Source organism: Rhinichthys klamathensis, unplaced genomic scaffold (assembly GCF_029890125.1).
Source record: "Rhinichthys klamathensis goyatoka isolate OS25496 unplaced genomic scaffold, OSU_Roscu_1.1 h1tg000107l_1, whole genome shotgun sequence".
In the NCBI taxonomy this organism is placed as follows: domain Eukaryota; kingdom Metazoa; phylum Chordata; class Actinopteri; order Cypriniformes; family Leuciscidae; genus Rhinichthys; species Rhinichthys klamathensis.
In genome coordinates, this window is record NW_026606645.1 from 1916229 (window position 1) to 2032500 (window position 116272).

Sequence of the window (116272 nt, forward strand, 5' to 3'; positions counted from 1 at the left end):
AACGTGCTGCGAAACACGAGAATGAACCTCATTGGTTCTTGCACAAGCTCAAACGTGCTGCGTAACTCGAGAATGAACCTCATTGGTTCTTGCACAAGCTCAAACGTGCTGCGTAACATGAGAAGGAACCTCATTGGTTCTTGCACAAGCTCAAACGTGCTGCGTAACACGAGAATGAACCTCATTGGTTCTTGCAGAAGCTCAAACGTGCTGCGTAACTCGAGAATGAATCTCATTGGTTCTTGCTGAAGCTCAAACGTGCTGCGTAACACGAGAATGAACCTCATTGGTTCTTGCAGAAGCTCAAACGTGCTGTGTAACACGAGAATGAACCTCATTGGTTCTTGCTGAAGCTCAAATGTGCTGCGTAACACGAGAATGAACCTCATTGGTTCTTGCACAAGCTCAAACGTGCTGCGTAACACGAGAATGAACCTCATTGGTTCTTGCACAAGCTCAAACGTGCTGCGTAACACGAGAATGAACCTCATTGGTTCTTGCACAAGCTCAAACGTGCTGCGTAACTCGAGAATGAACCTCATTGGTTCTTGCACAAGCTCAAACGTGCTGCGTAACACGAGAATGAACCTCATTGGTTCTTGCACAAGCTCAAACGTGCTGCGTAACATGAGAAGGAACCTCATTGGTTCTTGCACAAGCTCAAACGTGCTGCGTAACACGAGAATGAACCTCATTGGTTCTTGCACAAGCTCAAACGTGCTGCGTAACATGAGAAGGAACCTCATTGGTTCTTGCTGAAGCTCAAACGTGCTGCGTAACATGAGAAGGAACCTCATTGGTTCTTGCACAAGCTCAAACGTGCTGCGTAACACGAGAATGAACCTCATTGGTTCTTGCTGAAGCTCAAACGTGCTGCGTAACATGAGAAGGAACCTCATTGGTTCTTGCACAAGCTCAAACGTGCTGCGTAACTCGAGAATGAATCTCATTGGTTCTTGCTGAAGCTCAAACGTGCTGCGTAACTCGAGAATGAATCTCATTGGTTCTTGCTGAAGCTCAAAAGTGCTGCGTAACACGAGAATGAACCTCATTGGTTCTTGCTGAAGCTCAAACGTGCTGCGTAACACGAGAATGAACCTCATTGGTTCTTGCTGAAGCTCAAATGTGCTGCGTAACACGAGAATGAACCTCATTGGTTCTTGCACAAGCTCAAACGTGCTGCGTAACACGAGAATGAACCTCATTGGTTCTTGCACAAGCTCAAACGTGCTGCGTAACATGAGAAGGAACCTCATTGGTTCTTGCACAAGCTCAAACGTGCTGCGTAACTCGAGAATGAACCTCATTGGTTCTTGCACAAGCTCAAACGTGCTGCGTAACACGAGAATGAACCTCATTGGTTCTTGCTGAAGCTCAAATGTGCTGCGTAACATGAGAAGGAACCTCATTGGTTCTTGCACAAGCTCAAACGTGCTGCGTAACTCGAGAATGAACCTCATTGGTTCTTGCACAAGCTCAAACGTGCTGCGTAACTCGAGAATGAACCTCATTGGTTCTTGCTGAAGCTCAAATGTGCTGCGTAACACGAGAATGAACCTCATTGGTTCTTGCACAATCTCAAACGTGCTGCGTAACACGAGAATGAACCTCATTGGTTCTTGCTGAAGCTCAAACGTGCTGCGTAACACGAGAATGAACCTCATTGGTTCTTGCTGAAGCTCAAACGTGCTGCGTAACAAGAGAATGAACCTTATTGGTTCTTGCACAAGCTCAAACGTGCTGCGTAACTCGAGAATGAACCTCATTGGTTCTTGCTGAAGGTCAAACATGCTTGAGCTTCAGTTTACCATAACTGATGTGTGCACCGATTAATGTTTATGTGAATAAAAGCCTAAATTCAATCAGTTCATCATATGAAGCGGTCGAGATTTACGATCTCTTTATGAACTTTTTGAAGAGTCAAAGTGGTAGTTGTGTAGCTGTCAATGAAGGGACAGAAATCTCCCCGATTTCTCTAAAAACAACTTTACTTGAGTTTCGAAGATGACCGAAAGTCTTACAGGTTTGAAACAACATGAGGGTGAGTTTTTGTTTTTTTGTGACTTTAAGATAGTTTTCTATTTCAAATATAGCCCGTGAAATCATGCATTAGCAGTTTGGTTTTATATTGCCACTCAAAACTGGGCAGGAAACTGTCCAAAGTATCTTGTCAGAGGCATGCGAGTGTCCACATTCATTCACACACACAATTACTCAAACAGCCCACACACATGCTCATTTGTTGTGCTCACTTTTATATGCAAGTCTCTGGAACGGCAAACAAACAGGTCTCTCAAGCATGAAACTCTCTCTGTCTTTGTTTCTCTCAGTTTTACTTTCATGTCATAGGACACAAAAATTGATCATCAAAAATATGCCGCGATGATGACTCAGGATCATCATCCTCAGGATTTTGTTGGTAGTGCTGGCGAAGGCTAGAATCACTATAATATTGTTCAACTAGGTATACTGTAAACTCTGGAGCATAAATTACTCGTGACAACCATAAATGGGGGAAATTTAAAAGAGGGACCCAAGCAGTGCTGCCAACTTTTTTTTCTTTTCACATATTAAGAGAGAAAACAGATGTAAATTGCCGACAAATCTGCGCATAACGTCTAGTAATATTTAGAGACTTTTCAAGCAGGCTTTAGCATCTTTCCATTGAAAATAGTTGCCAACACTGGACCAAAGTCATGTCTTGCAGAATATGATGTGTTGGTGGGCTAGTGGACAAAAGCCAACATACACCCAGAGCACCTATACAGCAACCTCACGCACAATTAATGATAAAATAAATGATAATAACAATACACGTTTCACTTAGAATTTCAAATGGGTTTCTAGTGCTTTGGGGTGAGGAGTGTCTTTTTAAAATAAATGCATGTAATGTGCTTTATGGTGACTCGATCAACGTTATCAAGATAATTAACAATGTTTATTTACATTCATTTGTTTTTCCTGCAGGTGAATATCGTTCACTAACAAAACCCAACCTTTCTGACCATGTGTGTGTGTGAGTGTGTGTGTACTGGCCAGCTGCCACGTCCCACTTCAGATTGGCTCTCAGCAGGGACGCAGGACACAGATCATAGACCTTACTTTTATTGCACACACACACACAAACACACACACACGCAATCGCTTGGACAGACACATTCATACATTCCCATTTGCCCTCATGAGAGTCTGACACAACACACACCAATCACAGAGTGGATGTGTCAGAGTCAGAGCGTTTCCGAGAGCTTTGATTGGGTGGAGGTATAGGTCTCTGGAGAGGGCGCCTGAAGAGCTCTTGGCTTCAGCATTTTGTTGCACATTATAGTCAATAAAAATAATTGCGAGTTCTCCTCTCCATTTTGTGTAATTTCCCTTCACTGAAATGCCATTCGTTTTCAGTCAATCTAAAATGTCATTTCTCAGCGCCCCACCCTGTGCTAAAGGTTCAGTCACTGTACCCATTTCCTGTAAATGAATTATTGCTATACAAAAATGAATCATGTCAATCATGTGTCTTTTTCGCTTCAACTTTACCCAGAGACGTGCCATACTTTAACAACTCAGTTGAGCTTCCGTTTACCATATTTGAGCGCTGTAATAATGCTCGTCTCTCTTCGTAAACTTGGATTAAACCGCTTGATTCATATGGATTTGTTTTACGATCTCTTTATGAAAGTTTTGAATTGGCAGTTTTGGGTGAATAGACTTTCAATGGAGGGAATTAAATCTCTCAGATTAAACAATATCTTCATTTTTGTTTTGAAGATGAACGGAAGTCTTGTGGGTTTGGGACGACATAAAATTGCCAAAATTCAAACTGTTCATCATAAAGTGATCGAGTCTCTTTAGAGAATTTAGACTAATCCGCTCAAATCATATGGGTTAGTTTTACAATCTCTTTAGGGAACCTTTTGAAGCGTCAAAGGTAGTTGCATAGAGTGTCAATGGAGGGAAAAAAGCTCTCGGATTTCATCAAAAGTAGCCTATCTTCATTTTGTGTTTTAAGATGAACGAAAGTCTTACTACGTGTTTGGAACGACATGAGGATGAGTAAATGATGACCGAATTTTCATTTGCGGCTGAACTATCCCTTTAATTTACTGAATAATTCTTTAGCGAGTTTTCGAGTTGTTTTGATTGATTCACATAAACGAATCCATTCAGCTCACGATTAATTCACATATCCTTTTGTTTTCCACAAAGAAAGGATTTCACACGGGTTTGGAACGACATGAGGGTGAGTAAATGATGACAGATTTGGTCTTTTTCTTGTTCTATATGTTGTTGTTTTTTCAGACGACAAATTTTCCCGCGGTTTCACTCTGGTCGATGTAAACAGATCTACTGTACCGGCCCAGTGATGGCGCAGGCTTCAGCTTCAAACACTCCGTGCGCTAATAATGGCTGTTTACACACACACACACACACACACACACACACACACAGAACGAGGAAAGAGTTCAGAAAAGCCTCGATTCTAGTAATTTCCCCTAGAAACCACAGTTCTTCCTCCACAGTTTACACACACATAAGCACAAGCGTTTAGGAATGTCTAACCACATTATCATGGCTTGTAATGTAACACATATCAAACAAGTCTTATGTGGCTGTTACGACCTTAGGTTTTCATTTTGTTTTATGCGCTCGCGATTGTGTTTTGTTTATGGGCGCCTGAGAGAAAAGGCAAAACGAGGAGAAAAACGCGGAGCGATATTGAGGCCGACAGACAAAAAAACAAAAACAACGCAAACCTCTCTAATCTAACACAACTGTGTTTACGAGCGTGGTGGAAACGCGCGATGGGTCGCATGTTGCGAGAGCGCGATGACTTGTGATGATCACGACTTGATCTCCATGGCAACCTCGTTCATTCTCTCTCTGGGATGGAAATCGGAGCCCCTGGAACCTAGAGCAATGACATCATCATTTGAAATGTCACAGAACTCAAACTCAAAAACCCCTTTCTTGAAAATTACGACACACAGATGAACTGTGTATGGTTATAAGAGTAAGTTGAACATGAGCTCTGTTCCGATACTCAGTGAGCTGCCTTGCTACCTTATAAGGGTGCTTCTCAAGTGAAACAGAACATAAATGACTGATTTAGTACTTTGACGACAGCATGTTTCAGTTTTAATGTGAACAACTTTTTAAAGTTATGTTTTATTTTCTATTTATATGAGTGTGGATGTGGATTTGAAAAGAGCAACTGAATGAAAATCCCACACGGAGAACTGAGGCGAATAATTACGACCACAAACCCATGAGAGGAAACCAAATGAAACCATTAATCCAAACAATCATCTCTCTGGGTTGTGATATCACTGTATAACATCTCATAAGACCCAAATGATGGGCTTTCAGATGGTGACGCAAAAGAAGAAGAAAAAAGATATTTCAGAATGTGTTCTAGTCATAATGCAGATACAGCATAATTATTTGCAGTGCTAGACAAGACCTAGTGAAGGTGTGTTGAGTTTGAATGGACATTATTAGGGGCATTCCTGTCTGCATGCATCTTGTGTGTGCAGATATCAGTCAGTGCAAACTCTGGCCTCATTTCACAGTGTGCATGGAAAACACACACAGGTACGCCTGGCCAAACTGAGAAGCCCCTTCACAGTGTGCAGAGAAAGACACAGGCACTAACACACACCTTGCTGGCCATACAGAGTCGTTTGGTCTTTGCAGTGTAAACTGTTCATTCTGCCAAGCCCCATTAGCAAATGCATGAGGAAAAGTTCTGACATTGTATCCACACACACACACAGGTATGCTTTGTAAAGCACTTTATTCATTCACAGTATGTAGAGAAAAGCACACACATTTCTGGACAGACAGAATAACCAGAAACTATAATATGTTTAGTCTCCTGCACTGACCATCTTCAAGCATTTGGACACTGGAGCCATACTTAACAATGTATGATTTGTATGATTTTTTTTTTTTTTTTGCCTGTGTGAACTTGAGGAGGGGAAACTAGTTTATTTGTTCACTGTTGATTAAAAGTCTTTATTGAAGAAAAAAATATAAATATATAAGGCTCAGAAGTTGTTTGCAGATGCCACTATCAAAAGTTTGGGGTATTTTTTTAAAGTATTTTCAAAGAAGACTCTTATGCTCACCAAGGCTGTATTTATTTGATACATCAAAACAGTAATATTGTGAAATATTATTGCACCTTTAAATAACTGTTTTATATTTTAACACAAAAAAACCTGAATTTTCAGCATCAATATACAGTGTCACATGATCCTTCAGAAATCATTCTAATATGATGATTTGATGCTCAAGAATAATTTTTATTATCAATGTTGAAAACAGTTGTGCTGCTTCATATTTTTACGTTAACCATGATAATGATTCTTTTTTTTTTTTTTAGGATTCTTTGATTAATGGAAAGCTCAAAAGAACAGCATTCTTTTATTTGAAGTATAAATCTTTTGTAACATTATAGTAAATGACCCGAAGTAATTTACTCACAAGTCTAAAAGCTTTATTTCAGAGTCTGAAAAGTCAGCTCACTGTATATGTTCCAAACATCTGTCACAGCAAATGACGATAAACTGCTGTAAGTGACTTCACATCGGTTGGAAACATTTGTTCATGTGAATCTCAATGTTTTTCGACAAGTTATTATGGGTCTTTCACTGTAAACTGGCTTTTTCGGCCACTAAACGGCTCATTTATAAGCAAAGAGGAAGGAACATATCAAACCCCCTCTTCCCCTACACACACACACACACACACACACACACGACTAAGTTAAAACAACACAGGGCCTTGAAGAACACAAACGTGAAGTATTTCTCTGGCTTGTTTGCAGTCGCTGAGGCTCATCTAATCCTTCCACTGATGAGTGAGGCTGTTTCCTCCGATTTCAGAGCTTTGGGGTTTTTCTTTTGCTATCAGGGCATTTAAACAAGTAAACCTGTGGATGAATCTCTCAAAGCCTGTCAAGAATGTGTCCAAGTCACATTTCACCCCAAAATATATTTAGAATAAAGAGTTCAAAGCCTATTTTTCGAACCATTAACATTTTGGGGAATTGTGACATAATGTTTATACTGTAACAATTACACACATTTCCATCCTGGATTCTCATCACCGGAATGTGAAGTATTTCTATGGTATACATTTGTTGTATAGAGCCTTGAAATTGAAAATATTATTTAATAACATGAAGAATTTTGTATTATTATTATCAGAGGTGGAAAGTAACGAATTTACTCGCGTTACGTAATTGAGTAGTTTTTTTGTGTACTTCTACTTTTTTAAGTAGTTTTTAAAATCTGTACTTTTACTTTTACTTAAGTACGTTTTGTTTGAAGTATTGTACTTCGCTACATTTTAGAAATCATATCCGTTACTGAGTAAAAAATAATACAAGGGAGAAAAAAAAAATCACACTCCGGAAACTACAGCATTGATTGGTTGAAGGGCGGGAGAACAAACGCGCAAGAAAGGTGACGCAGACCCAGCTGAAGCTGAAAGCGCCCTCGAATTCTTATGAAGCGAATTATGGCCAGTATGGAAATACTTTGTAGAAAAAACGAGTGGTTGTCCTCGAGGATAGATATCCAATTTGCAAAAAATGTGGACGCAAAGTGGCTGCAAAAGGAGGATACATAGGACAACACCATCCCTCCTGCAGTTAAAGGTATGTCCTGATGAGTATAACTTAAGGCCGAATGACTTACGTGATGCAGAGGGAATCCCGGAATCCAGTCATGAAAATGGAATTTACATAACGCAGATGTCACGTAAAACACGCAAAATAATGGATGGATGAATACATGGAAAGTAGAACTGTGCAATAAATCCAATCGCGACATTGTCTGTGAATATTTAAGCACAAAAATACTGTTATGTAAATATATAACATATTTGTTCTGCTGAGCTGCGCCGCTTTGTCTACTAACGTTACATACTCAAGGACGCGTGACGTTCATGGTGTTTTCAGCGTCTCACAAACAATTTGAGGACATGAATACATTTCCAGAGCTACTCTGAGAGAACGCCTAATGAGCATTTTCATAATTTTATTTGAGAAAAACCATTGTCAAATACACATTGAAACGGGTCTTCACTACAACCTGTCAAAATAAAAGTTCGGTTTTACTAAGGAGAAATTCTGGGCATAGGCCTACAATAGAACGAACTTCTCAAAATAATGATAACAACAATAATACATTTTATTTAAACATTATTTAAAGGAATATAAATTTTTTTGTCCATGGTTTAATTTAGTAAATCTGTTTTTGCAGCGCTTCCCCCAAAAATAAAAGGACACAAAGTTTAAATTTACATTTGATTACCACCGTTTTTGATAATATATTTGGATTAAATCATAAAAAGAAACATTAATTTTCTGAATAAAATACATTTCATAGGACTATATTATTCTTAAACATTTTAATAAATTATTAATGTTAAAAATAAGTTGTCAATCTAATTCATTATCAATTATTGAATTTAATTGATTTGACATGTTTTATTGAAATTTTAATAAACAAAACAAACAAATGGTTTCAAGTTTGTTATAGTAAAAGCATTTGTTCAACCAAAAAAACCCCTGTTTTCATTAATTTAACTGTCATTTTAACTAATGATAATAATAACCATAATTTAATAATACCGTTTATTTATTTAAAGGTGCTATATGTAACTTTTCTTCTAAAATGAATCCTTTTTTTATTGCCTGTGTGTGAAGGGGTTGTAATCACACATTACAATGATCCACTTGTCGGTTTTAGCTATTACCTCTGAAGGCCAGTATTCCTATTTCTATGTGAAGTCTCCGGGTCGGATTTACTGCGAAATCCATCGGATGTGACGTGCACGTGCGCTCCCGAGCCTCTCTCCTTATATACAGTCTATGCGACGGCACTGCAGCTGACGACATGGAGTCTGATAACACCAACAAACGACCTGCCTCCAGCACAGCACACACTCCAACACAAACTCCACATAAATATAAAAAACAAAACAAAAATGTATCTGCTGAAGCTCGTCAGGCCAAACGTGAATCGGATCGACTTAGGACGAAAACACGGATCAACATCGGCAGGGCGTTTGAATTATGGAGAGACCTCCGCTATTTTTATTGTGATAAATTACAAGTTTTCAGATATGCTGAAATAATGTTCAACTATAATGAAATAGCAAGGTAAACTACAACATACATGAGACATGAAATGAATACAAAAGACTGTTCCAGGATAACAAAAAGTAGGTGCTTTAGGATGTAACTTTTATTTTATGTACTAGATCTACTGTCTAACGTCACTCATCCCACTACTATCATATTGTTTATAATACACATTTCCAGACACGTTCAGTACAGTAATGTTACTTCCTACGATCTTACTGTTACACTGAAATTGTTCAGTCTAGTTCGCTAACCGTTTTCGTTATCATATTATACATTCACCTATGTTGACATTGCTGATTGTGAAAGATACACGAATAGTTAGTGAAATGCCTTATGCTAGATAACACCACAAATGTAACGTTATCATGGTACGAGCATGGAGCATTAGTTCAACGTCAAGCTGATAAAAGTAGCCTATTATTGTAACGTTGCAGTGGGAGTTTACATGAGTTTCCAGCATGTTGTGTGATGCTTTCTCCGGTGTGTTGAAAGTATCAGTGTGGCCGGTACCATGAGTGATCGCTCTTGTGTTCGAGCACGCGCAAGAGCACGAGCGCTCTTGTAAAAATTGGTTGCAATCTGAAACATCACCGATAGAGGCCGCTAAAAAATACATATAGCACCTTTAATAATTGATTAATACTGTAAACCGTGATATTTTCTAAGACGTTATCATACTGTGAAAATCTCATACCATTAATACAACCCTACACGGGGGATTCCCCCACCCGCTGTTAAAAAAGTAACTCAGTAACTTTTACTCTGAGTAAATTTTAAATGAGCTACTTTTTACTTTTACTTGAGTAGATTTTTAGACCGGTACTTTTACTTGAGTAGATTTTTAGACCGGTACTTTTACTTGTACTTAAGTAAAATTTCATTGAAGTAGTAGTACTTTTACTTGAGTAGAATATTTTATTACTCTTTCCACCTCTGATTATTATTATATTTTGTAGTTTTTTAGCACAGTTATCTCCCATATTACTTTAGATGTTTTACTAATTTTATACCATTTAATATTAATTTGATATGACTTTTATCACCAATTGTATTAATTTAATACAATTTAAAACAGCATAAATTGAATGAAACCAAATACCATTGAAATGTATACATGCAGTACAATTTAAATAATGGAATGGTTTTACAAAATTGTGATTATTTATTTATATTTTTGTTGTTTTAATTATTTATAAGCATTTTAATTTTTGCTAAATTACCGTAATGCAAACATTTTACTAGTTTTATACTATTTGACTAATTAGTAGCCTATATAATTATTAATTATAATTATTGTAATACAATTCAAATAATTAAATTTGGTACAACAAATAAAGGTTTAAATGATGTAATTATGGTAATGAAAATGTTTTTGCATTACAGAAATGAGAATCTAATAGAAAAACGTGTTTAGTTTTCATGAAAATAATGTGATAAGGCAGAAAAGAAAAAAACAGTCTTGATTTTCTTATAAATATTCATGGCCATTCTACAGAATTGGTGCAAACTGCTGTCCCACAAACAAAAAACACATTTAAAAAAGTATTCAGATTTTAGATGTTTACAAAGATCCTTCTATTATCTATTGAATCCCACAATAATATTTAAAATATTAATAAGCCTAATATATATAAAATCATCATTTATTGGGTACTTTCAGCTGGGAGGGGGCTGTCCCGAACCCTAACCCCCAAATTTCAACTTGTGAAAATTATATTAAAATATTTTTTTTTCTTGTTTTTTCCATTGTTGTTTTTAAAAATATCTTTTGGATTTCTTTTAAAAAGTGAAGTTAAAAAAAAAAAGTTTTTTTTTTTTAAATCATGAAACTTTATGTCCCTAGTGTGTGTTCTAGTCCATTGGCTGAGACTGATTTAAAAACACACCCCTACATTTTTGATCAGGAAATATTCCTGTCCCTCTCTCTCATAGCCTCTCTTTCATTGCAGATCCCATCATGTTGAGGGAAATGTGTTCAAAAGTCTGAAATTCTGTGTGTAACTTTAAGAAACGTCACTACCTACCAAACACCTTTTTTCTGCAATTAAGCAAGCTTTTTGGTGTTATTCCAACAGTCAGTACCAAAACATGTTTTTTTGAGTGTTATTTAATACAATTTATTTTGTGTGTGTGTGCAACTGTTCACAGAACTGTGCTAGTTAATCCTGTGCTGATTAGCATCTTTGAGTTAGGCTCAAAAGTATCTAAAATTGTCACTACTGAAACCAAAAGGAAAACACATAATCATTTATTTGGGGGAAATTTTAGTACACTTATGCAAATCATTAGTATCTTAGTATGTAGTAGTGTTTTAGTATGCAAATTAAAATTCTGTAATGTGATGTGATCGCTACCAAAACATTACTGTCACTAGCGAAAATGTGCCGTCACGACCGAAACATGCATGTTTTGTCTAAAATAAAGTATATTGAATTATCAACTAAGATGTTATTATAGTGTTTGGTCCAATGTATATAAAAACTTAACGAATCCTTAACTTTGAAATCAGTATGATTAACTTAATGCGAGATTGGATTCAAAATACAACAAATCTTATAAATTAACATTGATGTAATTTGTATTGATTTAGCTGTGAAAACTTTTTTTTTTTCAATAGCAAAAAAATATATTTAAAAGGTAGATGTAAACAAAATATTAGTATGCCAATATAAGCCTTCTTATTAAATTATTTCGGTATAGTGACAAATTTGTGGAGAGGAAAAATATTCCAAAACTTTCTGAAAATACAATATGATAATTAACTGCACAATTACTAGAAATGTGTACCTTGGATATTATACAATTTGCATACATACAAAATTTGTGCAAAAATAAAACATTTGAAAAAGACGTTACCAACTCTGACTTTGAACCAATTCTGTAGAATGGCTCATATAATGAAAATATAATAAAGTACAGTGACCTAGACGAAGGGAGCCCATCACTGGTGCTGTAATGTAGCAAAGCATGCTGTGAAAACAGCCTATCTCTACCTCAGCCGAGAGCATGGAGATGAAACAATGAAAAGAGAGAGGGGAACTGATGGAAAGAGGGATTGAGAAAGGAAGAGAGAGCCGCATTAGAGAGAGGGATTAGATGAGAAAGCCTGAGGCTGTGGATGGACTGAACGCGCTGAGGCCACTTCCTCTCCTGACGCTCTGTTTGAGCCACAGAAAGGATTGGACATTCCTCCTATTGTCCTAAAGCAGGGGACACCAAGAGCTCAGGATCCCATGGGCCTCAGGGAAGAGAGAGACACACAGAGATTGCAACTTTTGTCCACGTGCAAAGAACTGATGCTCCTGCGTAAAGCTCACAGCTTGTATACCATAGTTAAAGGTTTGGTTGATTATGATTTCACTTTTCTAACTTTAGTTAGTGTGTAATGTTGCCATTTGAGCATAAACAACATCTGCAAAGTTACAACGCTCAAAGTTCAAAGCAAACGGAGATATTTGCTTTTAAAGAAATCGTTTTTTAAGGACTACAACAAACGGTTGGAAGGGACTACAGGACATTCCTCCCGGGTTAGTGACATCACGGACCCTTAAATTTACATAAACCCCGCCCCCTGAACCAGTGGCGGATTTAGCAACTTGGGGGCCCAAGGCGAAGGAAGTATGGGGCCCCCCATCCGATCTTTAAAAGAGAACAAATGTTTGTTTGTTTTTTGAAAAATAAACCATTAAATGGCACTTTCTGGAGAGTTTAGTGCAAAGAAATATAGAAAAAAGTAGGTCTAGCAAGTCTTATATTTCTGTAATTCACACAGATCAAACACAAATATGCTGACTGAATAGATTGCTAGTTGAGAAACACTGCTTTAATTAATGTTTTTATGATGACTTTGTAAAAGGTTAACTAAACAGCATGAGCCGTCTTCCTGCTGGCCAGTAAGTTATTTGGCAAATTTCATTCATATAGATCTGTATTATGCTATAGTTTGTGATAGTGTTATACATTTCTTACAGATAATCACGATGATCATTGCGTTTGTCTTGCCGAATGTGGTAGCTTTATGCAATTACAGTTTGTCTATTTTTATTAATGCCGACAGTAAAATGTTGCCAGATATTGCTACGAAAAACAAGAAAAACAAAACAAAATAAATAATAATAATCCGAAATAAGTTCAAAGCTTGTGTTTTGGAAATAAGATTAATATATCACTAACCCTAACATGCAACTTTCCACTTTAATAACTTTCTAAAGTGTCACATTAAATCAGAAAAACAGGTCCAGAAGACTACTGCCACCTTTCCATTAGTGGATCTGGCAACACGGAGGCTGCACGCGCGCCCTCACTCACAGCGCGCTCTCAAGCCCCGTTCACTGCGCTAGCTTCTCGCAGCAACATTAAAGGAGCACTTCACCCATTTCAACATTAATCTTTATTGAAAGTGGGTCATATATGTAGTCGAAATGTAAAAGAAATTTTGAATTTGGTGCCCTCTTGACCGAGAAAAGACAGAAAATAACTTTAGGGCGCATTTGTGTGTAAGACCACAACTCCCAGAATGCACCACGTTGCACAGCTCCGCAAGCCACTCCCACTAATCCAGAACAGCGCAAAGTCGCAAACATCAGAGAAATCACTCTTTCGTCTACTCTACAGGGCTAACGTTAGCTGCCACCAGAGTTAGAAATTCATTTCACACAAAATGTATAGTTAGTTGGCTGTGGCGAGCAGGACGAGGGACGTGAGAGCGGCGCGAGGCCGGTGGCGTGAGTGATAATGAACGACACCGGTGAGACGCACCGGTCTCTCTCGCGTCTCTCACCGAGGAGCGGACGCATAAAACGAGAAGCGACAGGGCAGATCGAGAGAGGAACAGGCCTGATTTTATGGTGTGTTTTGTTTCTGTTGTGTGTGGCCAGCATTGAGGGGCTGCTGGCTTATACTTTTGTTTTGTATTTGTTTATTTTACTATTAAAATGTTTAAATGTTCGCCGATTCCCGTCTCATTCTTCCCACAACAACGAACCCCGTTACATTGGCAAACTCATTAGCGAATTAGCAGCTACTCCTCGTTTGTATTTCTTTCTATATGGTGAATTATTGCATGATACCTGGATGTTCCAGTCAGAACATATGGGGTGCGACACTAGGATGGTTCACATCACAACACAAACGTCCGTGTGCACAAAACTCCATGTCCGTGTCTGCCTCTGACATTTCTTCTAGAAGGAATTGGCATTTTAGAGATTATTTGCAGCAGACAGACTCTAGCTCGGTGTCCATAGGCGCACAGTTACAGCACGAGCACCACCAATTCGCTACAGCGCGAGCAAGCCCGGGCTTCTCGTCTGCGCCGGGCTGGTCTCCTGCGGCGGCCGCTGCCGCAGCCGACGCCGCCGCCTCTTGTTCCTCCATCAGCCTCAGCTGCTCTTCGCTATATTGTGGCTCGTATAAATAGCCACGAACATCAGTTTCGAGCAAAAGATTTTCAAAATCCTCGTCTTCCATATCGTGTGTCGTAAATTCAGGCATTATGGTAAATCTAACTCCTTGAGCGCTTGTTAGCTTAGCTTGCTGTCTTCCAAGCAAGATGGCGGATTAATAGTTTAGTTTCTTCAGGTTTAGTCCCACCCACTGATCTGTAATAGGCCGGTGGGGTGAGTGGGTCCCACGCCCTTGAATAATAATGAGCTAAAGGCTGTAGTTTTCTTAATATGCAATGAAATTTATCTTCCGTCCTATCGTGACGCAAAATGACGATATTTACGTCACGATAGGACGGAAGTAAAACACTTAAATCCTTTTTTCTCCCATCTCAGAAAAAAAACAAGCAAAATTCCACCATCATTATAATATATGACTGGGTTTCTAACAATACAAACCTTAATGCAAATGGGTGAAGTGACCCTTTAATTGCAAACACTCATATGAGGTGGTTTAAACGGCTAATTAATCGTTGAGAGAGCTTGACATTTTATTTTTTAATGTAAAAAAAGACAGAGTTCCGGACCTCGGTCACCTCATAGCTGGCTACGGCCATGGACTTGTAACATATCGTTAGCATTGTTGTCATTGTCAGCGGGCATCACAAAAAAGTTTGTTACCTTCTGCAATTTTGCTAAAAACGTTTTGCTTTCCTCCCGCTTCCTGGTTTTTCAGCACCGCTTGGGTAGCTTCGCTTCATTTTTACTCTGTCTACTACTCTGTACATCTGTCTGTCACTCTACAGGGATTCCCAAAGTGTGGTGCGCGCACCCCCAGGGGTACGCGAGCTGTCACCAGGGGGTGCGCGAGAGGAAAAATGCAATGGTTTTTTTAAATGGGATTTTTTCCATACAATAAAAAAAAACATGAACTGTAAACATTTCCTTTGTAATCGCTTATATTTTAAATAAAAAAACTATTATTTGTTAGTTTTTAATAGAAACGTATAAGACAGCTGCTGTCTTCTAAACACTGCTCTGCACACGTTATCAACTTCTAAATTCAAATGTGCTTTCGCGCGTTGGCTGGCGCTTAGCCAGTGCTGTCATAGCCTATATCACAACTTGAGTGTTTTCAACCACATAATGTTTATTTTAAGTTTCAGACATTTAAATATACATAAGTACTAGCAAAACAATGATTTTGATTTTGCTGATATCTATGGATAAGACAATAATAATCATTTTTATTATAAGATGACACGTTTTATTCATATCAGATACACATTGTGTAGAACGTAGCTTCACATTTTACCCTATTCTTCTCCCAGTTCACCAGCCTCTTACGTTCATGTATTTCGTGAGAAGGGAAGAAACTGACGTGTTGTAAATCCAACAGATCCGATTCTTCTCTGAACTATGGCACAAACTAACATGACGTCGCCCATCGGCCATCGCGCATACAGCTCAACTAACGCAATCGTTATGAAGGCGTTTAAATAACACAACGCGTCCACTTACACATATTTGACAATCGGAATATCAGTGTTTCATGCTATAGCTAATACATTTGTGAATATTTTTGATAAAAAAGGAAAAATTACATAAAAGCAGATCCTCATTCATTCAGCGCTGTGTTGTGGTTGCGCTGTGTCCCGTGACAAGCAATGACGCGTCACCATGGAAACATTAAAGTGACAATAACGGTCGCATTGGTGTGAAAGGGTTAAAAGTGGAAGCTTGTGTGTAGCTTTGTTGCATTATATTGAAACTTTGTTGATGTTGTTATTGTCATGTGTGTTCTGGTTATTTGAGCATGATAAAACATGAGTCTTTATATAACAATAAAACAAAGCTTTGTTGCGTTTTTTTTTTTTTTTTAAGTGGGGATTGGGGGTGCGCCAACCCGGTTGGGACATAGAAGGGGGTGCGCAAGGAAAAAAGTTTGGGAACCTGTACAAAAGGCCCGCTATGAGTCGAACATGTATATAGTTAATATGGGAACATTACTTATTACGTCCAGTAGGTGGCGACCTGCCCTTACTCAAGTTCATTGCAAGTATTGCATCAGTCGTAACTCAGACTGCGTTATGAGGAAATGGATAGAAACTCCGGTCAGGTGTGGACTGTTAGTGCTGGAGTACTGAGAATTTACCTTGTTCTAATTATTCCTGAGTGGTTTTAGTTGGTGTGCGTCAATGACGATATGTAAGTGCGCTGTTTATTATTAATGTTTCTTTGAGAGTTTCTAGTAACTAGTTAACATTGTAATATGTGCTGATTCATTGCTGATTCAACCTAATGCTAAGCTAATTATGACTGTTTGTGACAGACGTCAATAGTGTAATATTTGGCTAGCGTTAGTGACTATTCCATTTGATTATCATCACTGTAATAATGTAATCGCTACAATTGATTACTTTATTATGAGAAGTGTTGTTCTCTTTCGGTAATATTGTTTGTATATATTCTGCTAATATTGTTCTAATGTCCTAGCTTATGAGCATACTGTTGTGTTCATTTGTGACGATACTATTGCAGTTAGTAATTATTCCTTTTCTCTGTTTATTTAGAACCACACACACATACACAGAGAACTACAGAATTGCATATACTGTTTATATTGCAACCAAAGGAAGAAACCTTTTATGCCATACCGTGCTGTTTGCTGTTCCTATATTCCAACTATTGAAGTAAACCTATATCAACCTGATTCTGTCTTCCTGAGTCGTGACTGACATCCTGTAGCGAATGCAACCTATTACCACCCAATTCAGTAGCAACTAACCCTTCCTAACATTATGGTCCTTCGAGCCGGATGTGATTTGCTATAGTGACAGTATGGTTGATGAGTATCAAAGAGGAACTGTTCCAGAGTATGTACGGCCAAACCGCCAGAAACGTCATCCTGCTTATTTTGACGATTTTGAGGTGGACTATGGAGGTTATCAACCAGGGAGTAAACATCCTCAGCACTTAAGCACAGCACGGTATGAGCACAGACGAGAACAGGAATCCAGTGGGAGCAAAGGAGGTATACAACAGATGGCACCTCATACTCCACCTAGAGACGGGAAACAGTCATCAGAGTCGACATCATATCCTTACCTTCCAGATTTAAGGGCACAATCCGTCGCAGCCTCACAGTATCGGACTGCTACCATGGATCGACCTGAGGCCTCTACTCCTTTCCATGAGCAATCAGCTGATGTTATGCCTGGCCCACCCATCGAGCTCAAAGGTCGACTATGTACCAGTGCTCCGCCTACCTTGTATGAAAGATCTGCCACTTTTGACTTGCATGCTTCTCCTTCATATGTGGTTTCCTCAGACCCTTATTCACCACAAGCCAAGCCTTCACGTTATTCCTTCAGTGGCATGAGTCGTGGTGTGAAGGACCCCAATTATCCCTTGCAGCAACCGAGAGCTTCCCTGACTGAGCCACATAGTGCTACAGACATGATGGTTCTGATTGATAAAATGATGGGTCAGTTGCAGATTATGAAAGACGAGGTCGCGTCAAAGCATGACACCCCTAGAGGACCAACGCCCAGTTATCCACAGTCTTATAAAGAACCGCCTCCTGTGCATTATGAATACCCCGACTCACAGTGGTACGCGCATCCACCGCAGTATGCTGCAGACCGATCTTATGGGCCATATGACAGAGTCCAGAGCAGCTACGAGCCTGTCACTAGATCAAAGAGCGATATGTACCACCACCCAAGGCCACTACCTGCTCAAAGACCGAAGCCTTACTGGTTAGAGCAATCTTCCATCCAGCTAAAAGAGTCAGCTGCAGAATATCGAGGTCCTAAGCCCAGTATACCTTACCTTGTACATAAAGATCCAAGCGAGTTTGCACGTCTGAGGCTTGCTCTGCACAATCTGCTACCTGAGGATGGGTCAGAGTTGTTTAAGTATCACATTTTGGTGGATCATTTACAGTTGGAAGATGCTAAACTGATTGCAGATTCTTTTCTCAACTCTCCATATCCTTACACCGAGACAATGAACGCCTTGACAGATAAATTCGGTAAGCCTCATCAACTTGCATTGAATAAGATTGCTAGAGTGATGGATGCGCCAGATGTACGTCCAGGAGACCCAGAAGCCTTTGAAAGGTTTGCATTACAAATTCAAGCCCTTGTAGGACTGCTGAAATCCTTAGGACCAGATGGGGATGCTGAATTGAAGTGTGGGTCCCACGTAGTTCGCCTGCTGACCAAGTTGCCACCCGATTTAAGAGCTTCCTTCAGGAGACAAATGCTGCCTCATCATGCTTCAACCTTTACACTTACAGAGTTCTCCAAATGGTTGCAGTCTGAATCGTGGTGTCAAAATAGTGATCTGGTGGAAAACATTCAGCTAAAGGGATGGACAAACCAAGGAATTGGGAAACGTAAAGAGCAGAGGTCAAGACCAGCTACTGTACTGCACGGAGCAGGCAGTTTCACCCCAAATAGTACTTCCTCTCCAGTCAAAGCAGCCACGTCACCAGAGAGGAAGGTGAAAAGTAAAGCCTTTTGTCCCTACTGTGAAAATACAGACCATTTCCTTAGTCAGTGCTTCAACTTTCAGCAGCTCACGACTGAACAAGTGAAGACCTGGATTCAAACAAACAAGCGCTGTTGGAAGTGTGGTAGGACACATTTAGCTGCACAGTGCAATCTGAAAAAACCCTGCAATAAATGTAGAGGTAAACATTTGCTCATACTCCATGACATCAATTTCAAGGCAGTCAAAGATACTGTGCCAGCATCAAGTTCCACAGCCGAAACCTTATATCTGGACAGACCTGGAACAGATAACCGGGTCCTGCTGAAAGTAGTCAGAGTTCTCTTGAGATATAAGAACCGCACATTGGACACTTATGCTATCCTGGACGATGGATCCGAACGCACTATCTTGTTACTTGCTGCAGCCCAGCAACTGAATCTGAAAGGTGACGAGGAGGAGTTATCCATTAGAACCATCCATCAGAAAGTGTCACGTTTACAAGGCTCAACAGTTTCGTTCAGTATATCTCCAGTGGCGCAACCACATAAGACATACCACGTCAAGCAAGCCTTTACTGCTGATCAGCTGGGATTATCTCACCAAACTTACCCGATGGAGGCACTCGTAAGCAAGTACAAACACCTTAAGGGTCTTCCTATTCAGTCCTTCGAGAAGATTCACCCACTCCTTCTGATTGGTGCCGATCAGCCTCATTTAATCACCCCAATCGAGCCAGTTCATCTTGGACCACCTGGCGGGCCAGCCGCCATCAAGACAAGACTGGGTTGGACACTACAGGGTCCAGCGAAGCTTCTTCTGAATCCTCTTTATCCTCAGCAGATCCTTTTTACATCGGTGTCATCTAAGGAAACGGAGTTGATGAGAAATGTTGTGAAGTTATGGGAACTGGACATTCTTCCTTACCGTAATGAAAAACTGGTCACTCGCTCCAGGGAGGATCAAACGGCCCTTGAACTCCTAAACAAAGGAACTATCAGAGTTGACATAAACGGCGTCCAGAGGTATGCTACCCCCCTGTTACGTAAAGCCAACATGGACCATCTTAACGCCCCTCAAGAAGCAGTAATGCCACAACTTCGGAGAACTGAACGGAATCTCTTAAAAGATCCTAATCGTGCAGCGAACTATTCTGTGGAGATCAAGAAACTAGTGGAAGAAGGGTATGTGGCCAAATTGGATCCAGACAAAGCACCACAGAGTCATGAGAGGTGGTTCATACCACATCATATGGTCACCCACAATGACAAAAATCGGCTGGTCTTCAACTGCTCATTCCAGTACAAGGGAATGAACTTAAACGAATCCCTGATTCCTGGCCCAGTACTTAGTCCGTCACTCCTTGGCGTCCTGATAAGATTCAGAGAGCATTCCGTAGCTGTGAGTGGGGATGTGAAGGGAATGTTCCATCAAGTCCGACTTCTGGAACAGGACAGACCTATCCTACGATTTCTTTGGAGAGATATGGAACGAGACAGAGAGGCAGACGTCTATGAATGGCGGGTGCTCCCATTCGGCACTACTTGCAGCCCCTGCTGCGCTTCCTATGCACTGCACAAGCATGTTCTTGACAACACAGAGTCAGGTGATAACCTACGATTCACTATACAAAGGAGCTTTTATGTTGATAACTGTCTTCAGAGTCTGAACACAGCTGATGAGGCCAGAGGGCTGATTGACCGTCTCAGGGAGCTACTGGCAGATGGAGGATTCAACATCCGACAGTGGGCCTCAAATCAACCTAGTGTAGTAAGTCATCTACCTAAGGAAGCTCAGTCTACCAGCACTGAACTGTGGTTGTCACAAAGGGAAACAGAAGTTCCTGAATCCACTCTAGGTCTGCACTGGCATTGCCCCACCGACACTCTTAGGTACAAACACCGTCCCCTAGAGTATGGACAGCCCACCATGCGCAATTTATATCGAATCCTTGCCAGTCAATATGACCCATTGGGCTTCATCCTCCCATATACAACCAGAGCGAAAATCTTAATCCAACAATTGTGGTCTAAGCCGAGAGAATGGGATGATCCTTTATTCCCTGATGAACTCTTGCAGAACTGGCTGCAGTGGGAAGACGAACTTAAATCACTTTCCACCATAGTCTTCCCTAGATGCTATGTGACCCCAGAAATGGATAATTCTTCTGCTGCAAGGGAAATACATGTGTTCTGTGACGCATCAGAGAGAGCCTATGGGGCAGTCTCATACCTGAGAACCGAGAATAATCAAGGCAAGGTACAGTTAGGATTCCTACTTGCACGCTCCAGAGTTGCACCTAAGAAACAGTTATCCATTCCCAGACTGGAACTCTGCGCCGCACTCTGTGGAGCTCAGTTAGCGGAGTTGCTAAGGAAGGAACTGACACTCGAGTATCAGAAAATTACCTTGTGGTCCGATTCCACCACAGTGCTGAATTGGTTGCATTCAGATTCGTGCCGGTTCAAAGTCTTTGTTGGCACCAGGATCACAGATATACAAGAAACAACAAACCCACAGGATTGGAGGTACGTGGACTCTGCGCAGAATCCGGCTGATGACCTAACAAAGGGAAAACGTCTTGAGGATTTAGCCCGACCGAACAGATGGAGTAATGGACCCCCCTTCCTTTTAATGCACCCTGATCAATGGCCTAAGAGTCCTGTTAACAGCTCCTTGGAAGGGGATTCGGAGTTGCGTAAGTCAATGTTCTGCGCCCTGAATGTAGTAACCTCCAACTCAGAGATTCCTGATGCCAGGCAGTATACAGTTTACAGAGAATTACTGGAAGCTACTGCACAATATGTTCATGGGGCTGCGAGTGGAGAGCCGCTAACAGCTGCAGATTTCCTACAAGCAGAAATACTTCAGTGGAGAGCAGCTCAGCAAGATAGTTTTCTCTGCGACTTCCAATGCCTGAAGCAAGGTAAACCTCTTCTTTCTGACAGTAAACTGCTCACTTTGTGTCCGGAGCTGGACAAAGAAATGGATGTTATTCGAGTGGGGGGAAGACTTCGACGAGCTGAGGCACTCGACATAGCAACAAAGCACCCAATTGTCCTTGATCCCAGTCATGCCCTTACTAAGCTTATAATTCAGGACTATGATCAGCAGTTGAAACATTCAGGCCCAGAAAGAGTTCTGGCTGAAGTTAGAAGAAAGTTTTGGATTCTGCGTGGTAGAGAGGCCATCCGCAATCACCAATTTCGATGCACTGACTGTAGGAAATGGAGAGCCAAACCAGAAATCCCAAAAATGTCAGACTTGCCTGTAGCTCGACTACGACTATTTAAGCCTGCGTTTTACTCCACTGGAATGGATTGCTTTGGGCCCTTCTCAGTTAAGATTGGACGGAGAGTGGAGAAAAGATGGGGAAATAATTTGGAAGTGTTTAACAACCAGATGTGTCCACCTTGACATTCTATCAAGTATTGATACTGATTCCTTCCTCATGGCATTTAGGAGATTTGTGGCACGTAGAGGAACTCCTTTTGAGCTATGGTCTGATCAAGGGACTAATTTTAAAGGAGGGGAGAGAGAGTTACATGAAGCATTCAAAATGATGTCACCTGAACTGCAACAATGGTTGGCGAAGCAGAAAGTTCGCTTTCATTTCAACCCACCTGGAGCTCCTCATTTCGGAGGAGTATGGGAACGTGAAATACGATCTGTAAAATCAGCTCTGTATGCTTCCGTTGGTGCTCAATCTGTAACGGAGGAAGTCCTCAGGACAGTGTTAACTGAGGTAGAGGGAATACTGAACTCCAAGCCTCTTGGATACCTATCCTCTGACGTCTCAGATGCTGATCCCATTACTCCGAATCACCTTCTCATGGGGCGGCTGGATGGCTCTCTCCCACAAGTTGTATACCCTCAGAGCGAAATGATCAGTCGTAAACGATGGCGCCACAGTCAGATCCTCACAGACCTATTCTGGTCCTCATTTATCAAGTACTACCTACCAAATATGCAGACTCGATCTAAATGGCAGAAAGACGTTGAAGAAATTGCTGTTGGGAATGTCGTTATGCTGGTAGACCCTCAACTGCCTAGAGCGATGTGGTTAATCGGGAAGGTGACCAAGGTCATGCCAAGTGCCGATGGGCATATCAGAGCTGCAGATGCGCTAATCAATGGACGAACCTATACCAGACCTGTTTCAAGGATGATTGTACTCCCTGCTATCCCTGATGACACAGAAACCTCATAACTGTAGATCATTTATCAGGGACAAATTTAGTTCCTAAATTTGGGGGCGGCTGTACAAAAGGCCCGCTATGAGTCGAACATGTATATAGTTAATATGGGAACATTACTTATTACGTCCAGTAGGTGGCGACCTGCCCTTACTCAAGTTCATTGCAAGTATTGCATCAGTCGTAACTCAGACTGCGTTATGAGGAAATGGATAGAAACTCCGGTCAGGTGTGGACTGTTAGTGCTGGAGTACTGAGAATTTACCTTGTTCTAATTATTCCTGAGTGGTTTTAGTTGGTGTGCGTCAATGACGATATGTAAGTGCGCTGTTTATTATTAATGTTTCTTTGAGAGTTTCTAGTAACTAGTTAACATTGTAATATGTGCTGATTCATTGCTGATTCAACCTAATGCTAAGCTAATTATGACTGTTTGTGACAGACGTCAATAGTGTAATATTTGGCTAGCGTTAGTGACTATTCCATTTGATTATCATCACTGTAATAATGTAATCGCTACAATTGATTACTTTATTATGAGAAGTGTTGTTCTCTTTCGGTAATATTGTTTGTATATATTCTGCTAATATTGTTCTAATGTCCTAGCTTATGAGCATACTGTTGTGTTCATTTGTGACGATACTATTGCAGTTAGTAATTATTCCTTTTCTCTGTTTATTTAGAACCACACACACATACACAGAGAACTACAGAATTGCATATACTGTTTATATTGCAACCAAAGGAAGAAACCTTTTATGCCATACCGTGCTGTTTGCTGTTCCTATATTCCAACTATTGAAGTAAACCTATATCAACCTGATTCTGTCTTCCTGAGTCGTGACTGACATCCTGTAGCGAATGCAACCTATTACCACCCAATTCAGTAGCAACTAACCCTTCCTAACAGAACCGCTGCTCTACACTGTCTGTTAATCACTTCTTTTTCTCCGTCAGTTTTTTTGGCGCATTAGCCTTGTCACTTTCGCACGCAGAAAGTGAGATAATGGAATAGTCCAATCTAGTGAGGTGGGGTGGGGTGGGGTGGGGTGGGGGGGGGGGCTCGGGGCCCAAGGCAATTGCCGACCTTTGCCTAATGGTTAAGTCCGCCCCTGCCCTGAACACGATTTATATTATCAAGACAGAATATGCTAATCAATGACTAGAAGATAACACATAAGCTACATCAATTCATCAACTAACCATTCAGAAATGTTGTCTACATGTTGTCACTTCTTCTTGAGTCTCTCCTCATCATTGTTTTGAACATAAAAGGCTAAAAGTTTTCGAAATTTTCAGTGCGTGTCTGTGTGAGGTAAAAGGACACACGCTGTTGAAGCTCCGCCCCCTGTGCTGAGAGCAGCAGCTCATTTGCATTTAAAGGGACAGACACAAAAACTGCGTTTTTGCTCACCCTCAAAAAAGTGACAATTTTAACATGCTATATAAAAATATCTGTGTGGTGTTTTCAGCTAAAACTTCACATACACACTCTGGGAACATCAAAGACTTATTTTACATCTTGGGAAAAGGGCATTATACCACCCCTTTAAGTAGCAAGCCTGATTGGTTAAAAAGTAAAAAAAACACACCTCTTCTCAGCAGCTTTCCTCTCTGAGGATCTCATTAATGCCACTTTTTGGGATATAAAAGGCAAAATTAATATATTATACTCCAACCAGCATGTGCTCAGAGACTGTTTGTCCAGTCCAAACCACATTAATATGTCAAAGTAAGAGGAAGTCCCAAAGCAAGCCAGGAAGTATTGGATGAAAGTCTCAGAACTGTTCTCTATTAACCCCTGAAAAACAAATCACCTGTGATTCCTAAAACAGCGAAGAAACAAGCACATGGAACGACGCTTTTCACATCCTCTGCACGCCTTCAGTATCCGCTATCCGATTCAACACACAGTTAAAGAAGAGAAAACGTCTCAACACTGATTGAATAATGATGGAGCTGTTTCCCATGGCTCTCTGTGGTAATGGTTTCTTCATGCAGCGCTGCAGTGAATGCATAGTTTCCAGCCAATGTGCCATGCACCGTCTCCACACGGGCCAGAGTTCAGGCCCTCCGGTGAGTGATGGCTCGCTTCAGCGCTTTTTTCATAACCTCTTTCAAAATTTCATTTTTATTCTCGCTTTTCCTTGTTCTCTCGCAACTTTAGTGCTTCTCACCAGAGGAAAATAAGTTCAAATATCGTATTTCAGAAACATTTTCCATTTCTTTAGTTTTCCCAGTGGGCCTTTAGTGCTGGTTTTAAGGGTCAAAACCACTTTGTAAGCAGATCAGGTTCTCCAAAGTAAAAATACTCACTCAGATACTATATTTCTATGATATAATGAAACAATATAGACATGGTGCTGTTTGGTACAAGTGTATGACAATCAATCCACAATAAAACAATCAACTGACAGAAATGTGACCCACAAGACCAGGGACAGAGAATACACACACAATCTGAATGCTGATATCTTTCTCTTTTTTACCTTTTACAAAGTCTTTTTATTGTCCACTAGAATAGGTTTTCATGTTTGAATGTTCAAAAAAATGTTCTCAGTTATGGCGTTATTATCCTGTTCAATGTCGAGAGCGCATTATTGTAGCGCGAAAGTACATTAATATTATGCGCGAGCGTGAATCTCTCTGCTCGCGCGCGGAATATGATATGCCCAGCGCGAATCTCTCTGCTCGCGCGCGGAATATGATATGCCCAGCGCGAATCTCTCTGCTCGCGCGCGGCAACTGGGCACGCGCTCTCAGATACACTTCTCTTGTAAGAGTTCTCTCTCTGGGCTGAGTGGGCTCGCTGCCTTGCTCAGAGAATATGCCTGCACTTAAAACGTGTTCAGTGCAATCGCGAATTGCTCCTCTTCCCCAGCTAACAATTTTAGGTTATAAGAACGTTTTCATAACGTTCCCATTAAGTTATAAAAACGTTATTTCTGAATGTTCTAGGGAATTTCAAAAAGTCCAGTTTTTTAGACGTTGTATTAACGTTATTTCTTGGTTATAAGACCGTTCAATTCTCCCGTTATGTAAAAGTTGTATTAATGTTATTTCCTGGTTATAATAACGTTAGAACGTTCAATTCTCCCTTTATATAAACGTTGTATTAACGTTCTTGCTTGGTTATAAGAAGTTATTCAAACGTTCAATTCTCCCATTATATAAACGTTCTCTTAATGTTTTTCTAAGATAATGAAAAACGTTTAGAATTAAAAAAACGAGAGAATTCTTACAAGAGAAGTGTATCTGAGAGCGCGCGCCCAGTTCCCGCGCGCGAGCAGAGAGATTCACGCTCGGCACATCATATTCCGCGCGCGAGCAGAGAGATTCACGCTCGCGCATAATATTAATGTACTTTCGCGCTACAATAATGCGCTCTCGACATTTGATAGGATAATAACGCCATACTCAGTCTGTCAGTAATGCTCTGTTTAGTTCCAGAAGCTCCTCCTTCTGAAAAGCACACTGTTCTCTGATTGGCCGGCTGGATCAGTGTGTTGTGATTGGTTTAATCGCTTTGAGCGCGTTTCTGAAATGTAACGCCCCTTACCATAACCGCTAGTTTCAACACACACTAACTAACTCAACCAAGCCCCTTTATTTGCATATTCCATGGGCGGGAATTATTTAAATGAGGAATATTGTGTCGTGTTTGTTCCCGGAAGAAAACTCAAGACTACAATGGAGGCGTTTCAGGGAGTTCAGAAACTTCAGAAAGTGCGCACTGATATAGAGAATAACTTTGTGCTTTGTAAGTTTAAAGAGAGTTAAAAAATGTTTTAAAAAAAGTATAATAGGAGCCCTTTAAACGAAGTTACTGATCTTCTGGACATCACAACTGCGCTGAACGTTGTACTCACATTCTCATTAAGTTGTGTTATTTCAAAAGAATGTTAAAAACAAAGTTTTTTAAAATGTTTTTTTGGAAGATGCTATTAAAATAGCAACCAACCTTTTAACTACTTTTGAAGGGATAGATCACCCATAAATTAAAACTCTGTCATCATTTAGTCTAATCGAGTTTTGGTCCCAAATGACCTTCATTGCAATATCTTCTTGTTATTTTTCACAGAAGAAAGAAATTGGATGACATTAGTGCGAATAAATGATGAGAGAATTTTCATTTTTGGGTGAACTATTGCACTCTAAAAAATGCTGGGTTGTTTCAACCCAATTTTGGGTCAAATATGGACAAACCCAGCCATTGGGTTCATTTTTTAAATTTCATTTTTTAATCCAACGTTTGGGTTTGTCCATATTTGACCCTAAATTGGGTTGAAACAACCCAGCATTTTTTAGAGTGTGCTTTTGAGCTTTATGACAAATAAAGTTTGCCAAACTTTCCTCTCTTTCCTGCTATACTGCAACAGTGTCACTTGTAGCCCAACCAAACAAAATTGCGATTAGATCTGGTTGGTTTGGTTTAGTGCCTCTTTGCTGATGAATTTCCTGAAATCCATATGGAGAAAATTAAAAACACTTCATATATATTATATATACATACTCCAGACACATTTAAGCCATCCCTCCTCTTTTTCTATAACAAAAATGAACACGAAAACAGCACATTATAACATTCATCATGTGTGTGTTCATTTCTGTGAGTGCAAATGGACACATTTGCATAATGGCCTCATTTAACCTCATTTAAAGTCATTAACGCCTGTAATATTGGTCCAGAGAGTGATGGCATGTGTGTTTGGCTGCTCTTTCTATGTCAGAGGGCCCTTATGAGGCAAAGGGCCTCTAAATGCCCACGAATGCTACACTAATTAAAACAACACCTGTTTGAAACCATTGACACGACCGTAAGAAAGACACGGCGAGCAGCGCAGAAGCAGATTATCAGCAGCTGTTCCAGCGCTGAACACGGCTCCTCTGAATGAAGACCTCCTCCCCGTGAAGAAGTGAGGGAAGGGCCCTCATCCGTCCCTATTGTGTGGCCATTTCTCATTGGCTCTGTTGTTGCTAATGGAGTTTATAGTGGTTTAATTGAGTGGAGTAAATACACCGAGCACATCAATGGAGTGGCAAGCAGATGCTGGCAGAGATAATAAGGGACGGTCTATTCTCAAGTATTCAAAACTTATTCAAGACTCTATTATCCCTTTCAACCACGCGCAGGAGGGCGGAGAACCGCAGCACAGATGGCAGGGGTGACGGTTTGGGCCGGAGAAGAGCTTTCTGAGGTGCTTTTCTTTCAAGCAAATGCAGCGGAAAGTGATGGGCTCTTTATTGACTATTCATTGGTGGTGAACACAGGTCCCTAGTGCTGTATGAATGACCACTGGAGGACAGAAGGAGAGACTGAGAGAGAGAGAGAGAGAGAGAGAGAGAGAGAGAGAGAGAGAGAGAGAGAGAGAGAGAGAGAGAGAGAGAGAGAGAGAGAGAGAGAGAGAGAGAGAGAGAGAGAGAGAGAGAGAGAGAGAGAGAGAGAGAGAGAGAGAGAGAGAGAGAGAGAGAGACATTGGCCGGCATGAGTTTTCATTCTGGTTTATGCTGGTTTGGTAATGGTCAGGTAGACAGACCAAGAGCCAATGGAAACATCCATCTATCCATCTATCCATCTATCTATCTATCTATCTATCTATCTATCTATCTATCTATCTATCTATCTATCTATCTATCTATCTATCTTTCTATCTATCTATCTATCAGGATTCACAGTTACTTTTCCTTTTGAATTTGATCTATCAAAAATGTATAGTACAATGTCAATGTGGTAAACTACTGAAGCGTATTGCATTCACTTGAGGAAAAAAAATGTACTCTGTTTTTCTGAATTAACGAGTTAATTATCTCAGAATTATGAGATCATTTTTTCTTGAATTTTTTTTTCACTCTGTTTTTATGGATTAATGAGTTACTCATAATTTTGAGATAATTAAGTCATTAATTCAGAAAAACAGAGCAAAAACTTTTTTCCATGAAAAATGATCTCGTAATTCTGAGATAATTAACTCGTTAATTCAGAAAAAACAGAGTAGATTTTTTTCCTCAAGTGAATGCAATACGCTTCCGTAATAAACACTGTATGTGAGTGTGTTTTTATGTGTTACATTATGTCTCTATAAAGTATACTGTATAATTTAAAAAGCAAGTGGACTACAATATAGCATTACAGTAGTATGTTTAGTGAACAGCACAATATAGTGAACATTGTCCGATTACATACCTGTTCTGTCTACAAACGTTTGAATGACTTCTGTACACTAATATGGTTCTTTAAAGGGTTCTTTACACGTAGTAACAGTTTGTATCGTCCTGAAGAACCCTTTATATGCTGAAATGGTTCTTTGTGTTAGACTTTATTCCCGCCTTTTTGTTTTTCAAATCTGTAACTGTCAAAGCCTCCTTATTACTGATTTTCTGGAGCTAGTTATAGTTACTACACGGACTGTCAACATACTCTCAACAGTTAAATGATTTCTTTTTTTAAAATGTCTATAAATTATAACTTTAAAAATTGTAACAATCATTTCCTAACAATCATGTCTTGTTCTCTTTTAGTTTAACAGAAGATGTAAGTCAGGACACTCATCTTCTCTTCTCCACAAAGTAACAGAGATATGGAATTGATTCTCCATAATGTTAGAGTTTATACCAAAACATTCCCAGTCACAAAAAAAAACAAAAAAAACATTTAAGCTATATGACTTTATATCACTTTTTCCTTTTAACATGGTAAACGGCTCATTCTGTCCATTTTTGCTAATTTTGGCCTTCATGAACATAATTGTTTTTACATAATCAAATGAAAGAGACACAATGTAACTCAATTGTATAACTTAACTTAACAATCAAACTTAATTGTATATTTCAGATGCTGTCACATATCATAACCTCATTATCTGCGGAGAGAAACTGCTCAGAATACACACATAATGAAGGACGTAAAGACTTCATAGAGGATTGTGAAGATATTTCACTGGAACTTGGTCTTCATTATATCTATATCGTGTTCAATGTCAATTGTTATTTATTAATGTATTCAACTAACAACTGTTATTAGAGCACTGTCATTTTTGCTACAATCTGCCATGTCAATAAAAAATAAAAGTAGCCTGCATGAACAAGAACATGCTGGTTTTTTTTTTTTAAATGTAAAACCCAAATAGAGGCAACAAGATATAAGACCAGGCAGATAGAGGGCTAAAAAAAAACCCAATTAATAAAAAAATAAAAAAATGAAGATAATATACTAATAGTAATGAAAATAAATATTGTCGAAAAGGTTATTTATAACACCATTAATGTTCTATATAGCACTTTCAAAGCATGGTTCAAAAGGGTTCTATTTAACACCAAAAAGAGTTCTGTTATTGTTATTGCCGAAGAGAAGAACTCTAATTTGGTATTAGAACCATTTTCCTAAAGAGTGTACCATCCTTACTCCTCCTCTTCTTTCTGGCTGCTGATCCTGTCTATTTTCCTGTTCCCTTCATTATTGAAATTCAAAATTCTCCACCGCAATTCACCAATTCAGGACACATTTACAAAAAAAGGTAAAAAAAGGTAATAGAAATGTATAGAAAATATGCTTGACAGTTTATGACAACTAGTTCAACCATTTTGCATTTTTATGCAAGGAACTAATGCAGATGTTTTCAGGGGAAAGACTATTCAACAGGGAACCAAATCATATATTTTGATCAACATGACATAAGCAATTGATAATGTAGGAAACAGCAGACAATTGTACATAATCAATTGCAGGACTGTACCAAAGCATTTGCAATTTGTTCAAAAGAATGAGAAATTGCTTTTATGATGTGCACAAGTGACTTTATAGTGACAAGTAGTTTTAAGAATTTGAGAAATGCCAAGTGCGCCACATATAAATGATTAAAATGATTAATAATAAAAGATAAACAAGAAATTTAAATAATAAAAAGAAATACAAATTTATATAAAGACATTAAAATTAATTGTATGATATACATACAAATATAGGCTAAAAATATTAAAGTCTTTTATGTGTTAAATATTCTGACGTCACTTGCTTCTGGTTTGAGATCAGATGGATGAATTTTTTGGACCAGAACTCCCTTTTCTTTATTAATGGAAACTCTGTCGGAGGTGTGTGATAGTAATGACTCTGGCTCTCGAAACGACTGTCTATGAGATACACACACACCGCTTGAGATCATGACAATGGATGATGTGAGAAAGGAGGGGTTGAATCAAGATACACAGGATCCCAAAATGCACCTGGGATGTGCAGCCCAGCCGTCTGTTCCTCACACTCGCAGCCAAAATGAACAATAAGAGCCCTTGCTAAGAAATACTACAATACGCTTCACGAAACACTGTTACTTCTCCACAACACACACACACTGAGCCCTGAGAAAGCCAGCGCACAATACGAGGGGCAGGAACTGACCAGCCTATGAATACAGAGCCCCCCATTATCACACCATGTGTTCAGTCCAAACGCCGCGGTTCCCAGGCATGAGACGTATTATTCAATTCAGTGAATGCCACTTGACAGAAAAAGAGAAAGAGAGAGGCTGTGAATGAAGAGAGTTAGTACGGCTAATTCATCTTTTATCTCCATAAACAGCATTTCATTGTAATAGACTTCTAATTGACTTTGGCCAATCTGCTCACTCGAGGATCTGAAAAGGATCTTGGGGGGTTTGGGCTTGAATGCATGTGCCATCAAAACAACCATAAAATGTGACACCATGACAGGACTCTCAGGGAAAGAGAAGTAGGGCTGAGATTTAAAAAAAAAAAGACTTCAAATATATACATGCTCATATTAACGTGATGAACACCTATATACAGTAGTGGCCTAAAGTGATATCCAGCCTAGGGAAATTGGCATCTTCACCATGTATTTTAATATATTATTAAAAATGTGTTTCAGATTTTGTGAGCATATTGTGCAGTTGTGCTTGGAGTTAGTTGTTTTAATTGGCATAATGCAATGAAACATGCAGAATTATGCGGACATGTACATTTTGGCCAGGCTGGTATACAAAGAAATTATGAATATGAACACATGCAAAAACATAGTTTTTGCCAAATAATTTTGTCAGAACCAAGTTTAGTGTTTTGTTCTTCCCTCATATTTAAACTATTTAAAAATATGAAATATTTTCTTCGTATTTTGATTGTTTAATCATTGGTCATTAGAAACCAATATCCACTCTGGACATCACTTTTGGCCACTACTGTATAGCCTATATTATTTAAAATCTATGGCATATTATATATATATATGAAAGTGTTTCTATTTCCATGTGGCAGTGAAATATTTCTTACGTGCAAATATCCATGAACAGAAACAATCTCATTATGTCTTATCACAATAACAACAAATTTACTATTGTGGGCTGAAATGATAAGCAATATCACAAGCGCATTGATGTTTTGTGCAATGAGGCTAAATCAGTTTTGCAAAGTGAAAGATAATCTAATAGAGGAAGGAAAAACACACAAAAGTCAAACTTAAATCAATATGAGTAGGAAAAGTCTTACCAACCCCGTGTTCAGAGACTGATGATATCCCACGATACACTTGAGGCATAAATCAGCGGCGCTCACTATACAGAGGAAAAAGAGAACATTGGATTTTATTAGCAGCTGACATTCATCAAAAATGATACAATATCTGTACTTGCAGATATTATGTTATATTTAAAACATTATTTATACATTGTTCATGGAACGTTTTCTAACATTTTTAAAGTAAAATGTAACTAATTGTCTCATATGGAGCCCCTAAAGGGACATGGTGAAGGAGAAAAATAGGAGATTGGAGGAAAAATTATGTCAATGTTTTTGCATTCTCTCACAAAATGTTTTGCGTTCGATCACAAGGGACACAAACGTTTTGCGAGCGAACGCACAGTTTCTCAGGGGGATGCAAGCATTTTGTGAGGGAACGCAAAGGTTTTTGGGGAAACGCAAAGGTTTTGCTAGAGAACGCAAAAGCATTTAAATATATTTTTTTTATCAGAATGTCCCTTTAGACGCTCCATAGTTTCAGAATGTTCAAAGAACATTCAAAAGTAGCATTTCCATGTTTGAAGTAAGATCAAACAAAAAGTGGATGTTTTTGTACAGAGAACGTTCAGAAATAATGTTTTCACAATGTTAGTTTGACATTCTAAGAACATATTTTATAAAAAAAAGTTGTGCTTGAAAAGTGTGCATGCTGTTTTTCTTTCAAAATATGTCCTTTAGTTTGGTATTTTCTTATCTATATGATTTCCTGACATTTTTAAGTGTGGTTTAAGTAACTTTAGGTTATATCAAATAGTAACTTTTTGGAGCCACTGTATTTGCAATAATAACCATAGATAATCAGCATTATTACATAAGTCATGTGGCTTTGTGTGCATATTTGTGCTAATGTTTTGAGAACATTAGCGTAGACCAAATAACTTTGAATGAACATACCTGGAAGAATATTAGTCAAAGTCCCTTTAAGACAAGACATTTCACTAGGCGGAATCGGCGGCCATCTTTGAAATGGGAAAACATCAAATTCTTCAAAACTATTCACCAAGCTTACGATTAAATTTCATATTTGAAATCCCCAATCAAATCTGACAACAACTGTCTCATACATTTTGTTTCTAAACGCTCGAACCATGACAATAAACATTTTTTTTCCAGGATGGGCCAAACTAATGCGCATGCGCAGTCCTAAGCGCACGAACCAGAGCGGCAGCTGCAGTAACGCGATGACTTTACCAATCGGCGATTGGCTCTTTTTGTATTTAGAAGGCGGGACTTATTCCGTCATATTGAGGCTAGTCTTTGTTATTAGTTCATCACATTGAGAGAACCTTAATGCCAGAACATAAGACAAAGTTCTGAAAACATTCCCTGTTAGCTGGGTATACTGTTATGAAATTCAAGATGTTACAGAAATATTTGGTATAAATATTAAAGCTCCAGTCCGTAACTTTTTTAAGTTAAAAATAATCCAAAATAATTATATTAAAAAAAACTTATTCTGCCAGTGGTCAAAACTATCTGCTTGCCATAGCTAGATTCAAAACGGTTAGCTTGTAATAATGATTTTAATTCCAGTGGTACTGGTGGGTTTCCGCGGGAAATTCGAGCATGTCTTTGCGTCATGACGTCACACCCGTACACATAAAGAAGGAGTTTCAGCTAGCCGGCTATACTGCGCGTGACGAGATGTTTAGATGTATAGGCTTTTCTCGCAGCACTTTACATTATTAAACTTATGGCATCCAGAAAGATCCAAACAACAATCATCAGTGTCAACTGGAGATTCAGCAGTTATAAAACCCAAAAGACTTCGTACTTCGGATTTAAAGGGATACTCCACCGGTTTTTCATATTAAACTATGTTATTCCCTTAACTAAGACGAGTTGATACATACCTCTCTCGTCTCAGTGCGTGCACTATATCGCTCTGTATTGCCGCAAAACTATGTTAGCACTTAGCTTAGCCCATGCATTAAATATGGGCCAAAAAGAGAAGTGACCAAACACTTCCTCGTTTTCCCTATTTAAACACAGTTACTCGACTAGTGTAACTCGACCTAGGCTGGTGACACAAAATAAAACGTTGCGCTTTTCTAAGCGTTTAAAATTGATGACTATATTGTATGGCGGAATACCATAACAAGTGCTTTTGAGCACTTCGACTTGGCGCAATAATATCTTCACTCGTGAAAAGTCCTCTTACCGGCTCCCGCTTCCTCTCCCCCTCCCTCTCATTTCCGTCAATACAACCAACGTGGCTTTTACTACCTGTGCTATTAGCAAACTGCAGATCATTTGCAATGGCAGACTTTGTAGATGATTATGACTTCTTTGTAGCAGACCCAGAGCCATATCTGTTTGAACCCGAGTACACGGAGGAGGAATAAGCTCTTATGGACCGTGAGAGGGAAGAAAAATATGATCCAGAACAGACCGGAGCTGGCGAAGGCCACGGGCAAACAGCAATTGGTGGTGCAAGTGTGACTGTTGCGAACAGATGCCGACCGAAATTGAGAGCCTGTGCTGTTTAGAATGGGACCAGGTATTGCCATCGAAGGTGGGGGTCAGTTAGGGCCGGCGCTCCGCACACGCACATCACGCACTGCGCGTAGGGCACCAAGTGCTTGGGGGGGGCACCAAAAAATCTGGGTCGTGAAAAATCATCACAATAGGCTACTAGTATAAATAACAAATAAAAAATGTCTAAAGCATGTTAATATACAAAAGCAATACAAAAGTAATATAGGCCTAGACCAAATTAGTCGAGAAAAAGGTGAATCTCCTGTGCCAGTCTCCCTCTGGTGCCCCCCCTTCCCCACCTCCCAGTGGTCTGTTCGATTATGCCTCAATCAATGTAAAATTTGGCAGACACCGACCTCAGACATGGCCTCGCAAAGGCACCAAGAGTTGGGGGCGGAAAAAAGGAAAAAGAATAGACAGCGGAATGATACTCGCGCGTCGCTTTGCAGGTAAGACAATGTTTTAAATAAAAATGTTAGTTTTGTAGCGCGGGCGCCCTTGCGTCGTGAATGCATGTCCAGCGGGGCGTCGCTAGTAGTGCAAATGATCCGGGGCTTTTTTAGCCCTGCATGTTGAATCTTTTATTTTAACGGGGGTCCGGGGGTTTCTCGAATTTTGAAACTTGGGCTGTTTAAGATACAGTTAGTTTGTTTGAGAAGAAGAGGAAGACCGCTTAGATACGTTTTTTCGTTGTTGTTCTATGCGGATAATTTTCAAGAGGTTCATAGGCCAAGGCCCAAGGGCGACATCTGTTGGTGAAACTGCAATTAGATAAAAAAAAAAAAAAACAATCTCAGTGTATGTATATTTTCATATTCACAGAGTTGTCAAATTATTAGGGCTGGGAAAAGATTAATCGCATCCAAAATAAAAGTTTGTGTCTACATGATATATGTGTGTGTACTGTGTATAATTATTTTGTATATATAAATACACACACATGTATATATTTAAGAAATATTTGCATGTATGTACTGTATATAATTATATATAATTTATATTATATATACATTTAAATATTTTATATATAAATAACAAATATTTCTTAAATACATACATGCAAATGTGTATTTATATATATACAAAATATGCACAGTACACATATATCATTCATGTTCCAAATCTGTGTTTTTAGTAATTGTGGTGGTTTTTGGTATTTATTTATAATTTTAACCTTTATATTATTTATTTCTTTTCATATTTGGTGCCATTGTTAATGTAAAATGATTTATTTGCAGCAGTTATTTTGGAAGTAAAGAGAACCTAACTAAGAAATTCTGAATGCTTGTTATTCCTTGGGTTGGTGATTGGGAGTGGGGGGGCACCACCAAGCATTTGTGCTTAGGGCACCCAAATGGCTAGCGCCGGCCCTGGGGTCAGTGTAGATCCAGAAGACCCTGGACAAATCGCATGTGTCGCGGCAAGCGACGCGTTTGCAGCGATGATTCACCCGGCAGTCGTAAAAAATTTCTTTCCTCTCACGGTCCATAAGAGCTAATTCCTCCTCCTCCATCTACAAAGTCCGCCATTGCAAATGATCTGCAGTTTGCTAATAGCACAGGTAGTAAAAGTCACGTTGGTTGTATTGACGGAAATGAGAGGGAGGGGGAGAGGAAGCGGGAGCCGGTAAGAGGACTTTTCACGAGTGATGATATTATTGCGCGGAGTCGAAGTGCTCAAAAGCATTTGCAATGGTATTCCGCCATACAATATAATCATCAATTTTAAACGCTTAGAAAAACACAACGTTTTATTTTGTGTCACCAGCCTAGGTCGAGTTTCACTAGTCGAGTAACTGTGTTTAAATAGGGAAAACGAGGAAGTGTTTGGTCGCTTCTCTTTTTGGCCCATATTTAATGCACTGGGCTAAGCTAAGTGCTAACATAGTTTTGTGGCAATACAGAGCGATATAGTGCACGCACTGAGACGAGAGAGGTATGTATCAACTCGTCTTAGTTAAGGGAATAACATAGTTTAATATGAAAAACCGGTGGAGTATCCCTTTAAGGTGGCTAGAGAAAGAGAAAGAAACCATCTCATGCGAACACAAGGATTTAAACATCGGCGGGGCTTTTGAAAAGTGCGTGAACTCCGTGTTTTGAAGGGGTTCGAAACGGAAGAAGAGACGGCTTTTTTCTGCTGAACAAGTAAGACATTTCAATAGTTCAATCGTGTAACAGTACGTTTTCTTAATTCACACAGTTATGGAGTTTCCTTTGTTGTGCCTTTCTCGTTTTGCTATTATGGAGAATATGAATTCTGAACTACACAGGTAATCATAAAACACATTAAATTTAACATTAGTCACGCAATGCTGATGTTGTTAACATGAACAATTTGAGAACAAAGTAGGCTATAATTTGCACGGTTGCTGTAAATCACGTTGATTAAATCTAACGAAGCTTATCATGTCGAATGCTTTTCCCCCTTAGTTGGTCAGAACAAAAATGGATTTTACTTACTTGTTCAGAAGACATTTTCTTATGAAAATTCTTATGTTGGTCAAACTTTCAAAAAGTGAATCTGTGATTCTGAATGACATTATATCCACACAGCGCGGTGACTGACAGCAGCACTCGCCTCAAAGCACTGTGTTCATCCGCGCTGTTTCATGCCGATTTACAACCCACGTAAAGATGATAATTCCGCGAATCACTGCAGTTACAGATTTCGAACAGAGAGATGGCGACAAAGAGGAAAAGCTACGGACTGCAGCTTTAATGGAAAATGTTTATAGTTTGAGGTTGCTGATTGGAAACCTTTATGAACTGACTTCATTCACCAAAATTGTGTCTGAAAAGTAAAATAAGTTCTAAGAAACTGTAGCATCTGTTTGCAAATGCAATAAAATGCAGACATTTTTAAGTGTGGCGTCCAAATACTTGCCATTCTGGTTTGCATAATGTTTTAGTGTCTGCCATAACCAAATCAACCATTCCCATCCTATAAAAGCAAAGGGATCTTTTAATAAACTGATATTTCAATATGACATTTCACCAGCTTTAACACAGAAGCTTAATTTCAGACTTTATGGAAAACAAAAAGTTTGTCTTTGAATGGATCTATGAATAGAAGAGTAAACAGAGCAAGACTCCACACGAACAATTTTGCATTCAAGCCGACCATAACTACTGTAGACGGGCAAACAATGGTCATTTCCTGTGTTTAAAACCCTCTAAATAGCTTTTAAATGGCATAGAATAGGTCTGAGAGATACAAATCATTGTCCAGACAATAAAAGTGCTTGTTTACGGACCCCTTCCATTAGGTCGGTGCCTGCCGGTGTCTAACCGAGAGACCCGTTACCCAGCATCCCCCACGGCCGAGGCCTCTATAGTGTAATTAGTAAATCATTACGTAAAGCCTTTGCATCAGTGCAACAAGGGCAGCGTTGCATTCCTGTGACTGTTTTTGCTGTTAAGCTCTAGTCAAGCTGCTTTTCAGGGTCAATGTTCAGTCAGAGGTTTGCTGGCCGTGGGATTCCAGTGATGCGTCTGAATATTTGTTATTTTATCGCTAATAAGAGAGATTCTTTGCGGTCTGCGAATTTCGCGACCTGACCTCTGTTTAAGGTTGAAGATGGTTAGGATAATAGATGTCTCTGTGTAAGCAAAGGTGCAAAAGGTGCAAAAATCCAATAACCTTTTTTGTAAATGATGGCAAGAGAGACTAGATTCAAACATGCAAATTTACACTTATTTGCAACTGTACTTTAAAAACATTATTAGAAAGCCCTGGCCTTTATATATGAGCTTAATTCTTGTATTAGAATTATCCATTAATTCCCTTGTTACGGTTGGCAAACTGAAAAATTTGCTACAAATATCAAAACTCTTACATCGATGTAAGAGGACCAACTGATAATTTATATATAATGTATTTTCAGCTTGATTTTCTTCATCAACAATTAAATTTAAAGTGGGATAAATATTTAATTATGAGTTTTACAGTGCAGAATATGTGTATATATACAAAACATTACATTAAAATAGAGCAATTATAATATTATGACAAATAAAAAAACATTTACCGTAAAATATAATACAATGCAATAAAACAACAAAAAATGATGTATACCTCAATTTGGACATACGATTTCTGAAATGATTTTGGACAGACGTCATTATAACACAGACGTCATAAAAATGAGGACAGACGTCATTATAAATATAAAAAAAAGGTTATCAAATATTCTAAGACCTTGCATCGAGTGCCACCTGCTGGTCTTCATTCGCTCTATCAGCAGCAATACAAATAATATTTTATTTTCCTAATTTTTTTCTTTGGTAATTTGGGAGCAATTTTGCTTACAATATTAAAATATTTTTAGTGTGTGGGAACCAATTTTTTAGTCAACCACCACTTTTAGTCTCTAAATATTAACGTACCTCAAATAAAATATTCTAAATATTCTTGAACGGGCTGAAAATGAATAAATAATTGAATAAATGTATAAATAAAAGAATAAAGCATGAAAAGTTAGTAGTACCTACTGCTAACTCCAAGCAGTATTTACTTCTTTCTTCTTGCTCGTTTGTTTGGCGCATGCGCAGTCCGTCAGGCGGATCCTCCGATCATGGAGGATGTTGATGTGCAAACCAGCTGCAAACTTTCTTCACTCTCACGAAACCTGCTGCATTAATACGCCTCTGGTAATTACGACTATTGAGCTGTTATTGGTTGACGAGCGTTGTCATTTCGTGATGGTCTTTTAGTTTGATGTTTTGTGTGGTTTATTTTTTAGGTTTGTGAGCCCGGTGGCTGTTTTTGTTTATTTCCTGTTGCTTGCATCTGAATTCAGATTAGCATCTGTTATTGACCGATATCAAAGTATTTACTAAATGCATGTGCTTCTGGATCATTGAAACCCTCGTTTAATAATATTTGCTGCTGTTCTTTGTGTATTTGGATGATTATCGCAGCTTTAGCTGTGATTGCTAACTGTGTTTATGTGAGTCTAGCAGCAATGAATGTGAGTTAACTTCGTTTCGTATTTGAACTGTTTCTTTTTAATAACTTATACGAGTTGAAGACAGCATGCATGAGAAAAATCAAATCAAAAAGACTGTAATGACAGCTATGAGATAATGACAGTCAATAATGAAATTGTTTGCTAACAGTCATAGCCTTTACATGAAAGAAGTAAATGTATAAAAAATAAAATTAGATTTCAAGTATTTTTATATGTTGTATTAATAACATAATATGACATATTATGTTATATTATAATATCATGTTATATTATAATATCATGTTATGGTATATTAATATAATATGTTATGTTCTAATCTTTTCAGGTTGCCAGATCCTCTGCCATGAAATCCTCCTGATTAATTGACGTGTTGGTAAAATGGCCGCTGAGCTGTTTCCTGCCAAAAAACTGCCCGCTGTCACAGCCAACGCTGTCCAACAGTACCATCAGCAGAACGTCAGCAACAACAACACCATTCAGGGATGTAACTGGCAAGGCTTGTATCCCACGATCAGAGAGAGGTAATTCACTCTTTCTCTTCCACTGCCTACCCTTAGACAGCATGTGATGTTGCACCGATGGCTAAAGGGTCTTGTCATTATTCATTTGTCCCGTGCAGAAACTCAGTCATGTTCAACAACGAGCTGATGGCCGATATTCATTTCGTGGTGGGGCCTCCTGGAGGAACCCAGAGAGTGCCGGGACACAAGGTACAGAATTACCACCGTTCAGCCGTGCAACAAAAATATGGGCATCTTATCACTCCAGTTTGTTGCAGAATTGTGAATCTCATGTAAAAGTGTATGCATTTGACAGATGGCTTTTATCCAAAGCGACTTAAAGGTGCTGTATGTAACTTTTTCACTCTACTAAAGCATAAAAACAATATAATATGTTTGCAGATATTTAGGAAACATGCTAAGTTCACATACTCGTGTCTCTGAAAAACACTTCTACTGCCAGTTATATACTTATTATTACGCACACTGCCAGTTCACCCAATAGTATTTCGACACTGCGGGTTGCCAGTTGGCAGGAAACTCAGCTTGTCGCAGCCTTGGAAACGAGCAAACAAACTGGGTCGAAGATTACAGATGCCACACAACCTAAAAAGCCTCGGTATCCATCTAAAAATCTCTATGAACGTGAGCATATTAAAACGTGGATAAATCAATTCATTAACTTACAGTCTGCAAGTCTCCTAGGTTTTCGTCGTCAATTGCGCTCGCTTCTGTTGCGTGTCCCCAAACTGGCAACCCGCATGAGCGTCGAGTCTGAGGTGGAGGGGGCGGGGGAAACTACGGTCTCTGATATTTTGAATTTGGACTGCAGTACCGATTCATCTTACATACAGCACCTTTAAATTGCATTCAAGCTATACACTTTTTTTTCAATTCATGCCTCCCTTATGAATCGAACCATGCCCTTTGAATTATATATATTATATATAAGTAATATATAAATACAAGAAATTAGATTGTCCAATTAGAAATGAAGTATTAAAGTATTTTAATTAGAGATATTTACATTTCTTCAATTTTCTTAATGCAATATACAGAGGGCTTGACATTAACACCCGCCAGATGTGGGTGTATTTCAGCAGTGGCGTGTAACGCAGTCACTCCTGCTAGCCACTTTGTTTTGGTTGAATTATATATATGTATATAATTTGAATTTATATCGATACTGAAATATCTGAAACGCTTCCAATACTTATTTTCCACAGAAAACCCGCCTCTCTTCACTCACTCGTTTAATTTGCTCTAGATGAATATTCATGGTGTTACAAGGCTTGAATTTTGGCATGGGATTGTGCATAATTTTACTCAAACAGTTGAAAAAGAAAATGGATGTGTAACAGTATAATGTATCCGTCTTAAAGTGACAGCAGCCTAATATACCCGCTGCCAAATTTTTATATATATACATATACACTCACCGGCCACTTTATTAGGTACACCTGTCCAACTGCTCGTTAACACTTAATTTCTAAGCAGCCAATCACATGGCGGCAACTCAGTGCATTTAGGCATGTAGACATGGTCAAGACAATCTCCTGCAGTTCAAACCGAGCATCAGTATGGGGAAGAAAGGTGATTTGAGTGACTTTGAACGTGGCATGATTGTTGGTGCCAGAAGGGCTGGTCTGAGTATTTCAGAAACTGCTAATCTACTGGGATTTTCACGCACAACCATCTCTAGGGTTTACAGAGAATGGTCCGAAAAAGAAAAAAACATCCAGTGAGCGGCAGTTCTGTGGGCGGAAATGCCTTGTTGATGCCAGAGGTCAGAGGAGAATGGCCAGACTGGTTCGAGCTGATAGAAGGGCAACAGTGACTGAAATAACCACTCGTTACAACCGAGGTATGCAGCAAAGCATTTGTGAAGCCACAACACGCACAACCTTGAGGCGGATGGGCTACAACAGCAGAAGACTCCACCGGGTACCACTCATCTCCACTACAAATAGGAAAAAGAGGCTACAATTTGCAAGAGCTCACCAAAATTGAACAGTTGAAGACTGGAAAAATGTTGCCTGGTCTGATGAGTCTCGATTTCTGTTGAGACATTCAGATGTTAGAGTCAGAATTTGGCGTAAACAGAATGAGAACATGGAACCATCATGCCTTGTTACCACTGTGCAGGCTGGTGGTGGTGGTGTAATGGTGTGGGGGATGTTTTCCTGGCACACTTTAGGCCCCTTAGTGCCAATTGGGCATCGTTTAAATGCCACGGCCTACCTGAGCATTGTTTCTGACCATGTCCATCCCTTTATGGCCACCATGTACCCATCCTCTGATGGCTACTTCCACCATGTCACAAAGCTCTAATCATTTCAAATTGGTTTCTTGAACATGACAATGAGTTCACTGTACTAAAATGGCCTCCACAGTCACCAGATCTCAACCCAATAGAGCATCTTTGGGATGTGGTGGAACGGGAGATTCGCATCATGGATGTGCAGCCGACAAATCTGCGGCAACTGTGTGATGCCATCATGTCAATATGGACCAAACTCCCTGAGGAATGCTTCCAGCACCTTGTTGAATCTATGCCACGAAAAATTGAGGCAGTTCTGAAGGCAAAAGGGGGTCCAACCCGTTACTAGCATGGGGTACCTAATAAAGTGGCCGGTGAGTGTATATATATATATATATATATATATATATATATATATATATTCACATATATAATACATTTTTATTATTGGACATGGACATGTTGGTTACAAGTTTCATGAGATTATTAGCAAATGCAGGAATAAATAAAACTGAAAATGAGTGATGCTCATAATCTCATCTCTGTTTGCATCCATTTTGTCTCTCTCTTTTTCAGTATGTTCTGGCCGTGGGCAGTTCTGTATTTCATGCCATGTTCTACGGAGAACTGGCTGAAGATAAGGATGAGATCCGGATCCCTGATGTGGAGCCACCTTCTTTCCTTGCCATGCTAAAGTATGACTTTCAGTCTCTAGCATATACACAGCCACAAAGCTAATAAACATCAATTTAAAAGACGCAAAACTTAAATTTTGATGTCATGGGGTTTTAAAGAAAACACTAGAGAATGTATTTTTCTAATAAAATAAATATATTTGTAATATTGTATAAACTTAAATATTTTTTTTTATATTATATAAAATTATATAACAAAATGTAATTAAATAATGGAGACCACTAGTAAATATATGTATTTATTTAAATTGTATTAAACTATAATATTTTACATTTTTGTATATATTTTTAATAGAATAAATAATATAGATATAATACTATACTTTTTTCCATTACAAAAATAACAATGATGTCATTGGGTCTTTAAAGATGAAAATAGTCTGTAAACCAATAGTGAATATTTATATATTTCTATTTTATTTGAAAAGTATTTATTAATTTAATTATTGACCTTCCAAATAAAATATATTTCACTTTTTTTATTTCTCTTATTTTATTACAAAAACTCATAAATATTTCCTACAAAAAGAAACCCAAAATTTTTATGTTATGGTGTCTTTAAGGATAAAGATATAATAGGGTCCAATAGTCACTAGTGAAATGTTTTTTTTTCCCTAATATAAAAAAAAAATGTATAATGTAATTTTACAATAATTACATTTATTTATTTATAAATCTAATATGGCATTACAAATTATATTTACATTAGCATAACATTTAGAGTGAATTAACATGAATTTCAGAATGTCTGAGTATTTGGTTAGCCTTGCTTCAATGACAGCCGCATTAAGTAGGATAATAATTTTGCTCTCTGTTGTCAGGTATATCTACTGTGACGAGATCGACCTGTGTGCAGACACCGTCCTCGCCACACTGTACGCCGCCAAAAAATACATCGTTCCCCACTTGGCCCGCGCTTGCGTCAACTTCCTGGAGACGAGCCTGAGCGCTCGAAACGCCTGCGTCCTGCTCTCTCAGAGCTGCCTTTTCGAGGAGCCCGACCTCACTCAGCGCTGCTGGGAGGTCATCGACGCGCAGGCCGAACTCGCCCTCCGCTCCGAGGGGTTCTGCGACATCGACACTCAGACTTTAGAGAGCATCCTTCGGCGTGAGACGCTCAACGCCAAGGAGATGGTGGTGTTCGACGCGGCGTTGAGCTGGGCGGAGGCCGAGTGTCAGCGACAGGAGCTCCAGCCCACCATCGAGAACAAACGGCTTGTTTTGGGAAAGTCCATCTATCTGATACGGATCCCGGCGATGGCGCTTGATGATTTCGCTAACGGCGTTGCGCAGTCGGGCGTGTTGACGCTCAACGAGACCAATGATATTTTCTTGTGGTACACGGCGGCCAAGAAACCAGAGCTGAAGTTCGTCTGCAAACCACGGAAAGGGTTGACGCCGCAGAAGTGCCACCGCTTTCAGTCGTGCGCGTACCGTAGCAACCAGTGGCGGTACCGCGGGCGCTGCGACAGCATCCAGTTCGCCGTGGACAAGCGCGTCTTCATCGCCGGGTTCGGGTTGTACGGCTCCAGCTGCGGTTCGGCCGAGTACCAGGCCAAGATCGAGCTGAAGCGCCAAGGCGTGACGCTCGGCGTCGCCATCATCAAATACTTCTCCGACGGCTCCAGCAACACCTTCCCCGTGTTCTTCGAGTACCCGGTGCAGATCGAACCCGACACGTTCTACACGGCCAGCGTGGTTCTGGACGGGAACGAGCTGAGTTATTTCGGCCAGGAGGGCATGACGGAGGTCCAGTGCGGGAAGGTGACCTTCCAGTTCCAGTGCTCCTCGGACAGCACCAACGGGACGGGTGTGCAAGGGGGGCAGATACCTGAACTCATATTTTATGCTTGAGAGAGCGTCCCGTTCACAACTGATTAATCAGAAAACGTGTTTTTTTGTTCCGCTAATGAAGTGCTGCTCTGATTTTGCACAAAGGCTCCAAAAAGAATTTGATTCCTGACAGTCCTTATAGACTATATGATAAGCATTAGTGCACCTGAAAAAGAAAATTCAGTCATTTACTCACCCTCATGTCCTTCTAAATGTGTACGACTTTATTACTTCTGTAGAACAGAACCAGGTCAGGGCTGTCAGGCTTCAGAAAGGGCAAAGCAAACAAACTTTAAAACATCTTAAAAGTGGTTCATATAACTATGAACTATGTGCGCTATAATATACACTGTGAAATATACACTGCCGTACAAAAGCTTGGGTCAGTAAGATTTTTTTTTTTTTGACAGAAATTAATACTTCTATTCAGCAAAGATGCATTAAATTGATCAAAAGTGACAGTAAAAACATTCATAATGTTATAAAAGATTTCTATTCTGCTGTTCTTTTTACGTTTCTAAGAATCCTGAAAAACAATGTCATGGTTTCCATGAAAATGGAAAAGCAGCACAACTGTTTTCAACATTGATAATAATCAGAAATGTTTCTAGAGCAGCAAATCATCATATTAGAATGATTTTTTAAGGATCATGTGACACTGAAGATTGGAGTAATGATGCTTAAAATTCAGCTTTAATCAGGAATAAATTACATTTTAAAATATGTTTCAGAATATTTACTATTTTCACTGTATTGTTTATCAAATAAATGCAGTTTTGGTGAGCAGACTTCTTTCGAAAACATTTTTTTTTTTAAATTACTGAACCCAAACTGTTGAACAGTAGTGCAAGTTATTATTTGTTGACAAGTTTGTTGGTCGGTTGAGGCCCTCAAGCTCTCAAATCTATTTTCCAATCTCGCAAATTTAGTGTCAAGACGTGTCTTGCAATGTTTGACGTTGTTGAAGCCGAAGGCAATTGGTTATTGCAAGTTTTGCAGCTAAATATGATGCCAAGTTTAAATATGCAAATGAGATTGTAGGGAATGATTTTCAATGAATAGTGAATTTCCTCACAGAAAGCTATCATATAATTTCAGATCACTTGGGAAATGTTGCACAAGACAAGTCAAAGAGATGACATGAGCTTGAGCAAATGACCTAATTTTCATTTTTGTGTGACGTACAAAATAAGAGCCGAGATTTAAGGGCCGTTTACACGACACCGTTTTCAACTGAAAATGAGACATTTATACACGCTTTGACCATTCATTTACACGACAGCGGCGGTTTGGGAGCCTAAAAATTCATACTTTTGAAAGCGGGTTTTTGAAAATGATACATCGTCTCCGTGTAAACTTCAGGAATCTGGTGAAAACGGTGACATAATGCGCTTGTGTGTTATGTGGCGCGTAGTGTTACTTACAGAGGAACATCGCCATCTACTGGCCTGGCAGCAGAATACAGCGTTTTTAGTCGTTTTTCTCACGGATCCGAATGTTGTCATCTGTATTAAGAAAAAACCTTTCCGTTTTTAGTACATCGCTGTCGTGTAAACGTACCCTCAAAGTGCAAGTTTAGCATTAAATGATGTCTTATTTCAGACAGGTAACCATTATTAAAATGACCGTTATTCCTACTGAAGCGTAAATTGTTGTAATTTCTTTCTGGCTTTGGGTCAGTTTGCTGAAACGAAGCAGCGTTTTTAGTCGTTTTCCCGGATCCGTGTCAACGAAGATCGTTTGATAATATTGTAATTTTTTCGCGAAAACCACAAAGGAAAAACTTTTCCATTTTTATGGTAAATCATCGTTGACGTGTAAACGTACCCTAAGATCCACTGATTTAGCTGGATAGATCTTTGTCTCAAAGCATTCATGAAAATGACTTCAGTACAAGTCTGCTAAAAATACATGTAAATCTTAACAGTTAAACACAAATAACATCTAGATCACGTAAATCCTCATAACGGGTTCTCCTTTGGTTTTACAGGTCACATGATTGATTATTTCGTGACTGGCAACGTTTAAGCTGAATTATCATCCCGTTGTTTACCTGCTCTGACTAACAGCAGACATGTTGTGATTCTTTGTGAGAAAGATGATTTAATATCTTTAAATCTAATTTGTGAAGTCACGCGCTTGATTTATTCTACAAAATCATATTTGTATCACTTTGTGCGTTGTATCGTAATGAAACTGTATTTTACTGAACTCTAAAGTATTTGTATAATTTTTTTACTCGACACGTGAAGCACAATTTGTCCTGAAGTGTTTTGCTAAGAACTTATTTTCTCTACGTAATATTCATGTAATCCTATATTTTATAGCATTTTGGTGCAACACAATATTGTATGTTAGTGGCATGAAGTTAAAAGGGGTTTTACAAAGACTAGGAGAGAGATAGTGGGGCCGGTTAAGACAAAATCACTATTACTAATGCTCAAACTTAGATTTTATTAAAGTATTAAACTTTGGTGCACAACTCAAGGTGTTCTGACACTTTTCCAAACATTTTTTTTGCCATAAAATGGGAAGAAAAAACCCCAACCTGAAACACAAAACTCCCCTCAAGCTCTTTCAGACATACATGTCGATGTCAAACTTTAATTGCACTATTTCTCATCAAGTAGTTGTTGTTTTTAACACTGGCACAATCTAGAATCATTTCATTCTGTCTGGTTTCTCTCTTGAAATGCTCCATTGTGATCCAGACTGGAGTTACATGTTACTTGGTCAAATCAAACTTAAAATCTGCAATTTGTGCCTTTTCTGGATTGGGTCTAATGGTGTGAACTACCCAAGCCGTTCTTACATGTACACTTTATATTCCTGGACCATGAATTGAGATGTTTTTACATGCTCCGAACACTGGTCACATTCACTGGAAGTGTAAGTGTGATAAGACGTTTTCATTCATTCATTCATTCACAGCTGTGTTTAGATATACTGCACACGAGACAAGCCTGTTTCTTCTGTTATGTCGAAAATGAGGTGCCTGTGAAAGTGCCAACAGACTTATTTGAATGTGTGGGCAGCGTTTTGTGTCATTATGAATAAAGCGAACTTTAACTCCAGTTTTTACAGTCTTGTCTTTCAGTAAAAGTGTCACTGAAGTATTTTTGGCTTTGTTCAAACAGGCAGCAAAAAACGTGAGGAAAAAGTCAAGCAAAAAAAAGTAACATCTCATTACTTTCCATAAAAAGTAACTAAGTAACACAATTAGTTACTTTTAACCTGTTAACTGTCACCCCCCTTTTTTTGAATTGACATGAAAATGCACATTTCGAACATAAATGGTTGTAATTCAAGAATGCTTTGGAATATAGACGTACGATTGGTCTTGTTTTAAAGAAGACATTTGGCAGATTTATGTAGAAGTGAAATAAATTAAGAAAGTGAAACAGAAAAAAAGTTATAGAAGTTTGAGTTTATGGAAATGTACAATGTAAAAAAAAATTATTATTCATATTTTATAGAAAATATATATTTTCAAAACCTGGGCGACTCTAAAACTGCAAAAAATAAATCAAAGCCAAAAATCTGAACAAGTTGTGTTTCAAATTTTAGGTTGATATCTCCAAATATGAGCTTTCAGTGAGATTTTGTTTGGGCGCAGTACCAAACATTTTCACTAGGTCACAACCAGACTCCATTACTGCCCATATAAGGGCGCCTCCATTTCCATATGTGTTTTGAGTGATATGAACCATTATTTCCACAATTTTCATACAATTTATGAAGTAGAGATCCTATTCAGAAGTAGTATGGGAAGTTTGGCAGATTTTGATATGAATTCAACCTCTAATAAACACATACAAAGAACACGCATGTGCGTCATAGCTCGCTGCCACATCACAAATGGTGAATTTATTATTTTTTTCTTTATATTTAAACAATTTTCAGACCTTTTTTTCTAAAATAAATGAATGGATGCTATCTTTTGAACTCTTGGCATGAAAACAAACTAGGTTTCTACAATTTGTTTCATGATTTTTCATGTTCATTGCTATTTCAAAATAAAGGTCTGAACACGCCTTAGGAGTATGAAAATATTCTTGTTGCAAATTGATAAATTACGGCTCCTCTGTAATTTATTTTGAAAATCAATCACCAAATATGGAAACTAGAGATTGTAAGCTTTCAAATGATATATAGTTTGTCGATATTACTTAAAGGCACACTGCGGAACTTTTTGGCCACTAGTGGCGCTCGACCTGTAACTTTCACGTCTAGCGTCCCTAGAGGCCACAAGCTCCGCAGCACTGTCGCAAAAGTCAACCGGTCCGCCTATAGACAGTGGGTCAGCTTCCCGTGTCTTTAGATCAGTGGTTCTCAATCTTGGTCCTAGGGAGCCACTGCTCTGCACATTTTATATGTCTCCTTTATCTGACACACCCACTTCAGTTAATAAAGCTCTTTCCTAACGAGCTGATGATCTGAATCAGGTGTGTTAAATGAGGGAGACATACAAACTGTGCAGAGCAGTGGCTCCCTAGGACCAGGATTGAGAACCACTGCTTTAGATTATGTGTGCTTGCAGTGTTTGAGGCGGGCAGCCTGGCCGCGGTCGATTCCCTTATAGCAGTCTGCTGAGAGAGAGCGAGCGGGGCGAGCCCCGTGGGGCTTATGGTGTGTTCACACCGAACGCGAATAGAGCGTCAAATACGCGTCTAGTTAGACGCTTGAACATTCGCTCGAGTTCAAATATTTCAACTTGCGCGGAAGACATTCGCGGCAAACGCGTCGCCCAATTCGCGTCATTCGCAACGCCTGGCGCGAATGATGCGTCTATTCGCGTCTTTGCATTGACTTTGTATGTAATCTACTCGCGGAAATAATTAAATTCGCGTTCGGTGTGAACACACCATTAGTGCTAACATGTCTGTGAGTGAATGTGGGCGCGGGACGGCGGGCACATTTACTGCACTAAAAACACCGTCGGCCTGAGCTGACTGTAAGCTATGTGTGTTGGTTTCGTTTTACAGAAACCGTGGGACATGTTGTCTGTAGTGTTTGTGGGCACTGAGTCGTGGGAACGTTCACTACATTTAATGTAGCAGCTACATTTGACATGAGTCGATTTTATTTGTTCGAGCCCTGCACTGTGGCGGGCTGTGTTTGTGTGTAGAAATGAACAATGGGCTGTGGGCATTTTATTACACTCATAACACCATCGGCTGTGGCCGGAATACCAGACAATACTACACTGCTTATATGATTTATCTGTGTCACCTTGGAAACGGCATTTGTGTGCAGGCAAGCGTTAGCATCGGTCGGGCACCCATCCTCCTCCTGTAGCTCCATAGACGTGTAACGTTAGCTCACGCCAGCGAGCGAACGCTGGACCAATGGTGATCCTCGTCCTGGCTTTTCATTTGTCACTATGCCCTTTTCTTTTTTTTAGTGTCCTCTGACAAAACCTTTGCCTTCTTCCTTGTAGCTGTTGGTTCGGCCATGACAAAAACATACAGACGGCAATCAAACGCGAGTTGAGCACTCACGTCAGAATCTGAGGAAGTTGTGGGTGGTGGGGGAAGTGACGTATGCCGTAAAGCGGTCGAATTTTGTAGTTCTTTTTGTGCTCGGGTTCCTACCCGAACCCCGAAGTTACATAGTGCTAGTAAAAGCGATACAGACACCTTCAGGCTACGGCAGACGTGTCATTCAACCTATTGTAAGTCGATGTACCATCTCAATGGGTTTTGGTAATATATTATAAAGGTTGAAAAGTTCCACAGTGTGCCTTTAAGGTTTTAACTAAGATATTATTGTTTTAAAAATATAATGGCAAACGTCCCACCTGTGGGACGGTGACAGTTAAGTTATTAAGGGAGTAAGGGCTCGTTCACACAGAACGCGTTTTTGCTTTGAAAAATGAGTGTCAGACGCGTTTTTTTAATGTTCATAAGCTACATGTTAAAGCCCAAATGCCGAGATTTTGATAGCAAGCGGCAAAAAAATGCAATCAAAGTCGTGCATGCGTCATTTTTTATGGAGTATGTACACACACGTAAATTAGGAGACGAACTTTAGTCTATAACTCCTAAACGAAATGAGATATTTTCACCAAATGTGAAAATATTTTTGTGTATTTTTGGGCACACTCTGAGGACACACAAAAAAAGAGGTGGGACTACACCACTCGTTGGTGCTATAATTGAACTAACACTATTGAACTTAGTCTGAACTTCAAAATTGACATTCAGTGTGAGTGTCTGTCTCAGTTGCTATCAGTCCATTATGACATTGGTGTACCTTAAAAAAAAAAAGGCCGTCATTTTAATTACAAAATGACAAAAAAGATCCAAAGCTGTAACTGCAGGGGTTTTAGTTTACGAACGCATTGGCATATCGTTACAAAACTCGGTATGTTTCTTCGGCACCATGCCCTGAAGGTACTCAATTTTCAGAAAAAAATTGTAATGAAATTATATTTCAAGCAATTATATCTCATTACAACTCAATATATTTATGGGTTGTCAACCTTTTTGCTCAAAATTGTCCCCAAATGTCTTTATTGCCTAATTTGTGCAGCTGGTCTGCTGCTTCGTTGTTTGCTTCTGTTGTGCTCGGCCCTGATAATTGCTGCTTGCAGCTATATTTTATATCTTTTGCTGTAGTGCGTAGGAAATATTAGTTTACATTTCCAAACACTCCTTTTGCCATTAATTGTAATAATCCAGTGAGATTTTTGTATGCACAAGGAGTCTGACAACAGCCGGTATGAGCTGATCTCACCATCATCGTGACGACGAAACTGAGACAAAACTGCGGCAACGTCTCCGAGACACTGGAAGAAACTACATTATAAAAAATAATATATCAAAAACTGTGTTCGGCAGAATAACAATTTCAGTGAAAAACCCATGATGTTTGGTCCAAAAACAGCAGATCAACCATGAAAGTCTGAATCGATGTTTAATGATTTTGAACTAGGAGATTATTTTATAGCAGCACTAATATTGCAAACAAAATATGAAGTTTATTATCAAACAGCTTTTCATTTTGTCTTCTATTAGGCAAAGCAAAAAGACACTCTCGTTCTCAGTCTACTTTGTCTTTTGTCTCTTGCGCTCTTGAAACTGTTGAGTTTTGTTCTTGATGGATTTGACAAGCAGTGATAAATTGGGGTCCATGACTTTAGAGGCGGATGAAGTCTCTGCTGTGATCTTCTTCTGTGTGGCTCTGCTCTTCAGCGTCTCCTCCTGACTCTGGTGCTCCTCCTCTCTGCGCCGCAGTTTCTCCTCTAAGATGCTCTGCGTTGCTTTGGTCTTCTTGTAGGCCGGGTCGGACGGGTCCAGGTTGTAAAGATGGGACGTGAACATAGACTGGAAGCGCGGGTCGTGAACGTCCACCTGGAGAACCATGGCAGAGTTAGTTTGATTCATTTTACAGAATCAGTTCAGAGAATCGATTCAAAACTCTGATTCAGTGAGTCACACACATGCACACAAAAAACGAATCTTTTCTCTCCTGAAAATCTAGAGCGAAAGTGATGTTTTGAGACTCTGACCTTGAAGTCGTCGTTCTCCAGTGGCGTGTCGCTCTTCAGGAGCTTCTTCCTCTTCTTCTTGCTCAGGTTCTGGTGCTCTACGATCTTGTCGTAGTTGAAATGTTTGTGCTTGTCATCTTCGTCGTCAGCCATCAGCAGCTCCATCTCAGCCTGGAGATCACGACACAGTTGGTAATCATGATACATTACCCAGAAACACACGTCGTGACAGAAACCTACCCTCCGTCTCTCCAGCTCTTCCCGTTCTTCTGGTGTCCTCTCCTCATCCTTCTTCCTGCTCTTCTTGTTCTTTTTGTTTTCCAGGGATGCTGCAATAGAATTGACCTCATGGTTTAATCTCCCTCATGTTGAAAGTGTTGAAGTGTGAGGGGAATAAAGCGCAGGCTAACCTGTCGCGCCGAGCTCCTCTGTGAAGAAGGGGTCGTTGAGGTCAACATTAGCAGGAAGTTCGTCATCACTGATCCCAGGCTCCGCCTCCAGCGCGTCCTGCACCAGAAAGACGGTGTGTGAGTGAGTCAGAGGCACAGAAATGAAGGGCAAACGGAATGATTATTTCTCAGTAACACGGTTACCTTCTTTCCTTTCCTCTTCTCTTTCTTTTTCTCCTTTTTCTTCTGCAGATATTCCTCCCACGGAGACAGTATATCTTTGCCCAACATTTTCTTCTTCACAAGCTTCTCAGTTGTTTCTTTCAGTCCTAAAAACAATCAAATAACATAAACGTTAACATACAGTATATATAATATATATATATATATATATATTTTTATAGTTTATATTTACTTTATATATATAAAAATTATTTTATATGATATATTTTGTTTACACATTTATGTACATATTATATTTACTTAAAATATATATTATATTAATAATATAATTATAAACAATTATAATATATATAATGAATACTATCAAATAAATATATATATATACATATTCTATAATTATATATATAATTATCATATATTTATTTTGTTTGTAATAGTTTATATTTACATACATACACACATACATATATAATATGTGTGTTTATATATACACAATTAAAAACATAAAAATGTCTAGTCATAAAGCATTTTTATATATGTATATATTATTATGTTCATTTTACATTATATATTTTATTCACACATTCATGTACATATTTATTATATTTACTTAAAATATATATTATAAATAATATAATTATAAACAATTATATATATATATATATTACTATATAATATTATTAAACATAAAAAAAAACTTATATATAATACTATGCTTATATATAATTAAACAATAATACATTGAGAATCGTTTTCTACAATCATTAAAACATAATTATTTTATATATTTTTTGCATTTTATTAAATGAAATATATTTATTATAATATTAATAATATAACATTAATAGGTGTAAAATAATGTAAAATATGTTCTTTTAAAAATAAAGTAATATTAAAAAATAATATAAAACATAACACTTAATCAACTTTTTAGGTGAGGAGGAGAGCATCTCTGATACCTGGTACCCATGTGATCTCCATGTCCATGGCGTCATCATTCCCCTTGTCTTTGTCCTGAATGCTCTTCAGTAGATCTCTGTATTTAGCGATCTGCTCTGCGCTCTTCTTCCCCTTACTGGCCTTCTTCTCCTCAGGAAGAGGCTGAGCCGGCTCCTCAGCTGAACATTCAAGACAACAGAACATTTCAAAGACAGCCAGACTTACAAGTTCACCTGCACAAGGAGAAAGTCCTCACTAACCTTCCGTCTGTTTCTCCTCCTCCTCCTCCTCCTCTTCTTCCTCACTGGAGGAGGCCAGGTAAGCCTTGAAGTCCATGTCCAACAGCTCGTCCTTATTGAACTTCCGGCAGAGAGCAGTGACCCGGTCATGATCCGTTTCATCCCACGTCAGCTCGACCTGATGACGCACAGCAGACGTTACTGCACACCGAGTTCAGGCGCTAGGATCTCGTGTAGTGTTCAGTGTGACAGACCTTGGCTGTGGTGGTGGCCGCCGATGTGAAGAGCTTGGGCTTGTAGGAACCGTAATCCACATCGGTCGCTCTGTCCTTCGGCTCATCGTCAAACGTCACGTCATCAGGGATGAACCTGGAAAATGACACAAACATGATGGATTTAAAAAAAAAAAATCAAGTGCTAAGTTCTTAGAAATGTAATCAGATTTGTATTCTTGATGGTTTCAGTTTTAAACAGCATTTATACGATTCTCAGCCGAGGTTTTGTTTGAGTGTCTCTGGGACCGTGAGGGACTCACCGCAGGTCGATCATGGAGCAGCTGCTCTCGTACTCGAGGCCGTCACACTCCTCGTAAATCTTCACCGCCGTTTCCACGGACTCACACTCCACCACGGCGTAGTAATACCTCAGACGCTTGAACTGATAGTCACGCACTTTCTCCCGGCAGATCCTGAAAACACATGGAAGACCTTCATCGTAAAACACTGAGCTGAACTGGTTCAAATGAGGGTTCCTCTTAATGGAAAAATATAATACTGTCCTTTAAAATCATTCAGAGTGAATATAAAAATAGAAGACATGAAATATTATCAAAAGGGTGAAAAATACAGTGATAAACAATGCCATTCAAAAGTTTGGGTGTTTTTTTAAACAACTCTCTTATACTCAAAACTATGGAAGCTTGTTTCCGCCACAGAATGAAAAATAAAAAAGTAATTGCGACTTTTTATCTCACAATTCTGACTGTTTTTTTCTCACAATTGCGAGTTTACATCTCGCAATTCTGACTTTATTTCTCAGAATTGCGAGATATAAAGTCAGAATTGATTGGTTTAAGTCGCAATTGTGTGTTGTAAAGTCAGAATTGATTGATATAAAGTCGCAATTGCGTGTTGTAAAGTCAGAATTGCGTGAAATAAAGTCGCAATTGCGTGTCATAAAGTCAGAATTGCGAGATATAAAGTCGAAATTGCGTGTTGTAAAGTCAGAATTGTGAGATATAAACTATTCTGAGAGGAAAAAAGTTAGTCTTTTATTTTTCCTTAGAATTGGCCTGATAACTCGCAATTGCGAGTTTATATCTCACAATTCTGGGAAAGATGTCAGAATTTAGAGACATAAACTCGCAATTATGTGTTATAAAGTCAGAATTGCGAGATGTAAACTCGCAATTGTGAGAAAAAAAGTCAGAATTGTGAGATAAAAAGTCAAAATTCTGTCTTTTTTTCTCGCAATTGCGACTTTATTTCTCAGAATTGCGACTTTATATCTCGCAATTGCGACTTTATTTCTCAGAATTGCGACTTTATATCTCGCAATTGCGACTTTATTTCTCACAATTCTGACTTCATATTTCGCAATTGTGAGATAAAAAGTTGCAATTATTATTATTATTTTTTAAATTCAGTGGCGGAAACAAGCTTCCATACAAAACAGTTGCATTTATATGATCAAAAATACAGTAATATTGTGAAATATTATTACAATTTAAAATAACTTTTCTATGTGAATATGTTGTAAATTGTTATTTATTCCTGTGATCAAAGCTGAATTTTCAGCATCATTACTCCAGTCTTCAGTGTCACATGATAACTTGATTAATTTCAATGAAAAATTAATTACTGACCCAAACTTCTTGAACGGCATTACAGCTAAAAGCGTTTGATCACTTTTTGTATCTATCAATGTATCATGCAACACAGCAAACACACTACTCTGATAACCATAAAAACACACAGCACTGGGTGAAAAAGTCACATTTTAATCAGACTGAAATATTTGTATAGTCCTTGAATGAATTAGAAGTATGTTTTAAATCAGTGTCCGGTATATGTAAGAGAAATTTTTTGTCTCTAAGTCTGTTTGCAATGCATTCTGGTACTGGCCTCAGTAGTGTACTGTAAACCCCAATAAGAGCGGTACCTTTGCTCCTCTGTGTCTGCGTCGGGGTCGTCCGGGAGGCCGGTGAGCTCCAGCGGACCCTGGGTCTGTTCTGCACTCATCCTCTCCTTCCCAAACTCAGACGGGTAGATCTGACAAATGCATGACAACCATTCAGACTCACAGCTGCAGCGCGAACGGAAATGATCAAGGGATTGTGGGAGGAGCCAGAGCAGGAAGAGAAGGGACCGTTACCGTTACAGACAGCACTACGCCTTCTTTGGGCTTAAACGAATTGAAGAGAGCCAGCAGATCTTTAGCTTTCAGTCTGTCCCAGTCAATGTTACAAACTGCCAACCGCTGCGAAGTCTAAACACAGAAAATAACACACGATACATGATGTATAAATACATTTTTAAAGTAACTCTTTTAATTGCATTATTAAAAAAATAATAATTTGGTGGGGAAAATGTGTTATTTTTTATTTGTATTATCAATTTTAATATAATATGTTAAATATATTACATATAACACAAAAAATATTAAATATAATTTTCATTTAATAAATATACAAATGTTCAAAAGTATGATATCAGTAAGATTTTTCTTTAAACAAAATTAATACTTTTATTTAGCAAGGATGCATTAAATTGATCAAAAGTGACAGTAAAGACTGAAAATACATTTATGATGTTACTAAAGATTTTCTATTTCACATAAATGAAGCAGCACTTTCATTTCCAGGATATGAATACTTGATATCAACAATTACATTTTCACTAGTTAAAATTATAATTATTGATATCAGTAATAATATTTCTACTAGTAACAATAGCAATTTTTGATATCAGGAATTACATTTTCTCTAGTAACAATGCTAATTCTTGACATCAACATTTACATTTTCACTAGTTAAAATGATAATTCTTGATATCAACAATTGAATTGCAACTAGTAAAAACTATAATTCTTGATATCTGTAATTGTATTTTCACTAGTGAAATGTCACCATAGGCTGCCATTCAAAATCAATTCTTGATATCAAGAATTTATTTCTTACTAGTTGAAATTCCAATTTCACATATCAGAAATACAATTCTTACTAGTAAAAACCTTTATTTTTGATATCAAGAATTCAATTGTCACTAGTTGAAATGTCTATTCTTGATATCAACAATTGAATTGCTACTAGTAACAATGTTCATTTTTTATATCAATAATTCAATTTTCACTAGTGACAATGTTAATTTCTGATATCATGAATGTGATTGTTACTAGTAAGAAAGACATTTTAGATATCTGAAATAATATTGATATCAGAAATACATTTTCAGATATCAAAAATGAAAATTTTTACTAGTAGCAATTCAGTTGTTGATATCAAGAATATACATTTAGACTAGTGATAATTTAATTATTGATATCAGGAAATCGCATTTTTACTAGTAATAATGTAATTATTGATATCAAAAATTATATTTCTACTAGTAAGAAATCAATTCTTGATATCAACAATTGATTTTGAATGGCAGTCTATGGTGACATTTCACTAGTGAAACTACAATTGTTGATATCAAGAATTACATTTTTGATATCAATAATTCAATTGTTGATATCAAGAATTTAATTGTTGATATCAAAAAATGTAATTGTTGATATCAAAAATGTAATTGTTGATATCAACAATTCATATCCTGGAAATGAATAAAAGTTAAAACGGCTTGCCATACTGCACAACTGTTTTCAACATTGATAATAATCAGAAATGTTTCTTGAGCATCAAATCATCATATTAGAGTGATTTCTGAAGGATCATGTGACACTGAAGACTGGAGGAATGATGCTGAAAATACAGCTTTGCATCACAGGAATAAATTACATTTGAAAATATATTCAAATAGAAACCAGTTATTTACAATTCTAATAATATTTCACAATATTACAGTATTTTTGATCAAATAAATGCAGCCCTGGTGAGCAGAAGAGGCTAAAAAATGTGAACGATAGTGTGTGTTATTACTAATAAAGTGTTTGGATGAAATCTCACATTGTCACCGCGTGGAGCATCTTTACACATCTCTCCCCAGTCATGCTCAATCTCCTCTTCCTCCAACTCATCGTCATCATCATCATCTTCATCAGAGCTGGTCTCAATGTTACCCTTCCCTCTGGCCAGATCAGGTCCTTTCTCGTCATCTTCATCTGACTCGCTCTCATCATCCTCATCGTCATCATCTTCACCTTCAGAAGAACCACCTTCTTCATCCTCTTCAACACCAGATCTCTCATCTTCATCTGATAAAACCAATAAAAGTGGTCTCAATCCATAAATAACATAAACGAACACCCCTCAAGTATATATATATAAACATACTTATCAAAATGACATTATGATCGATCCAAAACAAACAATATGCAAAACAAAAACAGTTACATAAATTCAATAAATCAGCAGTACCTTCTTCAAACACTCTCACTCCCTTTATCAGCGGCTCTTTGGTTTTCTTCGCTTCTTGTGACTTCAGGACCTTCTCGGCTTCTTCTTCCTCTTCAGATTCATCACTCTCATCTTCATCCTCAACCTGAGGTTCCTCTTCCGCTTTCTCTGTGTTTTCCGTCTTCTCGCCCTCCTCTTCGGAGTCAGAGAGCTTGTAGAAGCGCTTGAGGTCCTCGGTGGTCGTGTGGTTGACGGGTCGTCCGCGTTTATCCACTGTGTACTTCAGCTTGAAGCGCTGGTCGTGGAACATGGACTGGAAGCGCTCGTCGATCTTGACCTTGCGCTCTCTGTTGGGCATCTCCCAGAAGCGAGGGTCCTTTTTAACCTTGGAGAAGCGGTCGTCGCCGCTCGCAGTGTTTTTGGAAGCCATGGTGATTATTTGGAAGAACCGAGTGAAAGTATTAACCTGTGGAGAAAACACAAAAGAGGTTCACTTCTGGTTCATGTGAAACCAGAATTATTTGAATTACCTGTCAATGTATATCCATTTAAAGAAATGTCACGAAATATTTCTTACACAGACAGCCCAAAATAATGTGGTTCTTGAGTGTTTTCTTTATAGTGAAATAAACGAAATCAACTACTGATTTTAACAAGTGATGTTACAGCAAAACAAACGGACAAATAAGAAAAAATAGGGTAGAGTGGGGCTAGTTGTCAATGTTTACTGCTGTACTTATTAGTGTAGATTTATTTTTAATTTTCAATTACAGAGTATTGTATTTTATAATGTATACTTGTCAATAGGCTATATGCATGCTCTTTTTTTTTGGTTTTGTATTTATGTTTACAGTGTGTGTGTGATTTACACAGCACACATTTTGTTCCATTGTATAGGACTGTAATGACAAACTAAAACATTGAGCATGCCGTTCATTTACAGCAGAGGACACGAGACAAGAATTCGGCACAAAACGGACTCCACAACAAATAAAACAGTTATTTAAAGGCCAATACTGACCTACTGGTTTTTCGTGCGATGTCGCGTAGCTCCACACGTGTTTTCCCGTGATGCTTCACTGCTTCACTACTTCCGTGACCTCTTTGAAACCCCGCCTTCTTTTACCTACGGCGCGTCGAAAAGTTCAAAACACACCAGACGCGAGCACTGTGTGGGAAGCTGAGGAAGGGTTATTGTACTTCATTTAAAACAGTTAAAAATAATAATAATAATAATAATAATAAAGAATTTTCGTTATTTGAAATAAAATAAACATTGAAATAAAACAAAATAAAAACAACTTAAACATTTTCAGGTAGTTGCCTAAGTAATATTTTCTCGTTTTCATTTAGTTTTAATTGTACTAAAATAACTAAAACTATGACTGATATGAAAAATACATATAATAACTTTATTGACATATTTAGAAAAACTAACAGCGAAATCACAAAAACTTTAAACAAAATTGAAATACAAACCGAAAATATAAAAATTTAAATTAATTCAAAATATTAGTAAAACTACAATAGATAAGCTACTAAAATAACACTGATTTGTCTAATCGAGCTTGAAGCTGGAAATATATAAATAAACGTACAAATAAGAAAATCTTCGGTCAATTCCCTTATTCATCATCAGTTGTAAATCACAAAATATAAACACAACTTTTAAATATCATTAATATTACTATTAGCGATATTGGTATTATAACCTTTAAAGAATAAAAAAAATAGTCTGAAATAAAGTCACACTTTTTATGTGTGTCAATTGTTCTGTATATTTAGACGTTTTCCCTTTGCTTTTCATTGTCTAATAGAATAGAGTAGAATAAAACAGAATAGAATAAAACAGAACAGAACAGAATAGAATAGAATAAAATAAAATGAAATAAAATAGAATAGAATAGAATAGAATAGAATAGAATAGAATAGAATAGAAATTTTTGGTTAAACAATCGCTTTAAACTGACTCCGGTCCATGTTCCAGTCCAGTATGATGTTTGATCCATTCCACATTTCACCTCATATCTCCCTGTGGCGTGACGCGAGGCTGAGCTCTGTTTTTAGAGGCACACAGATGAAACGTATTTGAAAGTGTTATGAAATGTGTTTGAAAATGGTATGTGTTGAAATGAGAATGAATTAGGAAGCATGAATATGAGCGTGAAAATCCTCCGATGTGTGTCGAGAGGATGGAGGTGTTTCTCTTCCATGCAGGGAGGCGCGATGAACGTGTTTGACAGGAACATGAAGCGCAAACAGAAAGAATGGGCTTCATCTTTACTTGACAGCGACAAATACGATTACCTTCGAGACGAGGTGAGATAGATGAATTTCTGATACCTGTGTTTGTTTCTACGAGAAGTCAAACTGTGTGTGTGAACTTCTGCTCTCATGGATTGTGTTTTGCAGGTGGCGAGCAGAGTGGCAGACAGAGTTTATGACATCTCAAGGTCACTGTCCACATATTAAACGCATGATAAATGGATAGTTCACCCAAAAATGAAAAGTCTGTCATCATTTACTCACCCTCATGTTGTTCCAAACCTGCATGAAGTTCCTTCTTCTACTAAACACAGAAGAAGATATGTTGAAGAATGTTGGTAACCAAACAGTTGATGGGCATCATTGACTAAAATCAAGTCAATGGGTCCCATCAACCAACATTCTTCAAAATATCTTATTTTGTTCTTTCTTCTAACAGAAGGAGTAAACTTAAAGAAATAGTTCAGCCAAAAAATAAAAAAAATCAGACTTTTTTTAATGTAGTGTCGTTCCAGACCCGTTTGACTTTATTCTGTTTTGTGGCATAGAAAAGGAGATGTTGAGCAGAATGTCCGATCATCTGTTTACCGCACAATAGCAGTGAATGGGGACTGGGGTTGTTGACCTTTCAAAAAAGCACCATGAAAGTGCTCCATTTTGTGCTTTTGAGTGCTCTGTGTAATGAACAGACAAATCAATTTTTTATTGCATTTTGGGAGCTCAAGAATTCCAGTCCCCATCCACTTTCATTGCAACAGCAATGTCTAATTTTGTGTTAACCAGAACAAATGTAGTCATGTAGGTTTTGAATAACATGAGGGTGAGGAAATAACAAAATGTAAGTTTCTGATCCCCTAAATGTCATCGCAGGACTTTCCCTCTGGCTTTGGATGTAGGATGTGGGAAGAGTCACATCGCAGAGCATTTGAGTAAGGTAATGTTACAGTGAATGGCATTGTTAAAGGAAAATTAAGATTTGTCATGTTTTTTGAACTTCAAGAAAAGTTGACGAATGTTTACATTACTCTTTTCATCCAAAGTTCTGTCATGAAACTCTAGATGGCGCAGGCTAATAGGTCCTTAACTCAACCTGCTTGCAATCACATCATTCTCTATAGGGCACAGCTGATTGGTTCCTGCTGTATCAGTAGCCAATGAGCTCGCTGCTCAACATTCAAATACTTGGTCAGCGTTTGCTGTAGCAGTTTGCGGCGCGCTTTCAGAAACCCTCCACCTTCCCCAGCTCCACCTGTAAAGATTTGCTATGGGCAATTCATGTATGCTATATTGTACAGCAACAGCATAACAGAGCTATTTCGCCAAGACCAAATATATCAACATGATCATGTCCATTACTCTCCCAAACACTCAGAGAGTTGTCATGACAGAAATATAATAAAAGTGAATGGAGACTAGGGCTGTCGAGCTGCTAGTGTGCTTTATTGGTTTTGAGACACTAGAAGCTTGACATTCCCTCATCACTATGTATTTTTATTGCGTGGAAAAGAGCAGCATGAACATTCTTCAAAACATCTCCTTTTGTGTTCTTAAAAAAAAAAGTCATACAGGTTTTGGAACAACATGAAAGCAAGTAAATTATTCCTTTCTGTGTAAATTATTCTCTCTCTTCTCAGGAGGTTGTTGAACGTCTCTTCTTAACAGACGCCTCAGACTCTTCCCTGGTAAGAGATTGCACAAGTCTTTATTTCACTGATGTGATAAAGACATTTAGTGTTACTTAAAAGATTTCTATTTCAAATAAATGCTTTCACCAAAACATGTATCTTGGTTTTCACAAAAATATGAAGCAGCACAACTGTTTTTCAACATTGATAATAATCAGAAATGTTTCTTGAGCATCAAATCATCATATTAGAGTGATTTCTGAAGGATCATGTGACACTGAAGACTGGAGTAATGATGCTGCAAATTCAGCTTTGAAATGTATTCAAATAGACAACAGTTCTTTTTAAATTGTAATAATATTTCACAATATTACTGTTTTTTTAAATCAAATAAATGCAATAGAAGAATTCAAAATTTAACTTGCAGACCCCAAACTTTTCAAGACATACATTTACTTGAACCTTCTTTCTCCTCCTTGTTTTTCAGAGGAACAGGAGGGAATGTGAGATTCCTACTCACTGTGTTGTGGCAGACGAGGAGTTCCTGCCCTTTCAAGAAAACACATTTGACCTAGTGCTCAGCAGCCTGAGGTACTGTACCACCCCAGTGCATGATGGGAAATTTAAAGATGAACTCTCATTCATAAACCCGTTTTCGTCTCCTCAGTCTGCACTGGGTCAACGACCTTCCTGGAGCTTTGAGACAGGTACGAGGATCTAGGCAAGTGTGCGTTCCTGTGGTGCGCTAGTCCTAAATAAACCGAAATTCCCTCTTTTTGTCGTTCAGATCCACCATGTGTTGAAGCCGGACGGCGTGTTCATTGGAGCGATGGTTGGCGGGGAGACGCTCTACGAGCTGCGGTGCTCTCTGCAGTTAGCCGAGCTGGAGAGGGAGGGCGGGTTTGCGCCCCATATCTCACCCTACACAGCTGTCACTGACCTGGGCAACCTGCTGGGACAGGCCCGATTCAACATGCTCACTGTGGTACGAGTACTCAAATATCTCCATTCAAAGATTCAGCAACAGTAGTGGCCAAAATTGAGGTCCGACATCTTCACCCTTTATTCAAATGTTATTAAAAATGTGTTTTTGTAAGCATATTGTGTTGTTGTCAAGCTAGTTTGCCTTTTTTGCCAAATAACTTTGTCAGAACCAAGATTAGTGTTTTATTCTTCCCTCATATTTTGATGGTTTAATCAAATTGTACGGTCATTAAAAATAAATATCACCTCGGGACATCACTTTTGGCCACTCCTGTACATAATCCACAGTGCTTTATGGCAGTCACTGTTTGTGTATTGCATTTTTAAGTTTGATTTGAATTATGAGTGATTATATTGAGGCTCATTATTGTGTTGTAATCCAGGACATTGATGAAGTTCAGGTCCATTACCCTGGTATGCTGGAGGTCATGAGTGATTTACAAGGTAAACTCTGCGTCTTGTAAATTTGGTGATTTGTTGAGAATGTGTTTAACATTTATTCATCCACTTCAGGTATGGGCGAGAGCAACTGTGCGTGGAACAGGAAGTCACTCCTGCAAAGAGACACTATACTGGCGGCCGCTGCCATTTATAAAGGTGAGGCCGCGAACCGTGAACTGCACCGAACGCATGGAGGATTCACTCGAATGTAACACTAGCTATGTTTCCATCCACCTGTTTTTATGCCAGGTTTGGGATATCGCATAAAAATTGAGGCGGTCTCTTTATTACAGATATTCTCCACCAATTTATTTTCCACGGAAGTGACGATTTTGTTCTCTTGAACACATGGGATGGAAACTGTGCTTTATTCGCAAATGTTTTATACGATACTCCAATCCTGCGTTAAATTAAGTTCAAGTTAAGCTAAATTTGCATCTTTGGATGAAAACGTAACTAATATTATGTAATAATATTACTAATATTATATATTTTAAATTAACATTGTAATGACAATTAAAATGTCCATAGTATTTATTTTATTATATATTTATTATTTTAACACTTATAATTCTATGTAGAATAGTGGTTTTCAATCAGGAGGCAGAAGGATTGATGAATTAAAATTATTTAAAATAAAAATGTTTAAAAAAAAAGCCTAAATGGTTAAAAATCAGGATGTAAGACATAATCGTGTAATTCTCATGATTTTGGACAACCTATGAGGACATTTTTCAAAAGTGTGATTTATAGACCTGGAAAAGTTTAAGTCATTTATAATGAATATAATTTAGATTTGCATGATAAATTTAGTCAAGCCATAACATTTTATCGGGTAGAAAATTGATATTTAATCGGGAAGTAATGTAGATTTCACGGGTAATAAAAAGTGTAAACTATGAAGAACATTCAGTTATTGGAATTACGGAATTTTAATTATTTATAATTAGGTTATTTAGTTATATTATATCGCCACTCCTAGTTACTGTAAAAAAAAAAAAAAAAAAAAAAAAAATTAGCAGTTTTGTTATTATAGCAGAAGTATCTTGGACCTTTGCCAATGGATTCAATAAGGTTAGGAACTACTGATTTTGAACGCTAAATAATTTTATTTACCTAAATGAGATTGATGACCCTAGATATTGTGTAATTCTATTAACGTCATTTCTTTTAGAGATGTACGGCAGTGAAGACGGCTCAGTTCCAGCCACGTTTCAGATCCTCTACATGATTGGCTGGAAGCCTCATGATTCTCAGGTCTGTTGCATTTTCATTGGTCAGAATTGAACAAACAGCCAATCGCATTCCTCCAAAAGTGGACCTGTAGTCGGATTCTGATTTTGCCATCTTGTGATGAATTTACAGGCGAAACCAGCAAAACGGGGTACGGCGAATGTCTCATTCGCGGATTTATCAAAAATTGACAAACTTCAGACCGACCACCAGAACACCAATGACAAGTCCTAGGAGTCATGTTTTATCCCTCAAATCAACTTATGTGCTTTGAAGGATCTGCTTTACTTATATGAACATGATTACACTGAAATGTTGCATCAACAAACTGTAATTTTTGCACAAGCTTCCTTTGACAAATGTACTCCAACATAAATAAACCATGAATACAGTTTGCCTTACTCTCTAAAACTGAGTTACCAAATCATGTTACTCACAAATGATTACATTCAGTTTCAGAAATAAAAAAGCAAATGAAAATATTGTTTTAAAAATGTATACATCTTACACTCAGCACTCTTTTAAAGTATTCTACAGTCCAACTAGCTCAAGAAAATCCTAACGGCTAATATAGCAGTACTATCCCTTTCCTTCAAACATCATGTACAGATCAAGTGTACAATACATTTACATACACATATGGCTTTATAGTGCTGAACATAAATTCAAATTACAGCATATTCTACATTAAAAGCCCTTTAACTGCGTCCAGTGAGCCGGACAATCATTTCCAATCAAAGGTTCTGGAAGACATTGGCTCACAGTACATGTGGCATTTTGTGAGCTTTGACCTCTTAGTGGTTATTAAAACACATATCTGCTAAATGTTAGCATGAGTATAATGGATGATAATGAGTATATATGGATTGGAGCCAATCAGAGGCCTCCGTTCTCATTAATGGCAGTTACAACAAAGTAAAGCAAGTGGCGATTCATTACATGCAGCAACTTAAACATGAATCACAAGTGAATCACAAACCCAAGTAGCAGCTACAGGACGTCCTGTGTGTCCACAGAAAAAGGCTTCATGGTCCTCGATGTAAACACAAGATGTTTGAAGCAGGTTATGGTGACCATCAGTTGTCATGTTAACACGTTTCATTTTCTTTGATGCATTTTAAAGCTCAATTACAGCCGACAAGGCACTAACTAAACTATTTACATCTACTTTGGATCCTTTCAATCTTTTCTTATTCCTCCTTCACCTGATTTCCAACTTTCCTGAGTGTGTTCATGAGAATATACGAGTGAATCCAGGGCATATTTCACCTCAAAAAAAAAAAAAAAAAAAAAAGCTGATTTTTTTATTTATTAGGATTGTTTCCATTATGATATTATTTACATGACAATATGAAGAAAAAAAAAATATATTATTTAAAGTGATTGTAAAGTATGGTAGCATTGGTTGTATTTTTTTAAAGGAAAAAATATTTTAGTAATTTTTAACGTGAATACAGTAAACAAATTCGGAATCACCCTAGAATAACAAACTACAAAAAAAACCTCAAAAGTAAAAACGTGCTTAATTGTCATGCAAATAATATCACAATGGTTTTTTTTTTTTTTAAATGGAGAATATAATTCCTTATTTTTTTCCCTTTTAATTTTAGGGTAAAATATCTTTCTTCGTTTGTGAGTGAATCAGTTTGTATTTATGTGTGTGTGTGTGTGTATCAGAGAGCTGCATAAAGTGCAAGTAAATTAGTGTTTATGTGTTTTATTGGTGTGTGTGTGTGTGTGAGTGTGTCAGCCCGTCCCGTGACTGCTGTAGTCGAACACTCCCTTCTTAAAGAAAGGAGAGATGTCGCACACGGCGTGTTTGGAGAGTTGTAATCCACACTCGTCCGTTCTCAGAGGAGAGGAGGAGGATGATGTCATCATCACATGGAAGAAGTTCCGCAGGTATTGCTGGGAAAACACAATGGCATCTTAGATTAGATTAGAAAAACACCTTCTCATTCAAAGGTGAATGACAGTAAACACATCCGATTACCTCCAACTGATTCCGGCGCTCCGCAATCATTCTTTCGTCTCTGTTTCCAAAAATCTTTTTGGGAGGGAAGGCCAAAGCCGCGAGCTAGAACAAGACATTCACGAATTAAAATATATCTAATATGTCATAGTTGGGTGATTCACACGAAAACACTGCAAGATTATATTTAAATAATTTATAGGAATGATAACTTTTTTTTAAATATAAATATTTACAATAATGCTAAAAGAATCAAATTTGACAGGTTACATGAATAAATTTGATCTAAAAATCAATTTAATCTTTTGCATTTATCCAGAACAACCTGTAATGCATTAAGCTTATTGCATGAAAATAATGCATAAATAAATATAAATAAATGTATGGTCCTAAAAATGTGTTTAACTTTTCTTTAAGCATAATATTGAATTATTTTGGGGTTGAAATGCATTTATTTCAAATACAAATAAAAATAATCATAAAAAATGTACAAGTTACATACATAAATTTGATCTGAAATGAATTTAATCTTTTATGTTTATGCATTTATCCAAAGCAACTTATGTATTCCAGGCAGGGCTAGCCAGTAACTTTTTTGCTCACCAGCCACTGTGGTTAGTGTCTAAGTCTAAAGTTATTAGCCACTCGGCATTTTCACTGGCCACAATTTTGACATCGATTTGACAAAAGCTGCCATTTAGATATTTTTTATATTATCTCATAATGTGGCAGCAGGTTTATTAGGATGCTGTCACTTTAAGACCTGACGCACGGATCCATTATACTGTTACACATGCGTTTTCTTTCTCAATTGTTTACATTCACTTAAAACATAACTGACTGTGTTTACATGAATACTCGCCAAGACCGGCATTTTGACTTTATTTTGTGTGTACTTGACTGTTTAAGCGCAATACGCAACGAAAAATAACTCGATTTAATGCTGAGAGGCGGCTTTATGTGCGTGCACTTTGGGTGAGAGCACAACATCTGTGGGAATGAGTAAAATTATGCGCAATACGTGCATTCACACGCCGATATTCAAGCCCTGTAACGCCAACAATATTCATCTGGAGCAAATGAAACGAGTGAGTGAGTGGAGGCGGGTTTGTGTGTCACTCGCTGTCGGAGAGATGAGAGCGAGAGAAAGTGTAGCTGGTATCGTGTATCTGTTTTGTGGAAAATTAGTATTACAGTTTTTCTCAACACTATTGCTTAAACACTATAACCAGGCTTTTGAACTAAAATTTCAAAACCATAATGCCATTTATCAAAAAGCACACCCATTTCACTGAACTATGAACACTATTCCCCTGTTTTGACACATTAGTCAGATTTGTTGAACTGTCACAGCAAAACTCTACACACAAATGCCTACACCACGTGGTCATTTAGAAAGCACTAGCATTCAAAATTGTTCACTCAAGCCAGCTCAGCTTCAGCTCAGTTAGCACACAATTACCCAGGTGAAAACACTAAGAGTCAAAATTGAACACACATCAGTCATATCCTTCAATAGATAGATAAAAGGTTATACAATCTTTCATAAAAGATAAAAATCAGTTTACTGAGTTTTGGAACAATGGATCCACAGAGAAATTAAGCAATATGTCGAGGAGGGAGAGGATGAGGATGAGGAGGAAAAGGAGGAGGAAGAGGATGAGGAGGAGGAAGAGGAGGAGGAATAGGAAGAGGAGGAGGAATAGGAGGAGGAAGAGGATGAGGAGGAGGAGAAGGAGGAGGAGGAAGGGCAAGGGCAAGGGCAAGAAGACAAGCAGTCTCGGATGAAATTCAAGCCACTTTAGTTGGCCATGTCCTTGTCCATGGTATGAGGGAGGCTGGGCAACGAGTACAGCCAAATTTGAGTCGCTTCACCGTCGCCTCCATCATCAGAACCTTCAGGGAGGTGTGGTGGCAAACACATTTCTATCACTGAATAAGAGACAAACATTTCCAATTGTCTTTGATGAGGTTTATGTTCTTGCAAGAAAAGGCCAGCAGTCGTACAGTCACACAGAGCGGCTGCAGAGTGTGACAGTGAAGGGAGGGCATCCTTTCTCCTTTATAGTCTTGACTCCCAGAATGTTATCTTTCTAGGCCAATGATGGTGTTTCAACCATATGTGGAACATTCTTAGACTTGTTCATCATATTGTATCCTTGAGTGGAGGCATGTACCAACACTCTTTACCATTCCAATACAATTCCAGATTTGAATAAGGTTTGTGTGTGCTCTTTTGCTGTCATATGATGCTCACACACATCTTACGTAAGAGTAAGAGAGAGTAAAAAAAAAAAGATGGGGGGAGGGAGGGCGGGGGACCACAAGCAACATGACTTACCAGTTTTGGAAATGTTGTTTTGAATTTATAGCACCAGTGTGTAAGACTATGTTGTAGTGTGTGTATTTTTGAGGGCTTGTGTGTCCTGTCTGAGGGGAAAGTTTGGTTTTTCAGCAAGAGTGAATGGTTTTGAGTGTAGAGCTTCATTTTGACCTGAAAATAGGATGTTTGGGGAATTGGGTGAGACGTTATGGATTTGTGTTTACTGTTTTGAGAATACGAGGCATAGTTTTAAGAAATGTGTTTAAGCAATCGAGAAAAACTGTAAAAGCGTTTCAGATATTTCAGTATGGATATGTATTGAAAAATCAATATTTTTTGACAACACTACACTGCACTTTTTTATTTCAGATGCCTTTTTAAAAGACTACAATTGAAAAATGTATATATTATATATAAAATTCAACCCGCCAAAGTGGCCATAGGAGTGACTGCGCTAAATCCACCCACATTTGGCAGCTGCTAATGTCAAGCCCAGATTCCAGGTTTGTATTTCATCAGTACGTGCACTCTCTGGGAATCAAACCCATAACCCTTCCGTTGCTAGCGTCATGCTCTGCTTATTGTGTCACATGTTTCCATGTGTACATGTAGGTCTTACCTCTGGATATTTCAGCTTCAGAGACTTGTGCATCTCCCGAAAACGACTGTATCTTCTAAACACCGTCCACGTTTCATCCAGAACTGTGATCTGAACACAGACGCAAAACACTGAGTCATCAAAGATTTTCATGTGGAGATTTTTTTATTCAGTGGAGGTCGCCTGATGGTCAATTCGACAATTCTCATAGATAATGCACTGACTGAGACTGTATAAAACGCAGACAAACCTTGACCTCAAACTCGAAGTGTTCGTCTTTGCCTTGTCCGCACAGGACGTGACGTGGAATACTGATCTTCACGGGATCTTTGAGATTCTCTGGACTCGGATCCAGGGGAATCGACACCAGTCGCTGTGGAAAGACGGCCAGTGGCGGTCAGAAAACATGCTGATGAAATATCATTCCCTAAACACGTACAGTAAGATCATACCTCATATTTCAGTTTGCGTGGATCCAAGCGTTTTTTATCGTTGTCCTGAGAGATTGAAATTTGAGTTTATTAGGGTCACAAAATTACACACACATAACTCAACGGAGCTGATTTCAGGGGTCAAGCAAGTACTTGTTTGTCATTTCGTACGAATAGCTATGTTTCCATACAGTGTTGCAAATTTAACGTGGAATTAAAGTGGAATATCGCTTCTGGGAGGGAATTAAACCAAATCATCGTGACGACAGACTTTGGCTCAGGGATTTCAGAACGAACAAACCAACATCTGAGATGCTGTCCAGTTATCCAATCACATCCTCTGTTGAGGCAAAGTCACATGAGTTTTTTGTTGCGCATCGAAGGATTTAAAAAAAAAAAGAGTTCACTTCTTATTGGATAATTATTTTTTATCCGGCTCAATTGAGCACATACGTTTTTTATGCCCATTTTTAGTAGCATACGCATCTTGGCATTTCCATCCAGTGTTTTAATGCAATATCCCAAAATTCCCATAAAAATAGATGGATGGAATCAGTGAATGTGATTTAACCAAGTAGAACATGTTCTTGGATCAACATCTTTGTTGATCCTGGAAAAAGATTCCAATCAACCAATCAGATTTGAGGGATAGGTCTACAGTTTGTGTCAAGTTTAGGCTTACAACCAGGGTTAGGTGCTTCTACATCAGTGTTATTCACCTATCATTTCCCTCTGATTTTAAGAAATAAGTTATGGGTAGGGTTAGGACTAGGAAACATGTTGATCTAGGAACATGTCTAGGAAGAGTGAGATAACAAAAAAAAAATCATTGCATCGACACAAGAAATCGGTGGGCAAGGCTGCATGCTCCCAAAGTGGAAAACCGCAGAGGAAAGACCCAAGATTGTGAGCAATATGCAAATTATTAAGGCTGGATCATGCAAATCACAGTCCACTCAGCTGGTGCTGATTGGCTGAGGCCTGTGCTTACCTCATCCGTCAATCTAACAGAGCTACCGTCACTATCCTGCTCCTCCTCCTGTAGAGTTAAACAACTGTGTTGGTGCCAAAAACATTGTCTTTTGTGCATGACTAGGGAGACATTCAACTATTTTCCCACAATGTGTGCCTGCACAGAAATCTCAAATTAAAAGCTTTGGCTAATTTGATTGTTATTCCCTTTTAATAAGTTTGCAAAGTCACAAATCTGTTTTTTGCGTTGTCATTATGGTTTATGGAGTGTAGATTGATGTGAAGAAAATAAAAGAAAGTTATTTAAAGTAGTTTAACATAAGGCAGCAACATAACAAAATGTGAAAAAAAATGAAGGTGAACAAATACTTTTGCAAGGCACTGTATACACACATACACTCACCTAAAGGATTATTAGGAACACCCGTTCAATTTCTCATTAATGCAATTATCTAATCAACCAATCACATGGCAGTTGCTTCAATGCATTTAGGGGTGTGGTCCTGGTCAAGGCAATCTCCTGAACTCCAAACTGAATGTCAGAATGGGAAAGAAAGGTGATTTAAGCAATTTTGAGCGTGGCATGGTTGTTGGTGCCAGACGGGCCAGTCTGAGTATTTCACAATCTGCTCAGTTACTGGGATTTTCACGCACAACCATTTCTAGGGTTTACAAAGAATGGTGTGAAAAGGGAAAAACATCCAGTATGCGGCAGTCCTGTGGGCGAAAATGCCTTGTTGATGCTAGAGGTCAGAGGAGAATGGGCCGACTGATTCAAGCTGATAGAAGAGCAACTTTGACTGAAATAACCACTCGTTACAACCGAGGTATGCAGCAAAGCATTTGTGAAGCCACAACACGCACAACCTTGAGGCGGATGGGCTACAACAGCAGAAGACCCCACCGGGTACCACTCATCTCCACTACAAATAGGAAAAAGAGGCTACAATTTGCAAGAGCACACCAAAATTGGACAGTTGAAGACTGGAAAAATGTTGCCTGGTCTGATGAGTCTCGATTTCTGTTGAGACATTCAGATGGTAGAGTCAGAATTTGGTGTAAACAGAATGAGAACATGGATCCATCATGCCTTGTTACCACTGTGCAGGCTGGTGGTGGTGGTGTAATGGTGTGGGGGATGTTTTCTTGGCACACTTTAGGCCCCTTAGTGCCAATTAGGCATCGTTTAAAAGCCACGGCCTACCTGAGCATTGTTTCTGACCATGTCCATCCCTTTATGGCCACCATGTACCCATCCGCTGATGGCTACTTCCAGCAGGATAATGCACCATGTCACAAAGCTCGAATTATTTCAAATTGGTTTCTTGAACATGACAATGAGTTCACTGTACTTAAATGGCCCCCACAGTCACCAGATCTCAACCCAATAGAGCATCTTTGGGATGTGGTGGAACAGGAGCTTCGTGCCCTGGATGTGCATCCCACAAATCTCCATCAACTGCAAGATGCTATCCTATCAATATGGGCCAACATTTCTAAAGAATGCTTTCAGCACCTTGTTGAATCAATGCCACGTAGAATTAAGGCAGTTCTGAAGGCGAAAGAGGGTCAAACACAATATTAGTATGGTGTTCCTAATAATCCTTTAGGTGAGTGTATATATATTAGTGCGTGCATAATTATTAGGCAATCCGATGTACCAATATTTTTTTCTTTTTTTTTCAAGCACAGTTTACCAAATTTCAAACCACATCAAATTTAATAACTATTCTTATTTTTGTATATAATCATTGTTAACGTTGATATATAATTGTTAACGATGGCCGGAAGCGGGAAAAAAATATTTTTTCAAGAAAAAATGGGCTAAAAAAAGAGATTTAACACACTGAAAAGTCAAAAATGATTAAATGCAATACTAATAGAAATTGAAAAATTAAAGTGTGACCATAGGACAAGAAATGCTCATTGGGGTAACAGGCTCACACACAAAAAAAAAGAAGACGAGACGAATGTTGACTGCAAAAGACTTTCTGGTGGTTTCACACTTAATTCCTAGTCTCCAGACTATAGCTGTTGCAGTTTAAAGTGTGACTGTGGGAGCTGTAGTCATATACCTGCAGTGAGTCTGAGGACAGCGAGAGTGTGTTATTGTTCTCTCTGTTCAGCAGGTTCAGTTTCTGCAGCCTCCGCTGGACCTCTTCTTCAATATACGCGTTTATCCTGAAGGAGAAACGAGTCATTAAAGGAACAGTCCAGTCATTACTTGGCCAAATCACAAGCGAGCGGTAAAGCTGTCCAGCATGTTGCGTGTTGGAGAGCACTGAGCAGCGTGCGCACCTCTCGTCTCCTACAGAGAGAACGCTGGGGAGGGTCTGTATGGGGCTGACGGGCGACTGGCTCACATTGTTCTTTTCCTCTCCGCTCACGCTTAGACTCCGCACACTTCCTTCACTCTCACTGATCCTCTGCTTTAGCTGGGCAATCTCTCGCTCCATCCTGAGAAACATCCACAATAAAATCAGAAGGACAAGAGCTCTGGATTCATCAGATTCATTTCTAGAGACCCCTGGGGGCCGCAAGGGGGTCCTAGGGTTCGGGTTTGTTTTTATTTATTAAGTACATTTTTTGAGGCTGTTATAGTTCATGTCTGCACTTAAAATCTTAATTAAATATTACATGCTTAGCGGGATTATTTTTAGCATAGCGTGGCATCCTGCTTTCTAAAGACCGGTCGGAAATTCGTTAATTTATTCATTATTAAGACATTAATTATGATTATTTTACTTTTATTTTTTCAGTATTCTAAATATTTACTTTTTGGGGGGAAATTCAAGTGCCAATTTCAGAAGCACTTGTCAATTTAATAAAAGTAAATATTTTCCAGACAATATTTTAATAATTTATTTTAGTATACCGACTATGTAAAAGCTAATTATATATATTTTTTGGAAAATACCATGTATACATTTGATGTATACACACAAAAAAATTTGGGGTCGGTACAATTTTAAATACTTTTAAAAGAATTCTCTTCTGCTAACCATGGCTGCGCTTATTTGATTAAAAATACAACAAAAATCAGTTATAGTATTAAATATTATTCCAGTGTAAATCAGCTGTTTTCTGTGTGAATATATAGTAAAGTGTAATTTATTCCTGTGATCAAAGCTGAATTTTCAGCATCACCAGTGTCAGTGTCTTCAGTGTCAAATGATCCTTCACAAATCAGTATAATATGAGGATTTGATGCTCAAGAAACATTTATTATTATTATCAATGTTGAAACAGTTGTTGGTCTGTCAGTTGTACAGTTTTTTTTTTTTTTTTTAGGATTCTTTGATGAATAGGAAGTTCAAAAGAACAGCATTTGTTTGAAATAGAATCTTTTGTAACATTATAAATGTCTTTACTGTCACTTTCGATCAAATTAAGTATTGATTTCTTTCCTCCAAAAAATAAAAAATAAAATTCTCACTGACCCCAAACTTTTGAACGGTAGTGTATATATATATAAATAATAAATATAAACATATATTGCCTTGATGCTTATGGGAGGTTTATATTCATGTGAATTTATTGGAATAATTATGCATTTATGTTTGTATTTGTGAGGATTTATGTTTTATGTGAGTGGTCTGGCATGACAATGTTCTAAACGGGATTAATAAAGTTTTTACCATTACCTTAATCGTGTTCTTACACAGTATAATTTAATATTCTTTCTAAACTTCTTCTTCTATAAATGGATTTTTATACATAAAAATATACAGCTCAGCTTTACATTTATGAACAGGTTCCCACAAGAGGATCATCGTATTAGAGGGTCCTTCGCATCACAAAGTTTTAAAAAGGAAAACCCCAGTGCTAGTGTGCTCCTAAAAAAACAAGCCCACACCTGTCCTGGTCCAGGTCTTGTGTTCCTGTAAACCTGGACGTGCTCTGTCCCAGTGCGGACTGTGACCTCTTGCGGGGCCCTTCAGGGTCCGGCTCCAGGCTGAGGCTCCTGCGATAGGCCGAGTGTTTCCGCTCCAGACGCGCGACCGCCTGCTCCAGAGCCTCCCGCTGCTGTTTCTCCCTCCACTCCAGGATCTCCTTCTCCTTCCTGCGAACCTTCTCCTCCTGTCGGGCCACGTTTGCAGTGAACTCGTACGACTGCTGCAGCTGCTGCAACTGCTCCGCGCTCGCGCTGTACTGAGACAAGCGCTCCTCCTTCTCCTCCAGCTCCTTCTCAACCTGAGAAAGATAAAGGACAGTTTTTGAGATGCTGCTACTAAAACAAGTTCTTAAGGTGAAAAAAAATCTTGGGTTTAAATAAGTTAAACAAGTCTCTGATATTCTGGTATCCAGATATTGCTCAACTTCCTCCTTCAATGTAAGTCTACAGGAATTGTAACTCTCATTTTATATCTAGCCAGATGAAAATCATATGTCTGGTCACTGTATAAAAAAATAAAAATAAAATAAAAATAAAAACACTTCTAAACCACCTGCATGATTTGAGGTATTATCATTCATGTCTGTACTAGAGGAGTTTGCTCAAATGCCATGCTGGGATTTGTAGGAAAACTAGAATGATGACTCAAATGATTTGGTGAATCAGTTTTTTTGGAACTGATTCATTTCAAATGAAGTTGCGTTTTGCCACACTGACAAAAATCACGGACAAACTGGACCGTTTTGAAAACACCTGAACTTCTGTCACGTTTCTAAATTCACAAAAAGATTTCAGCAATATTAGTGTTATTTTTGTATCATTTATATACTATTATAGTATTTAATATTTTGAATTAGCTTTTCTTTTTTATATTTTCAGTTTTCATTTAAATTTTAGTTTTGAGTCATTTTGAGCTTTTGTTACTTTTATTAGTTTTTAATATTTCTATTTAGCTTGATTTTTATTTCAGTTTTAATAATTTTAGTACTTCAACTTCAACCAAGACAACTTTTCAAAATTTCATAAAAGTTTAAAGCTAGGGTAGGCAACTTTCGGAGAAGGCTAGCAATTAGCGAGTTAGCTTTGAAAGCATGCGATCCCACCCTCCCTTCAGAGCGCCTCCAAAGCCCCGCCTCCTTCAAAACACATACAGCCAGAGCAAAAGCGTCACGAGAGTCGGCGTTAAACTACTTCATGTCTCAAAGCAAATAACATTACAATAATAATGAATAAACAACCTGTACCACCTGACTGCTGCAGATTCATTTCAGCATTGATAGTGTTGACATAAATTCGAGTCATGAACTGATCTGAGTGTAACATCACAGGTTTCCATCTCTTCCAAATTACAGCAGTTATGGTGTGAACGCAGCATGAGCTGGTTGTTTTGGTTCAGGAGGAACTGTAAAAGGCGGCTGCTGTTTTGTTTGCGCTGCTCAGTGACTGACGTCTGTCTAATTCGGCATGAAACACACTGATGACGTGTGATATGAGGAGGTGTGGAAATACATACGCTGACAGGCAGGTAGGACATCGTTTCATTGCATTCAGACCTAATTCAATGATTGAACGAACATTTTATGGTCCTACTCTTCCACAGACGATATATATATATATATATATATATATATATATACATTTAGACCACTTAACTTGGACTTACTTAGACCACTTATCCTGATTGCTATCAGGATGTGGACTTTCAACAAAAAAAGTTTCTGGAACAAATCACCTATATCCAGTCTTTAAGTTTTTAAAAAATGTTCTGGCCGAGTAGCGTCAGGATGAGACCGAGTTTTGAGAGTGTTACCTGATACAGAGTCTCGTCCAGTTCTTTGTCCATTTCTTCTGAACTTCTGTCCAAACCAGGAGAGCCTGTTCCCCCTCTCGCTCTCTCCAGGAGCTCGCTGGCTCTCTGGCGCTCCTCTGAGACAGCAGGGAGCTGTTTCTCACGGAGAGATAGGAGCTGTCTCTCTTTAAACTGCAGCCTGTGTTCGGCCTGCTGGATCAGAGCCTCCTCCTGACCCAAAGAGGACACGTCCTGAACGCCACGCTCCATCACGTCACGGACCTGCAAAGCAGAGAACAGGATGAGACACAGCGAATCGCCAGATTCCAGTCCATTTAAAATTTCATATTGATTTGATTTATTTAATTTATTTTATTTTTTGGTCATAAAGTTCTATTTACTCACAAGCATCTGCTAATGCTTTAAATTATTCACTTTTTCAGACTGATTCAAACAGGTAACTCGTCTTATTGAACTATTTATTATGACTCACATATATTAGTAATTTGTTTCAGGAATAGGGCTACAAGAGAGTAAAAGAGTCATTTGTTTGAGAACTGGCCTACACAGGTCACACTATTTCAAGTAAATAAAAAAATTCAGAAAATTAAATTACTAACATTACCATATTAATGTTGCCATATTAAACAGTATTTAAGTGCCACACTATTATCCCAATAGTTAAAGGGTTAGTTAGTTAGTGTCCCTCTCATTAGGCAGCAACGTCATTGCAACTTTCAAGGCCCAGAAAGGTAGTAAAGACGTCATTAAAAGGTCCATGTGACTACAGTGGTTCAGTGAAAATTCTGTCTTCAATAATAAGCCTACGTTCTGACATAACCAGGAAGCGCTGCAGTTCACACTACGTCAACAGTGTAGGAGAATAACATGGAAGAGAAGAGATTGTTGAATAAAGTTGTTATTTAGGGGGTTTTGCGCACAAAAAGTAATCTCGTCGCTTCATAACATTAAGGTTAAACCACTGTAGTCACATGGACAATTTGAACAATATCATTAATAACTTTATGGGTCTTGAAAGTTGCAATGACGTTGCTGCTTATGGGTGGTTCAGAAACCTCTCGGATTTCATCAAAAAGTCTTACGGGTTTGGAACGTGAGTAATTAATGACAGAATTATAATTTTGGGTGAACTAACCCTTTAAAGACAACACTCTAGATAATAAACAATTAAACACGACCCCAAATAACATGCTTGTTCGAATCTGTTTTCAGTGAGCTTTTGAGATACGGACAGCTCTACCTGTCTCTGTTTGTCCTTGTGCGCGTGCAGCAACAGGCCGAGAGACGTGCGCTCATTGGCCACCTCCCGTTCCAGTCGGTCCTCCAGCTGGATCAGCGACTCCTCCAGCAAAGCCAGCTCCTCCACCTGCGTCTGCTTGAAATGCTGATAGCCTGCCTGCGCGCTCCTGCGGGCCTCCTCCCCGCTCTCCTCCTCCTCTCCATCGATGCGCGCCTCCTTCGCTCTGAGCAGCTCCTCCTTGAGCTCGGTGAGCGTGCGCCTCTCCTCCTCCAGTCGCCGAGCTTCATCGGGAGTGAGCAGGACGGACGCCTCCTCGCTGCGCTCCCTCAGCTGCTCCTCCAGACGCCCCACCAGACTCAGCTGCTCCTTCTCACGCTCCTCAAGACGCCTGGAAGACATTCAGTCCGACACGCTTTCAAAAGTAGGCACTCCATATTATATTTTTTTTTAAAAATCCAAATTTAAATACATTTTTAAATGTATGATATCTTTATAATATAACATTTCCAATATAACTTTAGAATGATTATAACTTTAACAAATAAAAGTAACGACAAATAATTAAATAACACGCACATAATTATTATTTTTTATAAATAACTTAATTTAATTGAATAATTTATACTAATAATATTATGTGATACTAATATTACTGTGTATATACATTTTAAAAGAATATGATTATACTTATAATAGTTTTATTAGTTAAATTTACTTTTACATAACACTACATTTATATATATATATATATTAGTGCTGTCAAACGATTCAAATATTTAATCGCGATTAATCGCATTAATGTCATAGTTAACTCGCGATTAATCGCACATTTTTATCTATTCTAAATATCTCTTGATTTCTTTTTGTCCCATTATTTTTTCTCATTTTAACGCTCTTATCAACATGGACAAGTGGATCGGCTTGCTTTGTGCAAATGTTTTTTTATTGAAAACAACATGGGCATATACTGTGTTCAATTTCACACTAACATTCTCACTTGGAGCAAATAATCTCTCACACAATGTAACACTGTCCATCAATAAAAGGGTGAAAGAAATACTGACGAGGTCCTGATATTGACGAGGGGGCGGAGAATTCGCATCAGCTGTGTGTGTGTGTGTGTGTGTGTGTGTGTGCTTGGCCATCATCAAGTGGTATTTCAGACTGGACGTGCTGCGATGATGATAGCTCAGTTCACAACGACAAAACACACAGATCACTTTGGTCTTGTCAATGGAACCATTTGGCAACTTTTTAAAAGTAAACTTTCCATTCAGAATCTTATTGGCGTCCATTTCGGCGTCTCGCGCTTGTCATCCACTCAAAACGTAACGTTAACCAACTATTTGGCTGGCTCGCAAGCCCAAACAAGTGTGTGTGGCGTGCCTGTTGTTTTGTTTCCGGTCTAGCTAGATCCGCTTGCGTTTTGGTCGACGAAGCAACAAAACGTCCTCGCGCGGCCCAAGCCATTGAAATTAATCAATTGAAACCGCGCATGCCGCGTCCTGTTGCAAAAGCATGTGAAAAAAACTACAAAGTTTGCTAGGCCAAAAAGACCGTTAATCACGCGATAAATAAATTAACGCCGTTAAAATGGGTTTGCGTTAACGCCGTTAATAACGCGTTTAACTGACAGCCCTAATATATATATATATATATATATTTAAATGTAGTGTTATGTAAAAGTAAATATACTAGTTTTATTGGTGTGTACTGTATATATATATATACAGCGGGGGAAATAAGTATTGAACACGTCACTATTTTTCTCAGTAAATATATTTCCAAAGGTGCTACTGACATGAAATTTTCACCAGATGTTGATAACAACACAATGAATCAGTACATACAAAGAAACCAAAACAAATAAGCTCAGAAATTAAGTTATGTGTAATAATGTGAAATGACACAGGGAAAAAGTATTGAACACATGAAGAAAGGGAGGTGCAAAAAGGCATGGAAAGCCAAGACAACAGCTTAAAACTATTAGTAATTAAAAAGCAATCCAACCCCCTGTCCGTGCACATTAATAACAGCTGGTTCAGTCCCAACGGATGGCCTACAAAAAGGTCTCATTGCCAAGGTGTCACACAAGACACATCTCATGATGGGTAAAAGCAAAGAGCTGTCTCAAGACCTTCGCAACCTAATTGTTCCAACACATAATGATGGCATTGGTTATAGGCACCATTCTAAGCTTCTGAATGTTCCAGTGAGCGCTGTTGGGGCCATAATACGGAAGTGGAAAGACAATCATTTCACCATAAATTTGCCTCAACCACTGCTCCTCGCAAGATTTCTGATAGAGGAGTTAAAAGAATAATCAGAAGAGTTGTCCAAGAGCTAAGGATCACTTGTGGAGAGCTTCAAAAAGACCTGCAGATAGCAGGTACTGTGTTCTCAAAGAAAACAGTAAGTAATGCACTCCACCACCATGGCCCGTATGCACGCTCACCACGCAAGACTCCATTACTGAAGAAAAAAAGCATGTTGAAGCTCGTTTAAAGTTTGCTGCACAACATTTGGAAAAGCCAGGGAAATACTGGGAGAATTTAGTGTGGTCACATGAGAGCAAAATTGAATTGTTTGGATGCCATAATACACACCATGTTTGGAGGAGAAATGGCACTGCACATTACCCTAAAAACGCCATACACCTTGGTGTTAGCTCTTGGACAACTCTTCTGATTATTCTTTTCACTCCTCTATCTGAAATCTTGCGAGGAGCAGTGGTTGAGGCAAATTTATGGTGAAATGATTGTCTTTCCACTTCCGTATTATGGCCCCAACAGCGCTCACTGGAACATTCAGAAGCTTAGAATGGTGCCTATAACCAATGCCATCATTATGTTTTGGAACAATTAGGTTGCGAAGGTCTTGAGACAGCTCTTTGCTTTTACCCATCATGAGATGTGTCTTGTGTGACACCTTGGCAATGAGACCTTTTTGTAGGCCATCCGTTGGGACTGAACCAGCTGTTATTAATGTGCACGGACAGGGGGTTGGATTGCTTTTTAATTACTAATAGTTTTAAGCTGTTGTCTTGGCTTTCCATGCCTTTTTGCACCTCCCTTTCTTCATGTGTTCAATACTTTTTCCCTGTGTCATTTCATATTATTACACATAACTTAATTTCTGAGCTTATTTGTTTTGGTTTCTTTGTATGTACTGATTCATTGGGTTGTTATCAACATCTGGTGAAAATTTCATGTCAGTAGCACCTTTGGAAATATATTTACTGAGAAAAATGGTGACGTGTTCAATACTTATTTCCCCCGCTGTATATATATATATATATATATATATATATATAATTAAATAAAATTTTATTTTTAAATTACTATTATTAATTTAATTATTTAATGTATTATAATAATTCAATAAAATAATTTATTCTACTAATATTATTATTAGTTTTATTTTTGTAAAGTAAAAAAAAAAGAAAAAAAAAGATTTACATTTTTAAATAATTAAAAACAAAACTTTTCTGCAATTTAGTTCGGATTGCTTTCACCTTTTCACAGACTAGTTGAATAATTAAAAATAGATAAACAGATAAAAGTGTTTTTCTTTTTCACCTGCGTTCTAGCTTAAGTTTGACGGCCTGCTCCTCCCGCTCTCTTTTGAGCCGCTCCAGCTCACGGAAGAGCTCGGTTTGTTCTGCTTGCTCTCGCTGGCCCTGAGTCTTGTCCTCCTCCTCCTCCAGATCTTCCTCCTGCACCTCCTTCTCCTCCAGCTTCTGCTTCGGTTGTAATCTCCTCTGCTTCTGCTGTTCCTGCTCCTTCTGCTCTCTGTGTCTCTCCTCCTGAACAAAACAGACATTAGCATTATAGCATATAAAGAAGTCTGCCTTGACATTCAAAAGAGGGTTTATAAGAAAGCATCGTTTCGATTTAAACTCTTGTCTGAGGTGAATTTTGGCTCTTAGTGTGGAAATGGCTCGGCAAAAACGTACCCAAGTACAAATTAATGCGTTTATGTGTTGCCTTGTGGAGAAATAACTGTTATGATTTTATCAGCAGGAAGAACAGAAGAATTCCATCATTATGGCAATAAAATATGTTTGGTTTGAGTTTGGTTCCAAAACGCGATAAACGCCATTTAAAAAAAAAATTAGTTACTGCAAAAATCAGTATTGTATCTGGTTGGTATTGAAAAGTCAATGTTTAATTTTAAGTAAAATGCGATATTGTTATGTTTTCTCCCTTTCTTTCCAAACCGCGACAAACGCCAGTCTCCCTTCTCTGCAGAATGCGATATATCCGCTCTCAACCAATCACAATGCACCATTCCACGCAATGTAAACAGTAACGGCAGCGCCTTAAATACACCCGGCTTCCTAGTTTTTCTTATCTATTTTGTACTTTTCGATCAACAAACAAACAAAAAAATGAATAATTTTGCCGGCATTGATGAACCTGTGGTTGTTTCTGCGGTGGGTTAGAAACGTAAGGCATCGAAATCGAATCATTTACGTGAGAAGATTAAGAAGATGAGGCACTCGGGAGGAGGAAAAATGTTTTCAATCGTCTTTACAGTTCTTAATAAAAATATTCTACTAATAAACTTACGTTGTTGTGTTTTTTCAACAGTTTCAATATGAAAAAAAAAAAACCTTTTATATTGATTCAATGGATTATTTGCATTTTGATTAAAAAAAGAAAGAAAATGGATTTATTGCATTTTGGGGAAAAAAATAATCCGTTTTTATAATAAATCTTTGAAAATCAAAACCTGGATTTAATTTTTTTTTTGGTTATTATGACCTACAAATGCTATGTGAAAGTTTGAAACAGAAAATAGTGGTTTTCATCTTTCCACTTTCTTGGTAAAGAAAACACATTTTTACTCAAATTAATCTAAATGGATTTATTGCGTTTTGGAACCAAACTCTTCATATTGTCTTGTTATTAAAATTGACAACCTAAACAGCAGTCTGACCTGGAATCGCTCTTTCTCAGCGATCAAGTCCCTGAGGCGGCTCTCGATGTCCTGACTGCGTCTGCGCAGACTCTCCTCCTGTCTGCGTATGCGCAGCTGCACCTGCTCGGACTCCTTCCTCTGAGACGCCACCTCCTGCTGCATGCGCTCAAGCTCCGCCTTCTCACACTTCTGCTTCTCCTCCATCTCTTTTATCAGCCGCCTGAACCAAAAAAACAAAGGGAAGGATGGTGATTGGACAGACCAAAGGGCCCAAAAATAAAAATTTAACATAAATATATATTACATATCCATAAAACTGTATTTTGCATGATTTTTGGTAGAATTTGCAAAGTATATACCTTGAGATTCCGCTATATATCACTGTAGATGTATTGATGCAGCTCGATTTGGTAATTTGGAAACACTTTCTCATTTGTTAACATATTTTTACAGCATTTTGTTAATGTTAGTTAAAGTCCCCCTGCAGTCAATAATTGTATCCCTTAAAATCACCAAAATGACATATTTAAAATGTTTTTCCTTAAAATAGCTCGAATGTAACTCTTCACCCTTGCCTCATTTAATATACGCGTTTCTATAAATATGCAAATGAGCCCCGCCTCCACTCACTCACTCCAGCTCAGAGATCCACTCGTTGACGATCACACGTTGATCTGATTGGTTACAAGGTAGTGTGTGATGTCAGAAACACCAGCGCTTTCAAACCGTGTTTTTGAGACTGTCTTTGGTTCACTGCAGTTTTAAGGAGAGAATACTCAGCAATGCTGTCGACTTATGAATTTACACATGATTTGTCTTAAAACTTATTAAAAAACACCACATAGAAATATAAACAACCTTAAAAGCTTGATTTTCAAAACAGGGGGACTTTTATAAAAATACAATTTGTTCATGTTAGTTCACAATACAGTAAACTAATGTTATCAGGTAAAACGTTTGATTTTAAATATACCGTATATTACTAAATGCAGAAATTAACATTAACTAAGATTAATAAATGCCGTAGAAGTATTGCTTCTTGTTAGTTCGTGTTAACTAAAGTAGTAAACTAATGATAACAAAAACATTATTGTAAAACGTTACCGATAATTTTGTGTTTTTGCATACGCTAATTTGGATAAAATGCTAGACTAACTGTAAATTAGTGGGCAGGACTGCTTTATGTCAATTACGATTCGTGTTTTGCATATATTAATATTTGATAAGTCACAAGACGCACCTTTTAGTTTCCAGTTTTTCCAGTTCTTCTCTTTGCTGCCTCTCAAACTCCAGTCTGGAACATTTAAGAGATAATTAGTTTCCACCCTTAGAACACACACACACACACACACACACACACACACACACACACACACACACACACACACACACACACACACACACACACCACAGCAAACTCACACCAGCACATGGGATGAGGGTCTGCATTATTATGAACATCCATCAGTCACATTGCATGCGCTGCAACTATAAGCACATGCTGCAGAATACACAACTTAAAATAAAGAGATGGAGACACACGTTCAACTAAAGTATTATGAAGATGATGATGTGCTCCTCACAAGCATCATGAACGAGAAATGCAGAGACTGAACCCACACATACTGATGATATATATAAAACACGACAGTTAACATGAGAACACTAGTTGTGCTTTGGTTCTACCTGAGAAAGATGGGACCCTTTTCAGTGAAGAGACTGCCATGAAGAAGTTCAGAAAGAGGAAATGTTACCAAATACTGCCGCACAAATCCTAGCTATTAGTCTGAATGAACTTTATTTAAAGACAACTCAAAAGAATAAATGCTCTAAACTCTTTTTAATAAATAAAAAACTCAAAAAATGTAAATAAAATAACCACTTAGTTGTGTAAAAAGTGAGTGGTTGGCGTTCATTCATGACATGAAGTTGGTGTATTAGCAGGTCATCGCCCATGACATCACAACTGCTGAGGGTTTTACAGGCCAATCATCATGCGTGATCGCAGATCCGAACCTCACCAGCAAAACCATCATGAAACTCATTTCTACTGTGCATCCTTCTATTAATCTGACAATGCAAAAAGACAACATGCGTTTTGTTGTTATTAGGGATGCATCGATATATATATATATATATATATATATATATAAAAGTTTATAGTCGATAAATCTATGGTGGTTTTTATTATTGTAAACAGGTTTTCTCACTAGAGCAGCCAACCTAAACTTATACATGCTTGAAATCAAGCATAAAAATATTAAAATATGTACAGCAAAATTGATGCATATGTGTTTAGTACTTTTGAAACCTGGCACACTAGAAAAAAAAATTTCATCCATTACTGGCCAAATCAAACCACTGGCAATAGTTTAGATTAATCAATCGTAATGGTGCAACTTCTGCAACGATTCTCAAAAATTTGGTATACAGCTTCTTGTAAACATAATCCTTCAGAAATCATTCTAATATGCTGATTTGCTGCTCAAGAAACATTTATTATTATTATTATCAGTGTTGAAAACAGTTGTGCTGCTTCATATTTTTGCAGAAACCGTGATACATTTTTTTTTCCAGGATTCTTTGATGAATAGAACAGCATTTATTTGAAATATATACTTTTCAACTGAAATGTTATTGGCTGTTGGTGATCATTATTGTGTACTTGTCCAATTCATAATTTTAGAAGACTTCTAAATATGCATTATCCTATATACCAATATGGTCACTGATATATCGTGCATCCCTAGTGTCTGTTTTTGGGGAAGGGTCTCTGGCGATCTGCCAAGCGGGGTTTGCATTAGTGTTTTTGTCAGCTGTTTTAATGCACTGGGCATCAGCGGTACCAGCAATGGCGCCGGAGGGCATGAAGAGAGTGGAGGATGGAGAGAGGAGGGAAGAGGAGGCTCCTGGGAAGGAAGAGAGGGAGGAGGGCTGAGGAAGAGGAAGCTACCACTCGCTCTAACACACACACACACACACACACACAGGCAATGGCTTACCCAGGGTTATACAGCATGACTGTGGAGAGGTTTTCACAGGATTTGGACAGATCAGACATGGATAAGCTCAGACTGGTTAGGAGGCCGCTCTGGAGAACAGGAAGAGCATTAAAGTCACCATGTAATCAAAATTGACAATTCTTATTTATTTTATGGAATATTGCAATTTAAAGGAGCTGTATGTAATAAATTAATTTCAATTAATCATAAAATGGCCCTGAAATGTCACTAGCCATTAAGAAATCATGTACATTTCAAATACTTATATCACTGACAACAGTAGTCCGGCCAGGATATTGTCATTTAAAAAGTGCAGTTGCAGCCCTCAACTGATGTTGATGTTGTCATGTTGTGTTTTGGTCTGATGCTCCACCCTCCACCTATCTACCAATCACGAAGTCAGTAGTGTTGAGGCATCCGGGTTGCCAGCTCTGCTCTAGTTACCACAGCTGCAGCTCGTCACGATCCTGCTGGATCCTGCAGCCGATCTGGCAACCTCGAGTCAGGGGGGAGGGGGAGGGGATACACCACTCTACAGTAATTTGACAGTGATTGCAGTACTAGTTTTGGCCACAATCTTACATACAGCTCCTTTAATATAAATCTGTGCATATCATTATTTTTTAAATTCATATTATATATATATTATAATATTCCGTTGGCTATCAAATAAAACATTTTTTGTATTAATGTACATTTATAATACTTTGTGTTTTATTACCGTGTCATTAAAGTCACCATGAAATCAAAATGGACAATACCTACTTATGTAATATTGCAGTACATCATTCCTTTTACTTTTTTTTTAAATTCATGTGCCTCGTAATCTTTAATCAAAATAACTTCCCCTCCCTCTCGCAGATCATCTCATTTCTTCTCTGATGATGCGTTTACTGGCGTGAGGGCGGGGCCTCCTGTCACTCACATGAGATCCACCAATAGCAAACCACAACCATCCAATCAATTCCCCACGGACTAAATCAAGCCCCGCCCTACATTTGTTCTTATTCAAGCTGCCGTTTCACTTAGACATACGTCACAATAGGGGGAAAAAATGACTATCGCAACATCCGTTTCACGCCGACTTCAACAAACGTGTGTCTAATGCTGAAGTTTCATGTGTGAACTTCTCTCACCTTTCTCTTCTCTCGTAGTTTAGCCGCCTCTTTAGGATGATTAAATCTGAACATATTGGTTCTGCCGAGGAGAATGACAGCACCTGAGAAACACAAACGCACTTATTAAAGTGCTCGAAAGCCACTTAAGCAAAACTACTGTGGGCTATTTTGCACTCTTTCAGACTAGCGGACAAAAAAAAACCAATACACATTTAAGAGCTTATTTTATAACACTTTATCTATCTGTAGGATTCAATTTACAATACAAACTCAAAAAATATCATTCTCACTTAAACTAGTTTTAGTCCTATTTATATTCTGAAGGTTTTTCAGAGGGGATTGTTCATGTATAATTCGCCTGATTTATATTCGCATTTTATTCCTAAAAACATGGTGAAAATGTTTTTTATTTTTATGTTTAATGTATTTTATATTTTCTGGCTGTTGACAGTATTTTCTGATTTATGGAGAGATGAAAAGAAATCTAAAATCTCCTCTGAAAAAAAAATGAAACCTGAATTTTGAGCATAACTTTATCCAATGTTCAGAATTCTGTTCTGAATTATGCAGGTTGGCGAAAAACTGGAGGGACTATATAGTGATGTCTATCGGTTTGGATTTTGACCATATTCACTTGTGGTGCCTTGCCTTAGACAATGAGAATCCTGATTTGATAAGATTGTAGTTTGCAATGTGAGAAAGGGTTATATTATATATGTGACCTTGGTTGAGCTGACAGTTCTCAGTGATCTGAACTCCATTGACCGAACACTGAGCGTCATTCAGAGGAATGAGAGTGACCGTTCCGTTCCGATTCTCTATCAGACAGTGCTCACTCTCCAGACCCAGACCATGAAGAACTACACACACACACAGAGAGAGAGAGAGAGAGAGAGAGAGAGGGGCTTTATGAATGATAATAACAGGGTTGTGCCAATCAAAAATTGCATTTCAATTCAATCTGAAGTTCAATTTAGGCAGCAAACAGGATGCAGAATTATACTTTCAATATTAAGGATATTTAAGGATGGAATTCACATGAAATTTAAAGAAATCTAAATGACATGATATGATGCATAGGATGTTTAAATGGAAACTGAAGGAGAGAGAGTTCAGTCAATGAAAACACATGAGACCGCAAACTCACTGATGTCCGGTTCATTAGTGGCATCATCACGGCCAACGTATGTCCTTCCCTCCTGTAAACAGACACAAGCCAATCACATTCACTCAATACACACTCTACTGTGAACTACAGGCGGATGAATACATTTAGATGCAGTGGCTAAAATTAGAGCTGACCGCACAAACTCTAATGTCCATTACCTTTAAATGATAGAGAATGATGCCGGTGCTGAGAAGATCATCATCAATCCCGATAAGATGAGGAAGCTCGGAGTCCAGGATCACTCCGATTCCCTCCTTCCTCAGAGCAAGAGTTTCTTCCTGTTCAACACACACATCATAAACACTCAACGTCTGGCTCGGTGGATGAGGAGGCAAACATTAGCGCTGGTGTGACAGCTGTGTGATCACTGCAACAAACCTTCAGGATGTTCTGGGTTTCATTCCATTTGTTCGTCCATTCCTTGGTCAGCTCCAACACCTGCGCCAGAAAAACATGCTCAAGACGGTGTGCGTTTCATATCCTGCCAAAGCCTACATTTGATTTCATCACAAGGCATACTGGGCCTATTATAGTCCATTTGATAGAGAATACACAGCGTTTATTACAGGGCTTGACAGTGCAAGAATTTCATTTGCGACTAAAAATAGATGTGGGCAAACTATATATTTGATTATTTACGAGTACTTACAGTAAGTAGTAGTAGGTCCCCATGGGTCTTTAAAAAAAGTCAGTTTTTAAAAAAAAAATTAAGGTCATTAAAGGTCTTAAATATCTTAAATCATTTTAAGAAGTCTTACATTTTGGCCAGGACAGCAGGATTTGTGATATGGCTTAATGTGATAATGATTTCATTAAATAAATGTGAGTGCTGCACGTTCAAAGTGAAAACACATCACTGTTGCACGTTCTACAGGCTCGTGGTTTCAGAGCAGTTCACAATCAATGAACATTTCTGCCAACAGGGGGGACAGATTTACTAAACAGGGACTGTTGCTGATGTTGATGGTCAGTTTTGTGTGTAAATGTATGTTTTTGACCAACATTTTCCACTTCTGATGTCATTTCCAGCGGGAAATGACTACGGTACTAATTAAATATTCGCTTAGTTATCACCAAAGCTCGCTCTATTTTGCCGTAGATCACCAAAATCAGTTTCGTGAGGAACCTTCATGCACAAACGATGCCTAGAAAATCACTTCCTGATAGTCAGCTGCATAAATTTTTAGACGTAGCCTTTATCTCCCTCATATGTTTCAATGATTTCAAAATAAGAGTCCTAGTGTATTTCAGGCTTGTTTATAATTAAAAGTCCCACATTATGCACAACATTTTTTTTTCTGATTATTATTGGTATTTCAGTTACAAAATAAACTGTATCTGGAATTTAATTTGATGTTTAGAATAGAAAATACATCATTTCTATCTTCTGCTGAACACAAAAGAAGCTATTTTGAAGAATGACTGTAACCAAACAGTTGATGGAACTCATTGACTTCCATATTATGGGGAACCATACGTAACCATAAACTATGAAACCTAGTTTGTATTCAAATAAAATAAATAATTAAATTGTAAATCTCTCATCTTATCCATTTATTAAGGAAAAAAATATTATTTGATCAATTAAGTGCACGCAAGTTCTTTATGCTCTCCTAAATTTTTCAAATTAGGTGCATATGTTCTGCTTGGGAAAAAGTAAGCATCAAGCCCTGTATTAGCGAAGGTTTAGCCTACTGTCCAGCACATAATGGACTTGAGCTTATGACAACGAGTACATTTAGAAAGCGCTTCTTCAGTGCGACGGCATCAGCTGCGATTGCAGAGACTGTTCAGGAGCTGTTGCCATGTGATTATGAAAGTGTGTATGTTACCCTGGCTTCATTATGATGCAGTTCCTCCTCCATACTTAACGCTGTGGGGGAATCGAGCAGCGCTATCTGAAAATGACACAATATAATAGCAAATAAAAACAATTAATAAAACTGATACTGAGGTAAGAAATTAAGATTATTAGGCAGTTCCAGTCTAAAGTTAATTAAAAGTTAACTACGTTCTGACCTGAGTTCCCTGCACGAGCAGCGCTTTCAGCCGAACGATCTCCGCCCGCAGTTCTCGGATAAGTCTAACGTTGGAATCTTCATTAATCGTGGGTTTGTTGATGATGTTTTTGGCACGGTTAGCATAGCGCAGAGTGCTCAGCGTCTCACCGTAGTTGACGTCCGCAGGCGATATCGCTGGACAAAGATATTTGCAAATATGGTAAGATCTCACAGTAGGCATATGCCTCAGAAATACTTTATGTATTCATGTTATTATGCAGTTGTTGTTTAAGCTTGGTTCTTTTTGGTTCAAAAGTTTGGGGTCGGTAGGATTTTTTAAAAGAAATTTATAATTTTTTACCCCCAATGATGCATTAAATTTACCAAAAGAGACAGTGAAGATATTTATAATGTTACAAAAACATTTTCACAAATAAAAATGCTGTTCTTTATATTCATCAAAGAATCTTGAAAAAATGTATGACGTTTCCACATAATATGAAGCATCACAACTGTTTTTTCAACATTGATAATAATGAGAAATGTTTCTTGAACATCAAATCATCAAATTAGAATAATTTCTGAAGGATCATGTGACACTGAGTAATGATTATATATATATATATATATATCACAGGAATAAATATAAAAACAAGAAATCAAAACATTTTATAATATATTCAAATAGAAAACAGTTATTTTGAATTTTAATAATATTTCACAGTTTTACTGTTTTTGATCAAATAAATGCAGCCTTGATGAGCAAAAGAGACTTATTTCAAAAATCTTAGCAACCTCAAACTTTTGAACAGCAGTGTTTATCGCATTTATCGCATTATGACTCTAAAAAGGCCAATTTTTTACATGAGATTTAGAAGTGCACATAAGATTGAGTGTCACATGATTGCTCACTCACTAGCGATCATGATGGTTTTTGAGTTTCCTCCCAGACTGTCCTTCAGGAGCCATGTGAGCACCGAGTCTCTGTAAGGAACAAACACCTGCTTCTTCTTCAAATGACTGTTCCCTCCTTCCTGAGACAGATCAGCTTCAAAACACAGAAGGAGCCGTCAGAATACCAATCAACAGAGACTACATTTGTGGCATTTGCACCAGAAGAGCGATAGGGCACAACAGTTCCTCTCACCCAAGGCGGAGATGACGTTTCCCAGAGTGACCAGTGATTTGTTGATGTTGCCGCCCTCTTTGAGCCGGACACCAGTGGCCCCGGTGGCGTCGGCCCTCTCGCTTCCTGCCAGATCCACCAGATGAATCTTACTGATCGTCTCACTCGGCATCTCAGCATCAAACTTAGCCTGAGAAGAAGGGAATAATGACAAAATGTATGATATTACTGCTTTAATAGCATTTACTAGAATCTTGTTTCTTTAGCTGGATGATTCAGCTCATGCAAATGCACATTCTCCGGCAAAGACCCATGTGTCCATGTGTGATGCGTTAGTCACCTGTGTGAAGTTGATGGTGAAGATGGCGTGCGAGCGGCTACTGGTGTCGTTCATGCCGGTGCTGGCTGTGGTGCGGTTGATGTTTCCCGCCTCCATCAGCTCCTCCACATCGCTGTAGTTCTGCACCAGGTGCTTTGACAGGTCTGAAACCAGTGAGGAAGAACTGTCACAACTCACAGGGGCTACAAATACACACACCTTCCAATGCAACTTCAACTGCAATATTGTAATATTTACTCAATATTTACTTAATATTGTAAACTTTACTCAATATTTACTTAATATTGTAAAATGTACTCAATGTTTACTTGATATTGCAAATTGTTGTAAATATTTACTCACCATTTACATGATAATGCAATATTTACATAACGTTTACATGATATTGCAATATTTTTCTAACTATTTAATATGCAGTATTTAAATATTTACTCAATATTTACTTAATATTATAATATTTACTCAATGTTTACTTGATATTATAATATTTACTCAATGTTTACTTAATACTGAAAAATGTAAGAAATATTTACTCAATATTTACATGATAATGCAACATTTACTTAGTTTATGCAGTTTACATAATAATGCAATATTTACTCAATGTTTACATACTATTGCAACATTGACTTTCAATGTTTACTCAGTGTTTATTGTAATATTTACATGTTCACAATCACATGATACTGCAATATTTACTTAAAGGAGCTGTATGTAAGGTTGTGGCCAAAACTAGTACTGCAATCACTGTCAAATTACTGTAGAGTGGTGTATCCCCTCCCCCTCCCCCCTGACTCGAGGTTGCCAGATCGGCTGCAGGATCCAGCAGGATCGTGACGAGCTGCAGCTGTGGTAACTAGAGCAGAGCTGGCAACCCGGATGCCGCAACACTACTGACTTCGTGATTGGTAGATAGGTGGAGGGTGGAGCATCAGACCAAAACACAACATGACAACATCAACATCAGTTGAGGGCTGCAACTGCACTTTTTAAATGACAATATCCTGGCCAGACTACTGTTGTCAGTGATATAAGTATTTGAAATGTACATGATTTCTTAATTTCTAGTGACATTTCAGGGCCATTTTATGATTAATTGAAATACATTTCTTACATACAGCTCCTTTAAAATTCTCTCAAAATTACAATATATTCTCATGTAATATATACAGTATATTGCAATATTTTCTCAATATTTACTTAACATGTTCTTAAAATTCACTTACGATTACAATTTATACTCGTGTAATTTATATTGCGATATTTATACTCAATATTTATTTCATATTTACTTAAACTAGTACTTCAAGCAATGTTTACTTAATTAAACACTACTAAAAGGCTACATGGCTGTTTTGGGTAATGAGTTATTTATATTAATGTTTATTTTTTTTTCTTATTATAGGAGTGTTATCTATAACATATGCATTTTTGCTGTGACACTGAAATCAGTATGCAAATCGAAAAAACTTCATTAGTATTTGGACTACTGAAATTTTACTATTGTGACTATTTGTATGATGTATGCATTGATTTGGTTAAGGTTTGAAGTCCTGGTCTTACCTTCTACATAGGGTCCCTCTTTAGGATGCTCTCTAACTCTGAGGTTATACGTCTTAGCCATCTTTCTCCTCAACAAGTCCCGCACCCGTTCGTTGTAAATCTCCAAATAGCTTCCAGCATAACCAAAATGTAAGAGTAAGAACAGGTTTTCTGTACGCAAACAGCAACTGGTCTACACTTTAAAGACGTAAACATGAAGTGTATCATTTCTGTGCTCCTAGTGGCGCCAAATGCAATTGCAATCTGTTTGTTTGAGTCAGTTGGGGTGGACAGAGCAACACTGGCTAAAACAATGAATGCATGAGTTCGGGACAGGGGACTGCTTGAACACAGTCATATTTATGCACTTCTGTTTGCTACCCTTAATGGTGCACATCACCTTTAAAGAGGACCTGTTATGCTTTCTTATATTTTCAACTTTCTTTAGTGTGTAATGTTTGAGCATGAACAAGATCTGTGAAGTTACAAAGCAAAAAGTCACTCCAAAGGGAGTTATTCCCTATATCAGTGCACACTGTTTCTGAACTCCCTGAAACGCCTCCATTGTAGTCTTGAGTTTTCTTCCGGGAATGAACACGACACAATATTCCTCATTTAAATCATTCCTGCACAAGGCATACGCATATAAAGGGACTTGGTTGAGTTAGTTAGTAGTGTGTTGAAACTCGTGGTTATGGTAAGGGCCGTTACATTTCCCAAACACGCTCGAAGTGATTGACCAATCACAACACACTGATCCAGCCGACCAATCAGAGCACATTGTGCTTTTCAGAAGGAGGAGCTTCATAGAGACAGGAACTAAACAGAGCGTTACTGACAGACTGGGAAGAGAGGTGCTGCAACAATGTCAAATATATGCAAAATAATGTGTTTTTTGAACATTCAAGCATGAAAACCTCTTCTAGTGGACACCAAACTCTAAATCAAGACTTTGTAAAAGGGCATAATAGGACCTCTTTAATTTGTGTCTGTAAGAGTGGCTGTTTATCAATCATGTTTTAGCTATCACACAGCGCTTGATTTTCACACATAACTCAACTTACCTGACTTCCGTACGGAAAGAGGCTTCATCTCTCCGAGTCATTCCTGAAATCCGGCTGAATAATCCTTCACAGATCCGTGGGATCAGCCCGACGTCACCCTACGGCACAGCAAGTCATGATTCAGAGCCAATGTTACACATTCTACAAGCAGTCGAGGGTGAACAATCATTTACTAAAGCATGTTTGAAATGACAAAACCTAAAAAGAAAAGAGCTTGAAGCTTACAGGCATTCCCATCATGGTGTGCGACTTCCCCGATCCAGTCTGGCCATAAGCAAAGATGCAAGCGTTATATCCTTCAAATGCTGCCTTCAACACATCAGTGCCAAGATCCTTAAACACCTGAAAACACACAATTTGCATTGTGATTATGATATTTATTTGGCCATTAAGTCATGTAATTAAACTAGTTGTGTGATCTTTCAAGCAAGTGAGCTTTAAGAGCGATTTCTTTTACATTCTCTTTCATCCAAACAAAGCGACTCATGCTGCATTCAAACGTCTCTGATTCAATAGTCTGTGTTTATCAATCAGTTCAAACTGTGTTTTGCAGTCAACTCTGATTCAACTCTATTCGTTTGTATTGTCGGTAAAAGATAAAAGTAAAAAAAAGAAGGCAATGTCCAGCTCATGCTCTGACAGGAATTTTTAAAAGATCAAACATTTATATCAATAATTTAAACGTGGTTATGTTTTTCCTTGTGTTCATATAGTGAAAACAGCGTGGAAAACATGCATTGATTATTTTTAACTAGATTTTTTTCTTATTTTACTTCTTAAATTCCGTTTTTTGGTTGAAATAGTTTCTTTTTAATTTATTTATTTGTTTGTTTTTAAATTATGCTTAAGCAATTTAAGGGCAAACGCATAAATATCAATCGCCCAGCCTGGGCGCTTACGATTAATTAACAAACTGATGACTGCAAATGACAAACGTTATAGTTCATATTTCCACTGACCTTCTCCTGTGACACAAAGCTGCCGTTTTTACCGTCCGACGAGTCGTAAGAGAAATCATATGTGAAGGTCTTTGCTCTCTCTCTTACAGAGTCTCCAGTCACTCCATCTGGTATCTGACGTAAAAAAACAACAACAACAACACAATAATAAGCATAAAAATGATACTTTCTGTGGAACTCAATCATTTAGAGTCGCTTAATACAACATACTTTTAAGTTGGTGATCGTGGTCTTGTTGCCTTCCATTTCGATGATGAATTTGGCAGACAGGTCTTTCTCCCTGGGCCAAAAATCAATAATACATAAATAAACCATATTTATGCACTTCATTTATTATTGACAGTGTAAATCTGCACTGTGTAAAAAAATGGATTTCTGGTAATCGCGTGTTCACGGATTTTTATTTTGTTTTAATTCAATGATATTTTTATTTTTAGTACTAAATTGTATTTATGCAATAGTTTACTGCAGATTATTTATTGATGAAGTGAAAAAAAGTTTTTAAAAAGTGAACTTCAAAAAAGTTGTAATTTTTTTTTTTACATTTATTGTAATGAAAAATGCACAAAAATACAATTTTTAATTGTTATATGATATATATTTTCCAATAGTCTCTCATTCATTTCCAATGCGAATTCATTTTTGACCGCGAACAATAAAAGTGTGACTATTTGTTTTCAGGACCATTTAACCTTTGTTGTCAATGATTTTTTATTTTATTTTATACAAGTGCTAAAACCTTTACAAAGTTTTTGTTACTATAGTATTTGTATACTATATAGTATTTATATACTATAGTATTTGTATATTATATATATAGTATTTTTTGTATATTATATTATTATAATGTACTGTCAAATCGATTAATCGTGTCTAATCGCATCTAACATAAAAATGTATAAATATATAAAAATGTGTGTGTGTGTGTACAGTATACACATACACATATATACACAAACTTTTATGTTAGATGCGATTAATCGATTTGAGCGCACTATAATTGACAAAAGATAAACAAAACAACAACAATAAACAAAACTTATAAGAGAATTGGGCAATTTTAATCCGGTTCACTTTTTGATCTCTTTGGTTCTTTTAAATACACTCCAGTGACAAATCACACCTCTCAGCCTAATAAGACAGCATTATGGACATGCTGACTCTGACCGTGAGTGTGACGCACACAGATGAGGTCAGAGTCACGGCGCAGCGGGGAACCATCCGCTCAGAGACAGTCAGGTTCGTATCTGGCCTGCGTCATGTACACTTCCCAATGGACAAAAATAATCATAACAATAATAATAAAATTGAAATAAATAATTAAACGGAATATTAATATTGTTTATATTATTAATGCTAAAAATAAATACAGCTAACTAACGTTGGGTTTAATACTTGTGCTTCACTGACACTGTCATGTATTTCACTCCCCAGCTGTTGCGACATTTACTAGGACATGTTAATGTGCAGGTTTATTAGTTTATTAGTGTGTTTGAAACCTACTCACCGTCTGTTCATGGGCCGGACCCGCACTGCCACCCGAACCGATGCCATGACACATCCCTGAGGATCAGAACCACCACACACACTCACTTCAGTCACTTCTCATGGGTGACTGGCACACACTACTGTAACCGGCTCCGGGTGATGGGACTCTATCCGCGTAAAAACAGATCAATCTGTCCGTGAGAGGAGCCGATAACAATCGTCTAGTATTCACTCAACTGTCATCATGTAAAAAAGCGTATGTGTCCGACGCTGTTGTTTGGTTCGTATTGTTTTCCCGGAGTGATTCTCAACGTCCTGCTCTTTGCTGGCTGTAGGGCGGCATACAAAACACATATGAGACGCGGTACTGCCACCTGCCGGCCTGGAGTTATCAGGGTTTATGCCGGGGACAAGAACACATCCGAAAACCTAGGCTGCTGACTTGTTTGTTTCCTCGCTTCCTTATCAGGTAGTGACTTTGTTTGCGCATGAAGGTACCTCAGTCGCGAAACTGGTTTCGAACAGTCATTTTTCGCTTGTAATGACAAAAATATATACATTAAAAAATGTAATAACTAGGCTACAATAGTTATTTCTCGCTAGTATTGACATCAGAAGTGGAAAATGTTGATCAAAAATGTACAAACGCCATCTTTATTTTATTTTCAGCTCCTGAAACTGAAAGTAGCCTATAGGATTGTGGGATATCAAAAGCAGTGAAGGATCCTTCAAAAATCAACCAGGTGTCTTCAGGACACAGAAAGTGAAGCCAACATTGGATTGGGACGTGCCTTGATGCTCTCCAAAGGCAGCATTTTTAACATTTCGGGTCGCAGCCATGATGTGATGATAAATGTAAATGAATTAATGTACTTTAGAACAAAAACACCTGTTATAATAATACAAATAATGCATACAAATAGGCTACAAATAATAATAGAAATATGAGGTTATCGGCTAACATGACCATTACAAATATATACATTTATTATTAGAATAACACATAGGCTACATATTAGTACAGAATATATAAATACAACATAAATGGAAAAACTTTAATAATAAAATAAACAAAACATAATAAATTACCATAATATATTACATATAGCCTAAATAAAGTGCTGTAGACATGCACATGTGAGACTTGTCAATGAATTGCTAGCTTGTGGAAAAAGCTTTATTTATTTGACATTTTTTTGTTTAGTGCAACAACAACAACAAAAAAACATTTTAATAGCCAAATTTTCCTAGTCCTCTACAGAAACGAATACGTAACAATGGGGATGTGGATTCGTTTTATTAATTCATTTATATTTTCATGATGATGATTATGATGATGAAGATCTGCTTTTGTCTATATGGTCATATGCTATTTTAATCTTCCCTGCTCTAGTCTATTCTACTTTAGTCTTTATAGGTTAGCATTTAATCCAATAATAACAGTGTGTTCATTAGTTGGGTCGTGTACCTTCGTGTAATTAGACCAATAACAACCTTAACCTGATTTATCTAATCTATGATTTATCCCAAGTCAGGTCACATCTTCTAGTCAATGTTGAAATTATTTTATACCATTATACCTTCACTGAATCCCAGGCTGAAAATCTTGTTTCTATTCTATTCTATTCTATTCTATTCTATTCTATTCTATTCTATTCTATTCTATTCTATTCTATTCTATTCTATTCTAAAACCTCTGTGGCAGGTTGCCTCTTTTCTCTAACTTTATTCATTGAGGGCACAATGTGAGGCATTAGATTATAGCACCTTATAATGAATAAGATATTTGACACATTTTTAACATACAATCACTAATGAATTAAATATGTATTTATCAATGTTGTTATTCTTAACTAATCCTATTAAAATTAGTTTTTCTTATTGAAACAAAGCTGCAATAAAATAACATATAAATACTAGAAGAAAACCCCAAATAAAAGGGTAAATTTGAAGTACTTAAAATACTAAAACTGTAATAAAAAATAAAGCCAAATATAAAAAAAAAAAAATTAAATGTCAGAAGCACATAACAAAATGATTAAAACTTAAACTAAAATTAAAAATGAAAGCTAATTCAAAATATGAATAAATACTACAATGGTATTATATATAATATAATATGCTATAATATGAATAATACTAAAATAACACTGTTTTTTATTCAATCAAGATGTATCAATAAGGACAGACAAAAAAATAATGACATTATTAAATGTCTTTATTTTCTAAATAGCAAATGAAACATTAACTTTACAAATGAATTCTTTAGTTATGGATCTCTCTAGACGTTACATTCAGAAGAAAAAAAATAATTTGTGAAATTGTAGTGAAACATATTGTTGCTTCTCCCCACTGACCGCCCACAGGAATGATGCCTCCTCGGATGCCATCCTGAATCCATTCATGCTGTCCCGGGGCTTAAACTTAAACAACATGAGGATAATATCAGCTCTATTAGTTGTTACTTTTCTTCAGTAGCACTGACAGAGCCAGCAGACACTCTTAACATCAGCTCCTACACACATGAACTGACTCTACAGAGTTATAAAGCAATTCCATTACGAGCCATTAGAGCTGAAGTGCTCCTGCATAACTGTTCTTGCTTCAGTTTTTTAAAGTGCCCATTCGCTGATCCTGGATTTTTTTCCCACAGTTCATAGCCAGAGTCGCTACAGCGTAAGAGGAGAGGATGACGATGGCGGAGCCCACGAAATGTGAGGATGCCCCGCGAACCGGGACCTTTAGGGCTCTCCGTGGTACGGATCCTTCTGCGCGAGGTAACGTATGCGACACAGACTCCATGATTCCCGCCAGTTCACCTATAGCTCTTCCTTCGGGAGAGTTAAAGGTACTGAAGTTGAATAGCTTCACAGGCTTGAATTGAGTGTAATATCAGTCAAGTTTCAGGCTCCACTGAGACACACGTCCATTCATGAGGTCTGTGTCCCTTCCTTTATAACCCTCGCCCCATCCCGCCCTCATGACACGCACCAAATCCCTAAATTAGTCTGTGTGCGTCAATGGGATGTGGCACAGATAGCCCAGCAGAGGTCAGCTAAACCGGGATAGCACAGTCAGACACGTCTGAGTTTAATTCTTTTAAGGGAGGCTCTGTAATACAGAGAAGGGATTTGAGCGACGGGAAGTCTCACACTAACACTATTAAGAGGCTTTCGCAACGGGACGTTATAAGAACTAAAGTTATAGGTCCCCCAAGGACAAAATATTTTACCTTAGGGCCATTTTTCCTGGTTGCATTCGGTTTCTGCGGTGTGAACATGCCAAAAAGTAGTTATGAGAACTGTGAAAACGTTCTTCCGGTGCGAAAGTTCATTGAGCCTATAAAGAATGTGACAGAAACCACTGACCTTAAAGGGATAGTTCACCCCAAAATGAAAACTCTGTCAGTAATTACTCTCCCTCATGTTGTTCCAACCCCGTAAGACTTTCGTTCATCTTCGGAACACAAATTAAGATATTTTTGATGAAATCTGAGAGCTGGATCACTCCTCCATAGGCTTCTTAAGGGATCGAAACTGACCGGCCCAAAAGTTATTAAAGACATCGTTAAAATAGTCCGAGTGACTACAGTGGCTCAATCTTAAGTTTATCAAGCGACGAGAATAGCTTGTTTTCATATGACGTCACGCCACTGCGTTGCCATGGTGCGAAATGCAAATGGAGGGCAGGAAGTGATTTGCTGTATTTAGAAAGCTCTATAACAAACTCAAAATGCCTATGTTTTGCGTCGTTTATGGTTATTTAAATCGATCAAACCACGAGGAGTTTTTATCGTGTACCAAAAGTTGTTGTTCATAAGGGGGGAAAATGCAAGAAATTGACTGAAAAACTCTGTGAAAACCGCTTGCAAACCTAACTTAGCCTACGTCTGCGGTCGGGAGGAGCCGAATGGGAAAATGCCTGTGTGTGCAGTGATCACTTCGTCAAAGGGGAGTTAATACAACTTAAGTGGCTATGTTTGTGTAACATGTAAGTTAACGTGCAACGTTTCCAAACTTTGTAAAGTCAAAGTATGTCTGTAAGACGAGGTAGTTGCTGATATCTACCGCCTCGATGGCAGGAAAATCTTTCAATTTAGTTGAAAAATCGCTCCTCTTCATAACGTAAGGATCACGTCCAACATATGTTTGATTTTTTGTTTATATCTTTCTCTTGTAATAGCGTGTAAAGTAGTACAGTACGGACTTTCCTCCATCTCGTCCATTGCGCTCTTCACTCCCTGCCCTCCATCTGAATTTCGCGCGTCATCATAATCACGTGACTGAAACCCAGCTATACTTTTTGTGCGCAAAAACAAACAAAAATAACGACTTTATTCAACTATTCATTTCCTTCTCTGTGGGCCTCGAGATTTCACGTAGTGAAACTGCGCAAAGCTTCTGTGTTGCACGTCACACGCAGGCTCACTATTGGCTGACGCTGGTCATGTGTGTGATGCGTGACGTGCAACACAGAAGCTTTGCGTAGTTTCACTACGTGAAATCTCGAGGCCCACAGAGAAGGAAATGAATAGTTGAATAAAGTCGTTATTTTTGTTTGTTTTTGCGCACAAAAAGTATTCTCGTCGCTTGATAAACTTAAGATTGAGCCACTGTAGTCACTCGGACTATTTTAACGATGTCTTTAATAACTTTTGGGCCGGTCAGTTTCGATCCCTTAAGAAGCCGGAGGAGTGATCCAGCTCTCAGATTAGAGTTTTCATTTTGGGGTGAATTAACCCTTTAAAGGGGACCTATTATGCCCCTTTTTTCACAAGATGTAATATAAGTCTCTAGTTTCCCAGAATGTGTCTGTGAAGTTTCAGCTCAAAATACCCTCACATATAATTTATTATAGCTTGTCAAATTTCCCCCCGATTTGGGTGTGAGCAAAAACACGCCGTTCTTGTATGTGTCCCTTTAAATGCAAATGAGCTGCTGGTCCTTTCCAGAAGAGGGCGGAGCCTTTACAGCTCGTGCTTCAGATCCTCCAGCGACAGCAAAACTGAAGAATCTCACGCGGCCAAAAAGTCAGAAATTGTCCGTAGCGGTGTTCAGCATCACATGTTTGAACCGGAGTCGGAAACTGATGGAGAGACTCAGGAAGAAGTTACAACTTTTAGGTGCAATAACTAAACAAAAACAATTTATTCATGCCTTAACACTTGAATGTAACTCTACACCAGTGCTTCTCAAAGTCCGGACTCCGGTCCGGATCCGGACCCGGAGGGAATTCAATCCGGACCCGCCTCCATTTCGTATTTCAAGAGCCCTAATTGTGTGTAAGGGATTAAAAGTCTGGATTTCCTATTTTGATAAACGCATGTTAAAATCATTTGTTTATTTTTTATGATGGTCCAAAATTAAAACGAAGGCGAGATATTTAAAGTTTTCCTCCGTGATTTAGTTGCCATGACATCCAGTGAGCGTGTGACTTTTGACGTAATCGGGCGCGACCACGACGCGACACTTCCCGGCGTAAGCGTTTGAATGGGTGTGGAGGATGTCATTGTCCAGGAAAAGAAAAGTTGACGAAGAAAATAGAGTTTTCAAAGATGATTGGACAGAGAGGTATGCGTTCACAGATAGCCCAAATCTCCCGGAAGTTCCAGGAGTCTCCCGCATATTGATAGCGGCTCCTGATGCCCGCAAATTAGTTCAAATCTCTCGGAATCTAGAGCTCGCGAGCTCCAAACCGTGCAGCGCGCGTACAGCAGAAAGGGAGAGAGCGAGAGACCTTACGTGTGTGTGCAAATGCGCGTGTGTGTCTCATGAAGCGCATGTAAGCCCCCCCCCCCCCCCCCCCCCCCCCATAGTATCGGACCTTTGACATTGATGAAAATTCAGATTTGGACCTTTGAATATAGACTTTGAGAACCCCTGCTCTACACCCTTGACTCATTTAGTATACGCGTTCTATGAATATGCAAATGAGCCCCGCCTCCACTCACTCACACCAGGGGTGCTTCTCAATATCCCTCCTCGTCTCCTCGCTCCTCCATCCTATGACCCGGAAACCAATCGAGCTCAGCCATCTTGAAGGACATCTCAATTCTCTAATTGCACCGCGAGGAGTCGAGGATCGAGGAGCGAGGAGGCTTCCAGAGGAGCTATGAGCGAGGATACACAGGTGTACCCTTTGCGGAGGAGTTTTACCGACTAAACGTGACGCACGTATCAATTCTCCCCCCCCCCTTCACATCTGTCACAATCATTTGAATTTATACTTTACTTTTGTATTTTACATAAACCACACAACTCACATATTTCAACTAGGTATCTTGCTTTATTATTATTTATTATGAATTTCTTAAATAAACAAACTTTAACAACATAAGGGCAGATCCTTTGAGCACTGCTGATGACGCAGTGAAGTGACGCTCGAGTGATCAAGTATTCCAATGTATAAAAAAGCTTTCATTCAATTCCTCCGTCCTCATTTTTTTTCCTTGCAGCCTTCCCTCGCGTCCTACAGGGGGTGGAGCTGAGACGCGAGGAAAGGAAACGAGGATGCACAAATAAGAAATGAGAAGCACACCAGCTCAGAGATCCACTGGTTGACGATCACACGTTGATCTGATTGGTTACAAGGTAGTGTGTGACGTCAGAAACACCAGCGATTTCAAACCGTGTTTTTGAGACTGTCTTTGGTTCACTGCAGTTTTAAGGAGAAAATACTCAGCAATGCTGTCGACTTATGAATTTGCACATGGTTTGTCTTAAAGCATAATAAAAACACCACATAGACATATAAACAACATTAAAAGCTTGATTTTCACCACAGTGGGACTTTTATGGGGATTATAAAAAAAGGAGTGGGTGGATTTTTACCATTATAGGCTGGTTGTTTACACACACTGTGGACACACAATGTGTTCAAACACCTAATAAAAGTGAATTTTGCATAACAGGTCCCCTTTAAACAAATCAAAGCTATTCCACTATTGGTCAAGATCACACTCTGGTCATCTGTGTTTTAAAGAGTTCGCATGTCGCATGTATGCTGGATGACTTTCTTTCTCAATCGGGTTCTATTTAAAAAGAAATAAAAATATAAAACAAGGTTTTTAACATTAAAGTAGTATAAAGTAGTAAAAGTAATAAGTAAAATTAGAAACATACAAATAAATAACCCTGCAAATTGAATTTTTTCATTTATTTTTTATATTATATATGTTTTTCTGATATGCATGGGACGCTTTTTAAACAGCACAGAAGGACTTCAAAAGAAAATAAATAAGTTTAAAATAAATAAATGAGAAGTAAACAGTTAAAAGCAAAATAAATAAATTGGCACAATATATATTTATAAACTTAATGATGTGCTAATTTACTAAATAAATAAATAAACATAAATTATATTTTTCTACTAAACAAATTTGTGAGCTGCAAACTTTTTGAATGGTAAAAGAAGAGCTGTATGTTTCTCTTTTACTATGATCAGGTATTTTTTTCCAGTTGTATTATTTTAGCATTTATTTATCTATTTTTTTTTTTTTTTTTTTTTTTTTACTATTTACTTTCTATTTCTTAATTTATATCTTTTTTTTCTTAAATGGATCACATTTTTTTTTTTTTTTTAAGATATAAATTAAGAAATAGAAAAATAAATGAAAAATAAATATTAAAATAAATGCTAAAAAAATCAAACTGGGAAAAAATCATACTTTCATGCGTAGGGAAAAAATTCACAAATAATAAAAAAAAAAATTACAAAACTATTTGCATGCATTCAATCAAGTTTCTAATCTTTTATCGGTAACACTTTACAATAAGGTACATTAGTTAACGTTAATGTATTTACTAAGATGAACTAATGAGCAATACATTTGTTACAGTATTTATTCATCTTTGTTAATGTTAGTTTTTTCATGTTAGTTCACAGTGCATTAACTAATGTTAACAAATACAACCTTTGATTTTAAAAATGTATTAGTAAATGTTGCAATTAATATTAACTCAAATTAATAAATGCTGTAGAAGTGCAGTTGATTATTAGTCTATGTTAACTAAGGGAGTTAACATTAGTGTACACAAGAGTAAACCTTATTGTAAAGTGTTACACTATTGTCTTGTTACATATGAAGGATCTGACTTATCTGTAGAATCGGGAAATACTTCATGTCTGATTGATCCACTGATCTATAATGTCATTAGATTGATCTGAGGACATGAACAGGTGATGTTAGTCTGCTGTAAATAATCAGGTGACCCAGGAAACACACCAGTCCCATTAAACCCTTAATCCTGTTTGTGGTTTGATGTACTGAGACCCGCTTCTCACAAATAATTGGATAACTGTTTTGTTTTTTCCATCACTCTTAGCTGTGCATTATGACAAAATATGTTTGATTATAGTAAATGAGGATGGGAATGTTAATGGATAGGAGTATTACTGGAGCTGCATCTACAATTCATATACGTTCATTTTCTTTTTTTGTTTTACTTAATTAATTAGGTTTCATGTTGACTCCCATTCTTTATGAAGCCTTATTGGAGCAAACACATAAATGTTTTGATTAAGCTATAATTTACCTGTGGCAAATCTAAAGATCTATACAGTCATAATAACAGTCTGTTCTTGGCACTGTCGGGTTTAGGCATTATTGCGCCGCCGACTCACTTCAAGAACAATTCATCGCATGACACGGCATTTAGTGATGTCATTAGGATGATTTTCTAATTTGATAAGCAGTAATGTATGGCTATGAGTTCAGGAAGAAATAAACATACAATATATTTCATCTATTTATGACTCTCAAAGTGCACTTGGCTTCGTTCGGAATAGTGTTCTACCATTTTACTCATTATTGGATTTAATTGTCTTTAAAAGTTTTTTTTTTGCTTTGTTGTATTTTGTTTTTAAAGTTTGAAAACACCTTGGATTTAATGAGACCAAAGACGATGTCATTTCCACTGTCTACCAACAGATGTCAATGTTAATTCTTTCACCCGATGGTAAGTCAGACTTGCATGCTTGTGAAGACTCTGTCAAATGTGTGCTTTTATGTTGAAGTGTCCAGTCAGTATCTTTAAATATTTTTATTAATTATTAATAATATATATTATAATAATTTTGATCATTATAATTTTGCTTTAAAGGTACACTATGCAACTTTTGTCCCTCTAGCGGTTAAAAAACACAACTGCATGCATTTTGTGGAAAAACATTGTTTTAGTTGTGCTTCGGCTTTGCGTGACTGTGTGGATGAATATGGTTATCATCCTACTAATAAAACATAAAACAACTTTTCTCTATTCACGGATATGACGAGACACACGTGGGCGAGTGACGTGTACCCAATTTCCAGTGAAAACCATCCCGTCAGGTCAAAAATATAAACACTTAATAGGCTTACCATAGTTAATCAGGGTAAGACAAACACGTTGTTGGAAGAAGGATTTGATGATGTTTTGACTCATTCTTTAAATTGTGTTAATTTTGAAAAACAAAAAAAGTTACAAAGTGTATCTTTAACTGCACACTCCACACACAATCAATAACTCTCACACACACACACACACACACACACACACACACACACACACACACACACACACACACACACACACACACACACACACACACACACACACACACATACAAACAGCTAACTTGTCTGTAGCTTTGTCTTTTGCAGTACACATGTTCTTCCTCTTATAAGGACTGGGTTTGTCTCAATGGCCTTAATAAAAGAGTCACACAACTTTTCGTCCATCTGTGTAATCTGACCAGATGAATCTGCAACAAAACAGCATAGCATTTTCTACTCTGTTTTAAAAAGCCTGCCATCCCTTAAGTATTATTTTATGATTTAGCATTTAGCTTTGCTTTTCCTCCACTGTCCGTGGCCCATTTTTGGTTTGCAACTCATCAGATGAGAAGCATAGAACCGAGTGAGTTCATAAGAACTAGAGAGAGAGCAGCGGCGCTGATATAAAATCTTGTGAAAAGCATTATAAACTGATTACTGGCGTGGTTCTCAGTGTTTGTGGATGAGTTGGTGCAGTTTCCTGTGGTGTTTGTCTTTCTCTCATGTAATGGTTTCTACGGCAGCGGAGCTTTTGATTACAGATTCCTCGTGGGTGCATCTTTTCTTGTACGGCTGATTGCATCCTGTTTGCCTACAGCTTTTGAATGTGTGTGTGTGAAAGTGAGAGAATATGTGAGAGAGCAAGTGTGCCGTTTAATGTTAAAAGAAACACATGCAAATTAACTGACTTGGATTGACATCATTTTCAGTTGAATTTACATAGTCTGAACCTGTATAGATAGATATGATTTATAGAATGTGTTATGAGTGAATGGGTAGTTTACAATTTTTCTAATTTGCCTTGTGTGGCACACACACACACACACACACACACACACATTGGGTTATATCAAATAAAATAAATATCACATTCCTTAGTTGTCTTAAAATATGCATCATTTTCTTTCAGCACAATATCATTCTTTTTATTTTGGGGTGAGATATGACACATTCTTGACAGGTTTTGTGATATTCCCACCATGATCCAGCAAAGGTTGTGTGAAGCTGCATCGTGATGTCATAATGGACTTTGCTCAGAGAGAGAATAGCTGCTGTTTTTCTTCAAATCTATGTCTGACATGTTTCTAGGATATGACACGTCCTGTAGGGTTTGATACTGTTTTCATTGTCAGGTGGACAGTCCACCCTCTAAACACTTAAACGCTGCTCAAAGGAACACATTGTCTGTCAATGAAAAAGGTACTAGATTTCATCTAAACTAAACAAGGAACCCGCTCCTTAGCTTAGGGGAAGTCTAATATTCACACACACACACACACACACACACTTAATGTCTAAAATACAGCTGATACACACTCTTTTATTAATCACTCATAACTATATTTTGCATGATTCTTATATATATAATATACACATACATATATATATATATATATCATATATACACATACACATATATATATACACTCACCTAAAGGATTATTAATTTCACATCAATTTCTCATTAATGCAATTATCTAATCAACCAATCACATGGCAGTTGCTTCAATGCATTTAGGGGTGTGGTCCTGGTCAAGACAATCTCCTGAACTCCAAACTGAATGTCAGAATGGGAAAGAAAGGTGATTTAAGCAATTTTGAGCGTGGCATGGTTGTTGGAGCCAGACGGGCCGGTCTGAGAATTTCAGAATCTGCTCAGTTACTGGGATTTTCACGCACACCCATTTCTAGGGTTTACAAAGAATGGTGTGAAAAGGGAAAAACATCCAGTATGCGGCAGTCCTGTGGGCGAAAATGCCTTGTTGATGCTAGAGGTCAGAGGAGAATGGGCCGACTGATTCAAGCTGATAGAAGAGCAACTTTGACTGAAATAACCACTCGTTACAACCGAGGTATGCAGCAAAGCATTTGTGAAGCCACAACACGCACAATCTTGAGGCGGATGGGCTACAACAGCAGAGGACCCCACCGGGTACCACTCATCTCCACTACAAATAGGAAAAAGAGGCTACAATTTGCAAGAGCTCACCAAAATTGGACAGTTGAAGACGGGAAAAATGTTGCCTGGTCTGATGAGTCTCGATTTCTGTTGAGACATTCAGATGTTAGAGTCAGAATTTGGCGTAAACAGAATGAGAACATGGATCCATCATGCCTTGTTACCACTGTGCAGGCTGGTGGTGGTGGTGTAATGGTGTGGGGGATGTTTTCTTGGCACACTTTAGGCCCCTTAGTGCCAATTGGGCATCGTTTAAATGCCACGCCCTACCTGAGCATTGTTTCTGACCATGTCCATCCCTTTATGGCCACCATGTACCCATTCTCTGGTGGCTACTTCCAGCTCGTATCATTTCAAATTGGTTTCTTGAGCATGACAATGAGTTCACTGTACTAAAATTGCCCCCACAGTCACCAGATCTCAACCCAATAGAGCATCTTTGGGATGTGGTGGAACGGGAGCTTCGTGCCCTGGATGTGCATCCCACAAATCTCCATCAACTGCAAGATGCTATTCTATCAATATGGGCCAACATTTCTAAAGAATGCTTTCAGCACCTTGTTGAATCAATGCCACGTAGAATTAAGGCAGTTCTGAAGGCGAAAGAGGGTCAAACACAGTATCAGTATGGTGTTCCTAATAATCCTTTCGGTGAGTGTATATATATATATACATACAGTACATATTATAGGCCTAAATATCAATAAAAAAATCATAATGAAAAACTTTGTATGTGCTCCTACTGGAAGACTGGAGATCTTCTTATTTCCTTAATTTATAATCTCAAATGCAATCTATACACAATATACAGCGGTGACGAGCCATTACGACCACCTGCCTACCGGTAATATGCTGTTGGTCCTCCACGTGCTGTCAAAACAGCACTGACCCGCCGAGGGTTGGACTCTACGAGAACCCTGAAGGTGTCCTGTGGTTTCTGTCACCAAGACATTAACAGCAAATCCTTCAAGTCCTGTAGGTTGCAAGGTGGAGCCGCCGTGGATCGAACTTGTTGGTCCAGCACATCCCACAAATGCTCAATTGGACTGAGATCTGGGGAATTTGGAGGCCAGGGAAACACCGTGAACTCTTCATCATGTTCCTCAAACCATTCCTGAACAATGTGTGCAGTGTGAAAGTGTGTTTTATCCTGCTGAAAGAGCCACTTCCACCAGGGAGCACCATTGTCATGAAGGGAAGTACCTGGTCTGCAACAATGTTTAGGTCAGTGGCACGTGTCAAATTTACATCCACATTAAAAGGCCGGACCAAGTGTTTCCCAGCAGAACATTGAGCGTCACACTCCCTTCACCGGCTTGTCGTCGTCCCACGGGTGCCGTGATGTAAAAGAAAACGGGACTCATCGGACCAGGTGACCTTCTTCAACTGCTCCAAGGTCCAGTTCTGACGCTTGCACGCTGATTGTGACGCTTTTCGATGGTGGAAAGCAGAGTGTGATTCACTGTGTGTTGAGACACATTCCTCATAACCATCATTAAAATGTTGTGTTACCTGTTACAGACCTTCTGCTGGCTCAGATCAGACGGGATATCCTTCACCCTCATGCATCGATGAGCCCTTACGAGCCCAACACCCTGTCGCAGCTTTGTGGTTTGTCCTCCTCAGACCACTTGTTTCTCTGTAAATTCTCACCACGACTGTAACTAACCCACAAGCCTGTGAAAAAAAAATAGCTGTTTCAACTTAAAATAAGTGTCTGTGCTGCCTTCAAATTTTAATTTTAGTCAACTTGAAATGCGAAGTTGTACTAAGTGACAACTTGGATATTTGAGTTGACTAAACTTAAAAAAGTGTTCGTGCTGCCTTAATTTTAAGTTGAAACAACTATTTTTTTTACAGCGTTTGTCATTTCAGAGATACTCAGATTCAGTCGCCTTGCCATATCAATTTGGCCCTTGTCAAAGTCCCTCAGATCTTTATTGCTGCCCATTTCTCCTGCATCCAACACATTGATTATTATTGATATAAGTGATGATCACTTCACTTGTGCCTGGTCATAATGTTATATGTTATACACACAAACGCATACAAATATATTATAATAAAATATATTGCATTTATTAAAGGGTAATTAGGCACAATATATAAAGATATTTTTAATACATATATTACACAAAAACATGATATATTATGTCAATTCGCTCTGCACTTATTTCGCAAGATTGACTTCTGCTGGGCGCCACCTACATCAGCTCAGAGCTCAAAGGGTTAACGTGTGCTTCTCCTTGAGAGTGAGAGAAGATTCATTATTACACACGCGCATTCTCTACACACACACACAGTGTGTATTTGGATCTATCAGCAGAGGCGGTATCCAGTGCAGATTTCACGTGCACACATCAGTGTATGCCACAGGAAGGAATGATTGCTATACTTCGTTTTAGAAAGAAGCTCACGGCAACAATCAGAGCAGGATGCATTTCACATAAATGATGCCATTACTGATCCAGCTGCCAGCCAGCGAATATGATCTGATGGCGATGTCCTCTGGGGGACAGACCGTGGTCCATTAGTGCTCCAGATGTCCAAAGAGGACCTCGATCTCTCCGAAAGGACGCGCCTCGGTCGTGCCCGCGCGGACAGAAAAAGTGAAGATACGGAGCACTCAAGATGAATATTTCCGCCTACTCGTTTCTGACTGTAAAAACCAGGCACTTTGACCCGAGATTGGAGCGTTTTAATCAATTATAAAACGATTTCCCGGTTTATTTTTTAACAGTTAACGTTAACTGATGTACTTTCCATCAGCTGTGTGCTTGTTGTTGATGTGCCTCGCGCATCGCTTTGCAACGCCCATGATCTTCTCTACCTAAGGGGGGGGAATGCAAACGGAGGAAAACTTCTGAACATCAGCTGTAGGCGTCTGTCACCACGTGGACTTGGATGTGAAGGGTTTTAGTCAGACAGACACGATGAGCGATGCCATGGATGACTCCGGTATCATCCGCCGGCGGAGGATGCAGGTGAGATGTCTTGTTATTCACAAACTGGATCACATTAAAGCTGTTGCAAGTCATTTATGTTTAACATCCCAAATAAAATGTCTCTACAACCAGTCATGACTAAGAAATCCCAGCTGTTTGACTAGAGCCAATCAGAAACTCCCTCTGTCAATTATTTAGCGCGTTGGGGTTTGCGGACATCGGGTTGGCTCGTGTGTCTTCGGAGGGCGTGTAGCCTAATTTAAATTAGCAAAATGGCAGAAGCTAGCAAAACGGTTGAAAATGTCTTTTCAGTGCCATTCCAATGAATGGGGACTGGATCTTTCAAGCTCCGAAAGACAAGAAAACAAACAAAAACACCTTAAAAGGGTTAGTTCACCCAAAATTCCCATACTCGCCCTTAATATACTCATACTCGTTTCGTTAATCATCAGAACACAAATGAAGATTTTCTTTAATGACATCTAAGAGCTTTCTGTCCTTCCATTGACAGCTACGCAACTACCACTTTGACGCTTCAAAAAATTCCTAAAGTAAAACTAATCCATATGAATTGGTTTTATGAAGAGACACAATCGCTTCTTATGATGAACAGATTGAATTTTTATTCATGTATGAACATTGATCAGCAAACATATAAAGAAAAGCTCAACCGAACAAGCTTGAAGCACGAGAACAAACCTCATTGGTTCTTGAGGAAGCTCAAATGTGCTGCATAACAAGAGAATGAACCTCATTGGTTCTCGCACGTCAACCAAGCATTTCATTGAGCTTCTATTTAGCATATCTGATGTGTACGTTGATGAAGGTTTATATGTGAATTAAAGCCTAAATTAAAGGCTTCTGTTCATCATATACAGGGATCGTGTCTCTTCAGAAAATTAGGACTAAATCGCTCGATTCATATGGATTCGTTTACGATCTGAAGCGTCTAAGTGGTAGTTGTGTAGACTGTCAATGGAGGGACAGAAAGCTCTCAGATTTCATTAAAACATCTTCATTTATGTTCTGAAGATGAACAAAAGTCTTAACAGGTTTGGAATGACATGAGGGTGAGCAAATGAAGACAGAATTTTCAAATTTGGGTGAACTATCCCTTTAAAGGTATCATATATTTTGTCCATAGGAGTTATATCCAAGCATTAAAATGAAGTGCACCAAAAAGACATTAATCCATTTTCAAGGCCAGGGACAGTGTGAAGTGTGAATGATTATTTTTTCTTTTATTTAGTTCACTTTTTGGTGCACTTAAAGATAGCTAAGTTTGTTCATCGTAAAGAGATCCCTGAACTTTGATAAAAAAATTGGGTAATCACTAGCGGCCACTGTCTTCTTATGAATCTAGTTTTCACAGTGTGATTTTTTAACACTTAACACTGATTTCTTTGCCCAACAGAATGTAAATGTAAAGTGTTATCTATCTAAACCGTAACAGGATTAGATTTGTTTTCATTGTAAGTTACTCACTAGGTTCCAGCGTACTCACAGGAGTTCATATTTGCTTTGTGGTTTGGGAGTTATTGTTTTCATGTCTCCGGTTCTTGCCCAGAGCAACATAACTGGAAAAAAAAGCATAAGAGAGGTTTCGAGCTGTCGTATTATTGTTGGTACAGCACGGAAACCATCTGCTGTTCTATGAAGTCAAAACAAAAAGTGTGCGTATTACTTTCACTTCCCCTCTTTCACTGCTTAAAATAAACAAGCCATTATCAAGCTCCAGCTGATCCGGGTTTCAGAGCGCCACCCCAGATCGCTTGAGATTTCGCAAAAAGGTCACCACTTTTCAGCTCCTTAACTGGAAAATAAGAGAACTCAGTGTTTATACTTTAGCTTAAAGTGCTGGGCATCAGTATTAGCTGCTCATATTGACAGTAATTTATGTAACTTTTTCATTATATGCCAAGCACTATGATGCATTTCAGTGCAAAATGTCTATACTTGTTACTTGTAACATGAAATTAGTCATTTCAATGAGGAATAAAACATTCCTTGATTTTTTTTTGTGATAAAAGAGTTCATTGTATCATTAAAAACGGTATTAATTCTGTAACTTTCATAACTCAAAACTTCCTCCTTGGAGAAAAAAAGTGTTAATAATTGAAACTAAACTGTGAAAATAGTGTCCATTGATTTCTACCTATTATGTGTTCAGAAACCTGGCGTGTTCAGTCACTGAATAGAGTATAAACACCATAAGAACTAATGATAGGTAAAATGTAGGAAACAATCTTAAATATAAATCTTAAGTAGTTTTTGGCTTTGAGTTGCACCAGACACTCTGCAGATCCCTCTAATGTTTATTGACTTTAGATATGAGTGGCGTGACATATATATATATATATATATATATAGGTTTCTTATTTATAAATCTGTAACAGTGTAAATCAGGCCTTGTAAAGAGGTTGTATTTGAAGGATAGGGCAGTTAAAACCATATTAATCTGGACAGAAAACCTGCAGCTCATGTTTAAATACAGCAAAGTATACAGCATCCCATTTCACAAGTAAAAACGACGTTTAAGTGCCTTAAAGGGAAAAAAAAAGAACAAAATGCGTGTTTAATTCTAAAAGTGAGACGATAAAAATTTGTCATAGAAAAAATATATGATGTCTGTTTTTGGTACAAAATATAATTAAATTATAATTGTACCTCAGGGAAAAATATTACATGTAAAAAAAAGAGTCCCCTTTAAGGTTAAAGAAAAAAAAAAACATAATTTCACTCACTGTCATATATAGGATCTACACCCCGTGAGACACATATTCAGGTTTGCAGCTCTGTTTTCTGCCAAAATGCCATCTGGATCTAGGAGATGCGAAGTTGGAATGGCTTTTAGCCTGCAAAGCATTATGGGTGATCAAATGTAGACCACAAATTAGTGGTTGCTTTCAGGGATGCCAGGGAGTTTTGACCAACTTAAGGCTTTGTTTCAGGGAGCACTTCTGAGAAATCTGTCCACTTGGGAATTGACCTCTCAGGAATTCAAGGATGCTTACTGATTGGATGCAGCTGTATCATGTGAAGGTGCATCAAAGTGATGGAAAACCCACAGTCATTTAGGCTACTGCACGGATCAGTGTGTGTGTGTGTACATACAGGACGCATAGATTTCACTAGCCACCACTTTGATTCTTATAAATGCTTACAGAGGCATAGGCTTACGGGAAATGCTTACAGAGACACAAACACACTTCTTCTCAACAACACACATTTAAGTCCATACCATCAGGCTATCAGAGGCCCGACACTGGACAGGGAGGGTCTGGTTTTCCTGGGACAGGCACAATCTGCTCTTTTAAGCCCCATTAGGCAGTTAATGGCAGGTTAACAGCTTATGGCATTGGAGAATAAATATGATAGAGAGTATATATGTAAAGAAGTGAAGGGTAATATGGCTAAAAATAAGCAATTTTTCAGCCTTTTGATAATATTCAGTAAATCTCAATATATTGTGATGTTTATGCAAAAGTATAATCTAGTAATTAAAACAATACATGCATAATTCCATACTGTTTTGTCACTAAATGAAAATAATTAGTGGTGCTTGCCAAAGGCAAGGCATCATGATGGCAACATGCTAATCATGCCAGCAACATTAGCATTGTGCTAAAAACTAGCTATCCGCAACCGAGTGGCGAGTTTTGCCACTGCAAGCACCACTCACATTTTCTTCAGGAAATGTACATTCTAGTTATATTTTAATATTTTACTATTGTATTATTTTCATTTTATATGCACTAATTTACACTATCGTTCAAAAGTTATTTCTTCATAAATAAAGTCTATTCTGCTCATCAAGGCTGCATTTATTTCATTAGAAATACAGTAAATAATTAATATCGTGAAATATTATTGCTATTTAAATAACCCTTTTCTATAGTAAAATATTTTAAAATGTAATTTATTCCTGTGATCAAAGCTGAATTTTCAGCATCATTACTCCAGTCTTCTAAATCAATCTAATATGATGATTTGATGCTCAATACGCATTTCTTATTATTATTAAT

General features: G+C 38.2%; 5 protein-coding genes across 12 annotated transcripts in view; 3 read left to right on the forward strand and 2 right to left on the reverse strand.

The window, feature by feature from the left end:
• Nucleotides 1-39795: 39795 nt before the first annotated feature.
• On the forward strand, nt 39796-45555 carry btbd3a (BTB (POZ) domain containing 3a). Its single transcript, XM_056253605.1, has 5 exons — nt 39796-39886; nt 40532-40727; nt 40826-40916; nt 43543-43661; nt 44483-45555. Exons 2-5 carry the CDS (start codon nt 40585-40587, stop codon nt 45513-45515), a joined length of 1386 nt encoding a protein of 461 aa, XP_056109580.1. The 5' UTR covers nt 39796-39886; nt 40532-40584; the 3' UTR covers nt 45516-45555.
• Nucleotides 45556-52445: 6890 nt separating this feature from the next.
• On the reverse strand, nt 52446-60335 carry esf1 (ESF1, nucleolar pre-rRNA processing protein, homolog (S. cerevisiae)). Its single transcript, XM_056253606.1, has 14 exons — nt 60313-60335; nt 59313-59757; nt 58902-59149; nt 57110-57223; nt 56897-57006; nt 55272-55424; nt 54991-55105; nt 54758-54914; nt 54518-54676; nt 53580-53704; nt 53397-53493; nt 53227-53315; nt 53008-53157; nt 52446-52849 (listed from the first exon to the last, which is right to left on the reverse strand). The coding sequence occupies exons 2-14, from the start codon at nt 59719-59721 to the stop codon at nt 52544-52546; spliced, it is 2232 nt and encodes a 743-aa protein (XP_056109581.1). The 5' UTR covers nt 59722-59757; nt 60313-60335; the 3' UTR covers nt 52446-52543.
• Nucleotides 60336-61366: 1031 nt separating this feature from the next.
• Nucleotides 61367-66180, forward strand: ndufaf5 (NADH:ubiquinone oxidoreductase complex assembly factor 5). 2 transcript variants are annotated; one of them, XM_056253607.1, is made up of 11 exons: nt 61367-61610; nt 61704-61744; nt 62427-62490; nt 63191-63238; nt 63669-63772; nt 63849-63888; nt 63969-64166; nt 64549-64609; nt 64679-64762; nt 65781-65863; nt 65972-66180. In XM_056253607.1, exons 1-11 carry the CDS (start codon nt 61443-61445, stop codon nt 66071-66073), a joined length of 993 nt encoding a protein of 330 aa, XP_056109582.1. In that variant the 5' UTR covers nt 61367-61442; the 3' UTR covers nt 66074-66180. The 2 variants fall into 2 exon arrangements, with proteins under 2 accessions (XP_056109582.1, XP_056109583.1); XM_056253608.1 differs by lacking the exon at nt 62427-62490 and having other exon boundaries at nt 61582-61610; nt 65972-66179.
• Nucleotides 66181-67373: 1193 nt separating this feature from the next.
• Nucleotides 67374-98147, reverse strand: kif16ba (kinesin family member 16Ba). Of its 6 annotated transcripts, XM_056253609.1 has the most exons (33): nt 97830-98147; nt 96533-96602; nt 96323-96436; nt 95589-95705; nt 95364-95461; nt 94321-94430; nt 92758-92900; nt 92439-92607; nt 92208-92339; nt 91311-91486; nt 91124-91189; nt 89670-89729; nt 89450-89569; nt 89271-89322; nt 88846-88983; nt 88142-88224; nt 87006-87094; nt 86850-86912; nt 85690-85722; nt 85244-85297; nt 84022-84223; nt 82659-82885; nt 79081-79468; nt 77841-78101; nt 75992-76329; nt 74434-74592; nt 74211-74316; nt 72155-72202; nt 71185-71229; nt 70983-71105; nt 70754-70843; nt 67833-67916; nt 67375-67747 (listed from the first exon to the last, which is right to left on the reverse strand). In XM_056253609.1, the coding sequence occupies exons 1-33, from the start codon at nt 97874-97876 to the stop codon at nt 67586-67588; spliced, it is 4167 nt and encodes a 1388-aa protein (XP_056109584.1). In that variant the 5' UTR covers nt 97877-98147; the 3' UTR covers nt 67375-67585. The 6 variants fall into 6 exon arrangements, with proteins under 6 accessions (XP_056109588.1, XP_056109584.1, XP_056109587.1 ...); XM_056253612.1 differs by lacking the exon at nt 86850-86912; XM_056253611.1 differs by lacking the exon at nt 72155-72202.
• A 13408-nt stretch (nt 98148-111555) lies between these two features.
• mast1a (microtubule associated serine/threonine kinase 1a) overlaps nt 111556-116272 on the forward strand; it is a 64029-nt gene continuing 59312 nt past the window's right edge. The window contains exon 1 of one of the 2 annotated variants that reach the window (XM_056253616.1): nt 111556-112286. In XM_056253616.1, coding sequence (XP_056109591.1) covers nt 112236-112286 — 51 coding nt within the window. In that variant the 5' untranslated portion in view covers nt 111556-112235. The remainder of the gene's footprint in view (nt 112287-116272) is intronic. The other variant, XM_056253617.1, reaches the window with a different exon arrangement.

What these genes read in the sequence shown, in the direction of transcription:
- btbd3a (XM_056253605.1), top strand. Translation starts at nt 40,585, where the DNA reads ATGGCCGCTGAGCTGTTTCCTGCCAAAAAACTGCCCGCTGTCACAGCC. An exon ending in TATCCCACGATCAGAGAGAG is followed by an intron (nt 40,728 to 40,825) that starts GTAATTCACTCT and finishes TGTCCCGTGCAG; the next exon opens with AAACTCAGTCATGTTCAACA. An exon ending in TCTTTCCTTGCCATGCTAAA is followed by an intron (nt 43,662 to 44,482) that starts GTATGACTTTCA and finishes CTCTGTTGTCAG; the next exon opens with GTATATCTACTGTGACGAGA.
- esf1 (XM_056253606.1), bottom strand. Translation starts at nt 59,721, where the DNA reads ATGGCTTCCAAAAACACTGCGAGCGGCGACGACCGCTTCTCCAAGGTT. An exon ending in GCGTAGTGCTGTCTGTAACG is followed by an intron (nt 57,007 to 57,109) that starts GTAACGGTCCCT and finishes TGCATTTGTCAG; the next exon opens with ATCTACCCGTCTGAGTTTGG. An exon ending in GGAGGAGAAACAGACGGAAG is followed by an intron (nt 54,677 to 54,757) that starts GTTAGTGAGGAC and finishes TTGAATGTTCAG; the next exon opens with CTGAGGAGCCGGCTCAGCCT.
- ndufaf5 (XM_056253607.1), top strand. Translation starts at nt 61,443, where the DNA reads ATGAATATGAGCGTGAAAATCCTCCGATGTGTGTCGAGAGGATGGAGG. An exon ending in AGAGTTTATGACATCTCAAG is followed by an intron (nt 61,745 to 62,426) that starts GTCACTGTCCAC and finishes ATGTCATCGCAG; the next exon opens with GACTTTCCCTCTGGCTTTGG. An exon ending in ACGCCTCAGACTCTTCCCTG is followed by an intron (nt 63,239 to 63,668) that starts GTAAGAGATTGC and finishes CTTGTTTTTCAG; the next exon opens with AGGAACAGGAGGGAATGTGA.
- kif16ba (XM_056253609.1), bottom strand. Translation starts at nt 97,876, where the DNA reads ATGGCATCGGTTCGGGTGGCAGTGCGGGTCCGGCCCATGAACAGACG. An exon ending in TCTTTCCGTACGGAAGTCAG is followed by an intron (nt 94,431 to 95,363) that starts GTAAGTTGAGTT and finishes TTATGCTGGAAG; the next exon opens with CTATTTGGAGATTTACAACG. An exon ending in AACTACGAGAGAAGAGAAAG is followed by an intron (nt 87,095 to 88,141) that starts GTGAGAGAAGTT and finishes CCTGTTCTCCAG; the next exon opens with AGCGGCCTCCTAACCAGTCT.